Source organism: Xyrauchen texanus, chromosome 49 (assembly GCF_025860055.1).
Source record: "Xyrauchen texanus isolate HMW12.3.18 chromosome 49, RBS_HiC_50CHRs, whole genome shotgun sequence".
NCBI lineage: Eukaryota > Metazoa > Chordata > Actinopteri > Cypriniformes > Catostomidae > Xyrauchen > Xyrauchen texanus.
Genome location: NC_068324.1, coordinates 26635077 through 26774625, shown reverse-complemented (window position 1 = coordinate 26774625; position 139549 = coordinate 26635077). Strand labels below are relative to the sequence as shown.

The window sequence follows — 139549 nt, the reverse complement described above, 5'->3', positions numbered from 1 at the left end:
GCGAGTAGAGGATGCCTCCCCAAAGGCACCCCGTCCATCAAGGCGTGGCAAGCTGAAATGCCGGCCACATATACCCTGAGAGCAGCGGGGCATATGCCTTCTGACAGTTTTCCCTGCAGAAAGTCCAGAACTGAAACAATTTGGCAGTTAACTGGATCTGCACCATGTGAACTGCACCACTTTTCGAAGACACAAAATGTATTGGTGTAGATTCTTCAGGTAGAGGGAACCCTAGCACTAAGAATGGACTTGATAACCTCAGGTGACAGCCTTGTGTCCCTCAGTTGGTACCCTTCAGGGGCCAAACATGAAGTTTCCACAATTCGGGCCAGGGATGAAATATCATCCCCTGCGCCTGAGTCAGAAGGTCCCTCCTGTCCGGAATCGCCCAAGGCGAGCCGTCGAGGAGAGATATTAGCTCAGAGAACCATACCCTGTTTGGCCAGCGCGGCGCTATCAGTAAGAGGCAAGACCCTTGCTGCCGAATTCTGACCAAGACTCCTGGGAGCAGAGTAACCGGGGAAAAACGCATACAGACGCATTCAGGGTCATGTATGCGCCATCACGTCTAGACCCAGGGGGTGCTGGGTGACTCAGGGAGAAGTAGAGGAGACATTGCTCTGTTCATAGAGGCGAAGAGGTCCTCTTCTACCCTGTAAAATCTCACCCAGATTTGTTCCACTACCTCGGGGTGGAGTTTCCACTCACCCGTCGGTATTTTCTGTCTGGACAGTAAATCTGCTCCGACATACGGGGATCCAGGAATAAACTGCCATTTATCTTTGGAGAGATAAATCTGTGGCCCGATGAAGTTCAGAAAAGGCTTCTTCGTCGAGCATTGCACCTGCACTCAGGTCTTTCAGTAGGTCAGCCTGGTACGCCTGTAACACGGCCATGGTGTGCAGCGCAGCACCAGCCTGACCTGCCGCTTGATAAGCCCTCCCCACTAGCATGGAGGTAGTCCTGCATGGCTTAGTGGGGAGAGTGGGTTTCTTGAGTGATGATGCCGAACCCGGTGAGAGATAGCCCGCAAGCATCTCTTCGACCGGCGGCATCATTGAATACCCTCGTGTCTCAGCACCCACGATAGTCGAGTATAAAGACATCGAGGGTACGTTAACACGGGAAGTATATGGGTTCCTCCATGAGTGAGAAAGCTCGTCATGGAGATCATCAAAGAAAGGAAGGGACTAATATAGTGTTCCCTTTTCTTTTTTCTTTTTTTCCTTTTTTTATTATTATATATAATATATATATATATATATATATTATTTGGCCACCAGACAGAAATCTGTCTTATAGTTTGGAGCATTTGGGGGGGTCTCTTGTTCGCGTGGCCAGTCTAGCTGTAGTCTGGCCACAGCCCGAGTAACCACCTCGAGTAATTTCTCAGCCGCTTTATTATTATGCGTGAAATGTACAGAGGTTCAGCGCCCCCCTCGTGAAACGAAGAGGCGCCGAGGCGCGCTTCAGATTACGAGAAGGATCAGCTGGATCTGGGGAGAGCGAGCAATAGGAACGGGTCTCTTGCTCCTCAGCCAAATATATGCGAGAGCCCCACGATGAAAGAGTGGAGCTGACTCCGAAGTAAGCGAGGCGAGCGTGAAGCAGCATGCTCTTCCCCAATCAAACAAAACAAAATTGATGCGTGTCCCTGACAGTCATAGAACGTTGACAGTGAGACACGCATCGTTTGCTTTGCTTCTCCGACATTTTTCCACCTTTTTCTATTTTATATATATATATATATATATAATATATATATAGAAAGAGGTAAAGGAGAAAAGGTTCACTGCCTAACAAATTCTAAATCCTAGCAGAGGAAAGAAAGTTTCTGACAGGCTTGTGAGACACACAGTACAGTATGCTCTGAAGAAAACAGATCTGACGACATGCTGGTGACGCATCTATTTATAGCCTGGCCACAGGTGCATTTAATGATCATCACCAGCTATAAATTCCGGTCAATGTTCATTGACGTGCTACACACATATTCACAGCTGGTCACAATGCAGGGTTGTTCCCAAAAGCGCTTAGCAAAGCGCAGCATCATAGTGAAGCTTTTTGTAAAGGGAACACGTTATAATCAATACCTGTTACATTCGCATAATCATACAGTATGATAAAAAAAAATGGGGGGGGTGGGGGTCCTTCTTGAATATTGGGGGGACGTGTCCCCCTGTCCCCCTATAGAATTACGCCTATGAGCAAGATGATTATAACACATATTACAGTGTCAAAATAAGAGTTGCCTTAGGAATTAACATGGCATCCTCCATATTTCTGATAACAAAGCACTTGAATGTTCTCGTAATTACAACTTCAAAAGTGGAAACTTTTCACCGCTTGGTGAAAAATACTTTCTGTGCTGCCAGATGAATTCATTTTTATTGAATCTTCATAGTAGCTTCAATACAAACTGGATGTTAGTTGACATAATCCAGAAGAGTAGAGTACTGGAGGTGAATAGAATGTAATGCGGATGAACCAACAGTGCTAGAGTCTGCATAATTTGGGCTGCTAAACTTTTTTGTATGTTTTAGTCATTTTTGAATACTGTACAATCATATGTACAGCCATCACACTGGCAACCTACTATTAGAATGTACTTTTTTTTTCTTTTAATAACAGATTAACACATTTACCCCAGGTACATTTGTGTGTGTGGACGTTTCAGAAGGTCCCTTATGCACTTAAATACTTAACTTAAAACTAACTTAATCCCATTTTAAAAGCACTCTATGATCCTCAACATACTTTTATAAGGATTAAATAACAAGGTCTAAGCATGGGAAATGCAATTGCTTCGGCTCTTGTTGCAGATGGTAACTTAATTTTATTAAATTTTTTTGCTTTCTCTTTTTTGGAAGTCTAGAAGGTAAACCTTGCCCCGCTCGTCATGTTCTCGGCCATGACAAATATTCCATACAATAGGTGTCACGTGAGAAATGCTGACCAGGGATGGGCGGATCAATCCTAAATGTATCGATACTTCTGATACTGATGTTGTATCAAAAATATCGATCCTCACACAAAAATATTGATTCTAAATAACTTGTTTATTTTATCTAGGGGTATTATTATTTGGTTATCACGAACAATAATCATAAGCTTCAAAGTGAAATAAAATGGATTAGGCTATATTAAATACTTGAGCAGGATGGGAACTCATCTTAACTTTCATAAATGCTGAAAAACACAAGCAGACAAGCACTTGTGACGTCACAAGACTCGTTCAAACAAGAGGGATCAGTGTCTTGTAGAGGTAATGATAGAAAATCTGAGAAACAGCTTCTGGTGTGTAGTTTAGGGCATATATATATATGTTGTCACGATCCCCTGTTGTCTGCCCCATGTTTCACTTGTCTATTGTCATGCACTACATTTCCCATAGTTCCCTGCCCTCATCACTGCCCATGCACTTCATTGTTCTCACCTGTATGTCGTTTAGTCATTAGTGTGTCTGTGTATTTTAACCCTGTTTGTTCCTCTATCCCTTGTCGTTCGTTGATGTTTGTGGATGCTTGTTTTGCCTGTTATCCCATTGAATGTCTTCCGTGTTTTTTTTGTTTTATTTTCCCATTGTGGAGATTTCCTTTGTTCCTGTTTGTCGTGTTTTCATTCTTGTTTAAATTAAAAGAACCACTGCAGTTAGATCCTCGCCCCTCGTCTGCCTTCACCTGCTCATCATCACAGAACGAACGACCACAATGGATCTAGCAGCGTTCTTCACTGAACTGGCCCAGGCGGATTTGACCATCCGTGAGTACTCACACTACTTCTCCATTGTTGCCATCCACACCGGCTTCGATGACGCTTCCCTAAAGACCATCTACCGGCTCGGGCTACATACCATCACCTGCCTTGATCAACGAGCCAGCGCTGCCAACTTCGTCCGCCCGGAGGAGGAGGAGAAGAAGAAAGGCTTCCGCTCCCCTGCTCACGCCTGCCACGGTCTGCAAGCCAGAGCCAGAGCCAGCCACTGTCAGCGAGCCAGCGCCTGCAACCCCTACCATCAGCGAGCCAGCGCCTGCAGCCCCTACCGTCAGCGAGCCAGCACCTGCAGCCTCGACCGTCCCTGAGCCAGCGCCTGGAACCTTGACCGTCATTGAGCCAGTGCCAGTAGCTTCGTACATCAGTGAGCCAGCGCCTGTAGCCTCGACCGTCCCAGAGCCAGCGCCTGTAGCCTCGACCGTCCCAGAGCCAGCGCCTGTAGCCTCGACCGTCCCAGAGCCAGCGCCAGTAGCCACGACGGTCCCAGAGCCAGCGCCAGTAGCCTCGACCGTCCAAGAGCCAGCGCATCCCGAGCCTCCCAGGGCTCCCGAGCCTCCCAGGGCTCCGCCTCTCCAGCCTCCCAGGGCTCTGTCTCTCCAGCATCCATCGGCTCCGCCTCCAGAGCCTTCCAGGTCCCCGCCTCTAGAACCTCCTACAGCGCCACCTCCCTCGGCTCTGCCTCCTGAGCCTTCCTCAGCTCCTTCTCCCGAGCCTTCCGCAGCTTCGCCTTCCACGGCTCCGAGCCTTCCTCGGCTCCGCCTCCTGAGCCTTCCACGGCTCCGCCTCCTGAGCCTTCCAGGGCTCTGCCTCTAGAGCCTCCTACAGCGCCTCCTCCCTCAGCTCCACCTCCAGAGCCTTCCAGATCTCCACCTCTAGAGCCTCCTACAGCACCACCTCCCTCGGCTCCGCCTCCAGAGCGCTCCAGGGCTCCGCCTCTCGAGCCTCCCAGGGCTCCGCCTCTCGAGCCTCCCAGGGCTCCACCTCCCGAGCCTCCTACGGCGCCACCTCCCTCGGCTCCACCTCCAGAGCCTTCCAGGGCTCCGTCTCTTGAGCCTCCTACGGCGCCACCTCCCTCGGCTCCACCTCCAGAGCCTTCCAGGTATCCGCCTCTAGAGCCTTCTACGGCACCACCTCCCTCGGCTCTGCCTCCAGAGCCCTCCAGGGCTCCGCCACTAGAGCCTCCTACGGTGTCCCTGTCCTGTGGCCAGCTCCCAGGCCACCTGACCCTGTCCCCATCTCGTGCTCCCCTTGGACTGCCTTCTTGCCCTCTGTGGCCGCTTGGACTTCCTGTCTGCCCCCTGAGGCCCCTTGGACTGCCTTCTTGCCTCCTGTGGCCCCTTGGACTGCCTTCTTGCCCTCTGTGCCCCCTTGGACTGCCTTCTTGCCTCCTGTGGCCCCTTGGACTGCCTTCTTGCCCTCTGTGCCCCCTTGGACTGCCTTCTTGCCCTCTGTGCCCCCTTGGACTTTCTGTCTGACCCTGTGCCCCCTTGGACTGCCTTCTTGCTCTCTGTGCCCCGCCCCCCCCCTTGGACTGCCTGTCTGCCCTTTGTGCCCCCTTGTACTGTCTGTTTGCCCCTTGTGCTCCCTTGGACTGTCTGTTTGCCCCTTGTGTCCTCTTTGGTCTGCCTGCCCCCCCTCAGTCCTTGGACGATTTTTGTTTTTTTTGGCTATTCCCTTTTCTTGTTTTCTGAGGAGCGTCTGGAAGCCGCTCCTTTGAGGGGGGGTTATGTCACGGTCCCCTATTGTCTGCCCCATGTTTCACTTGTCATGCACTACATTTCCCATAGTTCCCTGCCCTCATCACTGCCCATGGACTTCATTGTTCTCACCTGTATGTCGTTTAGTCATTAGTGTGTCTGTGTATTTTAACCCTGTTTGTTCCTCTATCCCTTGTCGTTCGTTGATGTTTGTGGATGCTTGTTTTGCCTGTTATCCCATTGAATGTCTTCCGTGTTTTTTTGTTTTATTTTCCCATTGTGGAGATTTCCTTTGTTCCTGTTTGTCGTGTTTTCATTCTTGTTTAAATTAAAAGAACCACTGCAGTTAGATCCTCGCCCCTCGTCTGCCTTCACCTGCTCATCATCACATACGTCATATGTCCTCCTATCAGTTTTAGGATTTTGTGTATGAAATAACTGATGACACGTGTGGCCGCCAGAACAACGAGCATTTAACCCGGAACTTTTTCAATCTAAAAACGCTGCAGCACCGTTCAGTGAATTGTGTTTTATTATTATTATTTTAATAATGTACAGAGATTCTCTCTAAACATGCACGGAGATGCAATGGGGAGACAGTCAGTTTGACTGAGCTGATCCACCAATCAGAACGTTCATTTCAGACGTGATTGGATATTTGTTAACCAATCATATTGTCTGTTTCAGTAAGGGGCGGGACATTTCTAGCGTCTGACACACATCCCTGGAGAAACTATAATTTGCACTGCATATTTATTTCCCTGCTAAATGCTAATATATGTACAGTATATACATTTAATTAAATAAATGAAAGTTAAATAAAGTTAATCTGCTCTTTTTTCCTTCTTATTTTGCCTTTTTCTCGTGATATCAAATAAGTTACATTTATATTTCTAAGTAGGAAAAAATTTCACTCTATATAGAAAAACACATAACAGTACGCAAATAAATAATAAAAAAAACATATTTTTTTATGTAGGCTATATATGGCAATACAAGACAACGTGTTAATGTGAACATTACTACACTCATATTAATGCTTAACATTTTATTGCATATTCTTAATTAGTTTATTAGTTAGAATAATAATCAATTATTAAAAATTTTCATAGTAGCATAATAAAAGCAACAATAGTGACACCTATTCATTTAAATACATATTTCACATGAAGTTACTGTACCATTGTTCTTATCAGTGTACTCTACACCATGAATTCTTACAGATTTTACATGAACTGTATATAAATGTAAATCAACTTTAGAGATCGGGTGCATGTGTTTTTCATAAATTCACAGTATATCCACCTCTTCAGACACTTTACCACTGCTTCTGCAGTAAATTTATGCTAAAATAACAACAAATCAAAAGGTGACATTTCTTATTTCTTAGAATTGTGTTTAATTGTTGTTAATAAGTAATACAAAAATTGTTAACCATTGATTTACTAAAGTAATATTGTAGTAACCATGATTAATTGTGTGATAGCTATGGTTTCACTAAATCCCATGGTTAAACTATAGTTACTGTAGTGAAATGGTGAATTTTTGGAAGGGTAAACAAAACATAAGTCTAATCATTTTCTGTTTAAGCTAAAAAAAATGACTAAAAATATTATTTTAAATTACCCATTTATCCAAACTAATCGCAAAAAAATGAATTTAACAGAAGTATCGGTATCGACAATATTGGAATTGAAATTATTGGTATGGGATCAAAAAGAAAATAATTGGTATTGCCCATCCCTAATGCCGATCATCCACAGGTTTAAGAACACCATCCGGATGTTTACATTTTAATCGTCGTCAAATCATGACATATTTATTCAATTCAATTCAATTCAATTTTATTTGTATAGCGCCTTTCACAATACACATTGTTTCAAAGCAGCTTCACAGAACATCAGCATTAACAGACGACAAAAACTGCAACGTCCATAAAGTCGATTAATCATCATTGTGTAATTTAGACAAAATTTGATTTTAATGGTTTAAAAATAATTAAATGATAATTATATTAACTCTTTCCCTTCCAAACACGGAATTTTCTGGGTTTTATGAAAAAAGCTTCCCGCCAAACACGGAATTTTCCTGGTATCCGTGTTTTAGGTGGAATACGGTAAGAAAGACCCGCACGCATGTTTTGAAAGAGTACGCAACTCTTTGATCAAAGAAACAGACTGCGATCGTCTTAAACGTAAAGTGGAGTTTTGAGAATGTAGCTCAAAATGTAGATAGAAATGCCTTTTTCTCAGCTTTTTGTCCGAAATGTTGTTTTTGACAAAGCCTACCTTTAATGCCTTAATGGCATTAAAAATAACAAATGAAGATAAAATAAAATCGTTTTTTATTTGCCTAAAAGCAGAGGCTCAGATCTTTATTTTGATATATAGCATCTTCATATATTCATGGAATTAAATATTCTGCGGGCCATTAAAGTTTTGCGAAAATCGTCAAAAACCCTGGCGGTGGCTGGCAACTTTTTTTTTTTTTAAACGCTGGCGGGGAAAGAGTTAATAACCCCAGTGAGCAAGCCGTAGGCGACTGTGGCAAGGAACACAAAACTCCATAAGATGTAGATTAATGGAGAAAAATAACCTTGGGAGAAACCAGACTCACTGTGGTGGCCAGTTCCCCTCTGGCTAACATTATGAATGTAATGTAAATATTAATTATGTATAGGTAAAATCATGTTTTAAAATTATTAAACTAAGTGTTAAGGTGTCAGTGAGTAAAAATCGATTGTGTTTGAACTGTAAGATTAATGACCAAAGTCTTTGAAGTCCATCTAGATTAATTGTAGAGGTTCACATAGATGCAAGTGTCCCTGTCAGTTGGCCGACGAAGGCTTTTGTGGGCAATAGTTAGTCTATGCATTCCATTTCACGATCGTAGTCCATCAATCGACCGCATTTAGTCATCATCATTCAGCGACATGTAGCAGTGGAGTCCAACATGAAGCAGGAATGGTGCTGGATCCAGCCGGTTCTGGTGACCTCAGGATAGGAGTCCCGAGGTTGAGACAGGGAAACAAATAAAAAGATGTAAGCTTAGATGCCATTCAATTTATTGCAGAGTTTGAGATCATGCTCAATGTTTCTAGTTCCGGCAGACTCAACTAAAGCAGCCTAAGTGTGGGATAAATTAGGTGTATGCCTGGCTAAATAGATGAGTCTTTAGTCTAGACTTAAACTGAGAGAGTGTGTCTGCATCTCGAACAGTGTTTGGGAGATTATTCCATAGTTTAGGAGCCAAATATGAAAAGGATCTTCCTCCTTTTGTGGATTTTGATATTCTAGGAACTATTAATAGGCCAGAATTTTGCGATCTTAATGAACGTGTTGGAATATAGCGTGTTAGAAGATCACTTAAGTACTGCGGAGCTAGACCATTCAAAGCTTTGTACGTAGATAACAGAATTTTAAAATCAATACGAAATTTAACAGGTAGCCAATGTAGCGATGATAAAATGGGGCTAATATGATCATATTTCTTGGTTCTCGTCAGCACTCTGGCTGCTGCATTTTGAACCAATTGAAGTTTATTTATTGATCTTGCTGGACATACTCCCAGTAATGCATTACAATAATCTAGTCTTGAGGTCATGAACGCATGAATTAGTTTTTCGGCATCAGCAACCGAGAGCATTTGCCTTAATTTAGCAATATTTCTTAGGTGGAAGAATGCTGTTCTACAAACATTTGTAATTTGATTTTCAAAGGACAGATTTGTATCAAATATAACACCTAAGTTCTTTGCTGTTGAAGATGATGTAACGGTACATCCATCTAGAGTCAAATTATATTTTAGTGGCTTATTTTTAGAGCTTTTTGGTCCAATAATTAGAACCTCTGTTTTGTCAGAATTGAGTAGAAGGAAATTTCTGGCCATCCAATCTTTTATTTCATTGATACACTCTGTTAATTTTGATAATTGTGAAATCTCATCAGGTTTTGAAGAAATATAAAGTTGTGTATCGTCAGCATAGCAGTGGAAACTTATTCCACGATTCCTGATAATATCTCCCAGGGGAAGCATATACATGGAGAAAAGCAGAGGCCCTAAAACTGATCCCTGTGGCACTCCATATTTTACTTTTGTTTGGTTTGACAATTCCTCATTTACATAGACAAAGTGGTAACGGTCTGCTAAATATGACCTAAACCATGCTAATGCCACTCCACAAATTCCAACATAATTCTCCAGCCTATTCAAGAGAATGTCGTGATCTATCGTGTCGAATGCAGCACTAAGATCTAAAAGCACTAGAAGAGAAATGCTGCCGCGATCAGATGATAAGAGCAAGTCATTTGTAACTCTGATAAGTTCAGTCTCTGTACTGTGATGAGGCCTAAATCCAGATTGAAATTCTTCATATATACTATTTTTCTGTAGAAATGAACATATTTGGGAGGATACTACCCTTTCTAGTATTTTTGACATAAACGGGAGATTTGAAATCGGTCTATAATTAGCAAGTTCTCCAGAATCAAGTTGTGGCTTCTTAATTAGCGGTTTGATAATTGCCATTTTAAAGTTTCTTGGAACATGTCCTAAGCATAGCGAGGAGTTAATGATATTAAGAAGAGGTTCTGATATTACAGGAGATACCTCTTTTAAGAGCTTAGTTGGTATTGGATCTAACAAACAAGTTGTGGCTTTTGATGTTTCGATAAGTTTTGTTAGCTCTTCATGACCTATGATAGCGAAGGATTGAAGATGCACATTAGGGAAATTAGTCGACTCTGATTTCTGAGGTGCTATGACAGATGATTGCATAATTCCAATTTTATTTCTGATTATTTCAATTTTATCTGTAAAGAAATTCATGAAGTCATTACTCTTGAGGTGTGACGTAATATCTGGTTCGGTTGAGGCTTTATTCCTAACCAATTTAGCCACAGTACTGAATAAACATCTAGGATTGTTGTGGTTATTTTCTATGAGTTTACTAAAATATGCTGACCTGGCAGCTTTTAGTGCGTGTTTGTAGCTACAGATACTATCCTTCCATGCACCCTGAAATACTTCTAATTTTGTATTTTTCCACATGCGCTCCATTTTCCGAGCTGCTCTCTTGAGAGCATGAGTGTGATCATTGTACCATGGTGCAGGGCTTATTTTTTTTATTTTTTTAATCGAAGTGGGGCGACAACATCAAGGGTGCTAGAGAAGACTGCATTTAAATTTTTTGTTATTTCATCAAGTTCTTCTGGGCTTTGCGGTTTATTGAGTATATGAGATAGATCTGGAAGAGTATTAGTGAAGCTATCTTTAGTGGTCGAAAGAATAGTTCTACCTAAACGATAGCGTGGTGTAGATTGAGTAACAGTAGCTGATCGCAGCATACAAGAGACGAGGCAATGATCCGAGATGTCATCGCTCTGCTGCAGAATTTCTATATTATCAACATCAACTCCATATGAAAGAATTAAATCTAGCGTATGATTATGGCGATGAGTTGGTCCTGTTACATTTTGTCTGACTCCGAGAGAGTTGAGAATATCGATAAATGCTAATCCCAATGTATCATTTTCATTATCTATGTGAATGTTGAAGTCACCAACAATTAAGGCTCTATCTACAGTAACTACAAGATCTGATAGAAAATTTGAAACTTCACTAAGGAAATCTGAATAAGGCCCGGGTGATCTATACACTGTAGCAAGGGTAAAGGACGACAGAGATTTATTTATATTTGTATTTGACGGTGTCACATTAAGCATTATTAGTTCAAAAGACTTACATTTATATCCTGTCCTCTGAGTAACACCAAAAACTTCACTGTAAATTGTAGCAACACCTCCTCCTCGGCCCTTCAGACGAGGCTCATGTTTATAACAATAACCTGGGGAGTAGATTCATTTAAACTAATATATTCATCCGGTTTAAGCCAGGTTTCAGTCAAACAGAGCGCATCCAATCTATGATCTGTAATCATTTCATTGACAATTAGTGCTTTGGTAGCAAGAGATCTAATGTTTAGTAGCCCTATTTTTATATGATGTTTATTTTTAATTTGTTTGTTTTGTTCAAGTTTGACCTTAATCAAATTTTTTCTAAATGATTTAGTGAGGGTATTGTGTTTGGTAGTTCGGGGAACAGACACAGTCTCTATGAGATATCTAGGTGATACTGTCTCTATGTGTTGTAGTTTATGTGACCTGTGTGACGTCTCATGGCAGCTAGCAGACGTTCGGATTAACCAGTTTGTCTGCTTCTGACATATTTACATAGTGTACAGCTGCACTGAATACAGTTGTTGGCAATAATTTGACACTCCAGGCTAATATATATTTTTTTCTGATAATAAATGTAACTGTAGCCTAGAACAGACTCTCTAGACAGTCTGCCTACCTCCGAAAACAGAAAAACTAGGCTACACTCATGGACAGCTTTGGGAACAACTTTATCTATCAACTTTTAACTTTTGTGTGCAACACGTCAATGAAAATTGATCGGAATTTATAGCCTCTGCTGGTGATATCATTGGATGCACCTGAAGCAGGACTATGCACCTGTCACAGGTGCATCATCAGATCTTTTGTCTTCAGATCACTCTGTGTGTGTTGTGCTTCTCAAGCTGTCAGAACTTTCTTTCCTCTGTTAGGAGTTAGAATTGTTAGGCAGTGCGCAGAAACCTTTCTCTTTTCTTTAAAAAAAAAGAAGAAAAAGAATGTCTTATAAACAAAGCAAGCTGTGTGTGTTCTCATGTTTATGCTCTATGGCTGAAACGGACACACACCAGTTTTGTTTTGTGTGTTTGGGGGAAGAGCATGCTGCTCTTGCGTTGCGGCAGGGCAGGTGCAGTCAAAATTCTTCACACTCGTCTCGCTTACTTCCAAGAGCCAGCGCTTACTCTTTCATCGTGGGGCTCTCGCATATATCTGGCTGAGGAGTGAGAGACGGGTCCGTCCCTATCGCTCGCTCTCTCCCCAGATCCAGCTGATCTTTCTCGTAAGCCTGAAGCATTCCTCGGCACCTCTTCGGTTCACGAGGGGGACGTTGAACCTCTGTACATTCCACACACAATAATAAAGCGTCTGAGGAATTACTCGAGGTGGTTACACGGGCTGTGGCCAGACTATAGTTAGACTGGCCATGCGAACAAGAGACCCCCCCCAAACTCTCCAAACTAGAAGACAGATTTCTGTCTGGTGGCCAAAAATAAATAAATAAAAATATTTAATAAATAAATAAAAAAAGGGAAGGGAAACGCTATATCAGTCCCTTCCTTTCTTCTATGACCTCCATAACGAGCATTCTCATTCATGGAGGAATCCTTATACTTCCTGTGTCTTCTTGCACTCGACGTTGACATATTCGACTATTGTGGGTGCTGAGGCTCGGGGGTATTCGGTGATGCCGCCGGTAGAAGAGACACTTGCGGGTTATCTCTCACCTGGCTCGGCATCATTGCTAAAGAGACCCACTCTCCCCACAAAGCTGTGCAGGACCACCTCCACGCTTGTGGGGAAGGCTTATCAGGTAGTAGGTAAGGCTGGTGCTACCCTGCACACTATGGCAGTGTTACAGGCACACTAGCCATATCATCCTGCAGCTTTCACCTGGTTGCCCACTAAAGCTAAGCAGGGTTGAGCCTGGCCAGTACCTGGATGGGAGACCTCCTGGGGAAAACCATGGTTGCTGCTGGAAGTGGTATTAGGGATGCCAGCAGGGGGTGCTCACCCTACGGTCTCTGTGGGTCCTAATGCCCCAGTATAGTGATGGGGACACTAAAAAAAGCACTTTCTTTCGGATGGGACGTTAAACCGAGGTCCTGACTCTCTGTGGTCATTAAAAATACCTAGGGCACTTTCTTGTAAAGAGTAGGGGGTTTAACCCCGGTGTCCTAGCCAAAAATTCCCCCCATTGGCCCCTATCTATCATGGCCTCCTAATAATCTCCATCCCTGAATTGGCTACATCACTCTACCATCCCCTCTCCACCAATAGCTGGTGTGTGGTGGGCGTTCTGGTGCACTATGGCTGCTGTCGCATCATTCAGGTGGATGCTGCACACTGGTGGTGGTTGAGGAGATTCCCCCTATACCATGTGGAGCGCTTTGAGTTAAAGCTGGACTTCTAGAAAAGTGCTATATAAATGTAAGTTGTTGTTGTTGTTGTAGGCTACTCTGTTGAAGGACCTGAGTGCGGGCACCACGGTCGACGAAGGGGCTTTCTCTAAGCTTTGTCAAGCCATTGGCCGGTCTATGTCTGCTTTAGTCAGCACGGAGAGACACTTATGGCTTAACCTATCAGGCATCAGAGACAAGGATAAAACTTTCCTTCTCAATGCCCCGGTTTCGCCTTCTGGCTTATTTGGTGACACTATGAATATAGTTATCACCAGGTTCCAGGATGCAAAAAGTCACGTGGAAGCCTTCGGGCAATTACTTCCTCAACGCACTCAGGGGGAGGGGATGTCAGCCACCCAGCCCCTCCCTGGTCCTTCTAGACAGGAGGCTCAAAAACAAGGCATGGCAAATCTTGCTCCCCCTCGTAAAGACTGGGGGCCGGTTCGTCGCCCTCAGTAGCCCCCAAAGCAAGACCTCAGGGCAGTTATTTCTAAAAGAGAAAAACCCTGATGGTTTTGCACCCAGCCTTGTGGGGGTAGCCTCCCCTTGGGACGGGTCATGTGAAACATCCACTTGTACCCTCCCGATACCCCCACGAACCACTCCATTCCTGCCGCCTCTGGTGTTTTGGGAGTTAGCGGTTTCCAACTAAATGTTGGGTGTTCCGTTGCTTCCTGCCTTAGTCCAGGACACTTGACATGCCCTCAACAGGAAGTGTCAGAATCAATACCCCTCTCAGAGAACCTGGCAGCGTGGAAACTACTGCCAGGTGGTTCTATGTGGGTCCTGAGACCAGTAGAAAAAGGCTACAGACTTTTATTAGTTTGCCATCCTCCGCGTTTCAACGGCGTGAATCGCTCTGAGGGCGTTCAAGTTCAAGATGCTAACCGTCAAGACGGTCGTGTCTCAAATCCAAAATCGTGATTGGTTGGTCATGATCGATCTCATGATCTCCCCTGTGTTGTGGCAGACTTTCATATAGAAAGTCTGCCACAACACAGGAAGGTCCTGAGGTTCGCTTTCGGGGGCGAAGCTTTCCAATATCGGGTTCTTCCATTCGGTCAAGCCTTATCACCCCGCACATTCACGGAATGCATGGATGCAGCACAGGCTCCTTTGCAAGCTCATATTAGCACATCAACAAGAACTGGCATTACAGCACAGGAATATTGTTTTAGCTCATCTGTTTTCTCTGGGGTTGAGGCTCAACGCCAAGAAAAGCGTCCTCTCTCCCACTCAGAAAACTACCTATCTGGGGATTGTATGGAATTCGATCACAATGCGGGCACAATTGTCTCCCGCTCTAATCAAGTCCATTCAGAACACCCTGAGCAAAGTCAGGCTAGGCCAAGGTTGCACTGTTCGTCAGTATCAACGACTACTAGGTCTCATGGCAACTGCATCCTCGGTGATCCCTTTGGGCCATTTTGCACATGAGACCATGTGCCTGATCCTAGGCTGATAAGGGTTACGTGCCGTGTGCTACATACCCTTTCTATGTGGTTCAGACCCCGGTTCCTCACTTTGGGTCCCACTCTAGGTGCGTCTTGTGGTCGCAGGTTGCTAACGACAGACGCATCCCTGACGGGCTGGGTAGCGGTCTTAAGTTGTCGTCCAGCTCAAGGGGAATGGGAGAGTCGTCAGCTCGATTATCACATTAACTGTCTCGAGTTGAGGGCCATATTTCTGGCCCAGGCTGCCATGTCTTGGTGTGGGTGGACAACACAGCGTTAGTCTCTTACATAAACCATCAAGGAGGTCTACGTTCACACCAGCTGAACAGACTGGATTGGCAGATTCTCCTTTGGGCCCAGGGCAAGCTCCTGTTAATCAGAGCAGCTTGTATCCCTGGATGCCTGAATGGGAGCAGAATTACTGTCCAGACAGAAAATACCGACGAGGGAGTGGAAACTCCACACTGAGGTAGTGGGTTTTTACCGGGCAGAAGAGGACCTCTTCGCCTCTATGAACAGTGCAATGTCTCCTCTGCTTCTCCCTGAGTCACCCAGCCCCCTTGGGTCTGGACGTAAAAGCACATACATGACCCAGTATGCGTCTGTTTGCGTTTCTTTCCCCGTTTTTTCTGCTCCCGGGAGTCTTGGCCAAGGTTCGCCAGCAAGGGTCTTGCCTCCTACTGATAGCGCCATGCTGGCCGAACAGTGTATGGTTCTTGGAGCTAAATTCTCCCCTCGACGGCTCGCCTCGGGCAATTCCGAACAGGAAGGACCTTCTTTCTCAGGCACAGGGGACTGTATTTCATCCCCGGCCCGAATTGTGGAACCTTCTCATGCTTGGCCCCTGTTGGGTACCAACTGAGGTACACAGGGCTTTCTCCTGAGGCTATCGAGACCATTTTAAGTGCTAGGGCTCCCTCCACTTGGAACAAATCTGGGTAGATTTTACAGGGCAGAAGAGGACCTCTTCGCCTTTATGAACAGTGCAATGTTTCCTCTACTTCTCCCTGAGTCACCCAGTCCCCCAATCTGGGGCTGAACACGGTGGCGCATACATGGCCCAGAATGCGTCTGTATGCGTTTCCCTTTATTAAAAGTTCATATTGCAGAACCAGTTAACTGCCAGATCGCTTCAGTTCTGGACTTTCTGCAGGAAGAACCGCCAGCAGGCTTATGCCCCGCCACTCTCAGGGTCTATGTGGCCGCCACTTCGGCTTGCCACGCCTTGATGGACGGAGTGCCCTTCAGAGGAACCCTCTACTTGCTCACATCATTCGTGGAGCCATGCGACTGTGGCCTCCTGCTAGGACCATGACCTTCTGACTCTTAAGATGGTTTTTCTTATGGCGATTATCTCTAGAGAGAATTGGGGACCTACAGGCTCTGTCTGTTTTGCAAGCCTGTTTAGAGTTTGCCCCAGGAATGACCAAAGCAATTTTGCACCCTCATCCTGACTACCTGCCTAAGGTGCCTTTCGCAACCCTACATCAGGTCACTCTCTAAGCCTTCTGCTCCCCGCCATTTGCAACGCCGGAGCAGCAAAGGCTTCCTAGACTGTGCCCAGTCTGTGCCCTTCAGACTTATGTCCACCACACTAGCCAGTGGCGTAAGTCAGGGCAACAACTCCTTGCCATGGGACTATGTCGCCTTGGGTGAGGGATGCTATTGCTCTGACCTTCGTGGCGTGCTGTCAAGCTTCGCCAGTAGGTATCAGGGCTCACCCTACCAGAGGGGTCACCTCCTCTAAAGCCTTGGCTAGAGGTTCCCTCTGCAGCAGGTTTGTGATGTGGCAGGCTGGTCCTCTCTGCCCACATTCATAAGATTTTATAGTTTGGATGTTCATGCCACTCCGGGCTCTTATGTCCTTGTCTACATCACAAGCTCATGTCTGAGACCTCTCACGCTCTTGTGAGCACAACTACACAACCGTAAGGGGTCCGGGCATCCACAGTGCGGCAGCATGGGTATTCTTGTTCCAAAAGTGCTAAATCAGCACCTCATCAAAGTGTAGCTTTTTGATAGGGAACGTCTCGGGTTACTTTACTGTAACCCCTGTTCCCTGATAAAAGCAGAACGAGATGCTGCACTTCATTGCCATACTGAGGATGCCCCAGGACTGTTCTTCAGACAAAATACCTGACGATGCACCTGTGATGCATCTATTTTATAAACCTGCTACAGGTGCATCCAATGATGTCACCAGCAGAGGCTATAAATTCTAGTCAATTTCATTGACGTGTTGCACACATATTCACAGCTGGTCACTCCTAAAGACGTTCCCAAAGCGCTAAATCAGCACAGCATCTCATTCTGCTTTTATCAGGGAACAGGGGTTACAGTTAAGTAACCCGAAACATTATCTATTGTACTGTGTAAATCATGTGTTTTAAGTCTGAACTCTTGAGCATTATTTAATATTTTAAAACAATGTCTTGAATGACTTTAAATTCTTATTTTCATAATCATCAGCTTTTGGCAGAGGTGAGTCTCTCACGAGAAGTGAATCACATTCTCTCACACGATTGGTTGTGCACAGAAAACGTCACTCATTCATGTGCATGAGCATGTAATCTAATCTTAAAGTCAGGATCAAAGTTCATGAGCTGCTTCATGGTACCAATTCAGCCTGATTGGATTGGTTTGAATTTGAGTTCATTCAGCGATGTTCATGTTACATGTCCTCTGTTTGTTTTGAAAGATCCGCCCCAACCTCATTACTGGACCAATGGTTTGTGTTGGAGAGGGTCAATCTCTTCATTTGACCAGTGGCAGATGTTAAATCTGTTATGAAATCATTGTTTATTTGTTCAATTCTATTCGGTGACGCTGGAATTACATACAGTACTTCAGCTTTAAATGTTTCATACATTTTCAAAAGTATCTTTATTAATTGTAGGCTGCTTTGATGACTAATGTAAATGAGAAACAATCATGGACAGTCAGTGAATACAATATTTGATCTTATGTAATCTTAGCATTGACAATCTGCTCTTGCTTGTCATCATTTAATCTACATGCTTTTAGAAATGACTAACGTTTCCCTCTAGTGGTCATATTTCACAAAGACACACAGACAGTTTCATTAAACACTGCAGATGGAAAACTATATCTGCACAAAGAAAAGTCATGAAACATTTAAACTGTCTTACATTATAAGATCATTTTTATTTAGATGAAGAACATACATTTTAATGTACATACGAATCTAAGCAGAAACACTCACAAGAATCACAGTGTTCCTGTTCATAAGCCCATTATTTTAAAGTGGTTCACAGTCAACTAAAGCCTCATTAATAAAGTCATCCAACAAACTTTTTAAAGTATTTCATTTGACAAAACAACCCAAGAAGACAATCACTGACATTCTGTCAAACATTTTTAAACAGAGTTCACATTTACATTTTGGCACTAAATATTATCTCCAAAGTACAATAGTAAAGCAAAGTGAAATTAATTAGAGTGTAAATGTTTGTATCCATCATCTCGTCACTTCGGAATCAAGAGAACTGAACCACATAATTCATCTCAGGACTTCAATAATAAAAGAACTATTTATTTTATAAATAAATGGACATATTTATAAAATAATAATAATATAGTTTCAAATGGAAATCAAACATGGTGAAATGTTGTGGCTCCACAGAGGACAGATGAGATGATGATGCTGATGCTGATGATGACGATGATTCAGTCTTCATTCAGAACATAAAGAGAAAGAAAAAAAAAGGCAAAAAAAAAAACTAAAGAATCATTAAGATATAGAAAAAACTACAACACACACACACACACACACACACACAGTCTCATACCTTGAGAGTTGGTGCAGATGAAGTTGAGTTTGTGAGTTTGAGGAAGACCCATCCAGACTGAACTGCTCCAACTCTCGGTCCAACACTGCAATCTTCCTGTCCTGTCCCGTGACCTGCAGCCCAGTTCTGATAACACACATGTTCAGATCCACATGTTCATGACACAGTATTGATGTAGACCCATCCACACCACTGCAGTGGAGGCGTCTTTAACCACTTCCATCACTTGATCACTTATCTCACAGCTTCATTCCTCTCTAAACACATGACTCTTTGTTCTGATTCAATCTAATCAAAACCAGTTCATCTGGACACACAACAGACCACAATCTAGAGGTGAGATGGTTTAAAACTATGATGCAAATATATTACACTTGCAGATGTTTAAAGCTATTGCAGTGAAATTCATTCTCTGAATGTGAGTGGATCTACAAACCTTCATGACAAACAAACTGAGTTTTTATATCACAGTTCAAGTCATCCCATCGTCCACGTTCTGTCTTGACCCAAAGCACTGCACAGTTTTCATTTCCCCAACATTATCAGGAACACTTGTTCTCCAGTTTCTGAATGAAGATTCACTCTGATTGGACCACTCCCATGAGTCTCTGAACAGACCGATCCAGACTCCAGACATCCCTCCGTCAGTTCTGATCTTCTCAATCTGTTGATTCTCAGTCTGGTTCCTCACACTGACCAGATCTGTGTGATGATCTCTACAGAAACTCTGAGCTTCTCTCCAAATCACTGACTGATGAACAGGGATGTGTCCTTTACTGCTGTCTTTTTAACACAAGAAACAGCTCTCACTGATTTTCATTTACAATTATTAAAAGACTAATTAAATAATAGTCATATTTTAAATTGTAGTATTTCTCACTACTAGAATTTTCCAAAAATAAAAGCAAATAAAGCACTTATTGTATGTTTGATCAACAACATGTACTCTTATTAAATGATACAATGTTGACTGTTTTAAGAGATAAAGCACATAATTCACTCACCATTGTAACATATGAATTTCAAGGGTTGAGTACAATTATAATCATTCCATCCTCCAGAATTCATAATACTACAGTCTTCATCTTCATTTGGTTGTCCCTGTGCCCAGTTACGATACTGTGAATCACTTCCTGTGTAGAACGCAGGGTCACCCAGAGACCACTTCCATGTCTTATTGTTTGTCTTGTGCAGTCCGATCCAGACAAACTGAACCTGATCATCATTCACACTCTTTAGCAGCTCTTCAATGTCGTTCTTGTTGTTGATGTTGACCAGATCTGTGTAATTCTCTCTGCAGTATCTCTGAGCTTCAGACCAGCTCAATTTCTGATTCACAAAGTGATACTGATGTGGAACACATTCACTGAAAACAGCAGAGAAGAGCAAACTATCAGGACAAACACACAATTCACAGGATGAGACTGATTCCCATAGAAAAGAGAAACACACACTCACCTGAGAGAATAAGAGTGATTTATCATCATCAGGTCTTCTTTTCACTGATATGAACATTATTTGTGTCAGGGGAGCAAGCGTCGCGTTGAACTCCATATGAAAAGCGCATCTTGTTCTGTTTTTTAGCGCTGGCACTGCCAGTGGAAATATAATTAACCTGAATTGTCTGTTAATCATTAGCTGACGCTTCAGAAGCATGGCGGCAATGGGTACAAAGTAGAAATTATGTCAAATAAACACTCCATGGGACAACAAGCTGCACAGCGGGCTTGTGCGAATTGACATGATTTTGTGATAAAATGCTGACTTATTCTATGAGAATTTTGGCATCCTCGTGGGCACTGGCCAATGGCACCTCCCTAGTAGACATATGCAGAGCAGTGGGCTGGGCAACACCCAATACCTTTATGAGATTTTACAATCTCAGGGCTGAGTCAGTCTCATCCCGTGTTTTCTCAGGTCTGAGCCAGTAGAACTCAGTAATGCGGATCAACTGACCGGGTGTACCGCTTGCACCTAGCGCCTTTCCCCTCCAATGAGGCGATCACGTGCGCTCTTATCCCCGGAGGTCCCACTAACTCGGCTCCCTGGATGACTCCTGCCTAGCCCTCTGGTCCGCGAATTCAGTGGAGGAATTCCCCTGTGTGTATTTTCCACGGTACAGTCCCCTTGCGAGCGGACCTGCATCTCCCTATGGCAGTCCCTGCCGACTCCAGGTTGCCGTGTTTGTAGCAACTCCTCCCTCTCAGCAGGTAGAACGCGCCATTTCCACATGTGGCCTGAAAACCCATGTGATGTATTCCTCCACTCTTTACCTCCCCCAGCCTGGGCAGGTTGTGGTCTCTGTGGGTAAAGAATAGGATTTGGAAAAGAACGCCTTCCCCGATGCATGTGATAGTGTTAAGATGGCCCCAGCCACTTTGACTCTATGCGAGAAACAGAGAGAGAGAAAAGGTGCGGCTTGCTCCCATGCTTGACACGTCGCCTTGCCCCCCCCTTTGGGGTGTCGGGAACCAGAAGGTTATGACGATTTTATGGGGCGTTGGGGAAGGGTACGTGCAGTCTGATGCGGCCTGTCACTTTTGCACGAAACTGCCTACCTGCACCTGCGTCAGCAGCACACGTACATGGTTCAGCGCATGGCGTGATTAAATATGGACCCCTAGTGTCGCTTCTTCGACACATCGTTTAAGTGAACGACAGATGGGGAACATCTAGGTTACTGTTGTAACCTCCGTTGCCTGATGGAGGGAACGAGACTTTATGTCCTCCCGGCCACGACACTGAACCGAGCCACTGTTATGGCTGAACCTCATTCTCGGCTCCTCAGGGCAAAATCCTGAATGGACAGACGCATTTCCCTCCCTTTATACCCGTATGTCTGGGGGCAGGACATGAAAATTCTGTCTGCCAATTTCTCATTGACCTTTTCTCAAGTTCAGAGGTGTGCGAGGCTCTCAAGAGAGACCCCTAGTTTCGCTTCTTAGACACAAGGTTTTGTTACCTCCATCACGGAACGGAGGTTACAATAATAACCTAGACGTTATTTATAGAATATGTTGTGAATGGTTCTTTGATGGTTATTCAAAATAACTTCCTGATTTTATATATTTTTTGATGTACAATATCTACTTAGCCTTTAGTAAAAATAAATATATAAAACATAAAAATGCTTTTATTGATTATTAAAACTTGAGCACTTGAAAAACTGTATGCAAATAATGATATGCAATAATAAGATGTATTTGTTCTTTTTTATAAAAGATATATTTTGTGTACTACTTATATTGCTTATTGCTTATATTATTATAATACTGTATGATACTGTATGTTCATTTCCATGAAAGAAAGAAGAGGTTTGGGTGCATTCAACCCTTTCCATCGCAATCTTGAGCGTTTCATATTTTAAAAGAACAGTATCTGCTGAAAATCTACATTTACAAATAAATTATTTATCATGACGAGTTGATTTTGTAGATTTCTAAGATTTTATTTGTAAATTGTGCTTTAAAAGACACGGGTGGAGATTTTAAAACAAAATGATGCTTTCGACAATGGACGTGTCGGCATGGAGTTGCAATGCGACATCGCTCGCGTCCGATGTAGACAGTTTGCAAAATGAATTTATAAGCACTGATGCATTGCAGCACTGATATAAGAAACGGTATGTGACAGGGCAGAAGGCAGGGTTGTGATTATACACACCCGGTCCCTTATCAGGCTAAGTAAGCCTCCGAGAGGGATAAAGGCCGACTGCGGAAGGTCAGCTGACTGTTATGTGTTTGTGTCGTTTGTTTAATTTTTCATTAAAATATTATTTATATTGCCAAGCCGGTTCTCACCTCCTTCTTGCCCGTTTATATTGCGTTACACTGTATAATTAAAAACTGAGGTGAAAACAGCCTGTAGTTTCAGAATCACACTGAAACTGACCATTACCACAGCAAACAACCCAGCATTATTATCATCACCACAACTTACCTCAACAAGTTTTCTTAAGTTGAATCTGTAGTTCTGTAGTTCTGTATGCTGATAAAAAGTGTTTATTTTGAGCCCTGACTGCTGACCTGCTGCTGAACGATGAGTGATGGGAGTCGAGTGACAGAGCTGTGTAAAATTCTGCTGTCATAAAAGACACATTCATAAAAATCTCAAATTACACATTCATTAACACTTATTACATTAAAACCAGTCATGTAACAACAGTAATGTCCCCACTGTAATGAAGTAAGGGTACATTTCTTCATTAAAATTTCACTTGAGTAAGAATGTAAATTACCCACCATTAAACCTACTCTTAAAAGTAAATTTTCTCAAAAATGTTACTCAAGTAAATGTAACAGAGTAAATGTAGAGTGTTACCACCTCCGATTGATTGATTGACAGAACTAGTATTCATTGTATTGCACATTAAATCTCCTAAACCCTCATCCTCCACATTATGCATACAACAGATACCCATGTGTTTTTGTAAAGATATTGCATTATTCTGCATTTATCAGATTCTGCATTATTTTCAATCCGAGCTAACATTCTTCTTTTTAAAGTTGAACGTGTAAGCGTTTGTTTTGATTCTGAATAAAACCCTCCATCATGTGTTTGTTTAGGATTTATCCTTCCAATAACTACTTGAAACCTTTTTGGGGATGACTCAGCTAGCCAAACTATGTGACTGTTACGTAACTATAATGTAACGTGATGAACAAACTTTCGTCTTGGCAACATAATGGTCACGTCGTGACATTCCTGGATTCATTGACACAATGTAACATTGTGACTCTGCCAGTCTGTCATTGTGGCAATGTTGTGGATCAATAGATGGTAATTTTTGCTTTTAAATGCAGTAGATTAAACTAATTTATGTCCTCATTTGAACAGAACTAATTTAAAGGTGATTTAACAGTTGTGCATGTGAATGAACAGACTAAAGATTAATGTACTCATTTATTTTGACAGAGAACAGAGAAAACACAAAAATAAATGAAGAACTACTGGCCACAGAACTGAAACAAAATTATGAACCTAAATGACCTTTGTTCTCACAATTAATATTAATTTGCAAACAGCACGAGGAGCTTGTAATGCCTTGAAATACATTTGATCATTTAATTGATCCCTTTCAGGTGCAGACACAGAAATCCTTTTAAACATGACATTCATTTTGTGTTGTTTTTGTGTCATGAACATGTTACCAACCATAAAAAAATGAAAACAATCATGGGATCAGATTTGGTCAGTTTTGGGACAACGGTCATTTTTTTAGGTGGTTTCATCAAGTAACCACCACAAAATAAAGAACTAGAGATGACATTAGAAATAATATGTGTTGGCACACCCTTTGTTTTTCAGTCCAGCAATGTACGCGTTTGCTCCGGTGTAGATGGCTTACTAAAAAAAACTACTTTCAAAAGGCCAAACTAAAAATCGGATATGCCAATCCATTTATTTTCAAACTATAACTCAAATGATATCAAACAAAGTAGACTATTTCCTCAAAATAAACACACCACTTTTACCCTGCTCACAATCAAAAAACAATAGACCTCACTGTGCGCCACATCTGCAACAATTAGTTCTACACTTAAATAGGTTACCATGGCTACCCACAGCACCCCCAATAGTCACTATTAAAATGGCTCCAACAATATGTATTTGTCTCGCATCTCTTCATTGAAGGACCAGTAGTCTCGATACAACAGTTTTTTAACACCCATGAGTATGTTAATTGCCATTCAGAGAGAAGAATTGTCACTGCATCTTTAATATTTCAATCCTTCAAATCCATCTCTATGTTAACTCTACTGATCTTCACCAGTATTCTGATCTCCATCACAATTCTCACTATCTCCCTGAATTTCACCACTATTCAGCTCTTCATCATCATCTTCCTCACTGCACTCACTCTCATTACTTCAAGAACCTGATGGTATGACTCTCTAAATACAGAAAGCAGAAGCATTTTTCCATGTGATTTAGTTTTTTCTGTATTTGCATTGTGGTTTCTGTGAGTTACCACCATGTTTTGTCAATGTTACTATCTATTATGTATATATGCATAGTGGTTACTGTGCAAAACGTCTAGGTTACTGCTGTAACCCCATTCCCTGATGGAACGAGACGTTGTCTCAATGTAGTGACACTAGGGGTCTCTATTGAGAGCCGTGGTTTCCTCTTATCTTTGAGAAAAGGCCAATTAGAATTGGCAAACAGAATTTGCATGTCCCTTCCCCGGACATACGGGTATAAAAGTAGGGAATTGTGCGACTGTTAATCATGTTTTCCGCTGAAGAGAAGAGAAAAAGGTCCAGCCATTACAGTGGTTGGTAAAGTGTTGTGGCAAGAGGGACATGACGTCTCGTTCCCTCCCTTCTGTCACTCACTTCGATGTTGTGTCGATGTAGTGACACTAGGGGTCCCTATCTAAAAACACCACAGCACTGAACCATGTTACGTGAACTGCTGATGCAGGTGCAAGCAAGCTGTTGCCTGCCAAAATATCAGGTGCATCAGACTACACATAACCTTCCCCAATGCCCCACAAGATGTCATATATTTTTTGGTCCCCCATATCCCTGACGGGGGGAAAGCGACGTAACTAGCATGGGAGCAGGCCGCGCCAGCCGTGGCCTTTTGTCTCTCTATGTTTTCTCTCCATAGAGTGTTAGATGCAGCTGGGGCCATCTAACACTCTAATACTCATCGGGGAAGTGGTTCTTTTCCAATCCTGTTCTTTCAGGGGGAAAAACCCCCAAGTAGACCACGTCAACATGTGGCAAATACATCAGATGGGCTTACAAGCCACACATGGAAGTGGCACGGTGGTAGGTCCTGCCTGGCCAGGGAGGAGCTCTACAAACACAGCAACCAGGGGCAGAGGAAACTGCCCAAGGTAGATGCGGGTCCGCCGTCAGGGCGACCGTACTGTGAAAAATACAGCACAGGGTGTTACTGTGATAACCAGACCTGTGGAGCACCTATTCCAGTACAGGGTATTTGGTACCCATAGTGGGTCTTATCGGGAATTCCCCGGCCGAATTCGCGAGCCAGAGGGCTAGGGAGGAAAGACATCCAGGACCCACAAATTTTGTGGATTCAATTGGGGTTAAGAGGGCACGTCTTCACCTCAAGAGAGGGGAAAGGCACTATGCGCAAGCGGAACACCTGGTCAGCTATTCCGTATTACTGAGTTCTACGTTCAGCATCCAGACGCCTCTAAGAAACATGATGATCAGGTTGTGCTTCCCTAAGGACTTACCGTCCACTGCATCGTCGTGAGCCGATATGGCGGCTACATAAACCTTCAAGGTGGAGGGTGACAGCCGCCTCTCCTAAAGGAATGAGAACACTGACCCGACTGCGCACCTCTGCACGTCTTCAGATCGGGAAGAACACCAATTTGCAAACAGACACCACTTTAGGGCATAGAGCTGCCTGGTAGAGGGAGCTCTGGCTTGAGTGATCTACAACAGCTGGTGTTAGTCCATTTAGATCTTCCGTGTCCTGTCCAAGGGCCAGATGTGGAGGTTCCAGAGGTCTGGGCATGGATGCCAGTGGGTGTCCCGTCCCTTCCTCAGGGGAATCTGCCAGGGAGGTGCTGTCGTGAGGAGCGTGAGATCCGAGAACCAAGTCCGTGTGGGCCAATAAGGGGCCATGATAGATACAATTAGAGGGATGATAGATAGAGTTAGAGAGATAGAGGGATGATAAAGTTGGAGGATGATAGATACAGTTAGAGATGGATAGAGTGATGATAGATACAGTTAGAGACAGATAGAGGGATGATAGATAAAGTTAGAGATGGATAGAAGGATGATATATACAGTTATAGACAGATAGAAGGATGATAGATAGGGTTAGGCATGCCTCTAAGATTTATTAGTTGGAACGTCAGAGGTATGGGTAATCCTGTCAAGAGATCTAAGGTTTTTACACATTTGAAATTTTTAAACTCTGATATAGTATTTTTACGCATAATCTGACTCAATCTGCCAATTTTATGTGGCAGAACGGTCTCGTTGATCCATGGAGATCCCGTAACCCCTCTCTTAACAAATTTTTTTTTTCTCCCAGGTGCATCATTCCTTTTCGAGGATTGATAATTTTTTTTATAGACAGTACTCTTAATTCTTGTGTAGTTTCTACTACAATTAGTGTTGTTCAGCTGTTTTGTACTTTTTTTAATTTTTCTTTTTTTATATATATATATATGTATGTGCATATATGTATCTAACAAAAATGTGAATTGCATTGTATCATTGTGACAGGAAGTATGCCTTTTTTTCTCAATAACATTTTTGAAAAAATAAAAAGGAATACATGGCACAAGGCAGAAAGAAGGCACAAAAAACTTGTAACTTGAAAAGTGAAGCCACAGGAAGTGTTCCAGCGGCCATCTATTTATGCCTAAATGCAAGAGGGCTTCAATGACTGACAGGTGATATTTTGACCAAAAATGACCCAGTGGGCTGTGTATCAATCAGACAGGATTTGCTGTAGGACATTTGTCAATAAAGTATATTTTACTGCGGCTATCTGTCATGTTTATCATCAATACGCACAGGATCTACAATATATAAATCACCAAAATGTGTGAATCTACTGCATTTACTCTGCTGACACAGGTAATTCACCTAACAAACCATATTTATGGATGTAATTATGCATGACATATTAAACATGACCATGTATTTATATATATATATATATATATATATATATATATATATATATATATATATGATCATGTTTAATGTCATGCGTAATATATATATATTTAATTATTAGCAGAAATTGATTCAAATACAATAAATATTATAAAACGCACCTCTAATACTATCGAGGTCTTCCTTGGAGCAACAAATGTTTCATGTCCTTTCACAACAGCCAGCGTTATTTCTCTGAATAAGTTGTGAACTTTGACAACGTCCACTTCAGACTCTCGGAGAACTCTTGAAGACATCAACAGTTAAAGGACTGCAGACTGGACAGCGTGAATTCATTGACGTTTTACTAGCAGGTCCATTCAAATAGAAATTAACTGTTATTATTATATTAAATATAAATTTTACCACCGTTTAAAACACTGTTGAATCATGTACATTAAGTTACTGCACTGATAAAAACAGTATGATCTAACACATAACAATTACATAACCACTGTGAATAACTGTACAAGGTGAATTAAGTTGTATGGACAGACCTTACGATGTCCATCCATCCATCCATCTTCAACCGCTTATCCGAAGTCGAGTCGCGGGGCAGCTGCTCCAGCAGGGGGCCCCAAACTTCCCTATCCCGAGCCACATTAACCAGCTCTGACTGTGGGACCCCGAGGCGTTCCCAGGCCAGTGTGGAGATGTAATCTCTCCACCTAATCCTGGGTCTTCCCCGAGGCCTTCTCCCAGCTGGACGTGCCTGAAACACCTCCCTAGAGAGGCGGCCAGGGGGAATCCTTACCAGATGCCCAAACCACCTCAACTGACTCCTTTCAACGCAAAGGAGCAGCGGCTCTACTCCGAGCTCCTCACGGATGACTGAGCTCCTCACCCTATCTCTAAGGGAGAAGCCCGCCACCCTTCTGAGGAAGCCCATTTCAGCCGCTTGTACTCGCGACCTAGTTCTTTCGGTCATGACCCAGCCTTCATGACCATAGGTGAGGGTAGGAACAAAAATTGACCAGTAGATCGAGAGCTTTGCCTTCCGGCTCAGCTCTCTTTTCGTGACAACGGTGCGATAGAGCGAGTGCAATACCGCCCCCGCTGGCCTGATTCTCCGGCTATGACGGATGACACCCCCTCCACATCCAAAGCTTTCAGCATTTCTGGTCGGATCTCATCAATCCCCTGGGCTTTGCCACTGTGGAGTTGTTTGACTACCTCAGTGACCTCCCCCAGGGAAATAGAATCTGATCCCCCATCATCCTCCGGCTCTGCCTCTAGCATAGAGGGCGTGTTGGGATTTAGGAGTTCTTCAAAATGTTCCTTCCACCGCCCAATAACCTCCTCGGTTGAGGTCAACAGCATCCCATCTTTGCTGTATACAGCTTGGATGGTTCCCTGTTTCCCCCTCCTAAGGTGGCGGACGGTTTTCCAGAAGCACTTTGGTGCGGACTGAAAGTCCTTCTCCATGGCTTCTCCGAACTTTTCCCACACCCACTGCTTTGCCTCCTTCACGGCCGAGGCTGCAGCCCTTCGGGCCAGTCGGTACCTTGCAACTGCCTCCGGAGACCTCCGGGACAACAAATCCCAGAAGGCCTCTTTCTTCAGTCGGACGGCTTCCCTGACCACCAGTGTCCACCACGGTGTTCGAGGGCTACCACCCCTTGCTGCACCTAAAACCTTGAGGCACAGCTCTCCACCGCGGCTCGGCAATGGAAGATTTGAACATTGCCCACTCCAGTTTAATGTCCCCAACCTCTGCAGGGATGCCTGAAAAGCTCAGCTGGAGGTGTGAATTGAAGATCTTGCGGACAGGGACCTCCTCCAAACGTTCCCAGTTCACCCGCCCCCTGACCCAACACACCACCAGATGGTGATCGGTTGACAGCTCTGCCCCTCTCTTCACCCGAGTGTCCAAATATATGGCCTCAGATCCGATGACACGATTACAAAATCGATCATCGACCTTCGGCCTAGGGTGCTCTGGTACCACGTACACTTATGAGCATCCTTATGTTCTAACATGGTGTTTGTTATAGATAATCCATGACTAGCACAGAAGTCTAATAACAAACATCCACTCAAGTTCAGATCGGGGAGGCCGTTCCTCCCAATCACACCTTTCTTTAAGTGGAGTTTACACTAATTATGGGATCTACCGTACCGGTTCTAAAGATAGGTATTGGAGTAGAGAAAATAAATATATCAACACGAAAAAAACATGAAAAATCAATAAACCCAAGTGTATTAACAAACCAATAATATTTACAACAATAACAATCAATGTGTGGTGTATATACATGTAAAAGTGAAGTCCAGAGTGCACAGAGTTATATACAGTGTTCAGATCAGCCTCACCGGGAAGTTTGATAGTCCGTGAGCACGACCAAGTGATGAAGTGATGAAGTGATGACTGACCAATGTCCTCTGATAAAAAGTAATCCTGGCTGCGAGCCAAACGAATAACCTCCAGGAGGAACGGCGTCTCAGCGCTCCCAGGACAGTCACCAGCGTAATCCAATTTGTGAATGAACGGGTTTGTAGATGTGCGTACTCGCAAATGAGCGTCTGACAACCGGCATAGCGGTTCCTTAAATAGAAAGTCAATGATACTTCCTGTTTACGTGGCAGGAAAACACGTAACATGAAAACACGCGAAGATCTCGCGTGAACAGAGATGGGGATCAACACACAACAGCTGAGGGATTGACAGATAACAGGGGAAAGCAATATAACTAATAAGCAATAATGACAAACATAATTAGTTTAATGTCATAACCCATATATATATCACATCCCCTTATGTGGCCACGCTACACAGGTGTCCCTGTCATTTCCCATGTGCGCGTTGAAGTCACCCAGCATCACTATGGAGTCCCCTACTGGAAGGGGAGTACAAGAAGGCCGAATACTCTGAACTGCTGTTCGGTGCATATGCACAGACAACAGTCAGAGTTTTCCCCCCCACAACCCGTAGGCATAGGGAGGCGACCCTCTCATCCACCGGGGTAAACTCCAATGTAGCGGCGCTCAGCCGGGGGCTCGTGAGTATCCCCACACCCGCCCGTCGCCTCACACCCTGGGAAACTCCAGAGAAGAATAGAGTCCATCCCCTATCCAGAGCCAAAGATCCAGAGCCAAAACTGTGCGTCGAAGTAAGCCCCACCAGATCCAATTGGTAACGCTCCAATTGGTTTCTCCAATGGGTGGTGGGCCCAAGGGATGTAGAGGGGGGTGTCACATCGCTTCTTCGGGCTGTGCCCGGCCGGGCTCCGTGACAAGCCCGGCCACCAGGCGCTCGGCGACGAGCCCTCCATCTGGGCCTGGCTCCAGATGGGGGCCCCGGGCTTCCTCCGGGCAGGGTAACTCCTCCTCTTGCCGTTTTTTTCATGGAGTCTTTGTGAACCATTCTTAGTCTGGCCCCTCACCTGAGACCACTTTGCCTTGGGAGACCCTACCAGGAGCACCTGGCTCCAGACAACACAGCCCTCAGGATCATAAGGGCACACAAACCTCTCCACCACGATAAGGTGCTGGTTCCCGGAGACCTTACAATGTATAAATCTGTATTCAGAATGAACATTTTGATATTTATAATTCATATGTTGTGGTGTCTTGTCTGTCAGCTGATCAGATATTATTTACTGTAATGAAGATGAAAATAACTCACTAATTTTTAAGTCTAAATAAATGATAATTTTCATGATTAAGATATTTGTGTTATAAGATTGCACAGATATAAAAACATTGATTGGATAGGTAATATTCATTGAAATCAGGTGATTTCCTGTTAAGTCAATAGAATTTTTAGGCATAGCAATATGGCGGCGCAGTGTCTCACCTCATCCAAGTTCTTCCACTCAAATTCTGTTAGCTGGCGAAGGAAGGAGGACACTCTGTTTTTGATGATTGTCATCTTCCTCTTCACCATTTCTCCTGTCTTACGACTCACTCCGGTTTTTGTGGTGCATTTTGTTCCATCCTCTGGATTTATCCTCACAAAGAATCTTTAGGCAACAGAAAATGAATGGGGGAAAAAAAAATATTAATGGAAAACACACTTAATACATAATCAATAGTAGGATACATATATTAACTCTCTATTAATGTATTAATTATATTTTGTGTACAAGAAGTGGATGATACACGCACCCCTTCCCGAGGGGGGCTACCCCCACAAGGCTGGGCGCAAAACCGTAAGGGTTTATTCCTTTTAGAAATAAATGCCCTGAAGTCTTGCTTTGGGGGCTGCTGAGGGCGACAAACCCGACCCCAGTCTTTACGAGGGGAAGCACGATTTGCTATGCTTTGTTTTTGTGCCTCCCGTCTAGAAGGACCGGGGCAGGGCTGGGTGGCCGACGGCCCCTCCCCTGAGTGTGGCGAGGAAGGAATTGCCCAAAGGCTTCCTTGGGACTCTTTGCCTTATGGAACCTGGTGATAACTATATCCATAGTGTCACCAAATAAACCAGAAGGCGAAACCGGGGCATCGGGAAGGAAAGTTTTTGTCCTTGTCTCTGATGCCTGATAGGTTAAGCCGTAAGTGTCTCTACGTGCTGACTAAAGCAGACATAGACCGGCCAATGGTGTGGGCCGCCTGCTTGGTCTTGCAGAGAGACAGATCCGTGTTTCGACGAAGCTCAGAGAAAGCCTCTTCGTCGATCGTGGTGCCCACACTCAGGTACTTCAACAGATTAGCCTAGTGCGCCTGTAACACTGCCATAGTGTGCAGGGCAGCACCAGCCTGACCTGCTGCCTGATAAGCTTTCCCCACAAGCGTGGAGGTGGTCCTGCACAGCTTTGTGGGGAGAGTGGGTCTCTTTAGCGATGATGCCGAGCCAGGCGAGAGATAACCCGCAAGTATCTCTTCTACCGGCGGCATCACCGAATACCCTCGAGCTTCAGCACCCATGATAATCAAATATATCAACGTCGAGGGCACGAAGACATGGGAAGTATAAGGATTCCTCCATGAATAAGAATATTTGTTATGGAGGTCATAGAGGAAAGGAAGGGACTGATACAGTGTTCCCTTCCATCTTTTATTTATTTATTTATTTTGGCCACCAGACAGAGTTTGGGGGGTGTCTGTTGTTAGCCGCTTTATTATTGTGCGTGGAACGTACAGAGGTTCAGCATCCCCCTCGTGAACCGCCGAGGCACGCTTCAAGCTTACGAGAAGGATCAGCTGGATCTGGGGAGAGAGCGAGCGATATGGACGGACCCGTCTCTCAATTCTCAGCCAGATCCATGCGTGAGCCCCACGATGAAAAAGTGGGCGCTGGCTCTTGGAAGTAAGCGAGACGAGTGTGAAGCATTTTGACTGTAAACAGATCGCAATGCCTGCACCCGCTCTGCCGCAACGCAAGAGCAGCATGCTCTTCCCCCAAACACACAAAACAAAACTGGTGCGTGTCCGTTTCAGCCATAGTGTAAACATCAGAACACACACAGCTTGCTTTGTTTATCAATCATTCTTTTTCTTCTTTTTTTTTTTAAAGAAAAGAGAAAGGAGAAAAGGTCTTCTGCGCACTACCTAACCAATTCTATCTCCTAACAGAGGAAAGAAAGTTCTGACAGGCTCATGAAGCACACACACACAGAGAGCTCTGAAGAACAAATATCTGACGACGTGCCAGTGACGCATCTATTTATAGCCCTGCTACAGGTGCATCCAGTGATTACACCGGCAGAGGCTATACATTCCGGTCAATGTTCATTGACATGTTCCACACATATTCACAGCTGCTCACACCTAAAGGGTGTTCCCAAAGCGCTCTCAGCGCAGCATCAGAAGTGTAGCTTTTTGTAAAGGGAACTATTTGTACTGCTTTGAAAGAGAAAAAAAATTAACTTAATCTTAAGTGCTTTATGTCATAACGTTTCATCAATATACACATTACACTCCTGACACATGATTTAGGCAATATTTTAAAACTTTCTTTGCATGGCTGAAGCTGTGGCCTCTTTCCACAGAGGAGGTGAAAAACTAAATATTAATTTATTATTTAATTCATAACCTGCTCAGAGAAATGATTCTGCTGCTTAATATTGAGATGATACTGTGGAGAGAACATGGGATCAGTCTTCCTGCTGCATTATTAAAAAAGAAGAATCAGAACAACTGAAAAATAATAATAATAATAATACAAAATAATAATAATAACATTTTGTCTTGATGATGTATTATGATGTTATTTGCGTTATGTGTATGATTATGTGACAATAGAGCTGATTTGACTTTTTTATAATTTGTATAATAATGTACAAATAACATTGCTAAAGTTTTACAAATGTGATATTAAAGCATTGCTCTCATAAAGTTACTCGTTGGCTTGTGTTGGGTGATGTCTTCTGGTGTTGTAATCAATCCTGAAGATGACGTATTCTCCTGAAATCCATTTACCAAATCCATTTACTCAGGACAGATTTACACTTGTACAATCATTACTGACACTGGAAATGCATACGCTTTTTGAATATGGAATGAAGTTTCACTTTTGTTTTTATGAAGAAGTGAATTAAAGTAAAAATACCCCTCACCCTGAACAAACTTCTGAACATGCAACCAAAACCTCACAACATTACAAACTGACAATTTACACAAGATTTATTTATATTTCTTCTGCTCCAAACTTACTTCAAATGTACTTCTCTGTCTGCTCGTATGAATGTAACACATCATAAGAAAGTGTTTCACCGCTGTTCAAATGCACTTTATATCATTTATATGTATAAATGTTTTCCATTTGAAAGAACTAAATATTAAATGAAACAAATTACAATAAAATACAAAGTAATCTCTTCAGTAATCGAAATACTTTATGAATGTTGGTTAAACCATTATGTGATGAGCTGCCGTTGTTTTCAGATTGAGTTCTCCACAACAGTCCATGCTGGAGAAAGGACCTTTTATAAATATATATTTGTAAAAACGCTGATGGGATTTGTGACAAATGAATTTGAGTGGAAGAACTTGGATGAGGTGAGACACTGCGCCGCCATATTGCTATGCCTAAAAATTCTATTGACTTAACAGGAAATCACCTGATTTCAATGAATATTACCTATCCAATCAATGTTTTTATATCTGTGCAGTCTTATAACACAAATATCTTAATCATGAAAATTATCATTTATTTAGACTTAAAAATTAGTGAGTTATTTTCATCTTCATTACAGTAAATAATATCTGATCAGCTGACAGACAAGACACCACAACATATGAATTATAAATATCAAAATGTTCATTCTGAATACAGATTTATACATTGTAAGGTCTCCGGGAACCAGCACCTTATCGTGGTGGAGAGGTTTGTGTGCCCTTATGATCCTGAGGGCTGTGTTGTCTGGAGCCAGGTGCTCCTGGTAGGGTCTCCCAAGGCAAAGTGGTCTCAGGTGAGGGGCCAGACTAAGAATGGTTCACAAAGACTACATGAAAAAAACGGCAAGAGGAGGAGTTACCCTGCCCGGAGGAAGCCCGGGGCCCCCGTCTGGAGCCAGGCCCAGATGGAGGGCTCGTCGCCGAGCGCCTGGTGGCCGGGCTTGTCACGGAGCCCGGCCGGGCACAGCCCGAAGAAGCGATGTGACACCCCCCTCTACATCCCTTGGGCCCACCACCCATTGGAGAAACCAATTGGAGCGTTACCAATTGGATCTGGTGGGGCTTACTTCGACGCACAGTTTTGGCTCTGGATCTTTGGCTCTGGATAGGGGATGGACTCTATTCTTCTCTGGAGTTTCCCAGGGTGTGAGGCGACGGGCGGGTGTGGGGATACTCACGAGCCCCGGCTGAGCCGCTACATTGGAGTTTACCCGGTGGATGAGAGGGTCAGCCTCCCTATGCCTCACGGGTTGTGGGGAAAACTCTGACTGTTGTCTGTGCATATGCACCGAACAGCAGTTCAGAGTATTCGGCCTTCTTGTACTCCCCTTCCAGTAGGGGACTCCATAGTGATGCTGGGTGACTTCAACGCACATGGGAAATGACAGGGACACCTGTGTAGCGTGGCCACATAAGGGGATGTGATATATATATGGGTTATGACATTAAACTAATTATGTTTGTCATTATTGCTTATTAGTTATATTGCTTTCCCCTGTTATCTGTCAATCCCTCAGCTGTTGTGTGTTGATCCCCATCTCTGTTCACGCGAGATCTTCGCGTGTTTTCATGTTACGTGTTTTCCTGCCACGTAAACAGGAAGTATCATTGACTTTCTATTTAAGGAACCGCTATGCCGGTTGTCAGACGCTCATTTGCGAGTACGCACATCTACAAACCCGTTCATTCACAAATTGGATTACGCTGGTGACTGTCCTGGGAACGCTGAGATGCCGTTCCTCCTGGAGGTTATTCGTTTGGCTCGCAGCCAGGATTACTTTTTATCAGAGGACATTGGTCAGTCATCACTTCATCACTTCATCACTTGGTTGTGCTCACGGACTATCAAACTTCCCGGTGAGGCTGATCTGAACACTGTATATAACTCTGTGCACTCTGGACTTCACTTTTACATGTATATACACCACACCTTGATTGTTATTGTTGTAAATATTATTGGTTTGTTAATACACTTGGGTTTATTGATTTTTCATCAGTGTTGATATATTTATTTTCTCTACTCCAATACCTATCTTTAGAACCGGTACGGTAGATCCCATAATTAGTGTAAACTCCACTTAAAGAAAGGTGTGATTGGGAGGAACGGCCTCCCCGATCTGAACTTGAGTGGATGTTTGTTATTAGACTTCTGTGCTAGTCATGGATTATCTATAACAAACACCATGTTAGAACATAAGGATGCTCATAAGTGTACGTGGTACCAGAGCACCCTAGGCCGAAGGTCGATGATCGATTTTGTAATCGTGTCATCGGATCTGAGGCCATATGTTTTGGACACTCGGGTGAAGAGAGGGGCAGAGCTGTCAACCGATCACCATCTGGTGGTGTGTTGGGTCAGGGGGCGGGTGAACTGGGAACGTTTGGAGGAGGTCCCTGTCCGCAAGATCTTCAATTCACACCTCCAGCTGAGCTTTTCAGGCATCCCTGCAGAGGTTGGGGACATTAAACTGGAGTGGGCAATGTTCAAATCTTCCATTGCCGAAGCCGCGGTGGAGAGCTGTGCCTCAAGGTTTTAGGTGCAGCAAGGGGTGGTAGCCCTCGAACACCGTGGTGGACACTGGTGGTCAGGGAAGCCGTCCGACTGAAGAAAGAGGCCTTCCGGGATTTGTTGTCCCGGAGGTCTCCGGAGGCAGTTGCAAGGTACCGACTGGCCCGAAGGGCTGCAGCCTCGGCCGTGAAGGAGGCAAAGCAGTGGGTGTGGGAAAAGTTCGGAGAAGCCATGGAGAAGGACTTTCAGTCCGTACCAAAGTGCTTCTGGAAAACCGTCCGCCACCTTAGGAGGGGGAAACAGGGAACCATCCAAGCTGTATACAGCAAAGATGGGATGCTGTTGACCTCAACCGAGGAGGTTATTGGGCGGTGGAAGAAACATTTTGAAGAACTCCTAAATTCCAACACGCCCTCTATGCTAGAGGCAGAGCCGGAGGCTAATGGGGGATCAGATTCTATTTCCCTGGGGGAGGTCACTGAGGTAGTCAAACAACTCCACAGTGGCAAAGCCCAGGGGATTGATGAGATCCGACCAGAAATGCTGAAAGCTTTGGATGTGGAGGGAGTGTCATCCGTCATAGCCGGAGAATCGGGCCAGCGGGGGCGGTATTGCACTCGCTCTATCGCACCGTTGTCACGAAAAGAGAGCTGAGCCGGAAGGCAAAGCTCTCGATCTACCAGTCAAATTTTGTTCCTACCCTCACCTATGGTCATGAAGGCTGGGTCATGACCGAATGAACTAGGTCGCGAGTACAAGCGGCTGAAATGGGCTTCCTCAGAAGGGTGGCGGGCTTCTCCCTTAGAGATAGGGTGAGGAGCTCAGTCATCCGTGAGGAGCTCGGAGTAGAGCCGCTGCTCCTTTGCGTTGAAAGGAGTCAGTTGAGGTGGTTTGGGCATCTGGTAAGGATTCCCCCTGGTAGTACAAAACAGCTGAACAACACTAATTGTAGTAGAAACTACACAAGAATTAAGAGTACTGTCTATAAAAAAAATTATCAATCCTCGAAAAGGAATGATGCACCTGGGAGAAAAAAAAAATGTGTTAAGAGAGGGGTTACGGGATCTCCATGGATCAACGAGACCGTTCTGCCACATAAAATTGGCAGATTGAGTCAGATTATGCGTAAAAATACTATATCAGAGTTTAAAAATTTCAAATGTGTAAAAACCTTAGATCTCTTGACAGGATTACCCATACCTCTGACGTTCCAACTAATAAATCTTAGAGGCATGCCTAACCCTATCTATCATCCTTCTATCTGTCTATAACTGTATATATCATCCTTCTATCCATCTCTAACTTTATCTATCATCCCTCTATCTGTCTCTAACTGTATCTATCATCACTCTATCCATCTCTAACTGTATCTATCATCCCTCTAATTGTATCTATCATGGCCCCTTATTGGCCCACACGGACTTGGTTCTCGGATCTCACGCTCCTCACGACAGCACCTCCCTGGCAGATTCCCCTGAGGAAGGGATGGGACACCCACTGGCATCCATGCCCAGACCTCTGGAACCTCCACATCTGGCCCTTGGACAGGACACGGAAGATCTAAATGGACTAACACCAGCTGTTGTAGATCACTCAAGCCAGAGCTCCCTCTACCAGGCAGCTCTATGCCCTAAAGTGGTGTCTGTTTGCAAATTGGTGTTCTTCCCAATCTGAAGACATGCAGAGGTGCGCAGTCAGGTCAGTGTTCTCATTCCTCTAGGAGAGGCGGCTGTCACCCTCCACCTTGAAGGTTTATGTAGCCGCCATATCGGCTCACGACGATGCAGTGGACGGTAAGTCCTTAGGGAAGCACAACCTGATCATCATGTTTCTTAGAGGCGTCTGGATGCTAAACGTAGAACTCAGTAATACGGAATAGCTGACCAGGTGTTCCGCTTGCGCATAGTGCCTTTCCCCTCTCTTGAGGTGAAGACGTGCCCTCTTACCCCCAATTGAATCCACAAAATTTGTGGGTCCTGGATGTCTTTCCTCCCTAGCCCTCTGGCTCGCGAATTCGGCCGGGGAATTCCCGATAAGACCCACTATGGGTACCAAATACCCTGTACTGGAATAGGTGCTCCACAGGTCTGGTTATCACAGTAACACCCTGTGCTGTATTTTTCACAGTACGGTCGCCCTGACGGCGGACCCGCATCTCCCTTGGGCAGTTTCCTCTGCCCCTGGTTGCTGTGTTTGTAGAGCTCCTCCCTGGCCAGGCAGGACCTACCACTGTGCCACTTCCATGTGTGGCTTGTAAGCCCATCTGATGTATTTGCCACATGTTGACGTGGTCTACTTGGGGGTTTTTCCCCCTGAAAGAATAGGATTGGAAAAGAACCACTTCCCTGATGAGTATTAGAGTGTTAGATGGCCCCAGCTGCATCTAACACTCTATGGAGAGAAAACATAGAGAGACAAAAGGCCACGGCTGGCGCGGCCTGCTCCCATGCTAGTTACGTCGCTTTCCCCCCGTCAGGGATATGGGGGGACCAAAAAATATATGACATCTTGTGGGGCATTGGGGAAGGTTATGTGTAGTCTGATGCACCTGATATTTTGGCAGGCAACAGCTTGCTTGCACCTGCATCAGCAGTTCACGTAACATGGTTCAGTGCTGTGGTGTTTTTAGATAGGGACCCCTAGTGTCACTACATCGACACAACATCGAAGTGAGTGACAGAAGGGAGGGAACGAGACGTCATGTCCCTCTTGCCACAACACTTTACCAACCACTGTAATGGCTGGACCTTTTTCTCTTCTCTTCAGCGGAAAACATGATTAACAGTCGCACAATTCCCTACTTTTATACCCGTATGTCCGGGGAAGGGACATGCAAATTCTGTTTGCCAATTCTAATTGGCCTTTTCTCAAAGATAAGAGGAATCCACGGCTCTCAATAGAGACCCCTAGTGTCACTACATTGAGACAACGTCTCGTTCCATCAGAGAATGGGGTTACAGCAGTAACCTAGACGTTTTGCACAGTAACCACTATGCATATATACATAATAGATAGTAACATTGACAAAACATGGTGGTAACTCACAGAAACCACAATGCAAATACAGAAAAAAACTAAATCACATGGAAAAATGCTTCTGCTTTCTGTATTTAGAGAGTCATACCATCAGGTTCTTGAAGTAATGAGAGTGAGTGCAGTGAGGAAGATGATGATGAAGAGCTGAATAGTGGTGAAATTCAGGGAGATAGTGAGAATTGTGATGGAGATCAGAATACTGGTGAAGATCAGTAGAGTTAACATAGAGATGGATTTGAAGGATTGAAATATTAAAGATGCAGTGACAATTCTTCTCTCTGAATGGCAATTAACATACTCATGGGTGTTAAAAAACTGTTGTATCGAGACTACTGGTCCTTCAATGAAGAGATGCGAGACAAATATGTTACGGCGCCCAGCACTGCCAACTCCACGCACTCTCGCTCTCTCTCCCCTGAATACTAAGTGCCTCTTGCTTCAGTACGGCAGTGATCATTAAGCATTGATTGCTTCCCAGCTGTCCCGCATTAAGCTCTCGCCCTGAGACTATATCTGCCCCATTAACTCAGCGTTCAGTGCGAAGTATTGTTTCACCCCATGTTGCATGTCTGAGCGAAGTTACTCTATTGTTCCGATCCCAGCCTGTTACTAACCTCTCTGTCTGCCTGCAGCCTGCCTAATGACCCGTGCCTGTTACTGGACTCTGATATCTCGCCGCCTGCCCCGAACCAAGCCTGTCTCACGCCTCTTTGTCGTCTGCTGCCGATCTCGGCTCGAGCCGGACCTTCTCACCTGAGTTGAACCCCTCCCCGGGCATCAGACTGGACCTTTGCCTTGTGTTGCTCTTTGTTGAGAACCTTTACGTTTCCTTGAAGTCTGCCCATTAAAATTATTGTTGCAAATGGATCTGCCCGACATGTCTGATTCATTACAAAATACATATTGTTGGAGCCATTTTAATAGTGACTATTGGGGGTGCTGTGGGTAGCCATGGTAACCCATTTAAGTGTAGAACTAATTGTTGCAGATGTGGCGCACAGTGAGGTCTATTGTTTTTTGATTGTGAGCAGGGTAAAAGTGGTGTGTTTATTTTGAGGAAATAGTCTACTTTGTTTGATATCATTTGAGTTATAGTTTGAAAATAAATGGATTGGCATATCCGATTTTTAGTTTGGCCTTTTGAAAGTAGTTTTTTTAGTAAGCCATCTACACCGAGCAAACGCGTACATTGCTGGACTGAAAAACAAAGGGTGTGCCAACACATATTATTTCTAATGTCATCTCTAGTTCTTTATTTTGTGGTGGTTACTTGATGAAACCACCTAAAAAATGAACGTTGTCCCAAAACTGACCAAATCTGATCCCATGATTGTTTTCGTTTTTTATGGTTGGTAACATGTTCATGACACAAAAACAACACAAAATGAATGTCATGTTTAAAAGGATTTCTGTGTCTGCACCTGAAAGGGATCAATTAAATGATCAAATGTATTTCAAGGCATTACAAGCTCCTCGTGCTGTTTGCAAATTAATATTAATTGTGAGAACAAAGGTCATTTAGGTTCATAATTTTGTTTCAGTTCTGTGGCCAGTAGTTCTTCATTTATTTTTGTGTTTTCTCTGTTCTCTGTCAAAATAAATGAGTACATTAATCTTTAGTCTGTTCATTCACATGCACAACTGTTAAATCACCTTTAAATTAGTTTGTGGCAGCGGGGGCGTGGTCAAGCGCCCGTCCGGGAGAGAAAAGCGGTAAGGGCGCTCACACCTGAGCTAAATTATGTCTAACACCTGTCTCTAATTGCAGTAGAGCGAGGAGAGCGGATAAAAAGCCAGCAGCCACAGAGCATGGAGAGAGAGAGCTGACAAGCAAACCCAGCGTTTGAAATTATATTGTGTGTGTGTTATTATAAGAATAAGAGATTAAAAGGCTTACCTTGAGAGGAAGACTTGTTTCCTGTCCTCTTTCTGTTGAGTGGTGTCACATAGTTCTGTTCAAATGAGGACATAAATTAGTTTAATCTACTGCATTTAAAAGCAAAAATTACCATCTATTGATCCACAACATTGCCACAATGACAGACTGGCAGCGTCACAATGTTACATTGTGTCAATGAATCCAGGAATGTCACGATGTGACCATTATGTTGCCAAGACGAAAGTTTGTTCATCACGTTACATTATAGTTACGTAACAGTCACATAGTTTGGCTAGCTGAGTCATCCCCAAAAAAGGTTTCAAGTAGTTATTGGAAGGATAAATCCTAAACAAACACATTATGGAGGGTTTTATTCAGAATCAAAACAAACGCTTACACGTTCAACTTTAAAAAGAAGAACGTTAGCTCGGATTGAAAATAATGCAGAATCTGATAAATGCAGAATAATGCAATATCTTTACAAAAACACATGGGTATCTGTTGTATGCATAATGTGGAGGATGAGGGTTTAGGAGATTTAATGTGCAATACAATGAATACTAGTTCTGTCAATCAATCAATCGGAGGTGGTAACACTCTACATTTACTCTGTTACATTTACTTGAGTAACATTTTTGAGAAAATTTACTTTTAAGAGTAGGTTTAATGGTGGGTAATTTACATTCTTACTCAAGTGAAATTTTAATGAAGAAATGTACCCTTACTTCATTACAGTGGGGACATTACTGTTGTTACATGACTGGTTTTAATGTAATAAGTGTTAATGAATGTGTAATTTGAGATTTTTATGAATGTGTCTTTTATGACAGCAGAATTTTACACAGCGCTGTCACTCGACTCCCATCACTCATCGTTCAGCAGCAGGTCAGCAGTCAGGGCTCAAAATAAACACTTTTTATCAGCATACAGAACTACAGAACTACAGATTCAACTTAAGAAAACTTGTTGAGGTAAGTTGTGGTGATGATAATAATGCTGGGTTGTTTGCTGTGGTAATGGTCAGTTTCAGTGTGATTCTGCAACTACAGGCTGTTTTCACCTCAGTTTTTAATTATACAGTGTAACGCAATATAAACGGGCAAGAAGGAGGCGAGAACCGGCTTGGCAATATAAATAATACTTTAATGAAAAATTAAACAAACGACACAAACACATAACAGTCAGCTGACCTTCCACGAGTCGGCCTTTATCCCTCTCGGAGGCTTACTTAGCCTGATAAGGGACCGGTGTGTATAATCACAACCCTGCCTTCTGCCCTGTCACATACCGTTTCTTATATCAGTGCTGCAATGCATCAGTGCTTATAAATTCATTTTGCAAACTGTCTACATCGGACGCGAGCGATGTCGCATTGCAACTCCATGCCGACACGTCCATTGTCGAAAGCATCATTTTGTTTTAAAATCTCCACCCGTGTCTTTTAAAGCACAATTTACAAATAAAATCTTAGAAATCTACAAAATCAACTCGTCATGATAAATAATTTATTTGTAAATGTAGATTTTCAGCAGATACTGTTCTTTTAAAATATGAAACGCTCAAGATTGCGATGGAAAGGGTTGAATGCACCCAAACCTCTTCTTTCTTTCATGGAAATGAACATACAGTATCATACAGTATTATAATAATATAAGCAATAAGCAATATAAGTAGTACACAAAATATATCTTTTATAAAAAAGAACAAATACATCTTATTATTGCATATCATTATTTGCATACAGTTTTTCAAGTGCTCAAGTTTTAATAATCAATAAAAGCATTTTTATGTTTTATATATTTATTTTTACTAAAGGCTAAGTAGATATTGTACATCAAAAAATATATAAAATCAGGAAGTTATTTTGAATAACCATCAAAGAACCATTCACAACATATTCTATAAATAACGTCTAGGTTATTATTGTAACCTCCGTTCCGTGATGGAGGTAACAAAACCTTGTGTCTAAGAAGCGAAACTAGGGGTCTCTCTTGAGAGCCTCGCACACCTCTGAACTTGAGAAAAGGTCAATGAGAAATTGGCAGACAGAATTTTCATGTCCTGCCCCCAGACATACGGGTATAAAGGGAGGGAAATGCGTCTGTCCATTCAGGATTTTGCCCTGAGGAGCCGAGAATGAGGTTCAGCCGTAACAGTGGCTCGGTTCAGTGTCGTGGCCGGGAGGACATAAAGTCTCGTTCCCTCCATCAGGCAACGGAGGTTACAACAGTAACCTAGATGTTCCCCATCTGTCGTTCACTTAAACGATGTGTCGAAGAAGCGACACTAGGGGTCCATATTTAATCACGCCATGCGCTGAACCATGTACGTGTGCTGCTGACGCAGGTGCAGGTAGGCAGTTTCGTGCAAAAGTGACAGGCCGCATCAGACTGCACGTACCCTTCCCCAACGCCCCATAAAATCGTCATAACCTTCTTGTTCCCGACACCCCAAAGGGGGGGGCAAGGCGACGTGTCAAGCATGGGAGCAAGCCGCACCTTTTCTCTCTCTCTGTTTCTCGCATAGAGTCAAAGTGGCTGGGGCCATCTTAACACTATCACATGCATCGGGAAGGCGTTCTTTTCCAAATCCTATTCTTTACCCACAGAGACCACAACCTGCCCAGGCTGGGGAGGTAAAGAGTGGAGGAATACATCACATGGGTTTTCAGGCCACATGTGGAAATGGCGCGTTCTACCTGCTGAGAGGGAGGAGTTGCTACAAACACGGCAACCTGGAGTCGGCAGGGACTGCCATAGGGAGATGCAGGTCCGCTCGCAAGGGGACTGTACCGTGGAAAATACACACAGGGGAATTCCTCCACTGAATTCGCGGACCAGAGGGCTAGGCAGGAGTCATCCAGGGAGCCGAGTTAGTGGGACCTCCGGGGATAAGAGCGCACGTGATCGCCTCATTGGAGGGGAAAGGCGCTAGGTGCAAGCGGTACACCCGGTCAGTTGATCCGCATTACTGAGTTCTACTGGCTCAGACCTGAGAAAACACGGGATGAGACTGACTCAGCCCTGAGATTGTAAAATCTTATAAAGGTATTGGGTGTTGCCCAGCCCACTGCTCTGCATATGTCTACTAGGGAGGTGCCATTGGCCAGTGCCCACGAGGATGCCAAAATTCTCATAGAATAAGTCAGCATTTTATCACAAAATCATGTCAATTCGCACAAGCCCGCTGTGCAGCTTGTTGTCCCATGGAGGGTTTATTTGACATAATTTCTACTTTGTACCCATTGCCGCCATGCTTCTGAAGCGTCAGCTAATGATTAACAGACAATTCAGGTTAATTATATTTCCATTGGCAGTGCCAGCGGTAAAAAACAGAACAAGATGCGCTTTTCATATGGAGTTCAACGCGACGCTTGCTCCCCTGACACAAATCATGTTCATATCAGTGAAAAGAAGACCTGATGATGATAAATCACTCTTATTCTCTCAGGTGAGTGTGTGTTTCTCTTTTCTATGGGAATCAGTCTCATCCTGTGAATTGTGTGTTTGTCCTGATAGTTTGCTCTTCTCTGCTGTTTTCAGTGAATGTGTTCCACATCAGTATCACTTTGTGAATCAGAATTTGAGCTGGTCTGAAGCTCAGAGATACTGCAGAGAGAATTACACAGATCTGGTCAACATCAACAACAAGAACGACATTGAAGAGCTGCTAAAGAGTGTGAATGATGATCAGGTTCAGTTTGTCTGGATCAGACTGCACAAGACAAACAATAAGACATGGAAGTGGTCTCTGGGTGACCCTGCGTTCTACACAGGAAGTGATTCACAGTATCGTAACTGGGCACAGGGACAACCAAATGAAGATGAAGACTGTAGTATTATGAATTCTGGAGGATGGAATGATTATAATTGTACTCAACCCTTGAAATTCATATGTTACAATGGTGAGTGAATTATGTGCTTTATCTCTTAAAACAGTCAACATTGTATCATTTAATAAGAGTACATGTTGTTGATCAAACATACAATAAGTGCTTTATTTGCTTTTATTTTTGGAAAATTCTAGTAGTGAGAAATACTACAATTTAAAATATGACTTTATTATTTAATTAGTCTTTTAATAATTGTAAATGAAAATCAGTGAGAGCTGTTTCTTGTGTTAAAAAGACAGCAGTAAAGGACACATCCCTGTTCATCAGTCAGTGATTTGGAGAGAAGCTCAGAGTTTCTGTAGAGATCATCACACAGATCTGGTCAGTGTGAGGAACCAGACTGAGAATCAACAGATTGAGAAGATCAGAACTGACGGAGGGATGTCTGGAGTCTGGATCGGTCTGTTCAGAGACTCATGGGAGTGGTCCAATCAGAGTGAATCTTCATTCAGAAACTGGAGAACAAGTGTTCCTGATAATGTTGGGGAAATGAAAACTGTGCAGTGCTTTGGGTCAAGACAGAACGTGGACGATGGGATGACTTGAACTGTGATATAAAAACTCAGTTTGTTTGTCATGAAGGTTTGTAGATCCACTCACATTCAGAGAATGAATTTCACTGCAATAGCTTTAAACATCTGCAAGTGTAATATATTTGCATCATAGTTTTAAACCATCTCACCTCTAGATTGTGGTCTGTTGTGTGTCCAGATGAACTGGTTTTGATTAGATTGAATCAGAACAAAGAGTCATGTGTTTAGAGAGGAATGAAGCTGTGAGATAAGTGATCAAGTGATGGAAGTGGTTAAAGACGCCTCCACTGCAGTGGTGTGGATGGGTCTACATCAATACTGTGTCATGAACATGTGGATCTGAACATGTGTGTTATCAGAACTGGGCTGCAGGTCACGGGACAGGACAGGAAGATTGCAGTGTTGGACCGAGAGTTGGAGCAGTTCAGTCTGGATGGGTCTTCCTCAAACTCACAAACTCAACTTCATCTGCACCAACTCTCAAGGTATGAGACTGTGTGTGTGTGTGTGTGTGTGTGTGTGTGTGTGTGTTGTAGTTTTTTCTATATCTTAATGATTCTTTAGTTTTTTTTGCCTTTTTTTTCTTTCTCTTTATGTTCTGAATGAAGACTGAATCATCGTCATCATCAGCATCAGCATCATCATCTCATCTGTCCTCTGTGGAGCCACAACATTTCACCATGTTTGATTTCCATTTGAAACTATATTATTATTATTTTATAAATATGTCCATTTATTTATAAAATAAATAGTTCTTTTATTATTGAAGTCCTGAGACGAATTATGTGGTTCAGTTCTCTTGATTCCGAAGTGACGAGATGATGGATACAAACATTTACACTCTAATTAATTTCACTTTGCTTTACTATTGTACTTTGGAGATAATATTTAGTGCCAAAATGTAAATGTGAACTCTCTGTTTAAAAATGTTTGACAGAATGTCAGTGATTGTCTTCTTGGGTTGTTTTGTCAAATGAAATACTTTAAAAAGTTTGTTGGGTGACTTTATTAATGAGGCTTTAGTTGACTGTGAACCACTTTAAAATAATGGGCTTATGAACAGGAACACTGTGATTCTTGTGAGTGTTTCTGCTTAGATTCGTATGTACATTAAAATGTATGTTCTTCATCTAAATAAAAATGATCTTATAATGTAAGACAGTTTAAATATTTCATGACTTTTCTTTGTGCAGATATAGTTTTCCATCTGCAGTGTTTAATGAAACTGTCTGTGTGTCTTTGTGAAATATGACCACTAGAGGGAAACGTTAGTCATTTCTACAATCATGTAAATTAAATGATGACAAGCAAGAGCAGATTGTCAATGCTAAGATTACATAAGATCAAATATTGTATTCACTGACTGTCCATGATTGTTTCTCATTTACATTAGTCATCAAAGCAGCCTACAATTAATAAAGATACTTTTGAAAATGATGAAACATTTAAAGCTGAAGTACTGTATGTAATTTCAGCGTCACCGAATAGAATTGAACAAATAAACAATGATTTCATAACAGATTTAACATCTGCCACTGGTCAAATGAAGAGATTCACCCGCTCCAACACAAACCATTGGTCCAGTAATGAGGTTGGGGCGGATCTTTCAAAACAAACAGAGGACATGTAACATGAACATCGCTGAATGAACTCAAATTCAAACCAATCCAATCAGGCTGAATTGGTACCATGAAGCAGCTCATGAACTTTGATCCTGACTTTAAGATTAGATTACATGCTCATGCACATGAATGAGTGACGTTTTCTGTGCACAACCAATCGTGTGAGAGAATGTGATTCACTTCTCGTGAGAGACTCAGCCGGATTTACCTCTGCCAAAAGCTGATGATTATGAAAATAAGAATTTAAAGTCATTCAAGACATTGTTTTAAAATATTAAATAATGCTCAAGAGTTCAGACTTAAAACACATGATTTACACAGTACAATAGATAATGTTTCGGGTTACTTAACTGTAACCCCTGTTCCCTGATAAAAGCAGAATGAGATGCTGCGCTGATTTAGCGCTTTGGGAACGTCTTTAGGAGTGACCAGCTGTGAATATGTGTGCAACACGTCAATGAAATTGACTAGAATTTATAGCCTCTGCTGGTGACATCATTGGATGCACCTGTAGCAGGTTTATAAATAGATGCATCACAGGTGCATCGTCAGGTATTTTGTCTGAAGAACAGTCCTGGGGCATCCTCAGTATGGCAATGAAGTGCAGCATCTCGTTCTGCTTTTATCAGGGAACAGGGGTTACAGTAAAGTAACCCGAGACGTTCCCTATCAAAAGCTACACTTTGATGAGGTGCTGATTTAGCACTTTTGGAACAAGAATACCCATGCTGCCGCACTGTGGATGCCCGGACCCCTTACGGTTGTGTAGTTGTGCTCACAAGAGCGTGAGAGGTCTCAGACATGAGCTTGTGATGTAGACAAGGACATAAGAGCCCGGAGTGGCATGAACATCCAAACTATAAAATCTTATGAATGTGGGCAGAGAGGACCAGCCTGCCACATCACAAACCTGCTGCAGAGGGAACCTCTAGCCAAGGCTTTAGAGGAGGCGACCCCTCTGGTAGGGTGAGCCCTGATACCTACTGGCGAAGCTTGACAGCACGCCACGAAGGTCAGAGCAATAGCATCCCTCACCCAAGGCGACATAGTCCCATGGCAAGGAGTTGTTGCCCTGACTTACACCACTGGCTAGTGCGGTGGACATAAGTCTGAAGGGCACAGACTGGGCACAGTCTAGGAAGCCTTTGCTGCTCCGGCGTTGCAAATGGCGGGGAGCAGAAGGTTTAGAGAGTGACCTGATGTAGGGTTGCGAAAGGCACCTTAGGCAGGTAGTCAGGATGAGGGTGCAAAATTGCTTTGGTCATTCCTGGGGCAAACTCTAAACAGGCTTGCAAAACAGACAGAGCCTGTAGGTCCCCAATTCTCTCTAGAGATAATCGCCATAAGAAAAACCATCTTAAGAGTCAGAAGGTCATGGTCCTAGCAGGAGGCCACAGTCGCATGGCTCCACGAATGATGTGAGCAAGTAGAGGGTTCCTCTGAAGGGCACTCCGTCCATCAAGGCGTGGCAAGCCGAAGTGGCGGCCACATAGACCCTGAGAGTGGCGGGGCATAAGCCTGCTGACGGTTCTTCCTGCAGAAAGTCCTGAACTGAAGCGATCTGGCAGTTAACTGGTTCTGCAATATGAACTTTTAATAAAGGGAAACGCATACAGACGCATTCTGGGCCATGTATGCGCCACCGTGTTCAGCCCCAGATTGGGGGACTGGGTGACTCAGGGAGAAGTAGAGGAAACATTGCACTGTTCATAAAGGCGAAGAGGTCCTCTTCTGCCCTGTAAAATCTACCCAGATTTGTTCCAAGTGGAGGGAGCCCTAGCACTTAAAATGGTCTCGATAGCCTCAGGAGAAAGCCCTGTGTACCTCAGTTGGTACCCAACAGGGGCCAAGCATGAGAAGGTTCCACAATTCGGGCCGGGGATGAAATACAGTCCCCTGTGCCTGAGAAAGAAGGTCCTTCCTGTTCGGAATTGCCCGAGGCGAGCCGTCGAGGGGAGAATTTAGCTCCAAGAACCATACACTGTTCAGCCAGCACGGCGCTATCAGTAGGAGGCAAGACCCTTGCTGGCGAACCTTGGCCAAGACTCCCGGGAGCAGAAAAAATGGGGAAAGAAACGCAAACAGACGCATACTAGGTCATGTATGTGCTTATACGTCCAGACCCAAGGGGGCTGGGTGACTCAGGGAGAAGCAGAGGAGACATTGCACTGTTCATAGAGGCGAAGAGGTCCTCTTCTGCCCGGTAAAATCCCACTACCTCAGTGTGGAGTTTCCACTCCCTCGTCGGTATTTTCTGTCTGGACAGTAATTCTGCTCCCATTCAGGCATCCAGGGATACAAGCTGCTCTGATTAACAGGAGCTTGCCCTGGGCCCAAAGGAGAATCTGCCAATCCAGTCTGTTCAGCTTGTGTGAACGTAGACCTCCTTGATGGTTTATGTAAGAGACTAACGCTGTGTTGTCCACCCGCACCAAGACATGGCAGCCTGGGCCAGAAATACGGCCCTCAACTCGAGACAGTTAATGTGATAATCGAGCTGACGACTCTCCCATTCCCCTTGAGCTGGACGACAACTTAAGACCGCTACCCAGCCCGTCAGGGATGCGTCTGTCGTTAGCAACCTGCGACCGCAAGACGCACCTAGAGTGGGACCCAAAGTGAGGAACCGGGGTCTGAACCACATAGAAAGGGTATGTAGCATGCGGCACGTAACCCTTATCAGCCTAGGATCAGGCACATGGTCTCATGTGCAAAATGGCCCAAAGGGATCACCGAGGATGCAGTTGCCATGAGACCTAGTAGTCGTTGATACTGACGAACAGTGCAACCTTGGCCTAGCCTGACTTTGCTCAGGGTGTTCTGAATGGACTTGATTAGAGCGGGAGACAATTGTGCCCGCATTGTGATCGAATTCCATACAATCCCCAGATAGGTAGTTTTCTGAGTGGGAGAGAGGACGCTTTTCTTGGCGTTGAGCCTCAACCCCAGAGAAAACAGATGAGCTAAAACAATTTTCCTGTGCTGTAATGCCAGTTCTTGTTGATGTGCTAATATGAGCTTGCAAAGGAGCCTATATGAAAAGTCTGCCACAACACAGGGGAGATCATGAGATCGATCATGACCAACCAATCACGATTTTGGATTTGAGACACGACCGTCTTGACGGTTAGCATCTTGAACTTGAACGCCCTCAGAGCGATTCACGCCGTTGAAACGCGGAGGATGGCAAACTAATAAAAGTCTGTAGCCTTTTTCTACTGGTCTCAGGACCCACATAGAACCACCTGGCAGTAGTTTCCACGCTGCCAGGTCCTCTGAGATGGGTATTGATTCTAACACTTCCTGTTGAGGGCATGTCAAGTGTCCTGGACTAAGGCAGGAAGCAACGGAACACCCAACATTTAGTTGGAAACCGCTAACTCCCAAAACACCAGAGGCGGCAGGAATGGAGTGGTTCGTGGGGGTATCGGGAGGGTACAAGTGGATGTTTCACATGACCCGTCCCAAGGGGAGGCTACCCCCACAAGGCTGGGTGCAAAACCATCAGGGTTTTTCTCTTTTAGAAATAACTGCCCTGAGGTCTTGCTTTGGGGGCTACTGAGGGCGATGAACCGGCCCCCAGTCTTTACGAGGGGGAGCAAGATTTGCCATGCCTTGTTTTTGAGCCTCCTGTCTAGAAGGACCAGGGAGGGGCTGGGTGGCTGACATCCCCTCCCCCTGAGTGCGTTGAGGAAGTAATTGCCCGAAGGCTTCCACGTGACTTTTTGCATCCTGGAACCTGGTGATAACTATATTCATAGTGTCACCAAATAAGCCAGAAGGCGAAACCGGGGCATTGAGAAGGAAAGTTTTGTCCTTGTCTCTGATGCCTGATAGGTTAAGCCATAAGTGTCTCTCCGTGCTGACTAAAGCAGACATAGACCGGCCAATGGCTTGACAAAGCTTAGAGAAAGCCCCTTCGTCGACCGTGGTGCCCGCACTCAGGTCCTTCAACAGAGTAGCCTACAACAACAACAACAACTTACATTTATATAGCACTTTTCTAGAAGTCCAGCTTTAACTCAAAGCGCTCCACATGGTATAGGGGGAATCTCCTCAACCACCACCAGTGTGCAGCATCCACCTGGATGATGCGACAGCAGCCATAGTGCACCAGAACGCCCACCACACACCAGCTATTGGTGGAGAGGGGATGGTAGAGTGATGTAGCCAATTCAGGGATGGAGATTATTAGGAGGCCATGATAGATAGGGGCCAATGGGGGGAATTTTTGGCTAGGACACCGGGGTTAAACCCCCTACTCTTTACAAGAAAGTGCCCTAGGTATTTTTAATAACCACAGAGAGTCAGGACCTCGGTTTAACGTCCCATCCGAAAGAAAGTGCTTTTTTTAGTGTCCCCATCACTATACTGGGGCATTAGGACCCACAGAGACCGTAGGGTGAGCACCCCCTGCTGGCATCCCTAATACCACTTCCAGCAGCAACCATGGTTTTCCCCAGGAGGTCTCCCATCCAGGTACTGGCCAGGCTCAACCCTGCTTAGCTTTAGTGGGCAACCAGGTGAAAGCTGCAGGATGATATGGCTAGTGTGCCTGTAACACTGCCATAGTGTGCAGGGTAGCACCAGCCTTACCTACTACCTGATAAGCCTTCCCCACAAGCGTGGAGGTGGTCCTGCACAGCTTTGTGGGGAGAGTGGGTCTCTTTAGCAATGATGCCGAGCCAGGTGAGAGATAACCCGCAAGTGTCTCTTCTACCGGCGGCATCACCGAATACTCCGAGCCTCAGCACCCACAATAGTCGAATATGTCAACGTCGAGTGCAAGAAGACACAGGAAGTATAAGGATTCCTCCATGAATGAGAATGCTCGTTATGGAGGTCATAGAAGAAAGGAAGGGACTGATATAGCGTTTCCCTTCCCTTTTTTTATTTATTTATTAAATTTTTTTATTTATTTATTTTTGGCCACCAGACAGAAATCTGTCTTCTAGTTTGGAGAGTTTGGGGGGGGGGTCTCTTGTTCGCATGGCCAGTCTAACTATAGTCTGGCCACAGCCCGAGTAACCACCTCGAGTAATTCCTCAGACGCTTTATTATTGTGTGTGGAATGTACAGAGGTTCAACGTCCCCCTCGTGAACCGAAGAGGTGCCGAGGAATGCTTCAGGCTTACGAGAAAGATCAGCTGGATCTGGGGAGAGAGCGAGCGATAGGGACGGACCCGTCTCTCACTCCTCAGCCAGATATATGCGAGAGCCCCACGATGAAAGAGTAAGCGCTGGCTCTTGGAAGTAAGCGAGACGAGTGTGAAGAATTTTGACTGCACCTGCCCTGCCGCAACGCAAGAGCAGCATGCTCTTCCCCCAAACACACAAAACAAAACTGGTGTGTGTCCGTTTCAGCCATAGAGCATAAACATGAGAACACACACAGCTTGCTTTGTTTATAAGACATTCTTTTTCTTCTTTTTTTTTAAAGAAAAGAGAAAGGTTTCTGCGCACTGCCTAACAATTCTAACTCCTAACAGAGGAAAGAAAGTTCTGACAGCTTGAGAAGCACAACACACACAGAGTGATCTGAAGACAAAAGATCTGATGATGCACCTGTGACAGGTGCATCGACCTGCTTCAGGTGCATCCAATGATATCACCAGCAGAGGCTATAAATTCCGATCAATTTTCATTGACGTGTTGCACACAAAAGTTAAAAGTTGATAGATAAAGTTGTTCCCAAAGCTGTCCATGAGTGTAGCCTAGTTTTTCTGTTTTCGGAGGTAGGCAGTCTGTCTAGAGAGTCTGTTCTAGGCTACAGTTACATTTATTATCAGAAAAAATATATATTAGCCTGGAGTGTCAAATTATTGCCAACAACTGTATTCAGTGCAGCTGTACACTATGTAAATATGTCATGATTTGACGACGTTTAAAATGTAAACTTCCGGATGGTGTTCTTAAACCTGTGGATGATCGGCATTAGGGATGGGCAATACCAATTATTTTCTTTTTGATCCCATACCAATAATTTCAATTCCAATATCGTCGATACCGATACTTCTGTTAAATTCATTTTTTTGCGATTAGTTTGGATAAATGGGTAATTTAAAATAATATTTTTAGTCATTTTTTTTAGCTTAAACAGAAAATGATTAGACTTATGTTTTGTTTACCCTTCCAAAAATTCACCATTTCACTACAGTAACTATAGTTTAACCATGGGATTTAGTGAAACCATAGCTATCACACAATTAATCATGGTTACTACAATATTACTTTAGTAAATCAATGGTTAACAATTTTTGTATTACTTATTAACAACAATTAAACACAATTCTAAGAAATAAGAAATGTCACCTTTTGATTTGTTGTTATTTTAGCATAAATTTACTGCAGAAGCAGTGGTGAAGTGTCTGAAGAGGTGGATATACTGTGAATTTATGAAAAACACATGCACCCGATCTCTAAAGTTGATTTACATTTATATACAGTTCATGTAAAATCTGTAAGAATTCATGGTGTAGAGTACACTGATAAGAACAATGGTACAGTAACTTCATGTGAAATATGTATTTAAATGAATAGGTGTCACTATTGTTGCTTTTATTATGTTACTATGAAAATTTTTAATAATTGATTATTATTCTAACTAATAAACTAATTAAGATGTTAAGCATTAATATGAGTGTAGTAATGTTCACATTAACACGTTTTCTTGTATTGCCATATATAGCCTACATAAAAAAATATGTTTTTTTTATTATTTATTTGCGTACTGTTATGTGTTTTTCTATATAGAGTGAAATTTTTTCCTACTTAGAAATATAAATGTAACTTATTTGATATCACGAGAAAAAGGCAAAAAAAGAAGGAAAAAAGAGCAGATTAACTTTATTTAACTTTAATTTATTTAATTAAATGTATATACATATATTAGCATTTAGCAGGGAAATAAATATGCAGTGCAAATTATAGTTTCTCCAGGGATGTGTGTCAGACGCTAGAAATGTCCCGCCCCTTACTGAAACAGACAGTATGATTGGTTAACAAATATCCAATCACATCTGAAATGAACGTTCTGATTGGTGGATCAGCTCAGTCAAACTGACTGTCTCCCCATTGCATCTCCGTGCACGTTTAGAGAGAATCTCTGTACATTATTAAAATAATAATAATAAAACACAATTCACTGAACGGTGCTGCAGCGTTTTTAGATTGAAAAAGTTCCGGGTTAAATGCTCGTTGTTCTGGCGGCCACACGTGTCATCAGTTATTTCATACACAAAATCCTAAAACTGATAGGAGGACATATGACGTATGTGATGATGAGCAGATGAAGGCAGACGAGGGGCGAGGATCTAACTGCAGTGGTTCTTTTAATTTAAACAAGAATGAAAACACGACAAACAGGAACAAAGGAAATCTCCACAATGGGAAAATAAAACAAAAAAACACGGAAGACATTCAATGGGATAACAGGCAAAACAAGCATCCACAAACATCAACGAACGACAAGGGATAGAGGAACAAACAGGGTTAAAATACACAGACACACTAATGACTAAATGACATACAGGTGAGAACAATGAAGTGCATGGGCAGTGATGAGGGCAGGGAACTATGGGAAATGTAGTGCATGACAATAGACAAGTGAAACATGGGGCAGACAACAGGGGACCGTGACATAACCCCCCCTCAAAGGAGCGGCTTCCAGACGCTCCTCAGAAAACAAGAAAAGGGAATACCCAAAAAAAACAAAAATCGTCCAAGGAGTGAGGGGGGGCAGGCAGACCAAAGAGGACACAAGGGGCAAACAGACAGTCCAAGGGAGCACAAGGGGCAAACAGACAGTACAAGGGGGCACAAAGGGCAGACAGGCAGTCCAAGGGGGGGGGCACAGAGAGCAAGAAGGCAGTCCAAGGGGGCACAGGGTCAGACAGAAAGTCCAAGGGGGCACAGAGGGCAAGAAGGCAGTCCAAGGGGGCACAGAGGGCAAGAAGGCAGTCCAAGGGGCCACAGGAGGCAAGAAGGCAGTCCAAGGGGGTACAGAGGGCAAGAAGGCAGTCCAAGGGGGCACAGAGGGCAAGAAGGCAGTCCAAGGGGCCACAGGAGGCAAGAAGACAGTCCAAGGGGCCTCAGGGGGCAGACAGGAAGTCCAAGGGGCCACAGAGGGCAAGAAGGCAGTCCAAGGGGAGCACGAGATGGGGACAGGGTCAGGTGGCCTGGGAGCTGGCCACAGGACAGGGACACCGTAGGAGGCTCTAGTGGCGGAGCCCTGGAGGGCTCTGGAGGCAGAGCCGAGGGAGGTGGTGCCGTAGGAGGCTCTAGAGGCGGAGACCTGGAAGGCTCTGGAGGTGGAGCCGAGGGAGGTGGCGCCGTAGGAGGTTCGAGAGGCGGAGCCCTGGGAGGCTCGAGAGACGGAGCCCTGGAGCGCTCTGGAGGCGGAGCCGAGGGAGGTGGTGCCGTAGGAGGCTTTAGAGGTGGAGATCTGGAAGGCTCTGGAGGTGGAGCTGAGGGAGGAGGCGCTGTAGGAGGCTCTAGAGGCAGAGCCCTGGAAGGCTCAGGAGGCAGAGCCGTGGAAGGCTCAGGAGGCGGAGCCGAGGAAGGCTCGGAGCCGTGGAAGGCGAAGCTGCGGAAGGCTCGGGAGAAGGAGCTGAGGAAGGCTCAGGAGGCGGAGCCGAGGGAGGTGGCACTGTAGGAGGTTCTAGAGGCGGGGACCTGGAAGGCTCTGGAGGCGGAGCCGATGGAGGCTGGAGAGACGGAGCCCTGGGAGGCTGGAGAGGCGGAGCCCTGGGAGGCTCGGGATGCGCTGGCTCTTGGATGGTCGAGGCTACTGGCGCTGGCTCTGGGACCGTCGATCTACTGGCGCTGGCTCTGGGACGGTCGAGGCTACAGGCGCTGGCTCTGGGACGGTCGAGGCTACAGGCGCTGGCTCACTGACGTTCGATGCTGCAGGCGCTGGCTCACTGATGTACAAAGCTACTGGCACTGGCTCAATGACGGTCAAGGTTCCAGGCGCTGGCTCAGGGACGGTCGAGGCTGCAGGTGCTGGCTCGCTGACGGTAGGGGCTGCAGGCGCTGGCTCGCTGATGGTAGGGGTTGCAGGCGCTGGCTCGCTGACGGTGGCTGGCTCTGGCTCTGGCTTGCAGACCGTGGCAGGCGTGAGCAGGGGAGCGGAAGCCTTTCTTCTCCTCCTCCTCCGGGCGGACGAAGTTGGCAGCGCTGGCTCGTTGATCAAGGCAGGCGTGGGCTCTGGCTTGCTGACCGCAGCAGGCACGGAAAGCCCAGAGGCGGAAGCTGGAATCGAGAGAAGTGGTTCCCCGGCAGCGAGTTCTTTCAAGGTGAGACTCACATACTCCTTCCACGTGAGATCTCCGGGTTCCGGCAATTCCCTCTGCCAGCGTGTTGGTAGCCCGAGCCGGTAGATGGTCTTTAGGGAAGCGTCATCGAAGCCGGTGTGGATGGCAACAATGGAGAAGTAGTGTGAGTACTCACGGATGGTCAAATCCACCTGGGCAAGTTCAGTGAAGAACGCTGCTAGATCCATTGTGGTCGTTCGTTCTGTGATGATGAGCAGGTGAAGGCAGACGAGGGGCGAGGATCTAACTGCAGTGGTTCTTTTAATTTAAACAAGTATGAAAACACGTCAAACAGGAACAAAGGAAATCTCCACAATGGGAAAATAAAACAAAAAAACACGGAAGACATTCAATGGGATAACAAAACAAGGCAAAACAAGCATCCACAAACATCAACGAACGACAAGGGATGGAGGAACAAACAGGGTTAAAATACACAGACACACTAATGACTAAACGACATACAGGTGAGAACAATGAAGTGCATGGGCAGTGATGAGAGTAGGGAACTATGGGAAATGTAGTGCATGACAATAGACAAGTGAAACATGGAGCAGACAACAGGGGATCGTGACAACATATATATATATGCCCTAAACTACACACCAGAAGCTGTTTCTCAGATTTTCTATCATTACCTCTACAAGACACTGATCCCTCTTGTTTGAACGAGTCTTGTGACGTCACAAGTGCTTGTCTGCTTGTGTTTTTCAGCATTTATGAAAGTTAAGATGAGTTCCCATCCTGCTCAAGTATTTAATATAGCCTAATCCATTTTATTTCACTTTGAAGCTTATGATTATTGTTCGTGATAACCAAATAATAATACCCCTAGATAAAATAAACAAGTTATTTAGAATCAATATTTTTGTGTGAGGATCGATATTTTTGATACAACATCAGTATCAGAAGTATCGATACATTTAGGATTGATCCGCCCATCCCTGGTCAGCATTTCTCACGTGACACCTATTGTATGGAATATTTGTCATGGCCGAGAACATGACGAGCGGGGCAAGGTTTACCTTCTAGACTTCCAAAAAAGAGAAAGCAAAAAAAATTTTATAAAATTAAGTTACCATCTGCAACAAGAGCCGAAGCAATTGCATTTCCCACGCTTAGACCTTGTTATTTAATCCTAATAAAAGTATGTTGAGGATCATAGAGTGCTTTTAAAACGGGATTAAGTTAGTTTTAAGTTAAGTATTTAAGTGCATAAGGGACCTTCTGAAACGTCCACACACACAAATGTACCTGGGGTAAATGTGTTAATCTGTTATTAAAAGAAAAAAAAAGTACATTCTAATAGTAGGTTGCCAGTGTGATGGCTGTACATATGATTGTACAGTATTCAAAAATGACTAAAACATACAAAAAAGTTTAGCAGCCCAAATTATGCAGACTCTAGCACTGTTGGTTCATCCGCATTACATTCTATTCACCTCCAGTACTCTACTCTTCTGGATTATGTCAACTGACATCCAGTTTGTATTGAAGCTACTATGAAGATTCAATAAAAATGAATTCATCTGGCAGCACAGAAAGTATTTTTCACCAAGCGGTGATGGTGCTGCCTTCATGTGCTATTGGAATTATCCTACTTTCCACTTTTGAAGTTGTAATTACGAGAACATTCAAGTGCTTTGTTATCAGAAATATGGAGGATGCCATGTTAATTCCTAAGGCAACTCTTATTTTGACACTGTAATATGTGTTATAATCATCTTGCTCATAGGCGTAATTTTATGGGGGGACAGGGGGACACGTCCCCCCAATATTCAAAGAAGGACCCCCCCCCCCCCATTTTTTTTATCATACTGTATGATTATGCGAATGTAACAGGTATTGATTATAACATGTGTTCCCTTTACAAAAAGCTTCACTATGATGCTGCGCTTTGCTAAGCGCTTTTGGGAACAATCCTGCATTGTGACCAGCTGTGAATATGTGTGTAGCAAGTCAATGAACATTGACCGGAATTTATAGCTGGTGATGATCATTAAATGCACCTGTGGCCAGGCTATAAATAGATGCGTCACCAGCATGTCGTCAGATCTGTTTTCTTCAGAGCATACTGTACTGTGTGTCTCACAAGCATGTCAGAAACTTTCTTTCCTCTGCTAGGATTTAGAATTTGTTAGGCAGTGAACCTTTTCTCCTTTACCTCTTTCTATATATATATATATATATATATATATATATATATATATATATATAAAATAGAAAAGAAAAAGGTGGAAAAATGTCGGAGAAGCAAAGCAAACGATGCGTGTCTCACTGTCAACGTTCTATGACTGTCAGGGACACGCATCAATTTTGTTTTGTTTGATTGGGGGAAGAGCATGCTGCTTCGCGCTCGCCTCGCTTACTTCCGGGAGTCAGCGCCCACTCTTTCATCGTGGGGCTCTCGCATATATTTGGCTGAGGAGCAAGAGACCCGTCCCTATTGCTCGCTCTCCCCAGATCCAGCTGATCCTTCTCGTAATCTGAAGCGCGCCTCGGCGCCTCTTCGTTTCACGAGGGGGGCGCTGAACCTCTGTACATTTCACGCATAATAATAAAGCGGCTGAGAAATTACTCAAGGTGGTTACTCGGGCTGTGGCCAGACTAAAGCTAGACTGGCCACGCGAACAAGAGACCCCCCCAAACGCTCCAAACTATAAGACAGATTTCTGTCTGGTGGCCATATATATATATATATATATATATATATATATATATATAATAATAAAAAAGGAAGAAAAGAAAAAAGAAAAGGGAACACTATATTAGTCCCTTCCTTTCTTTGATGATCTCCATGACGAGCTTTCTCACTCATGGAGGAACCCATATACTTCCCGTGTTCACGTACCCTCGATGTCTTTATACTCGACTATCGTGGGTGCTGAGACATGAGGGTATTCAATGATGCCGCCGGTCGAAGAGACGCTTGCGGGCTATCTCTCACCGGGTTCGGCATCATCACTCAAGAAACCCACTCTCCCCACTAAGCCATGCAGGACTACCTCCATGCTAGTGGGGAGGGCTTATCAAGCGGCAGGTCAGGCTGGTGCTGCGCTGCACACCATGGCTGTGTTACAGGCGTACCAGGCTGACCTACTGAAAGACCTGAGTGCAGGTGCAACGCTCGACGAAGAAGCCTTTTCTGAACTTCATCGGGCCACAGATTTATCTCTCCAAAGATAAATGGCAGTTTATTCCTGGATCCCCGTATGTCGGAGCAGATTTACTGTCCAGACAGAAAATACCGACGGGTGAGTGGAAACTCCACCCCGAGGTAGTGGAACAAATCTGGGTGAGATTTTACAGGGTAGAAGAGGACCTCTTCGCCTCTATGAACAGAGCAATGTCTCCTCTACTTCTCCCTGAGTCACCCAGCACCCCCTGGGTCTAGACGTGATGGCGCATACATGACCCTGAATGCGTCTGTATGCGTTTTTCCCCGGTTTCTCTGCTCCCAGGAGTCTTGGTCAGAATTCGGCAGCAAGGGTCTTGCCTCTTACTGATAGCGCCACGCTGGCCAAACAGGGTATGGTTCTCTGAGCTAATATCTCTCCTCGACGGCTCGCCTTGGGCGATTCCGGACAGGAGGGACCTTCTGACTCAGGCGCAGGGGACGATATTTCATCCCCGGCCCGAATTGTGGAAACTTCATGTTTGGCCCCTGAAGGGTACCAACTGAGGGACACAAGGCTGTCACCTGAGGTTATCAAGTCCATTCTTAGTGCTAGGGTTCCCTCTACCTGAAGAATCTACACCAATACATTTTGTGTCTTCGAAAAGTGGTGCAGTTCACATGGTGCAGATCCAGTTAACTGCCAAATTGTTTCAGTTCTGGACTTTCTGCAGGGAAAACTGTCAGAAGGCATATGCCCCGCTACTCTCAGGGTATATGTGGCCGGCATTTCGGCTTGCCACGCCTTGATGGACGGGGTGCCTTTGGGGAGGCATCCTCTACTCGCTCGCTTCATTCCTGTCGCCCCGCCCCTAATCCAAGATGGCAGAATCTATGTTTGTCCTGTATTGTTTGTTTCATGTTTGGAAATGGCATCTCTTTTAAATATAATTTTTTAACCTTGAAAATTACAACACATGGACTTCTAAAGCATACTGAGTGGATTAAGGTGTTCCGCTGTGGAGATTACTCGCTTGATTCCTGGTACTTTTGGGCCTCTGGATCTCTGCACTACTGACTCACAGTTTGCATCATTCTTTGGAACAGCAAGAGTTCCTCGCTGATTTTTGATGTGCCTGATCTCTTCATGATGAAGGAAAGTGCTTTTTTCCTTGTTCTTACTGCTGGTTTTAAGATATAGTCTGATGTTTTAGAGGTGGTTGGTCTTGAGTTTAACTCTTTTACCTGCAGCATCGCTATACTCGCCAGGCTTACTGTTTTTTGAGTGACGACACATTACATCATCGGTCGTCGTGGTGAAACGGAAATCGCCTACTGGATTTCTTCTGTCACTGACCTGGACGCTGTTATATTCTTGGGCCTGTTTCCTGGCTGTCAGGCCCCATGTCTTATTTTGTCTTTCCACGTCTGGATGGTGCGAAGGGCATGGAGAAAAATAAGTGTTTGCTCCTTGCCTCTTTATGTTTTTATTTTTATTTGTCCTTATTTATTACTGGGGGCACCTACCACTGGAATGGCTACTCCGGTCCAGTGCTCCCAATACCGTGCGATTCATACAAGGGCACGTGTGCATTTGGTTGTTCACTTAATGTCGCATCATTCCTTCTGCCCCTTTTCTTCCCCTCTGACACTGTTGACTTGGTCTGCCTGTCCAGTATCATGACGTTATGTGACAATTTTACCACCTTCTCCTGTGTGTTCCAAGATTCCAATTTTGGACACAAAAGCAATGAACCATATAAAAAATCATCTAACCACAAATATTTAATCGTTTTGTTGCTGTTAATGTCAGGGAATGTACAGCCCAACCCAGGCCCAGACACCCCTATAAGTTTTAACACCCCTGCTGATTTTAAAGAAAGATCTGGTCTTGGTTTCTTTCATTTGAATGTTCGCAGTCTTGTTCCTAAAATGGACATGTTGCGTATTTGGGCTCACTACACAGATGCTGATGTATTTGTCTTATCTGAAACTTGGTTAAGAAAATCTGTTTCAGATAGGGAAATCAATATTAGTGGTTACAATGTTTTTAGGACTGACCGCCTTAATAGAGGTGGGGGTGTAGCAATTTACATCAAAAATCAATATCAAGTTAATGTACTACTGTCAAAATCATTAGTTAAACAATTTGATTTTTTAGCTTTGGAGCTCGAAGTATCTAAATCACTTAATATAACGGTTATTGGTTGTTATAGGACACCCTCGGCTATTAGTTGTGCTCTGTCCTCCTTAATGAAACTTCTTTCTGATTTTAACTCTAAGGAATTAGTAGTCTTCGGAGACCTAAATTGGAACTGGTTACAACCAGTATCTGATGATTTCAGAGCTTACTGTGATTTATTAAATCTTTTTCAGATTGTTGACAGTCCCACACGGCCAAACCACAAAAATCCGAAAAAATCATCGCTAAGATGTAATTCTAACTAACGTTCCTCATAAATATTCAACTGCTTCCATATTTGCAAACGACATCAGTGACCAATGTGTCGTAGCAACAGTTAGAAATACTAAAATGCCTAAAACTAAATCACGCATTATCGTTAAGCGAAATATGAAGCACTTCTCAGAACAAGACTTCCTTCATGATTTATCTAACTATGACTGGGAAAAAATTAATATTAGTACAGATGTTGAAAGTGCCTGGAATCTCTTTTGTGAAGGGTTTACCAATATAATTAATAAGTATGCCCCACTAAAGAAGTACAGAGTCAAAGGCCGAAACAACGCTTGGTTTTCACCTGATTTAGCAAATATCCTTCATGAGCGCAATGTGGCATGAGCAAAAGCCAGAAAATCTAATCTGGACTCTGACTGGCTGGTCTTCAGACAACTGCGCAATACATGTACTCTCAAAATTAGAAAAGCTAAATCTGATCATTTTCTTTCTCAAACCACTAATAATCGAAATAATCCTTCAAAATTTTGGAAAATTATAAAATCGTTATCAGAAAACAGTAAAGGCCAGGAGCTCCCCTCAAGCATTGTCATGGACTCTATAAAAGTTACCGACAAGGCCAAAATGCTTGATTGTTTCAATGAACACTTCATAGCCTCAGGATTTTTATTTGAGTCATGCAGTCCTCAACATGAGTGTTCCTCTACAGTTGAGACTGTTAGTCTTGACCCTTCTAGTCTGTCTTTTAGTTTCAGTCCTATCAAAGTCTCAGACGTAAATAAAGCCCTCAAGCATTTGGATACAACCAAATCTGGAGGCCCTGACAAACTGGATCCCTACTTTTTAAAGCTAGCAGGAAATTGTATTGCCATGCCCTTAACTACTATTTTTAATCTGTGTTTGAATACAAATGTCATTCCTCTCATCTGGAAATCAGCCTTAGTGGTTCCCCTGCTAAAAGGTGGTGACCCTACCATCTTAAATAACTACAGACCAATCTCTAAACTGTCTGTCCTGGTCAAGATTCTAGAATCCCTTGTCAGTGATCAGTTAAAAAACTATTTTTACAGTTATAGTGTGTTGTCTGACTTCCAATCTGGTTTTAGAAAAGGGCATAGTACAACATCGGCAGCTCTTAAGGTTTTAAATGACTTTGTTGAATCCATGGATAATAAACAGCATTGTGCAGCCCTTTTTATTGACCTTTCAAAGGCATTTGATACAGTGGACCACATAGTGCTTAAACAGAGACTGTATAGGGCTGGGCTTTGTGAGAAAACTGTTGGCTGGATTGACAATTACCTTACAGACAGAACTCAGTGTGTGCATACAGAGGGTTGTACTTCTAGCTAACTACAAATAACAAAAGGCGTGCCCCAGGGGTCAGTCTTGGGGCCACTACTATTCATTCTTTATATAAATAACATTGATCATAACGTGTCTGATGTAAAATTTCATTTTTATGCTGATGACACTGTATTGTATTGCTCTGCACCCACCCACTGCTTTTAAGAGGTTGTTGATTGACATGGAGGCAGCCACATCTGGCTGCAGATGTTTTACCTAATGTGTTTTTAGGATTGTGGCTGATTTTGAAAGATTTGCTGTGTTAGTTGTTTTATGTATCTAGTATGTTTGCAGTTTTTATGTTTGTATGTACTGTATATGTGGTATAGTACTGCTGCCTGTCTTGGCCAGGACACTCTTGTAAAAGAGATTTTTAATCTCAACGAGTCTCTTCCTGGTTAAATAAAGGTTTAATAAAAAAAAAATAATAATAATAATAGGACCAGAACTCCTTCATGGGACTTAGCAATAGTCCTGGAGGGTCTGGTTGAGACCCCCTTTTGAACTTCTAGAGTCAGTGTCTGACAGACTTCTGACTCTCAAGATGGTCTTTCTTATGGCGATTACCTCTCTTAAGAGGATTGGGATCTACAGGCTCTGTCTGTTTTGCCGGCCTGTTTAGAATTTGCCTCAGGTATGGCCCAAGCTATTCTGCATCCTCATCCTGACTACCTTCCTAAAGTGCCTTTTTCGACACTACGTCCTGTCACTCTGGAAGCCTTCTGCTGCCCGCCGTTTTTAACGCCGGAGCAGGAAAGACTTCACGGACTCTGCCCAGTCCGTGCCCTTCATGTCCACTGCACTAGCCAGTGGTGTAAGTCAGGGCAATTATTTGTCTGCTATGGGGGCCGCAACAGGGGGGCGGCCACTACCAAGCAGACTATGTCACATTGGGTGAGGGATGCTATTGGCCTGCCCTTGGTCGCCTCCTCTAAAGCCTTGGTTAGAGGGGTCCCTCTGACGCAAGTTTGTGATGCGGCAGGCTGGTCCTCTCCGCACACATTCATCAGATTTTATAGTTTGGATGTTCATGCTACTCCGGGCTCTTACGTCCTTAAGTCGACATATCAAGCTCATGCCTGAACAAGTTTGTGACGTGGCAGGCTGGTCCTCTCCATGCACACTCATCAGTTTTTATGGCAGGCTCATGCCTGATCAAGTTCGTGATGCGGCAGGCTGGTCCTCTCCGCACACGTTCATCGAACTTTATGGTTTAGATGTTTTTGCTACTCTGGACTCTTACATCCTTGAGTCGACATCTCAAGCTCATGTCTGAGACCTCTCGCGTTCTTGTGAGCACACTTCACAACCTTAGGGGTCCGGACAGCCCCAGTGCGGCGGCGTGGGTTTTGTGTTCCCAAAAGCGCTTAGCAAAGCGCAGCATCATAGTGAAGCTTTTTGTAAAGGGAAAGTCTCGGGTTACATGTGTAACCCTTGTTCCCTGAAAAAAGCGGAATGAGATGCTGCGCTTCTTTGCCGCACTGTGACGTCCCAGGACTGCTCTTCAGACGAAATATCTGATGATGCACCGGTGACACATCTATTTATAGCCACTGCGCCAGGTGCGTCCAATGATTACATCGGCAGAGGCTATAAATTCCAGTGTTCCCAAAAGCGCTTAGCAGAAGCGCAGCATCTCGTTCCGCTTTTTCAGGGAACAAGGGTTACACATGTAACCTGAGACGTTCAACTTCTTGAAAGATGGCTTTACAACAGTTTGTGCATGCGCTTGTAAAATGTATATTTTAAAGGCTCATTATTACGGTTTAGTATTTCTCTGTAATGTAAAACAGTGTTAGTAATGCTACTTATAGCATTCTTTCTCAGCTCTGGAACTCAAACCATTTTCTGATGCCCCCTAAAATATATATATTTAAGTAATTAAATTAATATCATGCGACAACTAGTCGACTAATGGCTTAAATTAATGACTACTAGTCGACTAGGAAAATCTTTGGTCAGGGGCAGCCCTAATTGTTGGTGCCGGATGGGCTGGTTTGAGTATTTCTGTAACTGCTGATCTCCTGGTATTTTCATGCACAACGGTCTTTATAATTTACTCAAAATGGTGCCAAAAGCAAAAAAATATATAGTGAGCACCCCAGATCATACCTGTCAAGTATCCCGTTTTGGCCAGGAAAGTTCCGTAATTTACCCTTCTTTCCCGCCGTCCTCCCGTATTAGTATTTTCCTGTAAATCTCCCGTATTTTAACCTGCGTAAAATACTCCGGCGGAGTAAAAAAACAAGCCTCTGTCACTAGCCTCGTGATAACTGCCACCTGCAGTAGCCTACTACAGGTACTGTAGGTGGCAGTTGTCGCGAGGTTAGTGTGTGAGGTCAGATGATGAGTGACAACACGAAAAAAAAAAAAAAAACAGAGACGGATCATGGATGATGGACACTACGACAGAGACGGAAGGCACTCCTGCCAAAAAAACAAAACCCTCATGTAAATACCGCGATCAATGGGACAGCGAATTTACTTTTCTGAAGAGGAGCAAGGTGGGGGACAGTCATGCGTTTTTGTAAGAATTCACAGACTATCAGGTGACAGATAGTAAGCAACTCCCCCAAGAAGACAGAATCGACAGATTCTGGGGCCTGGTAGGAAAGGACATGAGGTTCAGTGAGCTGCCAAAACTTATGAAGGCTTTACTATGCATTCCCCATAGCAATGCAAGTTCAGAAAGGGTGTTTAGCATGGTACGAAAGATTGTTACAGAGAATAGGATGACGTTAGACAACAGAACTCTACTCTCATGTAAAATTAACCACTCTGGCCCAGCCCTCAAATACACTCCTTAAAATGTAAGGGATACTGGAGCTTGGTTGGGGTGGTGGGACTGCTCACGGTGGGCGCCGGAAAATTTCACTTATTTTCAAATCCAAAACTTGACAGGTATGCCCCAGATACAGTAGCAAATTGATATAAAATCGAAACGATGGTATCTGACATCTTTTGCTCATTGAAGTCACGTTCAACATCAGTCACGCCATTCAAAACAAACATAAATTCAGGTAAATTCTGCTTTGCTTTTTAAAATCTTAAACGCTTAAATTAATAAATCAACATATGTATTAACGGCACATTCAGTAATTCGTTGTTTTATTTATAAAAAATATACATGTACATGAAGTCAGATTTACAACTTGTAGCTCATGCAGAAATTCTCAACTCTGATTTCGGAGAGATGCAGGGGCATGATGTCGCACAAACATGTACACACTCAGGGAGATATACACAGTAAGCGGTAAACATTCGCTTTATTAAGTAATATCGGTACATAATAATACATAGCGCTGCAGCATTGTTTATCAGTTGGGTTGCTAGGAGACATAGCGCTGCTGCATTGTTTATCAGTTGGATGCTAGGAGACATAGCACTGCAGCATTGTTTATCAGTTGGGTTGCTAGGAGACATAGCGCTGCAGCATTGTTTATCAGTTGGGTTGCTAGGAGACATAGCGCTGCAGCATTGTTTATCAGCTGGGTTGCTAGGAGACATAGCGCTGCTGCATTGTTTATCAGTTGGGTTGCTAGGAGACATCTCTAAAGAGAGTTAAGCTGCTAAACTAACGGGAGCATTGCAGTTTTGAATATCAAGGAATGGAATGCATTTATGGTCGGATATATGAAGTAGGAATATCTCACATCCAACTTGAATGGAATACAGCATAACCATGTACCCTGACGAAACATTTAAACCGCAAATATTATTAGATCGATTTTTTTTATCTATCCAGGTATTATAGACCTTGTTAGATTCATATAAAAATTATGATTTTTGAATGTCTGTTCGGGAGACGTTCATATCACAAACAGTCATGCTGCAGTTAAAATTAGGCTTGCTTGAGCATTAAGAGCATTAAGTTCTGGCTTTCGAATGTGGACGTGTTTTTAAATGTCAATTGGTATTATTAGTTAGCTGCAACAAAGTATGAATCATGATAATGGCATGAATCACCATGCCGTGTTAATAAAAATAATATACAGTATAATAGACCAACTCCCAGACAGCATACTAAGTGATGTGGCAGTTTAAAGTTTCAAGATGTGTTTCAGCTAGTATTTATTTTTCATAAATACATTAATTTATTATTATTATTACTATTATTTAAGACTAGCACACTGACATAACCATGATAATGAGGAGCCTTTCCTTCTGTGTAATATGTGTATAAATATGTAATATTAGGTAAATAACGGGATAATGATGGGCTCATATAAGTATACCCCACAGGTTATCAAGGCAAGGGAAGGCAAGTATATAGCATATTTCAAACACAATGGCAATTCAAAGTGCTTTAAATAAAAAATATAAAGAAAATACAAGACAAAATACATTTTAAAACCAATTAAGAACAAGAAATTAGAATAAAAAGTAATCAAATGAATAAAAAAGAAAAAGAATACAAAGTCCTCTGTCTGTCATTGTGTCACGAACCCCGCTCCCTCGCTCCGCCCCCTCGAGCTTCCACGCTCGTTCCGCCCCCTCGAGCTCGCAAGCTCGTTTTGCTCCCTCGAGCTCGCACGCTCGTTTTGCTCCCTCGAGCTCGCACGCTCGTTTTGCTCCCTCGAGCTTCCACGCTTGTTTTGCTCCTACGAGCTCTCATGCTCGTTAGCAGGTCTCCCTCCTCGGGCTCGCATGCCCGCTCTCCTATCACCAGTATTAGTTTCACCCGCTCTCAGTCACCACATTAGTTCACCTGCACTCGTCTCAATCACCACATCATTGTTTACACCTGCACTCGCCTCTATAAATACCACAACAAATTCGTCTCACTCCTGTTGGTTATTGTATTTGGTTTCCCGTGTCTTTGCCCCCCGCTAGTCTCGTCTAGTTTTGAACTCCTCTTGTCCTCCTCTTAGCTTGCCAGCTCTCCTTGCTCCCCTGTCTTTTGCTCCCCACTAGTCCCGTCTTGTTATTCTTATTCTGATTACCCCGGCTTTGACCCCCTACGCTCTCGTTGACCACTCTCTCCCAGATTTGCCCCTTCTTTCTATTCTGATTCCCCGGCTCCGACATCACGCTCCCCTTTGACGCCTCTTCACTGGATTTGCCCTGTTTGTACTGTTGCCTGCTTTGTTGGAATAAAGCAGTTTCCTCCGACATTGTGAATGTCTCGTCTTGTGTTTGTGTGTGCGGGTTACAGAATAACCAACCTCACCGTAGACAGTCACAATGCCCCGCGCTGAGGATTCGCGCAGCTCACTAGAGCGGAGGTACACGTCACATTCAGTGCGAGGAGCTACTGTTTGGAGAGATGACCACGCGCTCACGGCCCAGGGGCAGCAGGTATGCACTATTTCTGATTTATTTCACCCTGTTTCACCTGTGTCTGCCCCTGAGCCCGTTTATGCATTTCGGAGTGCCGTGAGCCTTCAACCCCCTGAGAGGTTTGACGGCTCTTCGGGCGCTTACCAAGAGTTTTTCGTGCAAGGCAGCGGTTGTGTAACTCATAACCCCGTCCTTGACATTATGGAGCCAGCGGCCCGACTCTTGGTTTTGCGCCAGGGGAGCCAACCCTTAGAGGCTTATGTTGTGGCTTTTTGTGCCCTGGCTAACCAGGTGAATTTTGATGAGGTGGCTCTGAAAGACATTTTTCAATATGGACTGAATGAGCCAGCCTCATCATTCATGCCTGGTGGTCGCTGCTCTCTCAACCTGGCTCAGTTTATTGACCTCGCTCTACTGTACGCTGGTTCCTCGTTTACTGTGGGGGAGGCAGAAACTGAACCAGCGTTTCATACCACGGCCCCCGTCTCGAAGCCTACCACGGCCCCCGTCTCGAAGCCTTACACGGCCCTAGTCCCGAAGCCTGACACGGCCCTAGTCCCGAAGCCTTACACGGCCCTAGCCCCGAAGCCTTACACGGCCCTAGTCCCGAAGCCTTACACGGCCCTAGTCCCGAAGACTGACACGGCCCCAGTCCCGAGGCCTGTCACGGCCCCAGTCCCGAATCCTGTCACGGCCCCAGTCCCGAAGCCTGTCACGGCCCCAGTCCCGAAGCCTGTCACGGCCATAGTCCCGAAGCCTTACACGGCCCTAGTCCCGAAGCCTTACACGGCCCTAGTCCCGAAGCCTGACACGGCCCTAGTCCCGAAGCCTGACACGGCCCCAGTCCCGAAGCCTGTCACGGCCCCAGTCCCGAAGCCCGACACGGCCCCATTCCCGAGGCCTGTCACGGCCCCAGCCTCAAAGCCTGGCACGGCCAGCGAGCCAGCGCCCATGCCCGCCACGGCCAATGAGCCAGCACCCATGCCCGCCACGGCCGACGAGCCAGCGCCCATGCCCGCCACGGCCAACGAGCCAGCGCCAACGAGCCAGCGCCCATGCCCGCCACGGCCAACGAGCCAGCGCCCATGCCCGCCACGGCCAACGAGCCAGCACCCATGCCCGCCACGGCCAACGAGCCAGCGCCCATGCCCGCCACGGCCAACGAGCCAGCGCCCATGTCTGCCACGGTCAGCGAGCCAGCGCCTGTAGCCTCGACCGCCCCAGAGCCAGCGCCTGTAGCCTCGACCGTCCCCATGGCCACATCCCCTGTTGGCCGAAGACGTCAGAGAAGGAAGAGGGCCCCTTCTCCCCAGTCACGTCTTGTACTCAAGACCGCAGAGGTTCCCTCAGAGTCTTCCATGGCTCTGCCGGGCTCTGCTCCGCCCTCAGAGTCTTCCACGGCTCTGCCGGGCTCTGCTCCACCCTCAGAGTCTTCCACGACTCTGCCAGCCTCTGCTCGGCCCTCAGAGTCTTCCACGGCTCTGCCAGCCTCTGCTCGCCCCTCAGAGACCTCGCGGCCTCCACCTCACGAGCCTCCCAAGGCTCCTCCTCCCAAGCCTCCCAGAGCTCTACCTCCCAAGCCCCCCAGGGTTCTGCCTTTCAAGTCTCTCGAGCCTCCCAGAGCTCTACCCCTCGAGCCTCCCAGAGCTCCGCCTCTCAAGCCTCCCAGGGCTTCTCCTCTCAAGTCTTTCAGGGCTCCACCCCTCAAGCCTCTCACGGCTTCGCCTCTCGAGTCTCTCAGGGCTTCCCCTCTCGAGTCTTTCAGGGCTCCTCCTCCCCTCGAGCCTCTCAGGGCTCCGTCCCTCGAGTCTTTCATGGCTCCACCCCTCAAGCCTCTCACGGCTTCGCCTCTCGAGTCTCTCAGGGCTCCTCCCCCTCTCAAGCCTCTCAGGGCTCCCCCTCTCGAGTCTTTCAGGGCTCCTCCTCCCCTCGAGCCTCTCAAGGCTCCATCCCTCGAGTCTTTCATGGCTCCGCCTCTGACGGCACCGCCTTTCACGGCTCAGCCCGGACTTCCTGACCCTGTCCTGTGGCCTCTTCCCTGGCCTCCGGACCCTATTCCTGTCCGGTGGTCACCTTCCAGACCCCCGGACCCAGTCCCTGTCCTCCAGTCGCCTTCCAGACCCCCTGACCCAGTCTCTGCCCTTTGGATGCCCCCTAGATCTCCCGACCACCCGCCTGTCCGCTATGTTCCCCCTGACCTTGCCTTGAAACTGCCCAATGACCCCATGGACTGTCTCATTTCCCTCTGTGCCCCTTGGACTGCCCTCAATTTTGTTTGTGTGTTTTGTGGGTTGTCTGTTCAGGGGTTTTTTGTTTGTTGGGATCGTCCAGCACCACTTCCTCGCAACCGAGCGCGGCCGTCAGGAGCCGTCCGTTATAGAGGGGGGAGTACTGTCACGAACCCCGCTCCCTCGCTCCGCCCCCTCGAGCTTCCACGCTCGTTCCGCCCCCTCGAGCTCGCAAGCTCGTTTTGCTCCCTCGAGCTCGCATGCTCATTTTGCTCCCTCGAGCTTCCATGCTCGTTTTGCTCCTACGAGCTCTCATGCTCGTTAGCAGGTCTCCCTCCTCGGGCTCGCATGCCCGCTCTCCTATCACCAGAATTAGTTTCACCCACTCTCAGTCACCACATTAGTTCACCTGCACTCGTCTCAATCACCACATCATTGTTTACACCTGCACTCGCCTCTATAAATACCTCGCCCCGCCCCTTCTCCCCAGTCTCGTCTTGTACTCAAGACCGCAGAGGTTCCCTCAGAGTCTTCCATGGCTCTGCCGGGCTCTGCTCCGCCCTCAGAGTCTTCCACGGCTCTGCCGGGCTCTACTCCACCCTCAGAGTCTTCCACGACTCTGCCAGCCTCTGCTCGGCCCTCAGAGTCTTCCACGGCTCTGCCAGCCTCTGCTCGCCCCTCAGAGACCTCGCGGCCTCCACCTCACGAGCCTTCCAAGGCTCCTCCTCCCAAGCCCCCCAGGGTTCTGCCTTTCAAGTCTCTCGAGCCTCCCAGAGCTCTACCCCTCGAGCCTCCCAGAGCTCCGCCTCTCAAGCCTCCCAGGGCTTCTCCTCTCGAGTCTTTCAGGGCTCCACCTCTCAAGCCTCTCACGGCTTCCCCTCTCGAGTCTTTCAGGGCTCCTCCTCCCCTCGAGCCTCTCAGGGCTCCGTCCCTCGAGTCTTTCATGGCTCCACCCCTCAAGCCTCTCACGGCTTCGCCTCTCGAGTCTCTCAGGGCTCCTCCCCCTCTCAAGCCTCTCAGGGCTCCCCCTCTCGAGTCTTTCAGGGCTCCTCCTCCCCTCGAGCCTCTCAAGGCTCCATCCCTCGAGTCTTTCATGGCTCCCCCTCTCAAGCCTCTCAGGGCTCCCCCTCTCGAGTCTCTCAGGGCTCCTCCTCACCTCCGGCCTCTCGGGGCTTCGACTCTCGAGTCTTCCAGGGCTCCTCCTCCTCCCGAGCCTCTCAAGGCTCCGTCCCTCGAGTCTTTCATGGCTCCCCCCGTCGAGCCTCTCGAGCTTTCCAGGGCTCCACCTCTAGAGCCTCTCGAGTCTTCCACGACCTTTTTCCCCGAGCCTCCCACGGCTCTACTCCCAGAGACTCCAGAGCTTCCTAGGGCTCCGCCTCTCAAGCCTCCTGCGGCTCCGCCTCCCGAGCCTCCTGCGGCTCCCCCTCCAGAGCCTCCCACGGCTCCACCTCCCGAGCCTCTCACGGCTCTGCTCCCAAAGACTCCAGCGCTTTCTATGGCTCCGCCTCTCGGGCCTCCTACGGCTCTACCCCCCGAGACTACAGAGCCTGCCAGGTCGTCGCCTCGGGGACCTCCCATGGCGCCACCTCCCTTGGCTCCACCTCCTGAGCCTTCCAGGCCTTCGCCCCTAAAGCCTCCTTCGGCTCCACCTCCAGAGCCTTCCAGGCCTCCGCCTCTAGAGCCGCCCACGGCGCCACCGTCATTGGCTCCACCTCCTGAGCCTTTCAGGCCTTCGCCCCTAAAGCCTCCTTCGGCTCCACCTCCAGAGCCTTCCAGAACCCCACCTCCAGAGCCGCCTACAGTGCCGCAGAGTCTTCCATGGCTCTGCCGGGCTCTGCTCCGCCCTCAGAGTCTTCCACGGCTCTGCCGGGCTCTACTCCACCCTCAGAGTCTTCCACGACTCTGCCAGCCTCTGCTCGGCCCTCAGAGTCTTCCACGGCTCTGCCAGCCTCTGCTCGCCCCTCAGAGACCTCGCGGCCTCCACCTCACGAGCCTCCCAAGGCTCCTCCTCCCAAGCCCCCCAGGGTTCTGCCTTTCAAGTCTCTCGAGCCTCCCAGAGCTCTACCCCTCGAGCCTCCCAGAGCTCCGCCTCTCAAGCCTCCCAGGGCTTCTCCTCTCGAGTCTTTCAGGGCTCCACCTCTCAAGCCTCTCACGGCTTCCCCTCTCGAGTCTTTCAGGGCTCCTCCTCCCCTCGAGCCTCTCAGGGCTCCGTCCCTCGAGTCTTTCATGGCTCCACCCCTCAAGCCTCTCACGGCTTCGCCTCTCGAGTCTCTCAGGGCTCCTCCCCCTCTCAAGCCTCTCAGGGCTCCCCCTCTCGAGTCTTTCAGGGCTCCTCCTCCCCTCGAGCCTCTCAAGGCTCCATCCCTCGAGTCTTTCATGGCTCCCCCTCTCAAGCCTCTCAGGGCTCCCCCTCTCGAGTCTCTCAGGGCTCCTCCTCACCTCCGGCCTCTCGGGGCTTCGACTCTCGAGTCTTCCAGGGCTCCTCCTCCTCCCGAGCCTCTCAAGGCTCCGTCCCTCGAGTCTTTCATGGCTCCCCGTCCGAGCCTCTCGAGCTTTCCAGGGCTCCACCTCTAGAGCCTCTCGAGTCTTCCACGACCTTTTTCCCCGAGCCTCCCACGGCTCTACTCCCAGAGACTCCAGAGCTTCCTAGGGCTCCGCCTCTCGAGCCTCCTGCGGCTCCGCCTCCCGAGCCTCCTGCGGCTCCCCCTCCAGAGCCTCCCACGGCTCCACCTCCCGAGCCTCTCACGGCTCTGCTCCCAAAGACTCCAGTGCTTTCTATGGCTCCGCCTCTCGGGCCTCCTACGGCTCTACCCCCCGAGACTACAGAGCCTGCCAGGTCGTCGCCTCGGGGACCTCCCATGGCGCCACCTCCCTTGGCTCCACCTCCTGAGCCTTCCAGGCCTTCGCCCCTAAAGCCTCCTTCGGCTCCACCTCCAGAGCCTTCCAGGCCTCCGCCTCTAGAGCCGCCCACGGCGCCACCGTCATTGGCTCCACCTCCTGAGCCTTTCAGGCCTTCGCCCCTAAAGCCTCCTTCGGCTCCACCTCCAGAGCCTTCCAGAACCCCACCTCCAGAGCCGCCTACAGTGCCGCCTCTGACGGCACCGCCTTTCACGGCTCAGCCCGGACTTCCTGACCCCCTCCCTGTCCTGTGGCCTCTTCCCTGGCCTCCGGACCCTATTCCTGTCCGGTGGTCACCTTCCAGACCCCCGGACCCAGTCCCTGTCCTCCAGTCGCCTTCCAGACCCCCTGACCCAGTCTCTGCCCTTTGGATGCCCCCTAGATCTCCCGACCACCCGCCTGTCCGCTATGTTCCCCTGACCTTGCCTTGAAACTGCCCAATGACCCCATGGACTGTCTCATTTCCCTCTGTGCCCCTTGGACTGCCCTCAATTTTGTTTGTGTGTTTTGTGGGTTGTCTGTTCAGGGGTTTTTTGTTTGTTGGGATCGTCCAGCACCACTTCCTCGCAACCGAGCGCGGCCGTCAGGAGCCGTCCGTTATAGAGGGGGGAGTACTGTCACGAACCCCGCTCCCTCGCTCCGCCCCCTCGAGCTTCCACGCTCGTTCCGCCCCCTCGAGCTCGCAAGCTCGTTTTGCTCCCTCGAGCTCGCATGCTCGTTTTGCTCCCTCGAGCTTCCATGCTCGTTTTGCTCCTACGAGCTCTCATGCTCGTTAGCAGGTCTCCCTCCTCGGGCTCGCATGCCCGCTCTCCTATCACCAGTATTAGTTTCACCCGCTCTCAGTCACCACATTAGTTCACCTGCACTCGTCTCAATCACCACATCCTTGTTTACACCTGCACTCGCCTCTATAAATACCACAGCACATTCGTCTCACTCCTGTTGGTTATTGTATTTGGTTTCCCGTGTCTTTGCCCCCCGCTAGTCTCGTCTAGTTTTGAACTCCTCTTGTCCTCCTCTTAGCTTGCCAGCTCCCCTTGCTCCCCTGTCTTTTGCTCCCCACTAGTCCCGTCTTGTTATTCTTATTCTGATTACCCCGGCTTTGACCCCCTACGCTCTCGTTGACCACTCTCTCCCGGATTTGCCCCTTCTTTCTATTCTGATTCCCCGGCTCCAACATCACGCTCCCCTTTGACGCCTCTTCACTGGATTTGCCCTGTTTGTACTGTTGCCTGCTTTGTTGGAATAAAGCAGTTTCCTCCGACATTGTGACTGTCTCGTCTTGTGTTTGTGTGTGCGGGTTACACATTGTTTAACTGAAGGAAGTTTTGCCACCTCCAACTGTTCATTTTATCAATGTACTGGCACAGAGAGTCTATAGGGCTATATTCATTTCACCACTTTGCATGTCCACCTAGCTCCTGAAGTAGAAATGATAAAGAGATTGTTAAGGGTGAACAAATTTAGCTTGCTGTCCATAAAGGAGTGCTTTTTAAACAATCTCCCAGATAATCACTAAGAGTGACCCCATGTAAAAACACCCTGGTGTCTTTCTCATATTTTTTCTAATCTTCTCATAGAAGATCTTGCAATATTACTCGTGGTAGTGTTCTCATCAAACTTTTTTTAAGAGACTTTCATCAGAATACAACAAATGTCCTCTTCAGAAAATTCTAAAGTCTTGGATTAATCAGCGTGGAACTCTGCCATCATTAACTAGTTCTGTGAAAAATCAAATTAATCAGCTAAGAGTCCAACGGAGTGATGCACTCACAACAAAATTTGAATAAAAGGGAAACTTCTTTAGAATTTTTTGAAGATGACATCTCTTGTATTTTGATGAAAGACTATGAAAGAAAAGAGGCTGAGCAGTGGGTAACAGTAATCCTGTGCAGTGATTTAAAAGACCAGTTCATAACACATTGACAGACTTTCTGGAGATATGCCAAATAACCAAAGCTGATTTTGACTATATGTGTGTTGAACATCCTGTTCCCTATCAAAAAGCTACACTTTGATGCTGCGCTGATTTAGCATGTTGGGAACAACTTTAGGTGTGACCAGCTGTGAATATGTGTGCAACACGTCAATGAAATTGACTAGAATTTATAGCCTCTGCCATCATTGGATGCACCTGTAGCAGGGCTATAAATAGATGCATCACAGGTGCATCGTCAGATCTTTTGTCTTCAGATCACTCTGTGTGTGTTGTGCTTCTCAAGCTGTCAGAACTTTCTTTCCTCTGTTAGGAGTTAGAATTTGTTAGGCAGTGCGTTGAAAAGCTTTTCGAATGAGTGTGAAACAAAGCAAGCGGTGTTTGTTCCTGTGTTTACACTCTATGGCTGAAACGGACACACACCAGTTTTGTTTTGTGTGTTTTCTCTTGCGTTGTGGCAGAGCGGGTACGAGCACTGCAATCTATTTACAGTCAAAATGCTTCGCACTCATCTCGCTTACTTCCAAGAGCCAGCGCCACTTTTTCATATTGGGTCTCTCGCATGGATCTGGCTGAGGAGCGAGAGACAGGTCCGTCCCTATTGCTCGCTCTCTCCCCAGATCTAGCTGGTCCTTCTTGTGAGCCTGAAGCATGCTTCGGTGCCTCTTCGGTTCACGAGGGGGATGCTTAATCTCTTGAGTCTGCGGACTTTGAGCTACCCACCTCTGAACATTCCACGCACAATAACAAAGTGGCTGAGGAATTACTCAAAGTGGTTACTCAGGCTGTGGCCAGGCTACAGTTAGACTGGCCACGCGAACAAGAGACCCCCAAACGCTCCAAACTAGAAGACAGATTTGGTGGCAAAAAAAAGGGAATGCTATATCAGTCCCTTACTTTCTTTGATGACCTCCATGATGAGCTTTCTCATTCATGGAGGAATCCTTATACTTCCCGTGCCCTCGACGTCAACATATTCAACTATCGTGGGTGCTGAGACACGTGTGTATTCGGTAAATCGCTAAAGGGACCCACTCTCCCCACAAAGCCGTGCAGGACCACCTCCACACTTATGGAGAAGGCTTATCAGGCAGCAGGTCAGGCTGGTGCTGCCCTGCACACTATGGCAGTGTTACAGGCCTACCAGGCTGATCTGTTGAAGGACCTGAGTGCGGGCTTCACGGTTGATGAAGAGGCTTTCTCCAAGCTATGTCAAGCCATGATCTGTCTCTCCACGTGACCAAATAGACGGCTCACACCATTGGCTGATCTATGTCTGCTTTGGTCAGTACAGAGAGACACTTATGGCTCAACCTGTCAGGCGTCAAAGACAAGGACAACATTTTCCTTCTCGATGCCCCGGTTTCACCTTCTGGCTTATTTGGTGACGTATGAATGTAATTATCACCAGGTTCCAGGAGGCAAAGTGTCACGAGGAAGCCTTCGGGCAATTCCTTCCTCGCCGCACTCAGGGGGCAACACATTCTCACATCCAACTCGTCACACACGGACGCTTTGGGCAGTTTCGTCGCTTATTGATGCGCCAGGTATACCTTTGGCATCATTTTTCAACGCGCAGGGTAGTCCGATAGACTTCTATGTGTCTCTGAGAACCGGAGCGTGCGGCGTTGAAATTTCACGTCTTGGGTGAGCTCACGCCGCGAATGGGTCGAGAGTCGACACCGCAATAAATAAAAATAAAAAGGAATAGGCTGCAATGGCCCTCCAGCTGGGTTTTTGATGTTTCAAAACCGGACGCATCGTAAAATGACGCCAAAGGTACACCCGGCGCGTCAACAAGTGACGCCAAGGGGTCCTGCCCTAGCGTCCGTATGTGACGAGTTGGGGTGTGAGAATGTGTTGCAGGGGGAGGGGCCGTTGGCCACCCAGCCCCACCCCGGTCCTTATAGAAGGGAGGCTCATGGTGAGCATGAGACTGGGGACCGGCTCGTCGCCCTCAGCAGCCCCCAAAGCAAGATCTCAGGGCAGTCATTTCTAAGAGGAAAGAACCATGACGGTCTTGCGCCCAGTCTTGTGGGGGTAGCCCCCCTCGGGATGGGGCGCGTGGTTCCCACTACTGTGAAACCGGAGCAAGCATGTCTACTGTGAAAAGAAATGCAAAATCTTTTGGACAAAGGGGCTTTTTAACATGTTCCCCTTCCAGAGAAAGAGTCAAGTTATTACAGCAGATACTTCCTGGTTCCCAAGAAGGGTGGGGGTTTGCGTCCGATCTTAGATCTTCGAGGCTTGAATCGCTCAGTCAAGGCTTTTAAGATGCTAACTATCAAGACGGTCTTGTCCCAAATCCAACATCACGATTGGTTGGTCACGATCGATCTCATGGACGCATACATTCATATAGAAATTTTTGCTACAACACAGGAAGTTCCTGAGGTTCGCTTTTGGGGGCAAAGCCTTCCAATATCGGGTTCTTCCATTCGGCCTAGCCCTATCACCCCACACATTCACGAAATGCATGGATGCAGCACTGGCTCCTTTGCGGGCATCCGCATTCTGAATTAAATAGATGACTGGCTGATAATAGCACAGTCACAAGAACTGGCAGTTCAGCACAGGGATATCGTCTTAGCTCTACTGGTTTCTCTAGGTCTGAGACTCAGCGTCAAAAAGAGCGTTCTCTCTCCCACTCAGGGAATTACCTATCTGGGCGTTGTATAGAATTCGATCACGATGCGGGCACAATTGACTCCCGCTCGAATCGTGTCCATTCAGAACACCCTGAGCAAAGTCAGGCTAGGCCAAGGTTGCACTGTTCGACAGTATCAAAGAATACTAGGTCTCATGGCATCTGCGTCCTCGGTGATCCCTTTGGGCCTTCTGCACATGAGACCATTTCAGTTGTGGCTCAAAGCCAGGGGATTTCATCCAAGGGCCAATCCCCTAGGCTGATTAGGGTCACGTGCTACGTACCCTTTCTATATGGTTCAGACCCCAGTTCCTCACTTTGGGTTCCACACTAGGTGCGTCTTGCCATAGCAGGTTGCTAACGACAGACACCTCCCTTACGGGCTGGGTAGCGGTCTTTAGTGGTCGCCCAGCTCAAGGGAAATGGGAGGGTCATCAGCTCGATTGTCACATTAACTGTCTCGAGTTGATGGCTGTATTTCTGGCCCTGAAATACTTCCTCCAGAGGCTGCCATGGCTTGGTGCGGGTGGACAACACAGCCGTAGTCTCTTACAAACACCATCAAGGAGGTCTACGTTCACGCCAGCTGAACAGACTGGCACTGCAGATTCTCCTTTGGACCCAGGGCAAGCTCCTGTTAATCAGAGCAGCTTATATCCCTGGATGCCTGAATGGGAGCAGAGTTACTGTCCAGACAGAAAATACCGATGGGGGAGTGGAAACTCCACCCCGAGGTAGTGGAACAAATCCGGTTGAGATTTCTTCGCCTCCCAACAGACAGTGCAATGTCCCCTCTACTTCTCTCTCAGTCACCCAGCCCCCCTGGTCTGGATGCGATGGCATATACATGGCCCAGAATGCGCCTGTATGAGTTTCCTCCAGTTTCTCTGCTCCCGGGAGTCCTGGCCAGAGTTCGCTAGCAAGAGTCCTGCCTCTTACTGATGGTGCTGCATTGGCCGAACAGGGTATGGTTCTCAGAGATAATGTCTCTCCTCGACAGCTCGCCTTGAGCTCTTCCGGATGCTACCTCATCCCCGGCCCAAACTGTGGAACCTTCATGTTTGGCCCTTGAAGGGTTCCAACTGAGGGACACTGGGCTTTCACCTGAAGTCATCGAGACCATTGTGAGCGCTAAGGCTCCCTCTACTAGAAGTTATGCCAATAAATGAAGGCTGGTGCAGTGCACATAATGCAGATCCAGTTAACTGCCAGATTGCTTCAGTTCTGACATTCTGCAGAAAAATTATCAGCAGGCACATGCCCCACCACTCTCAGAGTTTACGTGGCCGCTCTATCGGCTTGCCACGCCTTGACTGATGGGATGCCGTTGGGGAGACATCTTCTGCTCGCTCGCTTCGGCCATGGAGCCATGCAATTGAGACCTCCTGCTAGGACCAGGATCCCTTCATGGGACTTAGCAATAGTCCTTGAGGGTCTGGTTGAGAGGGGGTTTGAACCTCTATAGTGAGCATCTGAGAAACTTCTGACAACAACAGGCGACCACCACCAAGCAGATAATGTCGCATTGGGTGAGGGATGTTATTGCCCTGGCCTATGAGGTGCGGGGTCAAGCTTCGCTAGTAGGGATCGGGGCTCACTCTACCAGAGGGGTCACCTCCTCTAAAGCTTTGGCTAGAGGTGTCCCTCTGCAACATGTTTGTAATGCGGCGAGCTGGTCCTCTCTGCATACATTCATAAGATTCTATAGTTTGGATGTTCATACCGCTCTGGGCTCTTATGTCCTTGAGTCTACATCACAAGCTCATGTCTGAGACCTCTCGCGCTCTTGTGAGCACAATATGACATATATATATATATTCATAGATTCGTATTTTTTGTAATTTTTTTTTTTTACTTTTTATGTTGGTATATTGTCAATTTTTAAGATATGAGGTCAACACTTGGCTAGTGATTTAGTATTTTTCCGGGGTGTTTAAGGGCTGTTGTGCATGTTTGTTTATTTATTGTCTGATGAAGAGCCGTCGGCTCAAAACATCACCTATGGTGTGAACTACCCATTAAATTGTCTATTTTTGGATCTGTGGTGAGTTGACTTTTTTCCTTTTTCATACTATTTTACCTTTGGTTGAGCACCAACACTGAGCTTTTTGCTTTAACTTTATTTGCTTTAGTTAATGTTCACATCAACCTTCAGAATGGGGAACAAATGTGATCTCAATAATTTGGACCGTGGCATGATTGTTGGTGCCAGATGGGCTGGTTTGAGTATTTCTGTAACTGCTGATCTCCTGGGATTTTCACACACAACAGTCTCTAGAATTTACTCAGAATGGTGCCAAAACAAAAAACATCCAGTGAGTGGGAGTTTTGTGGATGGAAATATCTTGTTGATGAGAGCGGTCAACAGAGAATGGCCAGCTGGTTTGAACTGACTAAGTCTACGGTAACTCAGTTAACCACTCTGTACAATTGTGTTGATTTATTAGGACTACAGTGTTTATTGCCATTTCTACAGTAAAAATGTCTACGTAAATGTATAGTTAATATGTAATATATTTTTTTTATATTTAAACCATAATGAATTTTTGCTCAAACAGGAAAAACAAATCCATGTGTTTATGAAATGATTCAATATAGTAGTCTTGTAACATTCATTGAAGCATTTATTCATGTTTGGAAAGTTAATACTGTCAAATTATACACCATCATGGCAGCAAAAGACATTAAAGCACTGAGTTACAGTAATAGTTTTGAATGCACTGAGTACACATGATTTTACTGCTAATGTACAACATATTCTGAAGGTGGAATTGCATTCCACTTGTTCAAGCTAATCACATTTTTTTCAGTCAAATATTCTTTAGAAATTATTGTATCCTCTCACAATGCAAAGCAACGAAAAATATATATGAAAAACAACCAAATGCCTTTTGTGTAGATTTGTTGTGGCAGCTGTCTACAAAATTTTTTTTATCTGAACAATTAGCTAAAAGTATACTGAAAGATTAGTAAATCCTTTATTAATTCAAACAAATAAAAAGGAATTATGAACATGACATATTTAAGCACTCAGATTTTACAATGATTCAATGGAGAAGTGACTTCAGATGCATGGTTGTTGAACTAAAGCGTAAAAATTTTCATCCCTCGATTTGCCATACCAAGCCACATGGCACAGAAACCCGTGACGCGTGTTGAAAAGCTTCCCCACAAGGCCGCTACTCATCCCACTAGCAGGTGTCAAAGAACACATTAGAATATTATCACAAAGTGAGAAGATTTTTTAATTGTATAATTTCTGAGATTAAATGAATCTTTAGTTAGAGACAACAAACTCAACTTTTAAGATTTTTTGCAAAATGTAATGATGTTGATGATGTTGAATATAAACCAATGCATAAAAAACTGAATTGCATAAAACCTGCAAAATTATACATAAAACATCATACTTGAAGACACGAGTGTTATAATGGCATGCTTTATTGACACTAACCTGCATACATAGTAATGGACTCCCGTAAACCTCTTTGATTTATCGTACCCAACCATGTTCGACTGTGCCCCCGCCATCCATTTCCAGCCACGTCCTTGACAGGGATCAACCAGAACCTGCAGGTACATATATACAATAGTTTCTGAAGAACAGTCATCTCCTTGACCAGGTGGTCTGTTAATCGAATTCCATATGATCCCTAAATACGTCGTTCTCTGTGTAGGAGAGAGAATGCTTTTCTTGGCATTGACTCTAAACCCCAACGAAATCAGTTGAGCTAAGACAATATTCCTGTGCTGTTTAGCCAGTTCTTGTGACTGTGCTAGTATCAGCCAGTCGTCTATATAATAAAAAATGCAGATGCCCCGTATCCATGTATTGCATCCATGTACTTTGTGAATGTGCAAGGTGATAAGGCTAGGCCGAATGGAAGAACCCGATATTGGAAAGCTTTGCCCTGAAAGCGAACCTCAGGAACTTGTTGTGGCAGAATTTCTATATGAAAATATGCATCCGTGAGATCGATCGTGACTAACCAATCGTGATGTTGGATTTATGACACGACCGTACTGACAGTTAACATCTTGAATATGTGCGCCTTGACCGAGCGGTTCAAGCCTCGAAGATCTAAGATCGGACGCAATTCCCCATCCCTCTTGGAACCAGGAACTATCTGCTGTAGTAACCTGACTCTCTCCCTAGAAGGGGAACATGTTCTGTGGCCCCTATGACTAGGAGATTTTGCAGTTCTTGTGACAGTAAATGTGCTTGTTCCGGTTTCACAGTAGTGGGAACCACACTGAAATGCAGAGGATGGCGAACAAATTGAATTCTGTAGCCTTACTCTACTGTCCTTAGGACCCACATAGAAATACCCGGTAGTAGTTTCCATGCTGCAAGGTTCTCTGAAAGGGGTACCAATTCCCGTTTAGGGAATGTCGGATGTTCCGTGTCCTGGGCGACAACAGGAAGCAACGGAAAACACCCAACATTTAGCTGGAAACCGCAAGCTCCTGAAACACCAGAGGCAGCAGGAATAGACAGGTTCTGTGGGGGCGTCGGGAAGGTGCCAGCAAATATTTTTTGCGCCCCGTCCCAAGAGGGGCTACCCCCACAAGGCTTGGCGCAAGACCGTCAGGACTTTCTCTTTCTAGAAATAATGGTCCTAAGGTCTTGCTTTGGAGGTTGCTGAGGGCAACAAGCCGATCCCCACTCTTTGCGAGGGGAGCATGACTCGTCACACTCTGTTTTTGGACCTCCCTTCTAGAAGGACAGGGGGGAGGCTGGGTGGCCGGCAGCCCCTCCCTCTGAGTGCGGCGAGGAAGGGATTGTACAAAGGCTTCCTCATTTTGTTTTACCTCCCGAAACCTGGTATTGACCGTATTCATCGAGTCACCGAATAGGCCAGAAGGTGAAATCGGGGCATCAAGAAAGGTTTAGCCACAGGTTTAGCCCAGTAGTGTGAGCTGTCTGCTTAGTCGCACGGAGAGATAAATCTGTTGCTCGCAGAAGCTCTGAGAATGCTTCCTCGTCGATAGTACTCCCCACACTCAGGTCCTTTAATAAATCAGCCTGGTATGCCTGTAATACCGCCATGGTGTGTAGGGCGGCACCAGCCTGACCTGCTGCCTGATAAGCCTTCCCCACAGGCATTAAGGTAGTCCTACATGGCTTTGTGGGGAGAGTTGGTCCTTTTAATGATGATGCCGAACCAGGCGAGAGAGAGCCCACGAGCGTCTCTTCTACCCGTGGCATCACCGTATACCCCTGAGCCTTAGCACCCACGATAGTCGAATATGTCGACATCAAGAGCACAACGATAGGGGAAGTATAAGGTTTCCCCCATGAACAAGTCAACTCATCATGGAAGTCATCAAAGAATGGGAGAGACTGATTTTGAGTTCCCTTTCCCCGGCCACCAGACAGAAATCTGTCTTCTAATTTTTAACGTTTGGGGGTCTCTTGTTCATGCAGTCAGTCTAATTGTAATCTGGCCATCGCATGAGTCACCACCTCGAGCAATTCCTCCGTTTTGTCATCACGAGAGGAATGCTCAGAGGTAGGCAACTCAGATTCCACTGTCCCAAGAGATTCATCGTCCCTCTCATGAACTGAAGAGGCGCTGAGGCGAGCTTCAAGATCATGCGAGGGACCGGTTGGATCTGGAGAGAGAGCGAGTGATAGGGGCGAACCTGTCTCTCGCTGCTCAGCCAGATCCATACGTGAGACCCAAGATGAAATGGTGGGGGCTGGCTTTTGGAAATAAGCGAGACAAGTGCGCAGCATCTTCACTGTGAGCAGCTCACAATGCTCACACCCACCTCGCTCCAATGCAAGAGCAGAAATACCCGGTCCCTGAGGTACCCCAGTTGTTTGGGTGCTCTTCCCCCAAACAAACAAATCAAAACCGGTGTGTGTCCGATTCAGTCATATGGTGTAAACAGGGAAACACACACCATTTTCTTTGTTTATCGCTCATTTTCTCTTTGTCTTTCACACTTAAGTGATAGAAGAAAGAAGAAAAAGATTTCTGCACACTGCCTGACAAATCTAACTCCTATAAGAGGAAAATACAGAGTTTGAGAGACTTGAGAAGTACAACACATTACAGAGTGGTCAAGTGGTTAATCGTGCAAGTAAACGTGCCTGCTTTGCTTCGGTCCAATTGTGCCGATGCCTGCATTCCGTGTTTCATTTGTTTAATTTTGCTTTCAGAGCAACACATGATGTTATAAGGAAAATTCCACTTTAAATTAATATTTTAATGTATTCATTAATTATATTTAGATTTCCAACCCAGCATACAGGTACACCCTCCTTAAACCATGGTCACACTCAAAATTACTTTAAACGTTTAAGAGAAAACAGATGCCCATTGTAGGGTTAAAAAATCTGAGTATATTCAAAACATAAAGTAAACCTGGAAATAAAGTTGCAAAGGGCTAAATAGTTGATCGGCTTGTTTTAATGGAATAAGGTATTTTTGTACATACAGATCTTAAGTATGTCTGTAGTCATTCTGAGCTGAAGGGGAGAAGTGTGGGTCATGGAAAGGAGGGGGGGAGAGAAAAAATAAAGAAAAATTAACAAGTTCAACTTTTTTAATTAATCACATGCGTTTACTTCTGATGGCTCTAAAAAAATGTATAAGTCATGGGTCAGGAATGTTCTCATTTTAGCATTTATGAAAGGATATCATTTTTTTTAAATGAATAATGAAAATGAAAATGAAATGAATGTATTGCTAAAACTGTGTAGGATGTGGGAAGGGAAATTATTCTTGAATGAAGATTGAACTGCATTAAGATTTATAGAAGAATATCTCAGCTCTGTTGGTCCAAACAATGCAAGTGAATGGGTGCCAAAATTTCAAAGCTCAAAAAATCCACAAAAAGGAAACATAAAAGTACTCCAGACGACTCCTTTTTTACTATAAATCCTCCTCCCTGCTCCGTCAATCTCCACTTTCACATTGTCCTTCTGTTTTTAGCGATTCACATTCTTTATGCATATTGAAGGGAGGAGAATCTATGATTAGGGGCCGGGTGTGTGGAATCACGACCCTGCCCCAACAGCACCACAGACACTCGTAGCTTGTTTAGAACATTCAACACACTTCTCTGCCCTCCCCCTCCAGCACCTGACACATCACCGACTGCTCGAGTAACCCCACTGCTAAATAAACCTGCACTTAACCCCACACAGATAGAAGACTACAGGCCAGTCTCATCCCATTCATGGCAAAAACACTTGAAAGGGCAGTTTTCAATCAGATCTCTGCCTATCTCTCACAGAACAAGCTGCTGGATGACAATCAGTCAGGCTTCAAACAGTGGAGTCGCTGAGACAGGTGAAAGCTGAATCCAGATCATCCGTTCTGATTCTGCTGGACCATTCTGCAGCCTTTGACACAGTCAACCATCAGATCCTTCTCTCCACCCTCTCTACTCTGGGCATCACAGGAACTGTGCTTGGCTGGTTCAACTCCTATCTCTCAGATAGGTCCTTCGAGGTAGCCTGGAGATGGGAGGTATTTAAGCCACATAAGTTACTTACTGGGGTACCTCAGGGATCAGTGCTTGGGCCAATTCTATTCTCCATATACACAACGTCATTAGGACCCATCATCCATTCACATGGTTTCTCGTACCACTAGAAAGACTAGAAAGACTCTACTTGTCTTTCTAGCCCAACGACACCACAGTGACCACTCAAATCGCTGCCTGTCTGGCAGACATCTCAGCCTGGATGAAGGAACACCACCTGCAACTCAACCCAGCCAAGATCGAACTCCTTGTCTTTCCAGCCAACCCTGCTATCGAACACAACATCACTGTGCAGCTGGGTCCAACTACAGTGTCGCCTTCCAAAACGGTCAGAAATCTAGGGTTAACCATTGATGACGAGCTAAATTTCACAGACCACATCTTAAAGACTGCAAGATCATGTAGATTTCATAGACCTTTCCTCTCTGAACATGCCACACAACTGCTTGTTCAGTCACTTATCATCTCTAGACTGGGCTACTGTAACGCTCTCATTGCAGAACTCCCTTCATGTGCAATTAGACCTCTGCAAATTATCCAGAATGCAGCAGCACGTCTGGTCTTTAATGAAACAAAGAGAGCACGTTACACCACTCTTTGTCTCTCTCCACTGGCTGCCAGTTCATGTACGTACTAAATTCAAGGCTCTGATGCTGGCATACAAAACAGTCACTGGGTCTGCTCCAGCATACCTAAAAAAATGTATGCAGAGCTACGTTCCCACCAGAAGCCTGCGGTCGGCTAAGGAACGTCGCCTTGTTGTACCAAAACAAAGAGGCACCAAAACACTTTCCCGGACTATCAGTTTCATCATACCACGTTGGTGGAATGACCTTCCCAACTCAATCCGTGAAGCTGACTCACTCGCTTCAAAAAACGGCTAAAAACACATCTTTTCCAAGAGCACTTAAACAGTCACAAAAAAAAAAAAAATAATAATTTACAATTCTTGTTGCACTTAAATCTGTTTTAAATACTATTCTGATGATAGTGAAACTTTGTAGTATGGCACTTTTCGTACCACTGTCTCCTTAAGATGATTTGCTTATGTTTTCCTCTTTTGTAAGTCGCTTTAGATAAAAGCATCTGCCAAATGAATAAATGTAAATGTATATGCCCCGCCCTCCGCCCTGCCGCATATGGATTACTTTTATTTTTAGTTTATGTGGATTTTGGAATGTCAAACTTTTTGGAACCCATTCACTTGAGGACCTACAGAGCTGAGATATTCTTCGTTTGTGTTCTGTAGAAGAAAGAAAGTAACATAACTGGGATACCAAGAGGGTGAGTAAATGATGAGAGACCCCTTGAATAGATAAACTACAACTAGTAAAAATTCTGCAACAAGAGTTTTTACAAGATCCAATAAGACAGACTACTATACACCTATTTTAGCTCATTTGCACAGTTCAGAATTTATTTAAAGGTTATTTTATTGTTTTTTTAAAGCACTTATTGAAAACTTCCTACATCACAAATACATTTCAAACCATTGTTTGTTTACCTCATAGCTATTGTGCTGATACTCTTTCCAGTCATACTCATACTTGCAGTGTTTATTGTTTACAAATCCACTCTGCCATCCGCCATCCGGTCCAATGGCTTTGCACACAGTGAGCTGGGTTATAGAACGAACAGCATCTGTAAACCACAAGCATTTATGTGTTAAAAAAGCCCAATGATTTGAAAGTAGATTTTTTTCTAGCCTGAAGATACAATGCTTTGGTCATAACAGTAAACAGAGAGTGTAAATGGGCATTAAGATAACATGCACAATTAATATTGATCTAAATGAATTGCCCTTGCAATTTTCTGTGCTTATCAGTCTTTTCCATCGTGACTCCATTTATATTGACTTGGTCAAAATGGCATCATAAGAAAAAAAGCTTAGCCCAGCTAGCCATATAATGTGACCATTATATGACTGTAATCTGATGAACAAACATTCGTGGTAGCAATATAACTAATGTAGTTGTGAAAAGTGGAATTCCTGGATACATAATTTTTTTTATTTATGCCATTATTTTTTAAGACAAGTGCCTAAAATCTTTGCACAGTAATGTACTTGGTCATTTAATGGTAATAAAATGACTGGCCTGTGACGTTGCCAATTAGTAAAGGATATAAAGATGTCAAAGATATAACAGATCATGATACTGTACATGCATTTGTAGACATTGACTTGTTTAAATTAAGAATCTGCATAATCAAATGTGAGTATCTGTACATACTGGAGGGCACATCACTGGTCTGAATCCACTGGAGATCCTGGCTCCTGCAGCCTTGGTATGCATCTCCTTTCCACGGGCTTACACAGGAACAGCTCCTCCCGTGATTGGTGGAGGAGCATTTGGCATTCACTCCACAGGGTGAAACCAGGCACGCGTCACGGCATGTGCCAGAGGTGCAGACCTCCTCGTCCTTACAGACGCTGCTGTCTGTGCACTTGTCACACTGCTTTGGAGTGAAGGATGGACAGGGTGACTTTGAGCACCTGTAGTTGGAGGGCATAGGTTAAGAGGTCCAGCCAGATGGGCAGGGGGCATTGCAGATGGTGGATCCATTTTCAGAGCTGCACTGAACTCGACCCTTTACCTTCTCAGCGTAGCACACTGGAAGAGCAGTCCACTGCCCACTGGAGCACAGCACAGTCTCTGGGAAAGGCTTATAGTCTCCACGACACTTCAGATTCACCTGCTGCTGGTGTGTGCTCTGATATGGTTTCTCGCAGTGGATGTTCTGAAGCTCCACAGCTTTTAGATCACCACATCCATTTTTGTTGAAGAGTCTCCACTGATTTGAAACAACGTGCCTAAAGAAGTTCTCCACTAAATCAATGTCCTTTGATTTCTCATAGATCAGTAAATATTTCAACCATGCCAAAACAGCTTCTTTTTCAAGGGTGAACATGTAGCGTACAAAATAATCAATCTGGTCTCTATAGCCTTCTGTGCACTGTACTGGCTCACCGGGCTGGGTTTGTGAGTCCTGGACCAGTGATTTGCGAAAAACATCCAGAATGTTATGTTTATCTCCAAATCCAGTGCCCATCATCATGTGGTTATAGCTTGTTAGAAAGAAATTAAATGTGTCACCCCCTGTGAACTGAGCTCCAACTTCAGAAATGTAGTTTTGTTGGGTTATAGTGCTGTTTTCAAGTAAAGTATGAAGCATATTGATATAGCGAAACTTCTCAACCACTTTGCTGTATTTCACAAAGATTTGCGTCCAATGGATATCATGTCGCACAGACTCTATTATTTCTTTTGTAAATTCCTTCAACTCCTTGACACTAAAATAAATTGCAGTCAGATCAGGGACTGGTTTATAGATCATGTGGTTGATTTGGCCTTCAATAGTGGCATAATCAATCATATTTTGTATGCTCTCCTCACAGGCTGGACCATGGAACATCTTATGGCACTTGCAGAATCCTTGTGTGGTGTCCTTGATGGGTTTACATTCTCCATGATTACAGTTCACTTTTGAGCAGGGAGGATTTTCCACAATGTTCTTACTCTTGAGGAAGACATTAAAGTTCCTGATGCTTTTAAAATGGTAATATAATTGACAGTCCAGCTCAACGTCTGACACATCTGTCTGTGCATAATCTGATGGTTTTGTAACAGCATGAAGAAACTGAATGTGGCTAATTACTTTGGCACCAAACATATGGAGCAACTCTTCTTTCACTGTGTGACACTTTTGGTAAATGTTTAGTTCTAATAGTGCCTTATGCATACTGGACTTAACATTGTCTTTAACTTTCTGATCAGCAGTAGTCCCCTTTTCTTGATGAATTAAGTGAACTACTGTATTCTGGGGGGCATCAATGCTAATTGACTGTCCAAAAGTAAACTCATTTTGAGCCTCTTTTGAGTGAACAATCACCATCCATTTGTACCAATGAAACTTGTGCTCCAAATGTGCCTTAATATCTGAAGCTAGCCTTTTTGTATCTGAGAATCCTTTAGTGCTGATTGTCTTTGCATCGTTTTCAGCCCATATCTCAAAGTCATCAGCACACTCAATAAAGGCAAACTTAATGGCTGATAAAGTGTCAGACAGTTGAGTGACAGCTTCTTTTGTCTTTTCTTCAGCATCATAGCCTTTCAGTATGTAGTAAAACACATTTAACTTCAGTCCTGACACCATCAGACCGGTGAAGTAGGTGGAGTATTGCACCAGGGTATTAAAATCACCATTTGATTTCGCAATGACGAGTTTCAGAAGATTCTTATTAAGGCTGACAGGATTGTTCTCAGTGAGGTATCTGTATAAATTAGCAACGCTGTTCTCCGTGCCAGTGTTTTCATAGAAAGTGGTGAACCTCTCAGCCAGCCTGCTCTTCTGCTCCTGTGTGCTGGCAGCAGAAGTTTGGTCTATGAATTCTCTCAGCTTGACCCAGGAATTCTTGATCACATTCTCGTCTTTACCATAACTGCTTGCATAGTCTGTCCAATCTATATGTGTTTTCAGGGCGGAAATTTGAATTGAGATAGAGTCGAGTTTCCGGTTGACCTCAGCAAATTGTTCCTTTAAGAATTCCTCCATTGGGTCCAGTTGTGGAATGAATGCAAAAATGAAGCTAATTAATGCCCCAATAAATCCAAAACTTGCCGCAACTTTTCCAAGAATATCAAACACTTTGAAGACTTTTTGGATTGTATCTGTCACCTTCTGTGATTCTGAAACCAACTTAGCCACATCATCCAAACCTTTGAGAAACTCTTTAGAAAGAGATATGCCTGTTTCCACTTGATCGATTTGAGCAGTGGTAATTTCAGCTGTGCAGAAACTACTGTACAGAATGAGGTAAAGGGTCATGATGAAGGTCTTTACAGTAGTCATGATGACTTAACCTGTTCAAAATACATATATAAAATAAGTCATTCATGACAATATTGGAGAATGAATCTAGTGTCCCTATATTTTTCATCTGGTTTTAAATGTTTCACAGTTTATTCCTTACTTTTTATGGTAAATATTTGTTAATGACATCTTAAATCACAAACTAAGTAACAGTGCAACATTCACATTATACATATATTTAAATGACAGTAACAGCTCACAAACTGCCAAGCTCCAAACAGTGTTTAACATGTTCATTTTTCTTAATCACATAAATAAATAATTATGAGAAGTGCCCTTTTTTCCCACTTGAGGCCCCTGCCCCCCAACATGTGGGAGAAAAGTCTAATTGAAAGATCTAAACTCCACATGGGTTGCATATTCATTGCAATGGACATTAAATCCCTGAAACTCTCATCCTTCACAATATTAATCAGACTGCAGACTGTGCTATCCACTTCATTATAGCTCATGATTCACACCAGGGCGTCAGTGCCGCTTTGAACTCCATGTGAAAAGTATTTGCAAACGTCTCAATCTGCATTTTTGTGATGGTTAAGATTTGACGTGCTTCTGTGTGTACCGTTAATTGTGATTTCGAAAAATGAAATACATATGTTAACGTGTTCACTTTGACAGCTCTAGTTAAAATCCCAGAATTATTGCTGAAATCCAAGCATTATCATCAGTTACAATACTGGATACAAGAACATAACATTTCATTGCATTAACACAACACATGTATGGACCGAACCGTGTGTCAGAGAAAGATTCCTACTTTTCAACAGTCCGACAGGCCATCTATATCAATCGTGCATTTCTTTACAGTTTCTTCCTCTATATCAACGTTTTCACATTTTTCATATGAGTGAAACGTGAAAGATGCGTTTGTAGATTCTCACACTGTCAGGGCTTTGGACTTTTAGATCTGTGAGGAGATCAGCTCTGGTGGTAACGGTGTATGTATCTCTCACACGGTGCTTCACTTTTTGAGCAGTGGTGCAATGGTCAATCAAATTGAAATCTTTTATGACAGATTTGTCTCCAGGCAAACCAAACACCTGGATATCCCATGTGTACATGAACATTAGCACACACAGGCTTTCTGATTACCTCAGGTAAAATGTATCTGAATTTACCTGGTAAATGATAAACGAGTGTTTACAGAGAAGAACAAGCGATCTCTTCTGGTCTATGGTTGTAATAACATCCAAGACTGAATGCAATCTTTACGTAATCCTTGTTTCAATGTATTCAAATTAATCCTCAGTCCAACGAGCCATATTCAACTATGTTTTTAAAAACTAAAATGTATTTTAATAATCAATAAGTTCAAGTTTCTTATAGTAAAATCTTCCTCTCAGTTGATATCTTTAGAATGGCTAATGAGGGCTGAAAAGAGCATACATCATGTTTTTTTTATTGCATACATTCTTGTAGATTTAGGTTGATCATCTTTGTAGCCATATTTTATAATTCTTCTTATTGAAAAAGCCACTTGACATGTTGAGAGGAACAGGACATTCAGAGACATTTACCAGGTTGGATAGACATGTCCTTCCCTTACCTTAACCCAACATAAAAGTAAGACGCAGCACAGCGGATGCAGTCACGATACACATGGACAACATCAAACATCAAAACACACCTGGACTGTTTTTTTACTTCAAAATGTTATTTTGGCCTTTTATATCACTACCTTCTAAAGAAAGAAATCAAGCATTTTTCAGGAACATATTCCAAATTCAAGCACATTTTTCTGTTCAAATGAAACATTTTTCAAACTTTATATGAGGCCATAAATGCTCTTACCTTAAAGGCAAAGTCTGTATTTTGTATTTTTCTTGTTAAATGCTTTCTCTTATTCTGGTGTAATGTGCAGAGACAACTGTAAGACAGACATTTATAGTCGACTTCCCGGAAAGGGTGTTCACACTCTTTCACAACATTGTTTTCTTCTGGTCTGCTCAGTGTTGTTTGGAGCAGGACTGTTACATTGGCATCAATTCATTTAGAGGTTCTCTAACTGTACAAAGACTGATCCTTTATGATCGTTCTGTCAGCATATTTAATGTGTAAAACATGAGTCTAGTGTTGATGAGTGAAGACATCATTTAAAAGCCTCGTGTACAGGCCTGTGTTTTCAGTGTATTCATTTGTGTGTATTTTACAATAGCAAAGAGTGACGACATTATGTATTTCTACATCACATTTAACTGGAGAAAGGAAGAATGAGTTTCTCTCTACAGATCATATGTGCGTTCCATTCAGAAGGGCTCATATGCCCTAATCCCTTCAGAGGGTTTGTCCTCCAGAGTGACCGCTTCAAAGGGTGAAGGGCTCAAAAATATCAGTCATCAGCCTCATTTATCCATGCATAAGGAGCCGCTGTCATCGCACAAAGGATGAAACATCACCTGCACCTACTCAGAAATAATGCCAAAATAATTTCAAGTCCTTTATTAGAATAACAGATCAAGTGAATTCACAGGACAATAAGATAAGCAAAAGCTAGTTTCAGATAGAAAGCCAGGGGGTTCAATGTTTTAAGAAGTTCATTATAATTATTAAAATCCTTTATAAAGCAGAGACTGTTTTGTTTATAGAACCAGAGAGTGTTTAGAGATGCAGCTGATTTGCAACAAACCTGCAGATTTGTAACATATGGCCCGACTGTGGTCCGTTTGACAGCAAAGTGTCAATCAGTTGAACCCTACGGAAATGAACGTTTTGAAGGGCCCTTCTGTTTGGAACGACCCTTCAACATGCCGGCCACGATCATTCCCCTTTCAAAGTGCACTTCGGCCCATTTGGAACACAATGCATGATTTCAAGCAACACTTCCTAGTGCTTGATCCCCGCACAGAGCACGAGATGCTGCTATAAGAAGTGTAATCAAGCTTGAAATCATGATAACCAATGAGATGAATGTATTGTCTTATTGTCTTATAACAGTTTAAATTGAACTGAAATTGAATTCACTGTTAATATTTAATTTAATATGAAAAGGAGTAACGCTTTGTTCGTTTCTAACACTGAACTGATTGGATCAATTCAGAAGACATGTTTTTATATGAATTAACATCCTTTATGCTGCTTTTATGTACTTTTTGGAGCTTGAAAATTTGGTCAAATTTCACTTGCATTGTATGGCCAAACAAACAACAAATTGGAGGTGGGATGTCCAGATCTCAGCTCTGGACAGAGTTAGTGAGCTGAAACCTCTGTTTCTGTTCTCCTATAAGCCTCCTCATTCTATGGCATAAATTTCAAGAAGATCGGAGGAAGTCGAAAATTTCGCGCAAAAAAATTTTTTTTTGAAAAAAAAAAAGTTTTTTTGCGCAAAATCTTCGACATCCTCTGATCTTCTTGAAACTCACAACATAGATAGAGGAGGCTGAGATTAGGACAGAAAGACAAGTTTCAGCTTCCTAAGTCAATCCAGAGCTGAGATCTTGACATCCCACGTACAATTAGTCCCATTCGGAGAAATAAAGGTTTTGTGGTCAGTGACATTTTTTTGTTTTGAAGGGCTCAGGTTGATCAGGGGGCTTCACTGAGTAACCTAAATGTGATTTTAAGTCATAAATTTGATCCAGGAGTTAAAAAAAACCATGTCCAAAAAGTGATGATTTCAGCCAATGCAAATAAATGGCAACTGGGTACACCCACGTCCAATCATTTGAATGGGTCAAAAATCATCACTTGGTGGACTTCATTTTTATAATTCCAGGATCACATTTTTGACTTAAAATCACATTTAGATGACTGTAGGACTCCCCCTGAACAACATAAGCCCTTCAAAACATAAAAATTCTACTGACCACGAAACCTTCATTTCTGTGAATGGGACAAATTGGAGTTGGGATGTCCAGATCTCAGCTCTGGACAGAGTTAGTGAGCTGAAACCTCTGTTTCTGTTCTCCTGTAAGCCTCCTCATTCTATGGTATAAATTTCATTAAGATCGGAGGATGTCGAAAATTTTGTGCGTAGCCCTTTAAGGATTTGTGCGCGCAATTTTCGACTTCCTCGGATTTTCTAGAAACTCACAAGATAGAAAGAGGAGGCTTGGAGAAGCACAGAAATACAAGTTTCAGCTTCCCAAGTCTGTCCAGAGCTGAGATCTGGACATGCCACATGCAATTTATTTGCATTGGCTGAAATCATCACTTTTTGGACATGGTTTTTTTTAACTCCTGGATCACATTTTTGACTTAAAATCACATTTAGGTGACTGTGAAGCCCCCTGAAACACATAAGCCCTTTGAATTTGTGTATTCTGTACAGAATACACAAATACAACATGTTTATGCAACTTACAACTCATAAACATGCATCATTTGCCTAAAAAATGAAAGTGTCCATAAGCATTTTGTCCTATGGAGACTCAACAGCAGGTTTATGGGCTATTCATTTGAAACACTTAACATTTACATGCAGTTTTATTGACAAAATCCCTTTGGCAGCACTCAGAATACACAATACAACAAGTTGATGCAACTATCAACTCATAAACATGTACAATTAGCTTCAGAGTGATTAATCATTACCATTGTAATTGTCTTATAGTTGGAGAACCATTGAAACTGGCTTGAAAATGGAGATGGGCGGAGGGGATCCAAATACAAGACAAAACATGCAATTGAGGTTGGAGTGGCGGGAAACAGTATGCTTTATTATGTTCCTTTATGAAATGGTACTCAACTCAGCCTAATATAACAAGCTGATGCAACTATCAACTCATAAACATGCACAATGAGCATAAAAAATTAATTCCCACGAGCCATGCATTTGGTGCCATTCAAACCAATTGGAAGTGGGCACTTCCTGTATGATTCAGTGAAAAAAGCCTTGAATCATATGCCAGCAACTTCTGCCGTCGAGTACTCCTTCCTGGGGCCTTCGGATACAACATGTAACGAATTCATTTCCCTCGGTGTTAAGCAAGTACTTTAAAAAAAATCAAGAAAAATATTCCTGAAAAATGATTGTCACATTACACACATTAGTCAGCCAATTAAGCACTTAACAAAGTCATTCAGACTTGAACCTTTTCACAGTGACTAAGGGGCCCCTGAGAAGCTACAGATTTCAATTTGGAGCCATTTGGAACTTTCCAAGTCATGTACACGGTCGCGCTGTGAAAATGAATGGTACAAATGGTAAGTGGGATTGCTCTTGCCGATGTCCCAAAGACCCCAGATTTCGCACGGTGACACGTCAAGGGCCCCTTATCGACATACTAAGAGGACTAAGGCCTAGGGTGCAGAAAAGTATTTTTCATTAATTTCAACAGATCTCTCTGCCTGTCACAGGAATCAATGAGACAGGCTTCATTTTGAGCCTGTGTGCAACAGTCCGTTCATCGGAGCCTTTAATACTCAGCAATCCCCCAGGGCTTCCAAACTCTAGGACCTTTCGGAGCCCCATCCGCCAACCCGTCGTTGAAAACGAATGAAACAAATTGCACGTGGGCTTTTTCTAGAAAGCTCCCCCAGCCCCCAAATTTCACACGCGGTAGCCTGACGTCCCCCGAAAGACATACCGAGAGCACGTGGCTCTAGAAAAAAGGAAAAGTTTTTTGGGGGAGTTTGTGCAAGATTCCCTCAAAATCATTTTCAACTTAAAGCTTGAAAGAGCCTCTTGAAGGATGAGAGACCACTAGGGTTAGGGTTTGAATATAAGCTCAGGAAGGTTCTAGAGACCCCAAACTTTGGTTCCGGATTTGTGGGGACCGGACGCTCGCGGATCAGGAGTTTCGAGAGCCTGCAACCTTTTGACCCCCGTTAGCCAGGCGTCCCACTTGCCCTTTGAACCAATGCCTTTTTCACAACGTGTTTGTGGACAACGTCCCGAAATGGGCCAAATGAATGGAAAAAAAGGTCAAAAGGTCACGAAACTCCCCACGCTGTCTAAGGACGCCCCGACGACGCCCATATGTCGTTTTTGAGTCGTTCTGACCTTTCAGTACCCCGTCCATCGACCCGTTGTAGAAAATGAATGAAATTAATGGCAGATGGACTTTTTCTAGAAAGCTCCTCTGGGCCACAAACTTCACGTGCTGGTAGTCCGGGGCCCCTAGAGTGTCGTATTAAAAGCGCAACTCTCTAGAAAGACATTTTTTTTCCATTTATTTTTTGGCTTGAATGCGAGAATCAACCTCACAGGCCTTTTGCTCTCAAAGCCAGAAAGAGCCTCTTGCATGTGCAAAGTCATTTGGGTGTTCATTTAAGGTCTAGAGCTGAAAGAGTGCATTCGGAAAATGTCTAGAGCTTCCAAATTTTAGGCACTGATTTGGGGGCCCCTGGGGATCCCAAGAAATCCCACGTGCCCATTGAACCAATGCAATTCTACTGAATATCTGAAATTTCCAGGTTCTGCGACCTTCGGAAACCTCATTTTCTAGACGTCCCGCTTGCCCATTGAACCAATGCAATTCTACAGCGGTTTCGTGTACAGGGTTAAAATTGATGCTCAGACCTGGGGGCTTCGAATGCTTCATTGTTGGGCCCTCAGAAACAACATATTAAAAAGGTGTGTCCCTCAGAGTTAAGGAAGTACGTTAAAAAAAATCAAGAAAAATATTAGAGGAAAATTATCGTCACATTACACACATTAGTCATCCAATTAAGCACTTAACGAAGCCATTGGGACTTGAAACTTTGCACACTGACTAGGGGGGTCCCTGTGAAGCTACTGATATGAATTTGGAGTCGTTTGGAGCTTTCGGAGTCGTGTACACGGTCCCGCTGTGAAAATGAATGGAACAAATGGTCAGTGGGACGTGTTCTAACTTTGCACCCTGAGCTCCAACGGACCCCAAATTTCACACGGTGACACGTCAAAAGCCCCATATCGACGTACTAAGAGGACTAAGATCTAGGATGTAAACAAGCATTTTTCATTATTTTTAACAGATCTCTCTGCCTGTCACAGGAATCAATGAGACAGTCTGCATTTTAGGCCTGTGTGCAACGCTACATTCATCAGAGGTTTTAATACTTAGCAAGCCTCAAGGGCCTCCAAAATTTAGGACCTGGCTCAGGGGCCCCTGAGAAGCTACTGTTGTCAATTTGGAGCCGTTTGGACCTTTCGGGGTCGTGTACACGGACCCGCTGTGTAAATACAAGGTACAAATCGTACGTGGGCTGTGCTCTAACTTTGCTCCCCGAGCTCCGACGGAGCCGAAATTTCACTCGGTTGCACACCTGGTGCCCCTCTATCACATACTAAGAGGGCAGACATTTTTTTTCACCTTCAAAATTGCACCCCGGCCACCAAACGCGTGGCCCGTGAAATCCTAGAGCGTAAAAACCTATTTGGGAAAAACAGTTGGTCAGGGGGATGATAATGGGTCCGTGGACAGCCCCCGGGTGGTCTGGGGGTCTCATTGGTCACTTTTGGAAAAATAGTGGGTCAGGGGGATGATAATGGGTCCGTGGACAGCCCCGTCCCCCCAGGGTGGTCAGGGGGTCTCACTGGTCAGTTTGGGTAAAATAGTGGGTCAGGGGGATGATAATGGGTCCGTGGACAGCCCCGCCCCCCCCCCAGGGTGGTCAGGGGGTCTCACTGGTCAGTTTGGGTAAAATGGTGGGTCAGAGGGATGATAATGGGTCCGTGGACAGCCCCCCCCCCCAACCCCCCCCAGGGTGGTCACTGGTCATCGTGAGTGGTCAGCGGGCAGATAGTGGGACCGTGGGACGCCGGGGGTCTCACCGCAGCTTACAGCCGTCCCTATGTGTGTCCGTTCGGTCATGTATTCCGGACCACAGACTATGTGGAAATTTGGCCGTCCACAGACCGATAAGCTCCATCTGTCCATTGAGATAGGCTACAGGAGGGCGGTACATGGACCTGTCACCGTCCCTCGCACCCGTCAAACGTACAATGGCCGTTGATCTCAATAGGACTTTTTCCACGAACCCTCTAAGTTCCCTTACCTTGCTCCGCACACCCAGCAGGGGGCGGGTTAGTGACTGAGGAGGAGGCCCCGTGGAGGCGTCCTCAGGACTCATCAGAACCGGCCGGCCAGGGGACAGTCGTGGGGCTGAAGGCGAGAGGTCAGCGTCCAGCATGCCGGGACTGTTGAGGTGTGGAGGCAGAGTGCCGTGAGAACAGCATTTGCGGGCCAGGTGACCCAGAGACAAAGGAAATAGCTCTTTAATTGAGAATGTGGGCAAATGAAATAAATTCAACAAAGGATTCTCCCTCCACCGGGGGACGGAGTGGTCTACTTTCTTACTTCAGGTGTCTCAGGACCGCTTGGGAACCTTCCGGGTCCTCAAAGGAGTCCGCTTCCTGTGGGCCGCTCGACGCAGGGGTTCAGTTCCTGCCGCATGTCGGAGTCAGGACTACCCAAGTGCAGATCTTTAAGTGCCTTGGCTTGGTGGACTTGCAGGAGGGCCATGGCATGCAGGGCGGAAGCGGCCTGTCCGGTTGTGCTGTAGGCATTGGAGGTTAGTGAAGACGTCAACCTACAGGCCTTGGAGGGGAGCACAGGGCGACAGCGCCAGGTGGCGGCGTTCTCGGGGCACAGGTTGATCGCAACCGCCCTATCCACCTGGGGGACCGCCGTGTACCCGTGTGCCGCTCCGCTGTCAAGGGTAGTGAGAGTGGATGAGCGAGAGGCTTTGTGAGCGACTCGGGGAGGCTGGAGTGGCGTTCCTTTTGAGGAAGGAAAGCCACGACCGCAACGTTGCCATGGTCATGATCTCGCAGTGAGAACATGAGCCATCCACAATGGCCTGCTGCCTCGGTGTGATCGCTGCCTCGGTGTGATCGCTGCCCAGACTCACGAGACAGCGCCTGTGGCTGTCAGGAGCGGAGAGCACTCTACCACATCCAGGAACTACACAGGGGCGGAAGGGTATCTTTATAAAGACACCTCCTGAAAAGGACGTTCAACGCCAACTGTGTATTGCTCTTTTAGAGAAAATAACTCTTTTAGAGAAATAAAAAATTTTAACTGCACTGTCGAAGCACCCAGGGGCAAGCTACACTGCCGTGCAGAGAAGGGAGAAAGCCGCTGATATGCGCCATATATCCAACAGCAATCGCACTCAGAGATGGGAGGAACAGTGTGTGACTCGCAGCTCGCTGCATACACAAGTGCAAAGAAAGAAAGAACATTTCTGAATGAAACATACGCATTTCCCTCCCTTTATACCCATATGTCCAGGGGCGGTACATGCAAATTATGTCTACCAATTTCTCATTGGCCTTTTCTCATAGATCAGAGATGCAAAAGGCTCACAAGAGAGACCCCTAGTGTCGCTTCTTCGACACAACGTCGAAGTGAACGACAGTCGGGGAATGATCATTTTTGGGTGAACTGTTTTTTTAGGTTGATTAAGCTATATATATATTATATTTCTAGTGATGCTGGTTAAACAAGTTTAGCTGGACCAGAAGCTAGACCAGCACTATCCAGCAGAAAGCAGACTTGGGCATTATGGGAATTCCTGCTGGTGTTTTCGGCAGGAGAGAACATGGAAGAAAATGCTATCAATGTTATTGACAGAGTTAGGGAGGGAAAAATGACTGTTTGACAGAAATTGCTGTGTCAAAGAAAGAGAGAAGTCTAAAAAGAAGAAAAGGAAGAGTGACTAGAGACAGAAAGACAGAAGTTGAGTAACAAAGTTCACTGGGGCTGGGTGATATACAAGAAATATATTCTTGATATTTTTATTAAAAATATCTCATTACATCGTCAAACCCCCTTCCCCCACTGCTAAAGGTGGATGTAATAGTATTTATTGATTTTCCTTGCTAAATTAAAATCATATATTGAAACACAAAAAAGGTCACCCACTACAGAGGAGGATAGATGAACAAAATTACCTGCCATTGCACAAGAAATCGACAAGCAGCATTTTGACACTCGCAGGTGCTTATTTGAAACCCTGGACTACTATTTCCTTTCTTTGTCATTTTCTGATGTTGTGGATCATCGTTTGTCAATGAGTGCTGCAATCGTCATAGGGATATTTGACAGATATCATCCCAGCACTAATATTCACACACTTTCTTCTCACCGTGACGAGTTTCCAGAAACAACAGAGTAAAACTCTGTCATAAAATCAATAACTGCTTTGACCAATGCATTTATGAGTTTTCTGAGTATATTTGTACAAAAGAATATTCTCATAGGCAAGGCAAGGCAAGGCAAGTTTATTTATATATCACATTTCATACACAATGATAATTCAAAGTGCTTTACATAGAAGAGATTAAAATAAGAATAAAAAAAAATAAGAATATAAAAGTTTAGTTTAGAAAAAGTTTAGAATATAAAATAAAATAAAATAAAATACAGTACAAACAGTCGGACACACAGTGACACAGTGCTCATTCAATAAATGCACAGCTAAACAGATGTGTTTTGAGTCTGGATTTGAATGTGACTACTGTAGGAGCACATCTGATCTCTTCTGGAAGCTGGTTCCAGCTGCGGCTGGCATAATAGCTAAAAGCAGACTCTCCTTGCTTAGAGTGAACCCTTGGTATTTCTAGCTGATGTGATCCTAATGATCTGAGTGATCTGTTGGGTTTATATTCAGTGAGCATATCTGCAATATATTGAGGTCCTAGCCCATTGAGTGATTTATATACCAGTAATAATACTTTAAAATCAATCCTAAATGTAACTGGGAGCCAGTGTAAAGATCAGAGGACTGGTGTGATATGTTCATATTTTCTGGTTCTGCTCAGAATCCTGGCAGCAGCGTTCTGTATGAGCTGCAACTGTCTTATGGTCTTTTTGGGAAGTCCAGTGAGGAGTCCATTACAATAATCCACCCTGCTGGTGATGAAAGCATGCACAAGTTTCTCTAGGTCTTGACTGGAAACAGAGCATCTAATTCTTGCAATATTTTTCAGATGATAGTATGCTGATTTAGTTATTTACATTTACATTTATGCTTTTGGCAGACGCTTTTATCCAAAGCGACTTACAGTGCACTTATTACAGGGACAATCCCCCGGAGAAACCTGGATTAAGTGTCTTGCTCAAGGACACAATGGTGGTGGCTGTGGGGATCGAACCAGCGACCTTCTGATTACCAGTTATGTGCTTTAGTCCACTACGCCACCACCATAGTTATTGCTTTGACATGACTACTGAAACTAAGGTCTGACTCTAGAGACAGACCAAGATTCCTGACTTGATTTTTAGTTGTTTGACCCCTAGCATCAAGGTATGCATTCACCTTGAGAACTTCATCTTTGTTTCCAAACACAATGACTTCAGTTTTGTCTTTGTTTAACTGAAGAAAGTTTTGGCACATCCAACTGTTTACTTCATCAATGCATTGGCACAGGGAGTCAATGGGGCTGTAATCGTTAGGTGATAGGGCTAAGTAGATCTGTGTGTCATCTGCATAGCTGTGGTAAGCAATTTGGTTCTTTCTCATTATTTGGCTCATTGGGAGCATATACAGGTTGAACAGGAGTGGCGCAAGAATTGAGCCTTGAGGGACTCCGCATGTCATGGACGTCCACTCAGACTTATGGTCTCCTATACTCACATAATAACCTCTCCCTTCTAAGTATGACTTGAACCATTTTAGGACCATCCCAGAAAGCCCCACCCAGTTTTCCAGCCAGTCAAGAAGTATGTTGTGATCGACAGTGTCAAATGCAGCACTGAGCTCGAGTAGTACCAGTACTGATAATTTGCCTGTATCAGTATTTAAGCAAATATCGTTTATTATCTTTATGAGCGCTGTCTCTGTGCTGTGATGCGATGGGAAACCAGATTGAAAATTGTCAAAGTATCCATTTGAGTTCAAGAATTTTTCAGCTGATTGAAGACAACTTTTTCAATGATCTTGCCTATGAAACGAAGATTTGAGATCGGTCTATAGTTGCTTAATATGGTCTTATCCAGATTGCTCTTTTTCAAGAGGGGCTTGACAACTGCAGTTTTCAGGGAGTTTGGAAAACTCCCAGAGAGAAGTGAGGAGTTTATCACTTCTAGGAGATCTGCTTCTAAACAGTTGAACACACTTTTGAAAAAAGATGTGGGAAGTGCATCAAGGGTGCAGGTTGATGTTTTAAGGTGCTGTACAGTTTCTTCCAAAATTTTGCAATCAATTTCTTTGAAATCAGACATAGTAACTACTTTCTCAGGTTGTGGTTTGATTTGTCTGACCCCATCACAACTCAAGGATGTGCTGATCTCCTTTCTGATATTATTGATTTTTTCAGAGAAGAAATAAGCAAACTCACTGCACTTGCTGTCTGAGAGCATTTCACTGGGAATCTGGCTTGGGGGGTTTGTCAGCCTCTCTACAGTCGCAAAAAGAGTGCGTGTGTTGTTTAAGTTGCTGTTTATAATATTCGAGAAGAATGTCTGTCTATTTTTGCCTAGTTCCATATTAAAAGCATGGATGCTGTCTTTGTAGATGTTATAATGGACTACAAGTTTTGTCTTCCGCCACATGCGCTCTGCTTTTCTGCATTGTCTTTTCATATTTTGCACTGCTGTTGAGTTTCTCCAAGGTGCTTTTTGTCTGCCACTCTTCTTCCTGACTTTCACAGGAGCAATATCATCAATTACACTTTTAACTTTTGAGTTAAAAGAATCAAGGAGAAAATCAACAGAGTCAGCAGATATACTTGGTGTTAAAGATATAGCCTACATAAATAGTACACTAGTGTTCTCATGTAAGCGTCTCTTCTTGACAGACACAGATCTAGCTTCAATGGCAGGAGAGATCAATATATCAAAGAAAATACAGAAATGATCAGACAGTGCTACATCCTTAATAACAATCGATGAAATGTTTAGACCCTTACTGATAAGTAAATCTGGAGTGTGTCCATGATTGTGTGTGGGTCAATGTACATGCTGAGTTAGATCAAAAGTTTTTAATACAGTTTTGATTTCTTTTGTCATATTGGTTTCTGCATTATCTATGTGAATGTTAAAATCTCCAGCAATGGCAAAACAGTCAAACTCTGAGGCAATTGTTGATAACAGTTCTGTAAAGTCCTCAGCAAAGGCTGGAGAGTATTTTGGAGGCCTGTAAATAATGATAAGTAAAATGCGTGGAGCACATTTTAACACACTACCCAGATATTCGAAAGACGGGTAATTCCCAAATGATATTTGCTTACATTGATAGACATCTTTAAAAAGAGCAGCTAAACCCCCACCTCTTCTACCTTCTCTGCAGACACTCAAAAAAGTAAAGTTAGGAGGGGATGTTTCATTAAGGACTGTTGCACTACAGCTGTCTTCTAGCCAAGTTTCATTTAGAAACATAAAATCCAGGTTGTATGTGCTTATTAAGTCGTTGACTAGAAGTGATTTATTTTTAAGTGAGCGGATGTTTAAAAGTGCTAACTTAACAGTTTTTGTCCCCATAGCAATCTTAGTTTGGCGTGTAATAGACACCAGATTAGATGGGTTTGCTTTACGGCTTTTGAAGGCCTTAGACTTTCTATCATGTAATAGAACAGCAATAGAGAAAGATACAGGCACACTGGGTTCCCGCTTGTTTTGTAAACATTTGAGAAAGTTACTGTTATCATAGCAGGGACCCGACACATATCACTGAGAGCTGGTATCAGTTGTTTTTGGTTCACCTCGAGCAGATGGAGGAGGGTGTGAGCCCTGGCGTTGTGGCAGAGGCCGAAGAGCTCTCACAGGAGGAGGGGGAGGGCGAGCTGGGCCCGCAGGCTTTGGTGGTTGAGGGGCCTGCTGTTTTTTGCTTGATATCTGGGGGCTTGCAGCAAAAGAGTGGGATAGTTTGGTTCCAGCATACACCAGTTCTTCCATTTTCTCTGAGAAGCACAGATGTGGAGATGCTGGAGAGAGGGATAACTTGTCTGGTGAGGGGGGCTGTTGCTCTGGTGTTATCGGAGGCTGTAATATGCTGTCCTGGTTTCCCTGGGTGTTTTCCAGAAAGTCGTCCTTGGGTGCTAAATCTTGGAGCAGTTCTAATATGTCACAGTCTGTCTGTGGTGAACTTTGTGGGCAGGGCTCAGATGAGATTGTGTCCGTGAGCAGAAATTGTTGTGGCTGAGTGGTGTTATCATTGTCCATGTGTGATTTGTCAACCGCACGTCCATTCAGGTGCTGAAGTGAAGTCCTGTGGTCCTTCATACTGTGTACAGGTGTGTGTGTGCCATTCAGATTGAGTGGATTGGCACACACTGCAGAAGGATGATTGAGGGAGAAGTAGATATTGTCCTTTAGCACTCTTGAACCAAATTTGTTTGGGTGGTGGCCATCCTGTCGAAACAGTTGCCTCTGACTCCAGAAAAGATTGAAGTTGTCAATGAAGTTCACTCCTTTTATATTGCAGGTTTTTGCAGCCATGTATTAAGCCCAAGCAACAGTGAAAACCTGTTTGTTCCTCTTGCTGGAAGTGGTCCACTGATGAATGTTTGAACTTTCAGTCTTTTAAGTGTATCAAAAAGTTCATTGAAATCCTTCTTAAGGAGTTCTGACTGCTCTTTATGAATATCATTCTTCCCCACATGAATGATGAGACGATTGGCAGTCTTATGTTTCATCAGAATGTTCTGAAGTTCCCTGTTTACATCCAAAGTTGTTGCTTGTGGAAGGCAGCATGTAGTTGTATCCCTGCTGCTAATGTTTCTGATTATGGAGTATCGGCTTGTTTCTCTACACTCAGTATGGCCTGTCGAGGAGCACTAGATTCATGGGACTCACCGGCTGTATGCTGAGGGCGTCCATGACGAAGCTCTGTTGTGTGTTCCATCTGGTTTGGTGGTCCTGTAAGTAACTTTGTTTCAAGAACTGCAATCCTTTGTAAAAGTCTGCAAGTAGATTCCAGAAGAGGCATTTTCTCTTATCCTTTGAATGTAGGCAGTTGTGTTTTCCCTTCCCTGGAATGAAAACGTTCAGTGGGAGGCTGGTCGGATAAAAGAATTCTGCTTTTTTGTTTTTGTAGTAGTAGTCCAAGCTTTTGAGCACTGTGCTTCCTGTTGCTGACGGCACAGCACGCTGCACAAGAATTTGTTTGTGGCCTGCTTAGCACTGCTTATTCTCATACGTTCAACGTTATAGTCATCGTTCATAGTTATCCTTTGTCATTGTATCGCGTCGTTCATAGTTATATCCTTTGTCATTTTACCGCGTTTCAGATTCTTCCGCTTTTTCTCCCGTTTCATCTGCGTGTATTTTACCGGTTGCTGCTGACACCTAGCTAGAGTCTGTGTTTGTAGCCTTTAATCCTTAAACATCTGCCATTTTTAAGCACGCATCAGGTCTTCCCGTATTATTCTCTTATCGGGATTCAACTGCGCGCATATTCCACCTGCATCCGCGTTCTATTTTTATCGCGATTAAACTGCGTGTATTTTTTCAGCGCGCACCCGTTTTTTCTCCTCTGCGGTACACAGATTATTGCATCGATCTCAAAGCACCGCTTACCAAGAACAACCACCACCAACAACAAACAATTTTGTGAGGGATTCAAATCAACCTCAAAACCCTCACCGCTCAGGAACAACAAACAATTTGCGGTAAGTCATGGCATCGGCTCATGTTATTTGTTCATGCATTGCATGTCACATGTTTAAAATAGCCTCCTCCGTCAGCAGTGAGGGATTCACTTGTGATAAATGTAAGGAATTAGTCAGGCTGACGGAGAAGGTTAATGAGTTAGAGACTCGCATCCGAACGCTAGTAGAGGTCAGTGAGAAAGAGAAGCCGGTAGATACTGTTTCGGATGCGGGCAGTACAGAGAGCAACACACACACTTTGGTTCCGGCTATAGAGCCCCTGCAGCAGGGCATTTGGGTGACGTCTCGGCGGCATACTCGTTCAGCAAAGAGACACCACTCTCCCGTTCCTGTTAGGGTTTCCAATAAATTCTCCCCACTCAGTGATACACCCACTGAGAATCATATTGAAAGAGCCCTTGTTATCGGTGATTCTATTGTAAGGAATGTGGAAATAGAGACTCCAGCCACTATTGTTAATTGCATTTCGGGGGCCAGAGCGTCTGACATCAAATCAAATTTACAAGTGCTGGCTAATGCTAAACGTAGATTTTCTAAAATTGTTATCCATGTTGGCACTAACAATGTCCGGCTTCGCCAGTCGGAGATCACTAAAGATAATGTTAAAGAGGTGTGCAAATTTGCAAAAACGATGTCAGACACTGTAATATGCTCTGGTCCCCTCCCTGCTCGTCGTGGTGACGAGGTTTATAGTAGATTAGTGTCACTGAATGGCTGGATGTCTGAGTGGTGTCTGCAGAATAAAATAGTATTTATAGACAATTGGAAAAGTTTTTGGGGTAGACCTGACCTGCTAAAGAGAGACAGACTCCATCCCTCCAGGGAAGGTGCTGCTCTCCTCTCTAGTAATTTGGCTCATAGACTTAATAATGATATTAATTGACTAAATGGGGCCCAGGTCAGGAAGCAGACAAACTGGTTAATCCGAACGTCTGCTAGCTGCCATGAGACGTCACACAGGTCACATAAACTACAACACATAGAGACTGTATCACCTAGATATCTCATAGAGACTGTGTCTGTTCCCGAACTACCAAACACAATACCCTCACTAAATCATTTAGAAAAAATTTGATTAAGGTCAAACTTGAACAAAACAAACAAATTAAAAATAAACATCATATAAAATTAGGGCTACTAAACATTAGATCTCTTGCTACCAAAGCACTAATTGTCAATGAAATGATTACAGATCATAGATTGGATGCGCTCTGTTTGACTGAAACCTGGCTTAAACTGGATGAATATATTAGTTTAAATGAATCTACTCCCCCAGGTTATTGTTATAAACATGAACCTCATCTGAAGGGTCGAGGAGGAGGTGTTGCTACAATTTACAGTGAAGTTTTTGGTGTTACTCAGAGGACAGGATATAAATGTAAGTCTTTTGAACTAATAATGCTTAATGTGACACCGTCAAATACAAATATAAATAAAAAATCTCTGTCGTCCTTTACCCTTGCTACAGTGTATAGATCACCCGGGCCTTATTCAGATTTCCTTAGTGAATTTGCAAATTTTTTATCAGATCTTGTAGTTACTGTAGATAGAGCCTTAATTGTTGGTGACTTCAACATTCACATAGATAATGAAAATGATACATTGGGATTAGAATTTATCGATATTCTCAACTCTCTTGGAGTCAGACAAAATGTAACAGGACCAACTCATCGCCATAATCATACGCTAGATTTAATTCTTTCATATGGAGTTGATGTTGATAATATAGAAATTCTGCAGCAGAGCGATGACATCTCGGATCATTACCTCGTATCTTGCATGCTGCAATCAGCTAATGTTACTGAATCTACACCACGCTATCGTTCAGGTAGAACTATTCTTTCGACCACTAAAGATCACTTCACTAATACTCTTCCAGATCTATCTCATATACTCAATAAACCCCAAAGCCCAGAAGAACTTGATGAAATAACAAAAAATTTAAATGCAGTCTTCTCTAGCACCCTTGATGTTGTCGCCCCACTTCGATTAAAGAAAATTAAAGAAATAAGCCCTGCACCATGGTACAATGATCACACTCATGCTCTCAAGAGAGCAGCTCGGAAAATGGAGCGCATGTGGAAAAATACAAAATTAGAAGTATTTCAGGGTGCATGGAAGGATAGTGTCTGTAGCTACAAACACGCACTCAAAGCTGCCAGGTCAGCATATTTTAGTAAACTCATAGAAAATAACCACAACAATCCTAGATGTTTATTCAGTACTGTGGCTAAATTGGTTAGGAATAAAGCCTCAACCGAACCAGATATTACGTCACAGCTCAAGAGTAATGACTTCATGAATTTCTTTACAGATAAAATTGAAATAATCAGAAATAAAATTGGAATTATGCAATCATCTGTCATAGCACCTCAGAAAACGGTGTCGAATAATTTCCCTCATGTGCAACTTCAATCCTTCGCTATCATAGGTCATGAAGAGCTAACAAAACTTATCGAAACATCAAAAGCCACAACTTGTTTGTTAGATCCTATACCAACTAAGCTCTTAAAAGAGGTATCTCCTGTAATATCAGAACCTCTTCTTAATATCATTAACTCCTCGCTATGCTTAGGACATGTCCCAAGAAACTTTAAAATGGCAATTATCAAACCGCTAATTAAGAAGCCACAACTTGATCCTGGAGAACTTGCTAATTATAGACCGATTTCAAATCTCCCGTTTATGTCAAAAATACTAGAAAAGGTAGTATCCTCCCAAATATGTTCATTTCTACAGAGAAATAGTATATATGAAGAATTTCAATCAGGATTTAGGCCTCATCACAGTACAGAGACTGCACTTATCAGAGTTACAAATGACTTGCTCTTATCATCTGATCGCGGCTGCATTTCTCTTCTAGTGCTTTTAGATCTTAGTGCTGCATTCGACACGATAGATCACAACATTCTCTTGAATAGGCTGGAAAATTATGTTGGAATTTGTGGAGTGGCATTAGCATGGTTTAGGTCATATTTAGCAGACCGCTACCACTTTGTCTATTTAAATGAGGAATTGTCAAACCAAACAAAAGTAAAGTATGGAGTGCCACAGGGATCAGTTTTAGGGCCTCTGCTTTTCTCCATGTATATGCTTCCCTGGGAGATATTATCAGGAATCGTGGAATAAGTTTCCACTGCTATGCTGACGATACACAACTTTATATTTCTTCAAAACCTGATGAGATTTCACAATTCTCAAAATTAGCAGAGTGTATCAATGAAATAAAAGATTGGATGGCCATAAATTTCCTTCTACTCAATTCTGACAAAACAGAGGTTCTAATTATTGGACCAAAAAACTCTAAAAATAAGCCACTAAAATATAATTTGACTCTAGATGGATGTACTGTTACATCATCTTCAACAGCAAAGAACTTAGGTGTTATATTTGATACCAATCTGTCCTTTGAAAATCAAATTACAAATGTTTGTAGAACAGCATTCTTCCACCTAAGAAATATTGCTAAATTAAGGCATATGCTCTCGGTTGCTGATGCCGAAAAACTAATTCATGCGTTCATGACCTCAAGACTAGATTATTGTAATGCATTACTGGGAGGATGTCCAGCAAGATCAATAAATAAACTTCAATTGGTTCAAAATGCAGCAGCCAGAGTGCTGACGAGAACCAAGAAATATGATCATATTAGCCCCATTTTATCATCGTTACGTTGGCTACCTGTTAAGAATTTTAACTACGTACAAAGCTTTGAATGGTCTAGCTCCGCAGTACTTAAGTGATCTTCTACCACGCTATATTCCAACATGTTCATTAAGATCGCAAAATTCTGGCCTATTAATAGTTCCTAGAATATCAAAATCCACTAAAGGAGGAAGATCTTTTTCATATTTGGCTCCTAAACTATGGAATAGTCCCCCAAACACTGTTAGAGATGCAGACACACTCTCTCAGTTTAAGTCTAGACTAAAGACTCATCTATTTAGCCAGGCATACACTTAATTTATCCTCCAACCCACAATTAGGCTGCTTTAGTTGGGTCTGCCGGAACCAGAAACCAGAAACATTGAGCATGATCTCTAACTCTGCAATAAATTAAATGGCATCTACGCTTACATCTTTTTATTTGTTTCCCTGTCTCAACCTCGGGACTCCTATCCTGAGGTCACCAGAACCGGCTGGATCCAGCACCATTCCTGCTTCATGTTGGACTCCACTGCTACATGTCGCAGAATGATGATGACTAAATGCAGCCGGTGCCAGCCAAACATCACTTCAATCTATTATGACGGACTTCAGAGGATGAAATTATGCCAACTCCAACCTGCATCACCTCGGTCTATTTATGGACTACGATCCTGAAATGAAATGCTTAGACTAACAATTGCCAACAAAAGCCTTCATCAGCCAATTAACAAGGACAATTGCATCTGTGAACTTCTGCAATTAATCAAGATGGACTTCAAAGACTTTGGTCATTAATCTTACAGTTCAAACACAATCTATGTTTAATCAATGACCCTTATCACTTAGTTTAATAATTTTAAACCATGATTTTACCTATACATAATTAATATTTACATTACATTCATAATGTTAGCCAGAGGGAACTGGCCCCCACAGTGAGTCTGGTTTCTCCCAAGGTTATTTTTCTCCATTAATCTACATCTTATGGAGTTTTGTGTTCCTTGCCACAGTCGCCTACAGCTTGCTCACTGGGGTTATTAATACAATTATCATTTAATTATTTATAAACACTATTAAAATTCGTATTTTATCTAAATTACACAATGATGATTAATCGACTTTATAGATATTACAGTTCTTATCGTCTGTTAATGCTAATATTCTGTAAAGCTGCTTTGAAACGATGTGTGTTGTGAAAGGCGCTATACAAATAAAATTGACTTGACTGACTTGACTTGTGCTGATTTGCTTAAGTTAAAATTAGTTGATAAAAGGAGATAAAATATAAAAATATAAAAGCGATAGAGCAAAGCGCGGAGCAGTAAGCAAGAGCGACCGAACAGTAGCTGAGCGGGAAGTACTGATATCCGAGAACCAATTCCGAGTGGGCCAATAGGGGGCCACTAGAGTGAATTGTTCCTCGTCCTCCCTGACCTTGCACAGCACCAGTGCAAGAAGGCTCACTGGGGAAAATGCATTCTTGCGCAGCCCCATGGGCCAGCTGTGTGCCAGCGCGTCTGCCCCGAGGGGAGCCTCTGTTTGGGCATACCAGAGCGGGAAGTGTGAGGTCTCTCTGGAGGCGAACAGGTCTACCCGGGCCTTGCTGAACCATTCCCAAATCAGCTGGACCGACTGGGGGTGAAGCCTCCACTCTCCACTGGGCAAGCGTTGTTGTGATAGCGCGTCCGCCACCAAGTTGAGGTTGCCTGGGATGTGAGTGGCATGCAGCGACTTGAGTTGCTGCTGGCTCCAAAGGAGGAGACGACGGGCGAGTTTTGACATGTGATGGGAGCCTACACCACCTTGGCGATTTATGTACGCTACTGTGGTGGTGTTGTCTGATTGGATCAAGACGTGTTTGCCCTGAATTAGCGGGAGAAACCTCCGCAGGGCAAAAAGTACAGCCAACAACTAAGGGAGTTGATGTGACAGCGCAGTGGGGCCTCTTTCCAACGGCATACGGCTGTGTGCCCATAGAACACGGCGCCCAAACCCAAATTTGGAGACATCGGTAGTGAGCAGGTAATGTGGCATCGGGAGGCAAAGGTGCGTCCCGAGGCTCTGGTGCTGAGAGAAGACTCGAAGCACTTACCTTGCTCCGGGTTAGTGACTGAGGAGGAGGTCCCGTGGAGGTGTCCTCAGGATTCATCAGAACCGGCCGGCCGGGGGACATTCGTGGGGCTGAAGGCGAGAGGTCTGCGTCCAGTGTGCCGAGGTGTGGCGGCAGAGTGCCGTGGGAACGGCCAGGTGACCCAGAGACAAAGGAAATAGCTCTTTAATTGAGAATGTGGGTACCACAGCCCGAAGGGGATGCAGCAAATGAAATAAATTCAACAAAGGATTCTCCTCCCGGCCCTCCACCGGGGGACGGAGTGGTGTTCTTACCAGCTCCGGAGCGAACATCTTGGTCTCTGGGTCGGGCGTCTCAGGACTGCTTGGGAACCTTCCGGGTCCTCAAAGGGGTCCGTGAGACGGGGGCCGTGCGCTTCCTGTGGGGCGCTCGATGCAGGGGCTGAGAGCTGGGCCCGGGTTGAGGCGGAGCTGCACATTTTTTAGAAGCCGCAGGAGGATGTACTTGGCGAGCAGACAAAGAGTGGCCCGTGGCGGCAGGTTTGCGGCGGGGCAGGATATGTGATATGGCCTCCGTCTGCTTCTTCACCGCTGAGAACTGCTGGGCGAAGTCCCCGACGGTGTTGCCGAAAAGACCGAACTGGGAGACAGGTGCTTCGAGGAAGCGTGTCTTGTCCACTTTGCACATCTCGACCAGGTTCAGCCATAAATGTCGTTCCTGAAACACAAGAGTGACCATGCTGTGACCTTCGTGGCCCTGAGGGTGAGGTCGGTCTCTGAGTGCAGTTCCTGCAGCACGTCGGGGTCAGGACAACCCAAGTGCAGATCTTTAAGTACCTTGGCCTGGTGGACTTGCAGGCGGCCATGGCATGCAGGGAGGAAGCAGCCTGTCCGGTGGCGCTGTAGGCATTGGAGGTCAGTGAAGACGTCATCTTACAGGCTTTGGAGGGGAGCACAGGGCGACCCCGCCAGGTGGCGGCGTTTTTCGGGGCACAGTTTGATCGCAACCGCCCTAGCCACCATGGGGGACTGCTGTGTACCCGTGTGCCGCTCCGCCGTCAAGGGTAGTGAAAGCGGATGAGCGAGAGGCTTTGTGAGGGGTGGAGAAGGGTGCCCTCCATGAACTCATCTGCTCATCATGCACATCTGTGAAGAAAGGCGTGGGGGGGGTTGGGTTGGCTGTGGGGAGGACGGAGGGTTCCAGTCCAGCCCCATGCTGACGCCCAGGCAAGCATGCCAGACACCTGGGCGTCAGCCTCAGACTGGGCGTGATGGCCCGAAGGCGGCAGCCTAGTCGAGTCATCCACGTCAGACGTCGCTGTCCAATGCAGCAGCAAGCTCATCCAGCTCGGGGGGCTCAAGAGGATAGGCAGGCTGGCTGTGAGGTGAGCCGCTGTTGCCTCAAGCCCGGACAGAAGTCAACGAGCGTGCCGGTGGGCGGGAGGTTCGCAATAGAATATTCTCATAGTTTACTAATGTCATGATATATGTTGATTTTAGTATAATCTATGTTATTGTATTGTATATTGACTTAAGATCATTTGATTACAATTACTGGGGCAATTTTTTGATATTTTTCATTAATTGTAGATTGTTCTTTATATTTTTGGCAATGTTGTATACAAAATAATCATGCATATATTACTTTCAAATTGAATTTGATAGAATTAATGTCATTTTTTTCACTGCATCCCTAAAGTGTTTAAACACACACACACACACACACACACACACACACACACACACACACACACACATACAGTACACTCCCTCTCTCACACACACACACACATACAATACACTCCCTCTCTCTCTCTCACACACACACACACACACGCACAAACTGGCATATCACCTAATTTTCAGTACTGATTGCTCAGAACCTTTCAGCACATAACATTTGAAATAATGTGTTGTTCTTAGTCAAAAAGTAGCACTAACAAAATTCTGAATGAAAATACTTAATGTACCTTCTTTGTTTGTGTCTTTGGGTTTTGATTTTCTAAAAACTTATCACATAGAAATAACAAGATGCAAACCTGAACACATTGAACACTTCAGACAACATTTCTTGTTTTTATTGTAAAGAATAAGGCTGCACTACATTTTAGCCAAAAATGTGTGAAAAGGTCCTGGGTTTATAATTACATTTAATGTAAACAGTGGCTGACGATTGATATATTGATGGTACACAAGGTCAGGAATACAGCTATGACAAGTGCGCACATCTGTATACAGTATTTTAATGATACACATCTGTGTATTTCAACATATAAAATTACCTAAAAGAGAAAAAACCTTACAGGCAAGGTAATAATTTAATTAAAATATTTCTAATTTTAAAAAGTCAAATATTCAAACAGTACTAAAGTATTCATCTAAATCCAGATAAATACACAGGGGGGACTGTATTAAAATACACATTCCCCTTCTGTCACTCTCTCGACGTTGTGTCGAAGGAAGTGACACAAGGGGTCTTCTCGGACTCCGAATCGTACCTCTGAACCTGAGAAAAGGTCAATGTCAAGTTGACAGACAGAATTTGCATGCCCCGCCCCGGACATACGGGTATAAAGGGAAGCGGGGCAGCGAATGCCAGTCAGAATTTTTCTTCAGAGCCGAATGTTTGTACTACGAACAGCTAATCACCCTGCTCTCTTACCTCTATCAGCGAGAACCGTGGCTGTTGGATCCGTACGGCGCATTTCCAGCTGCCGTTCTCTCCTTGCTCGTTGTGCATTCCGCGCCCCTGGGTGCTTCGACAGCGCTTCTTCCTGTGTAAAAGAGTATATTTCCTCTAAAAGAGATTTTTTTCCACTCACTAAAAGAGTCACAGTGGCGTTGAATGTCCTTTTCAGGACGCGTCTTTTTCAAGATGCCTTTCCACCCCTGTGTTGTTCCTGGATGCGGGTGATATCTCTCCATGAACGACGGTCACAGATGCTGCCTCTTGTGCCTGGGCAGCAATCACACTCAGGCAGCGTTTGTGGATGGCTCATGTTCTTATTGCGAGGACATGACCATGGCCATGTTGCGGTCACGGCTCTGATTCCTGAAGGTGAATGCCACTTCATCCGCCCCCCCGCGCCGCTCCTTCTTCCCACGGGATTGAGGACGACCCGGCTGGCAATGAAGGCGATATGGGGATGACAACGGGCTTGGTTTCGCCGGGCTCAACTCGCCGCCATCTCCTCTTTTGGAGTCAGCCGCGACTCAAGCCGCTGCTCGCCACTCACATCCCTGGCAACTGCAACACGATGACGGACGCGCTGTCATGACAGGTTTAGCCCAGCGGAGAGTGGAGGCTCCACCCCCAGGTAGTAAAGCTCATTTGGGACCTATTCGGCAAGGCACAGGTAGACCTCGTTGCCTCCCAAGACAACTCCCATTGCCCACTCTGGTATTCCCTGACAGATGCTCCTCTTGGGACAGATGCGCTGGCACACAGCTGGCCCCGGGGCTTCATGGATACACTTTTCCCCCAGTGAGCCTTCTTGCATCGGTGCTATGCAAGATCAGGGAGGACGAGGAACAGGTCATCTTGGTGGCCCCCTACTGACCCACCCACACCTGGTTTTCCGATCTCATGCTCCTCGCGACAGCTCCTCCCTGGAAAATCCCCCTGAGGAAGGACCTTCTTTCTCAGGGATGGAGTACCCTTTGGCATCCGCACCCAGACCTTTGGAACCTCCACGTCTGGCCCCTGGATGGGATGCGGAAGATCTAATAGATCTACCACCTGCTGTCGTAGACACGATCAATCAAGCCAGAGCACCCTCAAGCAGACAACTTTATGCCCTAAAGTGGTGCTTGTTCGCGAACTGGTGTTCTTCCCAAGCTGAAGACCGCAGTCCGGTCAGTGCTTCTATTCCTGCTTCTGTCCCCCTCCACCTTGAAGGTGTATGTAGCTGCCATTGCAGCCCACCACGACGCAGTAGATGGCAAGTCCCTTGGTAAGCACGACTTGGTTATCAGGTTCCTGAAAGGTGCCCGGAGACTCAATCCTCCCCGGCCTAGCCTGTTTTCCTCTTCTCAGTGGTCCTTGCGGGCCTTCAGAGACCCCCATTCAAGCCGCTTGATTCAGTTGAGCTCAAGGCCCTCTCCCTAAAGACGGCCTTCCTGATCGCGTTAGCCTCAATCAAGAGAGTTGGAGACCTGCAAGCGTTCTCTGTCAGCGACACGTCTGGAGTTCGGTCCGGCACGTTCTCATGTTATCCTGAGACCCCGACCGGGCTATGTGCCCAAGGTTCCCACGACCCCTTTCAGGGACCAGGTCATGAACCTGCAAGCGCTGCCTCGGGAGGAGGCAAACCCAGCCCTTTCGTTGCTGTGCTATGTGGACCGCACACAGAGCTCTAGACATTCTGAACAGCTCTTTGTCTGCTTTGGCGGATGGCGGAAAGGGAACGCCATCCCCAAACAGAGGCTAGCCCACTGGGTCGTTGATGCTATTTCCTTAGACTATCACGCCCAGGGCGTGCCCGCCCCCCTGCAGGTCCGAGCACACTCTACTAGAAGCAGCGGGCTGGGCAACACCCAATACCTTTGCAAGATTTTATAATCTGAGGGTTGAGTCAGTCTCGTCCCGTGTTTTGTCAGGTCCGAGCCGGTAGAACTCGGTAACGCTGCACAACCGACAGGGTGTTCCACTTGCACCTTGTGCCCTTCACCAAAGTGATCCAGTGCACCTTCTGTCCCAGGTCAGCCACTGAGCATTGCTGTCTGGATGTTTTTTCCTCCCTAGCCTTCTGTCCTGCAAATTCAGCGGAGCAACTCGCGGCTAGACCCACTACGAGCCTCAGGGCTCTGTACTTGGGTCAAGCACCACAGGCTTAGTTCCCTATTCAGGCTAACCCCCCGTGATGTATTTTCCGCAGTGCAGTCCCCCTCTCGGCGGACCGCATTCCCTCAGGCAGCCCCGTGCTTGTAGAGTTCCCCCCTTCATTAGGCTGGACCTACCACCATGCCGTATCCCACGTCCGGCTTCACAACCCTCGTGGTGTATTTGCCACACATCTCCTCCCCCTGGACTGGGCAGGGTGTGGTCTCCGCAGGGTCTTCCTCTCCTGAAAGAATAGGACATTCGAGGACTGGACAGTCACCTTACCTCCGGTCTCGCCTCAGTCTTTAAGCCACCCCTTGCCGGGTGCACGGAGCAGAACAAGTGCTTCAAGTCTTCTCTCAGCACCCTAGCCTCAGGGCTCCTGTTGCCCCTGACAGGCTCTCCTGCTCCCTCCGGGGAAAGACCGCCTTCCCCGACTTATGTTGGGCCCCAGCGGCTTTACGTTCAATGTGAGAGACATAGTGAGAGAGAAGGCCGCGGCTGCTGGGCTTGCTCCCATGCTAGCATGTAACACCTTATCCCCCTCAGGGGTGCGGGAAAACCTAAGGTGGTATGCAAAACTCTTTGAAGCGGCGTTGGGGAGGGCATCGTGCACTCTGTACAGGTGCCGCTAACACGCAATAGCCTGCTTTGCACCATAACTTCAATATATATATATACAGTTTTGGTGAGTAACGGAATACATGTAACAGGATTACATATTTAAAATACAAAATATAAGTAACTATATTCCTACAGTTACAATTTGAATAATTGGTAATTAGAATACAGTTACATTCATAAATTATTTTGATAACTGAAGAGATTACTTTGTATTTTATTGTCATTTAATATTTAGTCCTTTTAGATGGAAAACATTTATACACATAAATGACCTAAAGTGCATTTGAACAGCGGTGAAACACTTTCTTATGATGTGTTACATTCATACGAGCAGACAGAGAAGTAAGTTTGAAGTACGTTTGGAGCAGAAGAATTAGAAATAAACCTTGTGTTAATTGTCAGATTTACGCTAAGATAAAATGCTATTTGATGCCAAATGGATGATAGTCTAACTCAGTGGTTCTCAACCAAGAGGCCTCAGCACACCTCAGCACACCCATTCCAAGGGGTCTGTAAGATGACTTAAAAGTTATTTAAAATAAGTAATCTAACTTAAATACAAAGCTAAAAAAAGCTTTAAATTAAGATATAGGCCTACAACACAGACTTTTATTGAAACTTCTAGAATAATTAATAATTAATTATTTTGTTCCCTATCAAAAAGCTACACTTTGATGCTGTGCTGAATTAGCGCTTTGAGAACAACTTTAGGAGTGACCAGCTGTGATTATAACACGTCAATGAAATTGACTAGAATTTATAGCCTCTGCTGATGACATCATTGGATGCACCTGTAGCAGGGCTATACAGAGAGAGATTAAAAAGATAAGTCAAAGGTGGTGCAATAAAATCATATGCTAGCTTTAGAAAATAAGGCTCCAAATTATCAGGACCAGCTGATTTTCTAATGTCTAAAAGTTTGAGGGCTTTATGCACCTCTGAGACTGTAAATGGATTAAAACTAAAGGAATTACTCACTCTAATATGACTATGAGTATGACCTTTAGGGTGATTCTGATGTGAAAAGTTGAGGGAGTCAAACAAGGAACCAGAGGCAATAAAATGCTTGTTAAAACAGCCAAGCATTTCAGCCTTATCAGATATTTTATGTGAGTGCATGGTGGTAGCTCGATGCCAGTTTTATTTCCAGCCAAGGATTTAATCGTCTTCCAAAATTTGAAGGGGTTGTTTATATTATTTGAAATTTCTATAAGAAAGTGGTCTGCTTTGGCTTTTCTAATAGCGACTGTGCACAGATTGTGCAGTCTCCTGAAGAGCAGCCAGTCAGAATCCAGGCCTGTTTTCCTGGCTTTTGCCCAGGCCTTGTTGCGCTCGTGAAGAGAGTTGGCTAAATCTGAAATGAACCATGCATTGTTTCGGCCTTTTACTCTATACTTTATGAGGGGAGCATACTTGACAACAATTTCTTTAAAACCATCATAAAAACAAAATGTCCAAGCATTTTCAACATCAGCAATAAGATACATTTTATCCCAATCAAAATAAAACAGGTCATGAAAAAACCCTTGTTCCGTAAAATGTTTCATGTCATGCTTAATAATGATGTGTGGCTTGGTTTTGGGAATTTCTGTATTTCTGACTGTGGCAACAACACAGTGGTCACTAATGTCGTGTGCAAATACAGAAGCTCCTAAGTATTTATAAGGAACATTGGTTAGGATAAGATCAATTAGAGATGATTTTTCTGGACATTTTAGATTAGGTCTAGTGGGACTATCGACGAGCTGAAAGAGATTTAGCGAGTCACAGTAAGCTTTAAAATCATCAGATACTGGTTGTAACCAGTTCCAATTTAGATCTCCAATGACTACAATTTCATTCAAATTCAGTCCTGATAAAAGCTGCATTAAAGAAGGCAGAGCATCACTGACAGCTGAAGGTGTCCTATAGCAACCAACAACAGTAATGTGGAGAGTCCTAGAGACCTCGAGATCAAGAGCTAAAATTCAAATTGCTTACTCACTGATTCTGAGAGAAGCACATTCACATGAAACATACTTTTAATCTATACTTTTTAATCTCTCCTCCCACTGTGGTCACCCCCCAGACTTCCATGGCTCATCCCCCCACGCCTGCCACGGCCAACGAGCCAACGCCCACGCCTGCCACGGCCAACGAGCTGGAAGTCTTGTCCGTCCCAGAGCCAGCGTTGCCAACTTTGTCCACCCGGAGGAGGAGGAGAAGAGGAAAGGCTTCTGCTCCCCAGTCTCTGCCTGCCACGGTCAGCGAGCCAGAGCCCACGCCTGCCACGGTCAGCGAGCCAGAGCCCACAGCCTCGACCGTCCCAGAGCCAGCGTTGCCAGCTTCATCCGCCCGGAGGAGGAGGAGAAGAGGAAAGGCTTCTGCTCCACAGTCTCTGCCTGCCACGGTCAGCGAGCCAGAGCCCACGCCTGCCACGGTCAGCGAGCCAGAGCCCACAGCCTCGACCGTCCCAGAGCCAGCGTTGCCAGCTTCGTCCGCCCGGAGGAGGAGGAGGAGAAGAGGAAAGGCTTCTGCCTGTAGCCTCGACCGTCCCAGAGCCAGAGCCAGCGCCTGTAGCCTCGACCATCCCAGAGCCAGCGCCTGTAGCCTCGACCGTCCCAGTGCCAGCGCCTCCCTAGCCTCACAGGGCTCTGCCTCCCGAGCCACCCAGGGCTCCGCCTTCCAGGGCTCCGCCTCCCGAGCCACCCAGGGCTCCACCTCCCTGGGCTCCGCCTCCCGAACCACCCAGGGCTCCGCCTCCCAGGGCTCCGCCTCTCGAGCCTCCCAGGGCAGTTCCTGAGCCTTCCACGGCTATGCCTTGTACGGCCCCACCTCCAGAGCCTTCCAGGGCTCCACCCCTCGAGCCTCCCAGGGTTCCGCCCCTCGAGCCTCCTGTGGCTCTGCCGCCTGGGTCTTCCACGGCTCCGCCTTCCATGACTCTGCTACCAGAAACTTCCATGGCTCCGCCTAGCGAAATCTGCCTTTGTTCTTCCCCTGTTAAAAGGGGGACACCCGACAGATTTAAACAATTACATTTACATTTATGCATTTGGCAGACGCTTTTATCCAAAGCGACTTACAGTGCACTTATTACAGGGACAATCCCCCAGGAGCAACCTGGAGTTAAGTGCCTTGCTCAAGGGCCCAACAGTGGCATCTTGGTGGTGCTGGGGCTTGAACCCCCGGCCTTCTGGTCAGTAACCCTGAGCCTCAACCACTGAGCCGCCACTGCTACCAGAAACTTCCATGGCTCCGCCTACCTCGGCTCCGCACTCGGAGTTCCCCATGGCTGTCCTGTGGCCTCCACCCCGGCCCCCTGACCTAGTCCCTGTCCTGTGGCCTCCTCCCAGGCCCCCTGACCCTGTTCCCATCCTGTGGCCTCCTCCCAGGCCCCCTGACCCGGTTCCCGTCCTGTGGCCTCCTCCTTGGACTGCCTGTCTTTGCCCTCTGTGCCCCCTTGGTCTGCCTGTTTGTCCCCTTGGACTGCCTGTTTGCCCCCTTGGACGATTTGTTTTGTTTTTCTTGTTTTTTTTTTTGCCTTTTTGGAGCGTCTGGAATCCGCTCCTTAAAGCGGGGGCTCTGTCATGTTCTCTGTTGTCTTTTGTTTTTGTGCTTTTATGTTGAAGTTTAGTTTAGTTCCTGTTTGGTTTTTGTAGTCCTTTGTATTCAGGACTACAAAACTTTGTAGTCAGACTTTGTATTCAGGACGGTCCTAAGTTTCATTTTATGATTGGTTTTCCCCTGATTAGTTCTCATTCCCTAATTGTTTCCCCAGGTGTTCCTCATTCCCTTGTTTGTTCCTTTTGTGTATATAAGCCCTTTTAGTTTCCTTGTTAGTTCTTGCATGTGTTATGCTCTGTACTAGGTTTCCTTTGTTTTTCCTTTTGTCCTGAGTTTTCACTGTTTTTGTTAATAAAGCTGCACTTAGATCTACATACTCTGCCTGCCTATGTCACACTAACCACTAACAATATATTGTCTAACTTTCAATCTGGTTTTCGGAAAAAAACGCTTTTTTTATTGAAAAAATTATTTTATTGTCTCTTTAGATAAAAAACAACATTGTGCTCTCTTCATTGATCTATCTAAGGCTTTTGATACTGTGGATCACTCAATATTAAAACAAAGACTTTTCAGTGTTACAAGATGATTTGTTATATGTTTTATCCTTACTTATTGTATATTGTGTATTCTATATTGTGTGTATTGTCTACTGTACATTGTATATAATTATTGTGTTGTGTAAGTATGTTGTTTACTGTAATTGGTATATGTCTCGTCACTGTCGTGACTGCTATGTTGCTCGGAACTGCACACAAGAATTTCACCTACTGTTGCACTTGTGTACATGCTAGTGTGACAAAGTGATTTGATTTTAAGAATTTTCAGTGTTACAAGATGATTTGTTATGTTTTACATTTATGTTATATGTTCTATGTTTTTAATTTCTGCAACCTTGTTAATTGTGCTGCTGCCTGTCTTGGCCAGGACGCTCTTGGAAAATAAATTTTTAATCTCAATGAGTTTACTTTCTGGTTAAATAAAGGTAATAATATTAATATCCCTGGATGCCTGAATGTGGGAGCAGATTTACTGTCCAGACAGAAAATACCAATGGGGGGTGGAAACTAGAAACAATATAACAAACCAGACAGGGGAGAAACATATGAATGCAGGTCAACAAACACTGGAATTAAATGATCCGAAAAAACACAAGAGGAAAGGGAGCACAATAATTACAGACAAGGCACAAGAGGAAACAGTTGAAGACAATCAACATAACGAGGGCTCAACTAGGGCTCAGGCCAGAGGAAACAAGGGGGTGCAGTTGGGAGAGAACATGGAAAACTTAAACAAACGTAAACAGGGAGATGGTCTTGGCCAGGTTGAAGGTGGTCCAGAAGGCCATGGCAGAAAGGACCCAGAGGCAGGGATGGACAGGGATGCTAGTATCTTAGTTCAGCTCTTGAAAGTCCATGGCCACTGGACATATGGGGTCGGTGGTGGCTAATGGGCAAAGGTCAGATGGGTTAGGGGAGGCTGCTTGGCAGCAGGTGAGGTAACAGGCAGCACAGGTCAGATCGAGCTAGGATCCGAAGGGCTGGACAGACTGGGCAGGAGCCCCTGAGAACTGGAAAGACCAGGCACTGATGACCGGAGCTGTTACTGGGCTGAGCAACAGACTGGTGGCTGGTGTCTGACGAGTGTTGGTTACTGGGCTGAGCAACAGACTGGTGGCTGGTGTCTGACGAGTGTTGGTTACTGGGCTGAGCAACAGAGACTGGTGGCTTGTGTCTGACGAGCGTTGGTTACTGGGCTGAGCAACAGAGACTGGTGGCTGGTGTCTGACGAGTGTTGGTTACTGGGCTGAGCAACAGAGACTGGTGGCTGGTGTCTGACGAGTGTTGGTTACTGTGCTGAGCAACAGAGACTGGTGGCTGGTGTCTGACGAGTGTTGGTTACTGGGCTGAGCAACAGAGACTGGTGGCTGGTGTCTGACGAGTGTTGGTTACTGGGCTGAGCAACAGAGACTGGTGGCTTGTGTCTGACGAGTGTTGGTTACTGTGCTGAGCAACAGAGACTGGTGGCTGGTGTCTGATGAGTGTTAGTTACTGGGCTGAGCAACAGACTGGTGGCTGGTGTCTGACGACTGCTGGGGGGGCATTGGAACACATGGATAATGAATACGTTAGCCTTAGCCAGACAGAAGGGCAGACAGAGAAGGATCATGACAACACTAATCCGATACAGTATTGAAACTAATTAATTGTATTACTAATTTTATTTTATTGTAAATGATGCCCATGATTTGGATTGTGAGTCATTTGCCTTTTTTAACATATTTACTGGAACAGTTATATTTGCTCACAGAGAAATATGTATCAATCTCTATAACACATTTATATATTTATGAGAGCTAGACAGGAAATCATTTTTTAATTCTGAATATTTATTGAAATTCATATATATTGTTATAATATAATTATACATCTCAAAATATAGTTGTGAATTAGAAAGTCACACGAGTTTGATACAACAGACGGGTGTGTAAATGACGAGCGAATGATCATTTTTGGGTGAACTGTTCTTTTAGGTTGATTAAGCTATATATATATTATATTTCTAGTGATGCTGGTTAAACAAGTTTAGCTGGACCAGAAGCTAGACCAGCAGTATCCAGCAGAAAGCAGACTTGGGCATTATTTTTAATTCCTGCTGGTGTTTTCGGCAGGAGAGAACATGGAAGAAAATGCTATCAATGTTATTGACAGAGTTAGGGAGGGAAAAATGACTGTTTGACAGAAATTGCTGTGTCAAAGAAAGAGAGAAGTCTAAAAAGAAGAAAAGGAAGAGTGACTAGAGACAGAAAGACAGAAGTTGAGTAACATAAAGTTCACTGGGGCTGGGTGATATACAAGAAACATATTCTTGATATTTTTATTAAAAAGATCTCATTACATCGTCAAACCCCCTTCCCCCACTGCTAAAGGTGGATGTAATAGTGTTTATTGATTTTCCTTGCTAAATTAAAATCATATATTGAAACACAAAAAAGGTCACCCACTACAGAGGAGGATAGATGAACAAAATTACCTGCCATTGCACAAGAAATCGACAAGCAGCATTTGGCGGGTCGACACTCGCAGGTGCTTATTTGAAACCCTGGACTACGATTTCCTTTCTTTGTCACTTTCTGATGTTGTGGATCATCGTTTGTCAATGAGTGTCGCAATCGTCATAGGGATATTTGACAGATATCATCCCAGCACTAATATTCACACACTTTCTTCTCACCGTTATGAGTTTCCAGACACAACAGAGTAAAACTCTGTCATAAAATCAATAACTGCTTTGACCAATGCATTTATGAGTTTTCTGAATATATTTCTACAATAGAATATTCTCATAGTTCACTAATGTCATGATATATGTTGATTTTAGTATAATCTATGTTATTGTATTGTATATTGGCAATTTTTTGATATTTTTCATTAATTGTAGATTGTTCTTTATATTTTTGGCAATGTTGTATACAAAATAATCATGCATATATTACTTTCAAATTGAATTTGATAGAATTAATGTCATTTTTTTCACTGCATCCCTAAAGTGTTTAAACACACACACACACACACACACACACACACACACATACAGTACACTCCCTCTCTCACACACACACACACACACACTCCTCTCTCTCTCACACACACACATACAATACACTCCCTCTCTCTCTCACACACACACACACACACACGCACAAACTGGCATATCACCTAATTTTCAGTACTGATTGCTCAGAACCTTTCAGCACATAACATTTGAAATAATGTTTTGTTCTTAGTCAAAAAGTAGCACTAACAAAATTCTGAATGAAAATACTTAATGTACCTTCTTTGTTTGTGTCTTTAGGTTTTGATTTTCTAAAAACTTATCACATAGAAATAACAAGATGCAAACCTGAACACATTGAACACTTCAGACAACATTTCTTGTTTTTATTGTAAAGAATAAGGCTGCACTACATTTTAGCCAAAAATGTGTGAAAAGGTCCTGGGTTTATAATTACATTTAATGTAAACAGTGGCTGACGATTGATATATTGATGGTACACAAGGTCAGGAATACAGCTATGACAAGTGCGCACATCTGTATACAGTATTTTAATGATACACATCTGTGTATTTCAACATATAAAATGACCTAAAAGAGAAAAAAAACTCTTGGCTTACAGGCAAGGTTTTTCTGTCCTGGATGCGTGTTTCATCTGGCTAACAGGAGTCAGAAAAGGTCAGACGCTGAGGTAAAGTTGAGGGTTTTTACTGTTATGTTCTTTCCTCTTTCTTTTTCTTTTTGATGACTTCTCAAAATAAACAAATTAATTCCCACTGTGTAAAAATATTATTTGAACATGTATTCCAAAGATTACATTCAGCTTTGTGTATTGTTCTTATTATTGTGAACAAATCACCATAGAATAGTTTTTAAGCTCAAACCAATGAATTACAAATATATACACATATACATTTGCACAAAGCACTGAAAAGATAACAAACTTAGAAGCAAAAGCTCTCCAAGGCACAAATGTAAAGGAAACAGGGAAGATATTTCTTGACCAATCACATGGATAGATCTGGAACACTGAGTTTATTTCCTGATCAGCCTCTAACCTAAGAGTCACATGATCCAAACCAACCACTTAGAAAACAGTCCACAGTTAACGTTTATTTTGTTGTTACATCAAACTAACACAAGATGGTGCTAAAACAAAAGAATGTGTGCCATGACAAAGGTAATAATTTAATTAAAACACTTCTAATTTTAAAAAGTCATATATTAAAATAGTACACAAACAGTAGCAAAAACTGGACCGACTCAATGACCACAGGGAACATGACAGGCTGTGCGGCGGCCGCAGTGTCTGTGAGCACTGGCAGTGGCTGGGGAATGCTGGCAGCAGCTAAAGATTGGGCTCCTTACTCGGCTTCCTTCTCCTCCTCCTGACGGTCGGAAGCAGTGCAGCAGGAACAGCAGCGGGATCTGTCTCAAGTGTGGAGCTCCGTCTCTTCCTTCTCCTCCTAACAGTGATGGGAAGAGGGGCTGCAGCACCCACCATCAGTGAGGGGGCATCGCTGTCCTCTGGCTGGGACGAAGATAGAGAGCCCTCCGAGACACAGGCTGAGATAAAATAATCCCAATTTTAAGACAATTTTGTGGTCCCTGTAATTCGGAAGTTGCACAAGTTCCCCACTACATTAAACCTGCTACAATATTGAAACTATTTCAATTTATTACTTTTGTTACTACTTATATTTCATTGTAATGAAAAGTCATATTTTGGCTTGTGAGTCTTTTGCCTTTTTAACAGAATTATGGAACAGTTACATTGGCACAAAGAGAAACATGTACCTATATCTATAAATACAGGAAATAGTAATTGTATACATTCTGAATATTTATTGAAATTCATAATATAGTTGAAGATATAAATAAAAAATTACAATTCCTAAATATAATGATACATTTCAAAATATAGTTGTGAATTAGAAAGTCACACGAGTTTGATACAACAGACGGGTGTGTAAATGACGAGAGAATGATCATTTTTGGGTGAACTGTTCTTTTAGGTTGATTAAGCTATATATATATTATATTTCTAGTGATGCTGGTTAAACCAGTTTAGCTGGACCAGAAGACCAGAATTTTACTTGCTAAATTAAATTTAGAGGGATCATTGTGTAGTTTGATTAAATATGATTGTAAATTGTATATAAAAATTAAATAATTAAATAATAATAGTATTTATAACCAAAGTGAGCAGGTGAAAGCGACTGTGGCGAGGAACACAAAACTCCATAAGATGTTGATTAATGGAGAAAAATAACCTTGGGAAAAACCAGACTCACTGTGGGGGCCAGTTCCCCTCTAACTAACCCTAAACCATACCCCACCCTAACCCTAAACCAGACTCACTGTGGGGGCTGACTAACCCCACCCTAACCCTAAACCAGACTCACCGTGGGGGCCAGTTCCCCTCTGACTAACCCCACCCTAACCCTAAACCAGACTCACTGTGGGGGCCAGTTCCCCTCTGACGAACCCCACCCTAACCCTAAACCAGACTCACTGTGGGGGCCAGTTCCCCTCTGACGAACCCCACCCTAACCCTAAACCAGACTCACTGTGGGGGCCAGATCCCCTCTGACGAACCCCACCCTAACCCTAAACCAGTCTCACAGTGGGGCCAGTTCCCCTCTGACTAACGCCACCCTAACCCTAAACCAGACTCACTGTGGGGGCCAGTTCCCCTCTGACCAACCCCACCCTAACCCTAAACCAGACTCACTGTGGGGGCCAGTTCCCCTCTGACCAACCCCACCCTAACCCTAAACCAGATTCACTGTGGGGGCCAGTTCCCCTCTGACTAACCACACACTAACCCTAAACCAGACTCACTGTGGGGCTAGTTCCCCTCTGACTAACCCCACCCTAACCCTAAACCAGACTCACTGTGGGGGCCAGTTCCCCTCACCCTGACCCTAAACCAGACCACTGTGGGACCCTCTACTAACCCACCCTAAACCAGACTCACTGTGGGGCCAGTTCCCCTCTGACTAACCCCACCCTAACCCTAAACCAGACTCACTGTGGGGGCCAGTTCCCCTCTAACTAACCCTAAACCATACCCCACCCTAACCCTAAACCAGACTCACTGTGGGGGCTGACTAACCCCACCCTAACCCTAAACCAGACTCACCGTGGGGGCCAGTTCCCCTCTGACTAACCCCACCCTAACCCTAAACCAGACTCACTGTGGGGGCCAGTTCCCCTCTGACGAACCCCACCCTAACCCTAAACCAGACTCACTGTGGGGGCCAGTTCCCCTCTGACGAACCCCACCCTAACCCTAAACCAGACTCACTGTGGGGGCCAGATCCCCTCTGACGAACCCCACCCTAACCCTAAACCAGTCTCACAGTGGGGCCAGTTCCCCTCTGACTAACGCCACCCTAACCCTAAACCAGACTCACTGTGGGGGCCAGTTCCCCTCTGACCAACCCCACCCTAACCCTAAACCAGACTCACTGTGGGGGCCAGTTCCCCTCTGACCAACCCCACCCTAACCCTAAACCAGATTCACTGTGGGGGCCAGTTCCCCTCTGACCCACCCTAACCCTAAACCAGACTCACTGTGGGGGCCAGTTCCCCTCTGACCAACCCCAACATAACCCTAAACCAGACTCACTGTGGGGGCCAGATCCCCTCTGACCAACCCCACCCTAACCCTAAACCAGACTCACTGTGGGGGCCAGTTCCCCTCTGACCAACCCCACCCTAACCCTAAACCAGACTCACAGTGTGGGCCAGTTCTCCTCTGACTAACCCCACCCTAACCCTAAACCAGACTCACTGTGGGGGCCAGTTCCCCTCTGACCAACCCCACCCTAACCCTAAACCAGACTCACTGTGGGGGCCAGTTCCCCTCTGACCAACCCCACCCTAACCCTAAACCAGATTCACTGTGGGGGCCAGTTCCCCTCTGACCCACCCTAACCCTAAACCAGACTCACTGTGGGGGCCAGTTCCCCTCTGACCAACCCCAACATAACCCTAAACCAGACTCACTGTGGGGGCCAGATCCCCTCTGACCAACCCCACCCTAACCCTAAACCAGACTCACTGTGGGGGCCAGTTCCCCTCTGACTAACCACACACTAACCCTAAACCAGACTCACTGTGGGGCTAGTTCCCCTCTGACTAACCCCACCCTAACCCTAAACCAGACTCACTGTGGGGGCCAGTTCCCCTCTGTCTAACCCCACCCTAACCCTAAACCAGACTCACTGTGGGGGCCAGTTCCCCTCTGACTAACCACACACTAACCCTAAACCAGACTCACTGTGGGGCCAGTTCCCCTCTGACTAACCCAACCCTAACCCTAAACCAGACTCACTGTGGGGGCCAGTTCCCCTCTGACTAACCCAACCCTAACCCTAAACCAGACTCACTGTGGGGGCCAGTTCCCCTCTGACTAACCCCACCCTAACCCTAAACCAGACTCACTGTGGGGGCCAGTTCCCCTCTGTCTAACCCCACCCTAACCCTAAACCAGACTCACTGTGGGGGCCAGTTCCCCTCTGACTAACCACACACTAACCCTAAACCAGACTCACTGTGGGGCCAGTTCCCCTCTGACTAACCCCACCCTAACCCTAAACCAGACTCACTGTGGGGGCCAGTTCCCCTCTGACGAACCCCACCCTAACCCTAAACCAGACTCACTGTGGGGGCAAGTTCCCCTCTGACTAACCCCACCCTAATCCTAAACCAGACTCACTGTGGGGGCCAGTTCCCCTCTGACTAACCCCACCCTAACCCTAAACCAGACTCACAGTGGGGGCCAGTTCCCCTCTGACTAACCCCACCCTATCCCTAAACCAGACTCACTGTGGGGGCCAGTTCCCCTCTGACTAACCCCACCCTAACCCTAAACCAGACTCACTGTGGGGGCCAGTTACCCTCTGACCAACCCCACCCTAACCCTAAACCAGACTCACTGTGGGGGCCAGTTCCCCTCTGACCAACCCCACCATAACCCTAAACCAGACTCACTGTGGGGGCCAGTTACCCTCTGACCAACCCCACCCTAACCCTAAACCAGACTCACTGTGGGGGCCAGTTACCCTCTGACCAACCCCACCCTAACCCTAAACCAGACTCACTGTGGAGGCCAGTTCCCCTCTGACTAACATCATGAATATAATGACAATATTACTTATATATGTGCAGTGCAAGTCAGGGTTTATAATGTGTAAATTAAGTAAGCATAAAGATCCGGTGTTTAAAAATAAAGAAAAGATTTTGAGTATAGTGTTAGCAAGACTTTGAAAGAAGTTGTTGAATAGACACTGAAACGCATGAGACGCACTTGTTGAACGTGCAGAATCCGATCATCCTAACAAACTCTTAATGTGTACTGCTGACATGCATACATTATAATCTAAAGGAAAAACAAAAACCCTCAGAAAACAAAAACTAATTAGAAAACACATTCTCACTTCATTTGGACTTTCCTCTTCAAGATAAGCCTTTGATTTCTTACAAAATCTCTTCTGTTTTGTGCACTCCACCGAGCCAGAACAGGATCCTCAGCGGTCAAAAACTGCTGACATTCAGTTTTCCTTTAGTTATGCATGTGTTAAAATGTTTCATTACAGTCAAAACTTCAGCTTTTGATCAACAACTCTTTGCTTTCTTCGAGGTTTCTCGGTCTCTGCATCACTTTTGTCTTTATTCTCTGCTCTACCGATCTGTCAGGTTGTGTACTTGTATTGATGGTTGTCTTCTGATTTAAACATCAAGTACTTGAGAAACTTCAGAAGTTGTGTCCATGGGCATCTGAATTCCTGCATGAAATCAAAGATGCATTGATCAGGAAACTTTAAAAACAATTTCTGATTATTGACATATGACTAAAGGCGGCACTGATACAGATGAAGGGCACAGATCTTCCTGGGCTGCGTTTCCCAATAACGATTGATCTTTGCGGTTAAGAGCGTTTACTACGAGCGATTTTACGAATGTTAATTATTTTTATGTGCGTTTCCTAAAACTGAACTTGCGAGGACACGCTTTAAGTGCTCGCTGTCCATAAACGTGAAGTGCTGAAATGTGACCGTATAAGGACACGTGTGACACTACACTTTAGGGACATTCACCAATCAAAGGGAGATCTGCCCTTTACTCCCAAAAGTGATAACGGTAACAGCGATGCTACACACCATGTGCGGCACTACACAATGCGTGGTGCGGGCGAGAGCGCCCTATATGTGTCAGAGAGGAAGAGAAGATGAGGAGCCCATATACTGTATGGATAATTTTCATGTTATTTTCTTTTTTCCTTCTCTCTCTGATTGTAATTTATACAGTTCTCTGCAACAGTCATCTCACCACTTTGTTGTTACCAACTAGCCCATAAATAACTTTTATTTGTTTATTAATTTATCAGTTCATCTGTTTATCTGTTGACTAACCATTTTATGCATTCATTATTATTATTATTATTATTATTATTATTAGCCTTGTCGGCTAAAAAATAAATAACATAAAATGTATTTATACTGATATTAAATTGAGGGGTTTAAAGGGCACCTATTATGGCATTTAAAATGTTCCTAATATTGTTTTGGGAGTCCCCAACAACAGTTTTACATGCATGCAATGACAAAAAAACACTTTTGTTGTCTTATAATATGCATTTATGTTTCCCTGATTTGCTCACTGACTCCCAAATGATTCGTTCAATCGACTCATTTTTCCAAACCCTCCTTTGCGTGGACGCTAATCTGCGGTGATTGGTCAGATGACCCAGTCAGTTGTGATTGGTATACTCTGTGCAGAGATTGTCGGAAACGGAACGCCCATCACCGCTTTGTAGTAAAAAATCTAAATCAGAGAAGGAATTTGAGTTGATTTATGTTAGCGATCATAGCCCAAAGTTCGGTGGTAAACACCCAATCAGTTATTGTTTACGTTAGCCCAACGCATAAACATATTGGTAAAGCACTGCATTACTACAAGTTATTGCTCTATTCTTTATGACAACTCCAATAACATCGACAAACATTTCACATATTTCAAAAAAATTGACATTGGAGACCTAGAAGCTGCGCTGAGCGTAACTTACACAACACGCACAAATACTTATTAAGCATGCTAAAAAACACATAAAAGCAACAATTATTAATAATACTTACAGGTTGTGATTCGGAGGAGGAAGCTGATCCAAATAAACTTGGTACTGAACCTTCCTTCAGTATCAACCGCTCATGAATCCACACTTGAAAGCATTCATGTTCATAAAGCAATCGTCATTAAAATGACACGAACACAGCACAAGGTTCGGGCTATACTTGTGTGGTATAGTTGTAAATATAAACTCTAGCCACTGATTCTTCACATGCTCGTCCCTGGGCAGTGAAAAAAGGTCGCTTTGATACGCACTTCAGAACACAGCGTCTTGTTGTCGACATGATGTTTTCAAGTTTTTCCTGGTGTCTGCGCGCGCAATGAGTGGGCGCGGACAATTTGATAATTTTTCGTCTTGACGTCACAACGAAAAGGAAAATGACTCATTGGAAAATCGATTCATTAAATTGACTCAAGAGTCGACTCCTACTTTTGAGAGACAATAACTTTTTTTACGGTGAACTTTCATATATAAAACTTTGCAGGATGTTTTTGTTCACTTAAATCTATGTTACACACTACATGAAATGTAATTTTCAAAATTCCATAATAGGTGCCCTTTAAATTGTATCAGCTGTAACTTTGCGATTGTCCTGCAGGTGTCTGAATAAGTCTGTGTCTATGAGCATTTTCAAGTACTATTTAGTTACGATGCTTTTAGAAAATAGGCCACAAAAATAAGATGAATCCTAAAATGGATTCTACAATCTATTCTAGGCTTCTAGGCTTACGGCACTTTTGGGAAACGAGGCCCTGGGCTTTACTTATTCTATAGCCCCAAACCAGATTCCCCATGCTATCGTTGTGGAGTTTTCTCTCCTGTACGATTTATAATAGTCCTTTAAGATTGTTGCTGGTCAGACTGTATGATCTGAATGCATTGATATCGCCATGGCACACTGTGCGACGTTACGTGAGACTGTATGATATACATCGTAGCGACTGTGACGATCGTCCCAATCAGTGAACGTGACTCACGTTATGGGAGTGTTGCGGAATAGAAGCGAAACGGCGCAATTTGATGAACACAGGGGAGCATTTTTTTCTCTCTCTGAAAGTCAGGACATCAGCATTTCCATCGCTCCAATACCATTCCATCACGAGCAGTGGTGTCATTAGCCCGGGTCTTTTGTTCTAATTCCAATAATATATTTTTACTCAGGTTATTTACCATAACAGCACACACACTCACACACACACACCCAAAGCACCTGTCAGTGCAGATAGAGTTGTGAATGCCCTGTTATCACTCAGCATAATGTTTGTCAAGAGTAGCATTAGACCAAGTGGGGAAAAAAATGGACATTCGTGACTTCTTTAGAAAGAAACAAGCAGCGGATGAGTTTGAGAGGATTCCAGAAACTCAAAGTGTAGCAGCAGAGACAGAGTTAGCAGCTACAGGTTTGTGGAGAGTTTGTGTTTGCTAGCTAACCTTAGGGCTCAGCAGAACAACTGTTAATTAATTGCTGGTTAGTGTATGTACACACACACGACAAGAACGTTTTCTTAAAATCTAAAACAGTTTCCTTTTAGTGACTAAATGTGTTTATATATGTACAGTACATTATTTTTATAGTATTCATTGTTTTTTTTAATTATTACCACTAGAACTACCGGAATTCTGTATCTACTAGAATGGGAATAAAGTCATTTTAACCGCTAGATTTCAAACTCTATAATCTCAGTCACAATTGAAGAAATACCCAATTGAGAGATTTCATTCAGTTCAGACACTTCTATTCTATTCATCCATTGTACTGATCAGACAATTTAATCTAGCAATTTATAGTTGTGAGAAAATTAGCGATAGCACTCAAGACTGCTAGCAACGTTTTTTGACAATAACTACATTTCCATCCAATGACTTTTTGCTAAAAAGTTTTAGGCCATCAAAACAAAGTTGATGGAAACGCAAATTATCGCTAAAAGTTCACAAGTGTCGACATAATATTTTTCCAAAAATATTGTGTCACATGACAGAGTTTGCCCCAATCGTAAATGATATGTAAATTATGACGACAGTGTACATACTTGCAAGCCAATTTATTGTTCGTGATTATGGATTGATTTTAACGGCATATAGATCCGATCTGCAAACACATCTGCATCATGACACTTCCAGGAGTGGTAACACAAATATCTCATATCATGCACATCGACAATTGCACAGAGAACAAATGAATGGCCGCTGTTTGTGATCAATTTAATCGAGGTAGACATCCGTTTATTAATTAAAGTTGCTTTTCCAACCATTCAAAATAATAGATGGCAGTCATGAATTATCCCACAAAACATAAAACAAATCATTTCTGTGCATAAAGATGTTTTAAATAAAAAATAAATACACAATACTAGGAGAAAAGCTTCAGTGTGTTTTTTTTGGGAACACTTTCAGGCCAATTCTATTAAATTATTATTTATCTTACTTTTGAAAAAAATGCAGGCAAAGTTTTTGTCAAAAAATTACCAAATGAAAAAAGCATTCAATTAAAAAAATTAATTACCAAATAAAAAATAAAAAAAGAATATATATATCTATATTAGGGCTGTCAACTAATAAAAATTTGTATTCAAATTAATTACATGGTGTCCCCATGAATTCATCACGATTAATCGCATATACAAATATTTACTGAGAAAGCCCCTCATATAACAATAATTCAATATATAATGATGAAATAATTATACATAGTTATCTTTAAATATTAAAAAATTATATATATATTCTTTTGGCAGAAGAGTTCATCATTGATAAGACAATATAAAAAGCAGCTTTAGAATACAATCGTTTGTTTACGTATGTAACCTCCGTTCCCCGAGGGAGGGAACGACACGTTGTGTTGGAGAAGCGACACTAGGGGTCTCTCTTGAGCGCCAATATCCACCTCTGATCTATGAAAAAAGGCCAATGAGAGTTGGCAGCCAGTATTTGCATGTCCCGCCCCCGGACATACAGGTATTTAAGCGGCGCAAATACGGGAGTTCATTCAGGATTTTTCTGAGGAGCCGGAAATGGTCCGGCCACAACAGTGGCTCGGTTCAGCGACATGGCGGAGGAAAGACACAACGTGTCGTTCCTCCCTCGGAAACGGAGGTTACATACGTAACCAAACGTTCCCCTTCTGTCGCTCTCTCCACGTTGTGTCGAAGAAGCGACACTAGGGGACCCATTGCAATCTTGCCATGCGCTGAACCGTATGCGTGAACCGCCGATACAGAGGCGGGCAGGGATTTCATCCAGTGCCGCGCATCGTCTGTACCTGGCTGCACGCACTCTTCCCCAATGCCCCATAAGAACATCGGAATCCTTCTAGTTACCCTGGGAGGGGAACAAGGCGATGTTTGCCAACATGGGAACGGGCCAGCCTGGCTGGGCCTCTTTTCTCTCTATGTTTCTCGCATAGAGCAATCATGGCCGGGCCCTTACACGCATATAGGGAAGGGGTCTTACCCAGACCCTCGCGGAGACCACACCTGCCCTTTTTCTTGGGGAGGAAAAGTGGTAGACACGCCACACGGCCGCCTTAGGGCTCGTGGTGGAAAGTATGGTGCGTGGTAGATCCAGCCTCGAAAGGGGGGAGTTGCTACAGCACGGCGACCGGGGCAGCTGTAACTGCCTAAGACACGGGGGTCCGCTCGTAAGGGGACAGAACCGTGGAATTACACACAGGGGGAGTCCGAGCAGGAGGCCTTACCTACCGAGCACCTATACCAGTACAGGGTAGCCAACAGGGTACCCGCAGTGGCTTGGGTCGGCGAGTTCCTCCGCTGAACCGCGGACCCGGAGGGCTGGGGAGGAATCGACCAGGGTCCCGACTCGGAGTGGGGCGCCCTGGGAAGAAGGCGCACTACTTTACCTTGATGTCAGGAAAGGGCGCTGAGCGCAGCGATCCACCCGGCCGGTCGGTCCACGTGTTACCGAAGTTCTCACGGGCTCGAACCTGAGAAAACACGAGACGCAACGCGGAGGTTGTAAAACCTCGCGAAGGTGTTGGGTGTTGCCCAACCCGCGGCTCTACAGATGTCTGCTAGGGAGGTGCCCTTGGCCAGTGCCCACGAGGACACAACACCCCTTGTTGAGTGAGCTCGGACCCGCAAGGGTAGGGGCACGGCCTGGGTGTGATAAGCCAGTGTGATGGCGTCGACAACCCAGTGGGCGAGCCTCTGTTTGGAGACGGCATTCCCTTTCTGCCGTCCCCCAAAGCAGACAAAGAGCTGCTCAGAGCGTCTGGTGCTGTGTGCGGTCCAGGTAAATGCGCAGGGCGCGCACTAGACATAGCAACGAAAGGGCTGGGTCTGCCTCCTCCCGGGGCAGCACTTGCAGGTTCACTACCTGATCTCGGAAGGGTGTGGTAGGAACCTTGGGCACATAGCCCGGTCACGGTCTTAGGATCACAGACGTATCTGCCGGACCGAACTCCAGGCAAGTGTCGCTGACAGAGAACGCTTGCAGGTCCCCGACCCTCTTGATAGAGGCGAGCGCGATCAGCAGGGCCGTCTTAAGAGAGAGGGCCCTGAGTCCAATTGATTCAAGCGGCTCGAAGGGAGGTCTCTGGAGTCCTGCCAAGACTACCGAGAGATCCCAGGAGGGAACTAGGCCTGGCCGGGAGGGATTCAACCTCCGGGCGCCTCTCAGGAACCTGAGGATCAGGTCGTGCTTACCCAAAGACTTGCCGTCTACAGGATCGTGGTGGGCGGCAATGGCAGCAACATACATCTTGAGGGTGGACGGGGACAGCCTCCTGTCCAGCCTCTCCTGTAGGAACAGGAGCACTGACTTGATCACGCATCTCTGTGGGTCTTCAGTTCGGGAAGAACACCAATCTGCGAACAAGCGCCACTTTAGGGCGTAAAGGTGCCTGGTAGAGGGGGCTCTGGCTTGGTTGATTGTATTCACAACGGTAAGCCGGCTAGCTCTTCCGCATCCCATCCAGGGACCAGACGTGGAGGTTCCAGAGGTCTGGGCGCGGGTGCCAGAGCGTGCCCCGTCCCTGAGAGAGGAGGTCCTTTCTCAGGGGAATTTGCCAGGGAGGAGCTGTCGCGAGAAGTCTGAGTTCCGAGAACCAAGTCCGAGTGGGCCAGTAGGGGGCCACTAACATGACTTGCTCCTCGTCCTCCCTGACCTTGCACAGCACCGGTGCAAGAAGGCTCACTGGGGAAATGCGCACTTGCGCAGCCCCGAGGGCCAGCTGTGTGCCAGCTGCCTGTCCCGAGGGGAGCCTCTGTTAGGGCGCACCAGAGCGGGCAGTGGGAGGTTTCCTGGGAGGCAAACAGGTCTACCTGGGCCTTGCCAAACCGCTCCCAAATCAGCTGGACCGACTGGGGTGGAGCCTCCACTCCCGCCGGGCAGGCGTTGTCGTGATAGCGCGTCCGCTACGACGTTGAGCTTGCCGGGGATGTGAGTGGCACGCAGCGACTTGAGTCGGGCGAGTTGTGACATGTGGCGGGAGCGTACGCCACCTTGGCGATTTATGTACGCCACCACTGTGGTGCTGTCCGATCTCACGAGGACGTGTTTGTCCCGAACTAACGGGAGGAACTTCCTGAGCGCAAGAAGGACGGTCAGCAACTCCAGGCAGTTGATGTGCCAACGCAGCGGGGCCCCTTTCCAACTGCCCGCTGCTGCGTGCACGCTGCACACGGCACCCCACCCGGACCGGGAGGCGTCGGTTGTGACCAGAACACGTCGGGACACCTGCTGCAGGGGCACTCCTGCCCGTAAAAAGCAGAGGTCTGTCCAGGTTCGGAGTGTTTTGAGGCAGGCGGTGGTGATCCTTGCCCGATGCGTGCCATGGTGCCATGCTTGTCTAGGGACTCGAGTCTGGAGCCAGTGCTGGAGTGGTCTCATATGCATCAACCCCAGCAGCGCGACCGCCGCGGAGGACGCCATATGCCCCAGGAGCCTCTGGAAAAGTTTTAGAGGGACCACTGTGCCTGGCTTGAAGGAAGCGAGGCCGTCCAGCACCGACTGAGCACGCTCGCTCGTGAGACGTGCTGTCATTGAGACTGAATCTAACTCCAACCCGAGAAAAGAGATGCTCTGAACCGGAGTGAGCTTGCTCTTTTCCCAGTTGACCTGAAGCCCCAAGCGGCTGAGGTGCCGGAGCACCTGGTCTCTGTGTGTGCATAGTAACTCTCGAGAGTGTGCTAGGATGAGCCAGTCGTCGAGGTAGTTGAGAATGCGGATGCCGGCTACTCGTAGCGGGGCAAGGGCTGCCTCTGCGACCTTCGTGAAGACGCGAGGGGACAGAGACAGGCCGAAGGGGAGGACTTTGTACTGAAACGCCTGGCCGTCGAACGCGAACCGTAAGAAGGGTCGGTGTCCTGGCAGAATTGAGACGTGGAAGTACGCGTCCTTCAGGTCTACCGCTGCAAACCAATCTAGATGCTGAACACCAGCCAGAATATTTCTCTGCGTGAGCATTATGAACGGGAGTTTTAACAAGGCCCGATTGAAAACTTGCAGGTCCAGGATTGGTCGTAAGCCGCCGCCTTTCTTGGGTACAATGAAGTAAGGGCTGTAGAAACCCTTCCTCATTTCGGTTGGAGGGACGGGCTCTACCGCGCTCTTGGCTAAGAGGGTCGCGATTTCGCGCGCAGGGAACTGGCATGCTCGCCGTGTACCGCGGAAAGCGGATGCCCCTGAAGGGGGCGGAGCCGGGCAAACTGAACTGGCGTAATCGAAGTCGAATGGTCCGTGCAGCCAGCGTGATGCATTGGGAAGCAAAAGCCACGCTTCCCAGCTCTGCGCTAGGGGCACCAAAGGGACGAGTATTTTGGACGTACCTGGCAGGGCCTCGCAGCGGTGCGGAACAGGTAATGCAGCGTCGGGCGACTTCGTTGCGGCCTGAGGCTGAGGTGCTGAGAATAGATTCAAAGCACTTACCTGGCTCCGCGCGCCCGGCAGGGGGTGGGTTCGTGACTGAGGAGGAGGTCTGATGTTGGCGTCCTCTGGACTCGTCTGAACCGGCCGGCCGGGGGACAGTCGTGGGCAGGCGGAAGGCGGATCGCCACGCCCGGTGTACCGGACTGTCGTAATCTGAAAGCAGATTGCCGTGAGAACGGCATTTACGGGCCAGGTGACCCAGAGGCAAAGGAAATAGCTCTTTATTGAGAATGTGGGTACCACAGCCCCGCCAGGGGTGTGGCAAATGAAAAAACAAAGGATTCTCCTCCCGGCCCTCCACCGGGGACGAGCGGTCTTACCACCTCCGAGCTAACGTCTTCGGCTCTGGGTCGACTGTCTCAGGAACGCTTGGGAGCCTTCCGGTCCTAGAGGGGGTTCGTGAGACAGGGGGCGTGCGCCGCCTGCGGGGTGCTCGACGCTGGGGCTGAGAGCTGGGCCCGGGTTGAGGCGGAGCAGGAGCTGGTTTCTTCGCCGCAAGGCGACGCCCTCGGCGAGCAGACGGGGCAGGGCCCTTTAGCGGCAGGTGTGCGGCGGGGCATGATGTGAGATATGCCCTAAGTCTGCTTCTTCACCGCGGAGAACTGTTGGGCGAAGTCCTCGACGGTGTCGCCGAAAAGGCCAATCTGGGAGACAGGTGCGTCCAGGAAGCGGTTCTTGTCGGCCTCACGCATCTCGACCAGATTGAGCCAGAGATGGCGTTCCTGGACCACTAGGG

General features: G+C 45.1%; 1 protein-coding gene and 1 long non-coding RNA gene across 5 annotated transcripts; one reads left to right on the top strand and one right to left on the bottom strand.

Annotated features, from left to right (window-relative positions):
- Positions 1 to 18165: 18165 nt before the first annotated feature.
- LOC127640694 (SE-cephalotoxin-like) lies at positions 18166 to 92891 on the bottom strand. Of its 4 annotated transcripts, none has more exons than XM_052123389.1 (9): positions 92842 to 92891; positions 88410 to 91040; positions 87683 to 87819; positions 41469 to 41523; positions 31265 to 31430; positions 19813 to 20174; positions 19245 to 19591; positions 18809 to 18934; positions 18166 to 18691 (listed from the first exon to the last, which is right to left on the bottom strand). In XM_052123389.1, exon 2 carries the CDS (start codon positions 91027 to 91029, stop codon positions 88693 to 88695), a length of 2337 nt encoding a protein of 778 aa, XP_051979349.1. In that variant the 5' UTR covers positions 91030 to 91040; positions 92842 to 92891; the 3' UTR covers positions 18166 to 18691; positions 18809 to 18934; positions 19245 to 19591; positions 19813 to 20174; positions 31265 to 31430; positions 41469 to 41523; positions 87683 to 87819; positions 88410 to 88692. The 4 variants fall into 4 exon arrangements, with proteins under 4 accessions (XP_051979349.1, XP_051979350.1, XP_051979352.1 ...); XM_052123390.1 differs by having other exon boundaries at positions 19245 to 19587; XM_052123392.1 differs by lacking the exons at positions 18166 to 18691; positions 18809 to 18934; positions 19245 to 19591; positions 19813 to 20174 and adding an exon at positions 21696 to 22888.
- Positions 45190 to 47019, top strand: LOC127640695 (uncharacterized). Its single transcript, XR_007970111.1, has 4 exons — positions 45190 to 45354; positions 45578 to 45924; positions 46235 to 46360; positions 46484 to 47019. It is a non-coding gene; the product is annotated as an uncharacterized LOC127640695 (long non-coding RNA).
- Positions 92892 to 139549: the final 46658 nt, after the last annotated feature.

Bases quoted from the DNA above. Each gene is read 5' to 3' on its own strand.
- LOC127640694 (XM_052123389.1), bottom strand. From the start codon at position 91,029: ATGACTACTGTAAAGACCTTCATCATGACCCTTTACCTCATTCTGTAC.